Source organism: Larus michahellis, chromosome 9 (genome assembly GCF_964199755.1).
Source record: "Larus michahellis chromosome 9, bLarMic1.1, whole genome shotgun sequence".
In the NCBI taxonomy this organism is placed as follows: domain Eukaryota; kingdom Metazoa; phylum Chordata; class Aves; order Charadriiformes; family Laridae; genus Larus; species Larus michahellis.
Genome location: NC_133904.1, coordinates 1,853,761 through 1,994,553, shown reverse-complemented (window position 1 = coordinate 1,994,553; position 140,793 = coordinate 1,853,761). Strand labels below are relative to the sequence as shown.

Here is a 140,793-nt window from a genome sequence, read left to right as displayed (position 1 = left end):
TCCAAGCTGCTGCGCGCTGGTCGGCGGATGGTTCCCGTTGCCTGCAGAATTGGCCATGTGTCCTGCGGAGCCGTGGAAAGGGGTAAGGCAGGCATGGGCAGTGGTTTGGTGTTGCCTTCTCGATGTGTTTTCTGCTGCTTGGGTCTGCTGGATGTACTGATTGCCGCATATTTTTAAGGCTGAGTATTTAAGAATTGGCGAGGAGGCGGTTCCTGCTTTGTGATGAGCACGTGTACAAGTCTAAGCAAACATGAAGCGCGTGGGGATGGGATCAGCTCTGTCATGGGGATGTCCTGCGATACCTTTGGGCTCTTCTCAGGAGCATCTCTTTCCTTGGGGGCGTGCTTCCCTCCCCAGTGACGCCTGTCAGTGTTGCGGTGAGCTCTCGCACGTTACTGAGACTCAGATGTTGGCTGGAACATCACTGGTAGGGCATGAACAGTCTCCATTATAGTGATTTTACTAAGGAAGGTTTAACATCAGTCTCTTATTTGCTAATTTAGAGCGGACGTAGGTGTCAGTGTTAAAAAAAAGCTGTGCTCTCTGCTGATATTGGTGTGCATTTGGAGCGGGAGACCCGGGTACAGCTCAGCGCCCCGACTGCCCAGCGGCATCTGAGTGCAGGGCTGGGGGCACCTTGCTCCGGGCTGGAAGCCAGCGAGCTTCCCCACGTCAAAAAAAAAAAGGATGGATGGCTGCTGCAAAAAAAAGGTATGCACGCCACACCAAGCAGAGAGGGAGAAACCAGCCGCGGCAACGGAAAATGCATTTCAAGCTTCCACACGTTTAGCTTTCTCCAGTGTTACCTTGCAAAGCAAAATAAATCTATATGGGAATATTTAAGTACAGCAGGTTGCTTGTGTTTGCTTTAGAACATATTGCTCGCTGTTGAAGTCAGGACTGGGATTTTAATTGTGGCTGAGACACTCAGTGACCAGCATTTCTTAATAGGGTCCAAGCTGTTGTGACTCGTTGGCTTTTTTTTATTCTTTCTTGAGGTGACAGTTTATCCCAGCCCTGCAGCTTGGGCATGCCCTAGACCTGGAGGGTGCAGCTGCGTTTTTCCTTTAGCAGTTTTGATTTTTACCTGTTTTTTGTTCTTTTCCCTTCCTCCTTCCTTCCTTCCTTCCTTCCCTGTCCAGCCTCCCTGCCTGTCCTCTCCACTCTCCCTTCCAAAGACATCTCCAGTGTAAGGCACAGGTTTCTGAGGTGTGCGTGGTTTGGACCGCAGGCGTTAATGGTTGCAGTACTCTGGATGCCTGAAAAGGGGGGAATGAGGGACCAGGTGCTGAATAGTGGCAAAATGCAGAGAACCCGTCAGGGTGACCTTGTGAAGCAGTTGCTAAGAGCAGAGGAGACTGCTGCTGGTGCAAACGCAGTGGTTGGAGACTTTAGATGAAATCTTCAGTGTTTTGCATGAGACGTTTCTGGATGCTAAGGCAACTACAAGTCCCTCTTACGTAGTTTGTCCTGCATTTTCACTTCAGATGTTGGTGTAAGCAAGCCAAGGGCAAGTTTGATGGACTTACGCGTTATCCACAATTCTGTATTGCTCTGATGTATTTTTTTATTGCAGTTGCAGGCGTGACTGCAGCAGGCGAGATGCTGCTGAGTGAGGGATGATCTAGTGAGGTCAGGTATTAGAAGCAGCAAAGTGGTTTTGGTGTAGACTTCAGCGCAGGCCATCCATGGACATTGTACATCCTTGGGCCACCTGTGACCTCCTGGCTCTCGGTACCCGACCTGAACATGCCATGGGCTGTCCACCAAGATGTGCAAAGAAAGACAGGTCCCACTGACACTGTAGTCTTAGCTTTGGTGGAGATCTTTGCTCTCCCATTCCCTATTCAAAAACAAACAAACAAAACCCCCAAAATACAAACCAGAACAAAAAAAGCAACCACCAGATTCTGAAAAACACCTTCTAGTAAAAACATCCCTTCAGCCTGAGAAAAATCCTCCCTAGAGCAGTATAGTCTAAAAACATGGGAAATCTAAAGAGTTTCTAAAGAAGAAGAAGAAAAAAATTCTAAGGAGTTTCAAGTTAAACTTATTCCTAGGGAGAAAAGTGAGGGTGTAAAACCCCAGGCTTCAGTGGAATAACCTCACAAAACAAAGCCAATAGGGTGAACAGCATGGCTAGCTGGCGTTTCAGCCTTGCATAGCCTGCAATTTCCCTTTGCATGTTGTGAGTAGCTTAAATGCAAGGATATACTGGGTGTGAGATGTCTTCCTCTGCGGGGAGTCTCTCCATCGTAAAGGAGATTCATGGGAGAAGCGGACTGGCTTTAATAGCCGTTTTTTAATTGCCCCAATGCATCTGCTCTTCCTTGTCTGTGGGCTCTTGATTGTTTTTCCCTGGTTCTCACTATTGTCCTTGACTGTTGTTTTGTTTAAGAGGCGAAACAGCTCCTTCTAGGCTATCTTGCTTATAGTAAGTATTTACGTTATTCTTGCACCTTTTGCACCCAAAACCACTGAAGTGCTGGGCAAAACACGCCTGCACTGATTCTCACAGCACTCCCGTGAGAGAACGGAATCATTTATTCCCTTTTTAACCGTGAGGCTGAGGGAGATTAAGCAGCTTTGTGAAGGTCGTGTTGGAAAGTATGTGGCAGCCTGGGGAGAAACTCCAGGACCCTGCCTCTGGGTTCCCAGTTGTGCCCTCTCCTGAGTTGTTTTCATAGGTAGGAACCAGGTAAAACCAGGAATATTTCAGATTGAATTTGTTTAGTAAAACAGTGAAACCCAAACATACATGGGGTGTTCGGAGTAGGAGATAAAAAAAAAAAAGAGGGTGCTATCTTTCTTTGGTGTCGTTCCTGGTGTTAGACATTCCAGACCAAAGCTAAAGATTTTTAGTAGCCAGGTGTTAGAAGGAAAAATACATTGTCCATAAGCTCAGTGCCACAAGCATCTGTGTACTTAAGTGCATCATTTTAAGAGCATCCATCTCCTCTTGGTAGGATTGAACTGTCTGCCGCTGTCCTCAGAGCTCTGGAATGGACTCTGGTACCTCTGAATATGTTCTTCGTTCTTGGTGGACCATTTTCCAAGCAGCGACTGAGTGTGAGCACACAGCGTCTGCCTGGATGGGAAATTCAGGGTGCTCTGACAAATTTAAAGTTGCTGTCTACAGCTAAGAATGGCTGAAAAGAAGCAATTTACTTCAAAAAATTGAATATTGGGGGAAAACATCTATTCCTGTAGCAGTTACAAAGAGCAAACTCGGAAAGGTCGATTGCAATGGCAGGTAGCAGCTGCCCACAATTTCAAAGGCCTGGAGATAAAATTAAGGGCTTGCAGCCTGAGCCTGGTGGGAAGCGCTGACAAATCTGAGAAGGGAAAGCAAGTTCTTTGAACCGACCTTGCTTTGGAAACCTGTAGTGGCATGAGAGTCGCGCTGCGGCCTCCAGTTTGCAGGAGTGGTGTGATCTCGCATCTGCGGACTTTGGCATCTCAGCGGTCGTGTTCCGTGGGACGGGCTCATCCACACGTGTGGCTTTCACACAAAAGGAGTTGTACGTAGGAAAACTCATGAGCTTTCTTCAGGCTGCAACTGTGCCGTTTCTGTTGTGGCTTCACCCTAGTCACTGCGTTGTCTTTTAGATTCTGTAGACTTTTGGCGTGGTTTCCCCCCGCCCCGTTTCGAATTGGAGTTATAGACTGAGCAGGCTGAAGCTTTCCTTGGGGGAAAAGGCAGGGCAGCCATCGGGTGAGAGCCTGCAGTGCGAAGGTAAGGTGTTCCCAAAGGCTGGGTATTGTGTGCACCCGCTAATTAAAGAAATCCAAGGAGTGACCAACCAGGTCAGGCTGGTAAAGGAGAGGAAACCCAGGAGCGCAGCTTCCCCCTGCCCGGACTGAAATACCGAGGGTTGCTGCGATAGACATTGCAGGGCAGTGAATGAACGCCGGAGAGGAAACACGGGGGTATGACCCGTCCTGGTGCGTCCTGCACACCCAGTCACCACCACCGTGCTCTGCTGCCATGTAGTCCTTGCGCTCGCAGGTCGTAACAGACCTCTCTGCATCATGGGTTTTGCTCCCGCGGTTATGCCAGCGGCTGTTGAAATTATTCATATACTCACTGATGATCAGCAGTGAGGTTTGTTGGGAGGTGACTGGGATATGGTTGTTGGAATTAAATTATCTTCTTTCCACCGAGGCCCGGCCATGCTTGCAGCGTGGTCCACGGCATAAAGCTGTGTGGTCTCTTCCACTCTGATGAATGGATGGGAAAAAGTTTCATTTAAGCAGTTCCAAAGTAAGGTCTGTTTCACCGCTGAGAGATTAAGCCACTAAATGTCCTGACTGGTGTAGCTGTGTCTGCTACCGCCTCACAGCTCTTTGTTAGCCCCACAGGCAGTCTTACCTCTCCTTTTTTCCTGGCTTTCGGGGTCTTTCCCTCACCTTTTTTAACAACATCCTTTGCTCTTTATACACCTTTGCTCTTAATATACCTGTTGTCTCAAGTCTGTGGGCTGTATCGCTTCAACTCTCATGAGTTTAATTGTGGGAATGAGTCCTTTGAGATGAATGGAAATGAGAACTGGCTCCCGACAGCTATTGATGAGTTCGCCTTTACGTGTCCGTTATCTCTGTCTTGCCTCTTACTGTGGTGTTCCTCCATCTTCATGGTGAAGGAGCCACATTTGCAGTTTTTCCCCACCAGGAGAGTATAGCAGAAATTGCAATGGGAGAGGAAATAAAGGCTAAGTAACATGCCAGCTCGGTGGGCTGGCTGCAGGGACCTGTAGCTGCCCGTCTGGGGACCCTACTGGCATGGAGATTGCTCTGTGGTGGTTTCCTCCTGTGAACTTTAAATACAAGGTGGCAGAGCTTATCGGCACCTCCCTTAATCCAGGCAGCAGAGCGGCATCGTCTTTCCTGCCTCTGGATCAGGACCCTTTTCAAGCTGAGATGTTGGATGCCGGAAAGTTGCTGAGATTGAGGAAAGGTTTGGGCCAGGCTCTGCTCCATGTGCACAGGCTCGGGTCGCCATGGCTCTTGCATTGCCCCTTCCTTGCGTTGCCCTTCCCAAAAGCCTGTGGAGGTGCAGGCAGCGTCCCACAGCTGCCTGCACGGAGAGGGAAAGCTGCTGTTCTGCCAGGTCCTGGGGCCGTGGCTGGCTGGGGCCCGCGCCACGGAGGAACTCGGGCCCAGGGCTGTTTGGCAGCTTTCACGGCACCTGAAGCCAATGTGGTGAAATAAAGCACTTGGGATGTTTGTAACGCTTCATGGCAGAGTCTGTGTGTCATGTTCTCCTGGCGGTGGACCTCTTGCTCAACTAAGTCACTCCACCAGAGCGTTTCTTCTGTCTTTCCTCTACAAGGTTAACTGGGAAAGCAGCTGAGCTGGTCCCAGTAAGATCTGAAGAAGAGCTCTCCACATCTCAGACTTCTCCCTAAAAAGTTCTACCTGAGATTCCAGCCATCCCAAAGAGTTGAAGCAACAGCACCTCACGCTTCCTCCATAATTCTTGTAGATAATGGCATATTTTATTCCTGTGGCTCCTGTGTTTGCTGGCCCTGGCCCCGCAGAGTGTTTTATCGCTCCGAGCTGATGCTGCGAGGATTTATTGTGCTCTGTTTAGCCCGGTGCTGCTTCCTTGTTCCGCTCGGTGCCATCCTAACCCAGCCGACAGCCAGGCTTCCCGGGCCCCACGTCCAACCCGTGCTCGCTCTCCGTGGGCCGATTGCCGTGGCTCACCGCTGCGGCTGGCGGCGGGCTGCGCACCGGTAGCTCCCACATGTACGTCACCCTCCCGAAAGGCTCCCCGGCAGATCTGCTTCGACTCCTTTCAGGCGTTGTTTTGCAAGAGCTCTGAAGTTTAGTGTTGCAAACACTGAGCTGCTTTTGAGTGATTTGGAGTAGAGGTTTTCATCATCTGCGATGGTTTCTCCTGGCGATTGCTTTCTTTCAGTCATTTATGTAATTGCGGTACTTGGTTTCCTGTGGATTTTTATACTTCATTTGAGATTCATCTGAAGATGGCATGTTCCCATCTCTAGGAATGTGGCCAGATTGAGACATGAGCTGCCTAAGCTGGCTGCTGAAATTGCAGCCCATATTTTTGTTTCATCCTGAGATGCCGTTCTGATTTGCCGAGGTGTCTAAAGACACGGTCCTCCAGTGCCTGCAGTAGACGTATAATTCATGACCGAGAATATTTTATAGTTATCTCTCTTTCCATCATACTTAATTCCAACAGTAGCTTCTCATGAAGGCCTGTTCCAGTTATACTTAGGTGATATTTTCATTTCTGTATCAGCTGATCCCTCCAAATGACAGGTAACTAGCACGTATGTGCATGAACAAATAAATGCCTCTCCGTGTGGACGCGGTGAGCGCTGCCGAGCCTGGCACCTGGTCCTGCTGCACCTACAGGCAGGGAGCTCGGCGACCAAGCAACACAAGGAATTTAACACTTGCAGGGATATTGGTATTTTCCTAGGTAATTTGAAGAACTCTCCATTTAAGGGATTCCTGTACACAGGGTGAGGCATAAAGTTTCCACCCATCGAAGTCAAGGACACAAAAGTAAGTGAATGTGGAGCTCGTACAGCTGCGGGTTTCCACGTGCCCAGTGGCACCGTTCAGTCTCTGCCCCACAAATGAAGGAGTTCGGGTTGTGCACGCAGCCTGCCCTTCCGCTTTCCTTTCGACATGGGAGAGCGTTAGGTTAATGCCTGCGAAAGCGGCGCGCAAGGGGGCTGTTAAAGAGAGAAACTTCAAAATTAACAGATCACAGAGCTTTGCAAGCAGACTTAGTGGCTTTGGCAGAATATCGTTTTACCAAAACACCATGTAGAAGTCGAGCAGCCTGGCAGGCCATCCTAGAAAGGAGCTGGTTCAAAACACAGTAAGTTAATCGAACATTAAAAAAAATACATCAGTATTTCCAAGGAGTGCTAGGCTAAGGCCCCAGCCCTCCCTTCTCTATATAAACAATGTACGTGGATAATACGGATCCAAGAGAAAGTTCACTGGTTTGAATCACTGGTTTATTGCGTTTTTATGACTCTAACCACAGGATGTTCCAATGTATTTTTAAAAAAAAAAAAAGAAAAAGGAAAAAAAAACCGCACCTTTTTGGGTTTTCACTGCAAGGGTTGTGTTTGTCTTGGCTAACTCTGCCTATCCCGCTCTCCAGGGCCACCCGTTCATCGTGCAGTACAACGATGGGAACGCAGAAGTCGTGTCCATGTGGGTGTGCAGGATGCTTGAGGAGCGGCGATCGACCCAAGGACCGCAGTGAGCTGGACCGGCCCCGCAGCGGCGCGCGAGACGGCAGCTCGTCCTGGACCAGCAGCACCAGCCCCGCGCTTCGGACTCTCGGTCTCTCTGGATCGTATTTTACTAAAAAAGTATTTTCTAGAAGCATCAACGAAATCTTTCAGGGTAGTTGGTGCTGCCTTTCCCTCACCACCACATTAAGGAATTTTCTTCCCACATTTCTTTTGATGCTGAGCAATTTAATGTCCTCAGATTATCTTCAGTTAAACTGTACACAGCCTTAAAGCAAGTATTTTATATCTGTATTTTTTTGTTACTGAATGTATTGTATATTTCCTGGCTCCAGAGTATTTTTTAACTGTTAGTCTTTTGCTCTTGTACGAATGACACGCTGAGTGTTCAGAGGATTTGGTAGGGAGTTGGTGGCTGGCTTTGAGCGCAGACATCCACAAAATGCTTGTTTTACGTGTAAAATGAAAGCGAACAAACAAACAAGAAGCGTCTGGACATGCCCATCCTGCGAGGAGGTGAGGGGTTGCCCTTCCGGAGTAAAAGCGTGGCAGGTAGATGAGCATCGCGCCATGAAATGAGGGGCAGAGCCTCTCTGCTCCCGGCGGCTGGGCTTTGCTGGGAGGACCAAGCAGGAGAGACGGCACAAGGCGCTGGTGTGCGCAGAGCATCCGTGCGCAGGCACTGCGGGCTCCTCCCGAAATGCAGAGCGGTTTTTACCGAGGTGGAAAGAGGTGAGGTGAAAGAGCACGGCGCTCTCCTAAACAGGGAGCAGGGATGCTGCTGGGTGGACACCAGCTGGAGCTGGCAGCCCAGAGCCGTGCACGGCCCAGGCGGGCTGTTGGCCTCTGGATGCGGAGGGAGAGCAACAAGAGTTTGCCAACGGCAGCGGCACAGAGGGTGGGAGGTTCTGCCCGTGCCACGCGAGGAAGCTGAGGGCCATGGCAGAGGTGTTGTCCCTCTAAAGGACGTCACAGGCTCACACAGCATCCCACGAGCTCATGGGGCAAGAGACCCTGCGCGCAGGGGCCCACGCCGTGCTGTGTCACTGGCCCTCGTGGCCAGGGAACGGGCTGCAGGGTTTTACTTGTTATCACAGCAGTTCGTGGCTTGCTTGGAAGCATCTTGCCTTTCTCAGCTCTGCCTTGGTCGCTTATTTTCTCACGTTGGAGTCGCTGCACGATGGGGGCAGCTGGGTCAAGCAAAGGCTCCCAGGTTTGCTGTTACCGTAAAGGGAAGAAGAACGATGGCAACGTCTCCGCTGTGTATCTGTTACTCCTGCAATTTCGCTGTGTGTTTCCACAACAGACCGACACAGATTTAATCAGTCCTTGTGACAGGATGCTTATTAAAAAATAAAAAAACAAACGAACCACAGAAGAGAGGAGGACCGTGACAGGCAGAGTTGGGGTGTGTGACTTGGGTGGGGGAGGAGGTTGGGGCTTTTGTTTTTGCATTAGAAATAAACTTTTGCTAAAAAAAAACAAACCAAAACAAAACTCTGGTAGTTTATTATATACTGGCAGCCTTAAAAAAATACCTCAATTTGTTGAAAAATTCTTCCTGAACCACTGCAAATCCTAAATGTTACTCTGGAAGCAGCCTGGAAAAGACTTTTGTTTCCTTCCTTGGAGGGATCGTTTGTCTTCTTTTGAAGTATAGAGGTTGCAGGCATGAACTTATAGACTAAAGTTTGTCTTAATTGCTCTGATGTCACAACCTCCCTGGCAGATAACAGTACAATGAATGAGTCAACGGCCCCCATACCTTCAGGTCCTTTTTTCTAAAGTGAGACAAATTTCTTCCCTGTGAGCCAACCAGACTCGGGCAGCTCTTCCATTTATTTATCTCTAACGGTTTGCATTCGCTTTCTCTGGATAAAAAGTCTCTCCCTCGGATTTAGTTAAAAAGTCAGTAAAACCAAGGCTTTTCCTCTCGCTTTTCCTGGCGGGGAGGTCGGGAGGGGAAGACGTCACCCTGAAAATCTGTGCGGGATGCCAGCTGATGGGACCGTGAAAAATCTCCTGGCTACCAGGCTGACAGTGTTATAATTCACTGGCACGCGTATTAACCTTGCTGTCTTCATCAGTATACTTAATCAATCCCGCAATCATGGAGGAGGTTTGGGGCCTCTCATCTTTCCTTCCCCAAGTCCTTGAATTTGGTGCAGCGAGGGGGACGGCAGGAGTGGCCGGGGCTGTGCTCGGCGGCACTGCTTCTGCCCCGCTCCGTTCCCAGTTTAACGCTGGTTTGGGGGGGGATTAGGGGCGGGATGGGAGAGCGGAGCGGGCAGGTTGGGGAACGCATCTTCGGCACGGCCAGCCTTGCTGCCAGCCCCAGGGCCGAGCAGCAGCGAGGTCGAGCTCCTGAACTGCCACCTCCTGCCCTGGACGTGGTGTCCGAGGTCCGGACCCACAGCCCAGTCTGCGTTGCTGCAGGGAGGCTACTGGGCTGTCCCCCCCCGGGCCCAGCACCTCGCTCACCCCGTCCAACGCGCATCTTAGCCCGGCTTTGCACGCGCATGTGCAAATCCCCGGAGCCCGCAGAACCCAGTTGAAGCAATTCATCCCGCTTCTTGCCACCATCAGCACCAAGGGGCAAAAGTTAGCGGAAGAGGGGGGAAGGCAATAAAATTGGGCCAGGATCTGGGCAGATTTAGCTCTGCTGGGTGCCCCCACCCAGGGCAAGCAGCTCCCCGGCCAGTTCGCACCCAGCCCCGGCTCCTCTCCCATGCCGACCCCATGTCTGTGCCATGCGGGAGCCGGGGTGCGCCTGGCGTGGGGCACCCCAAAGCGGTGCAAGGTCCCCCCCCAAACCCATCCGAAGGGATCCCCGGGGGTGCAGCCCTGCGAGCGGCATGGCAAAGGGGGGGCTGCAGTGCTGCGTTGGAGCGAAGGGAATCCTGCCTCGGCGCAGGCAGAGGTGACTTTGAGATCACCAAGACACGAGAAACGCGCCGCTGCGAGCCCAGCCCCGGGTCTGCCGCCAGCCTTGCGTGTCACATCATCCTGTCCCCGAAACGCGCTCCGGGGATGGGGAACGAAGAGGCAGGGAGATTTTCCCAGCTGGCAGGGAGGGCTGGAAGCGCTGGGTGCTGTGGAAGGGCTCAGCGGTGCTGCTCTCCGCGCTGCACTGGCGCCGGGGCTGCCTGCGGACGTCCATCCCTCTCTCCTCCTTCCTGCTGCAACTTTTTGGAGTCTGAATCAAGGCATTTCTTGGCTTGCAGAAAATGCAGCATCATTATACCCTGCAGGTGGGTCCTGCTCAGAAGACAGCGTGACGGAGGGGGTCATAACAAACACATTAATTCAGCAGTGGATGTTACAGATGCGCTGAGTGCCCCCCCCATCTCCCCCAGTCCCACTCCTCATCCCACCAGCTCATTTAGGGACTCCACCTGCGGCCCCACACCCATCTCACCGCCCCGTCTCCTCTCCCTGTAACCCCAGTCACGGTGGCACCGACGGACACCATCTCCCTGGTGTGTAGGTGGGAGCGCGCAGGCTCTGGGAAAAACTGGGTATGCCCCATCTGCCAAAACTTCCAATATTTTCAGTTTTTCTCTGCCTGTGATCCTTGCCAGGCAAAGCTCATCCTGCGAGAAGAGCCTGGGATAGTTCGCCTTTAAACGCAGCACGGAATTAGAAATTGTTTTGTTTCTTGTATCCCGTGGCCAAATACGTCCTGCTGTCAGCTTTCCAAAGGCAAAGCGTCAGTCTTTGTTTTCCGAGTAACAGCCTGAAAAGCCGTGTGTGTGCGCGTGTGTCTGTCCGCACGCGTACAATGGGCAAGGAAGCCAGAAACGGGGAATTGCAGCTGGCTGTGGCTTCGAGGGATGCGAGGAGTCCCCGACCCGTCCGCCTGCCTGGCCGTACATCCGTGGAGCAGGGACGGCAGCGGCCAGTGACGGGATAACGTTAATAACGGAGCGATCACTAGGAGCAGGTCTTAGGAGCTGCATTGGATCCCTTTGACATCAGAGAGCATAAGCAAACTGAAGGACTGACTCTGGGAGCGGTGTATGCGTTTTCCTGCCTCGTGGAGCTTCGTGGTCCTGCAGGGAAAGTTTACCTGGAGGCATCAACGGAAAAGGGATGGACTGCAGCGAGCAACCCCCCCCTCTAGGATGCATGTGGGCAATATCTGAAGCAAAACCTAGGAATTTGGGTCTTTGCTGGGAAAAAAAATAAAATCCCTAGTCCTGCAGGGAGCAAAATCCGCTGGGAGCCCACGACAGAGACCACTGTGTGGTGACAGAGGGGTTTTAGCTGCGGGTGGGGAGGGAGGCAATGCCACCGGGGCAGCACGCGCCTCGCTCGGCTTTCGGCCTCCCACTGCGCCACCGCTGCCCAGCGCTGCCTCCAGGCAGGACAGCCCAGGGGGGCCATCGGCATCCAGCCCCGCGGAAGATGCATGTGGGACCCCCCCCCAGGGAGCCTGCAGCCTCAGCCGGTGAGGAAGACGAGGGAGGAGAGGACCGCAAGAGCCCCAAGCCAGGGCTCCGCTCTGCGGGGGGGCTCCCCAGGGCAGAGAGAGGAGCCCTCGGTGGCTGCTCCCCACAGCGCAGGGGGCCAGGGGACACAGAAACACCCTCGGCTGCTTCGGGCAGCGAACAGGAGCAGAAAATCCTTCACCTTTGCAAGGGTTTGAAGCAGGCGGCACCCGCGCTGCTCCCTGCGAAGGGTTCCGAAACTGCTCAGACTCTTGGAGGCAAAGCATCTGCGTGCAGAGCCTCTTCCTCCAGCTCCCATTAAGACGCGCAGCCGGCAGAGATAAACACACAAGAGACCCAACACCACCCCAGCAGACCCGACCTCGCTCAGCTGCCAGGAGTTGGTCCATTCAGGCCTCAGTGCACCCACGGGGCTGAGTTAAACATGTCACAGGTGACCCCGGCTCTGCGAGAGCTGCAGAAGAACCAGCTGTGGCCTCTCAGCTTCTCCGGAGGGTGCTCAGGAGACCCTCCTCAGCTGTGTGGGGTTATTTGTGGGTGAATCCTGCCCCATGCAGCCTGGTCCCTGCCCCACTGCTGTCCTGTGGCTGCCCTCTGCCCTGCGGAGACCCGGGCAGAAGCCAGCCCAAGCCCCAGATGCTACAACTTGGTGGCCATGGCGTCCCTGCAGTGGGAGCCAGGCCCTGGGGAGCAGAGGAGCCCTTCGGTGGGGAGAAGGAGCCGCAGCCCATTGCATGATGGTGAGGCCCCCAGCTATCGCAGTTATTTTAGGATAATCTGTCTTCAGCCTTCCCCGGGGCACCCCTCAGGCTGGGTGGGCTCACAGGCGTCGTGGGGCACAAACACGGAGGGATGGGGGGACCGTCCCCTGAACTTACTGGCCTCATCCTGCCCTCCCGGCTCACCAGTATTGCACCATCAGGCTGCCCAGCCTGCTCTGGCAAAGCCTAATAGGGGAAAAAATTAAAAAAAATCTCTGGCTATATTAAAGTATTTTGGTCACATTGAATAAAAAGAAGGTTGGGCTTTAAGAGAAGAAAAGCTCAGAGGTCTGTGCCTTTCCCTGCGGGAGGCTGCGGCGGGAGCGCTGCGGTGCGGCTGCCGAGGAGCTGCGCTGACCCGGGGCTGCTTTACCTTCGGTGCAGAGAACAGCCATAAACTACAAGTGTGCACTAAGGACAGGATTTATAGATTGAGCCTTACCGGCTCCTGGAGCAGCCGCTGCTTCGCCGGTACCCCACTGCGGCTGCTCTCGCTGCCGAGTCCTGCAGCGAAAGTTCAAGGTTTATAAGTAGCCGGTCAGGCCGGGAGATGTTTAATGGCAAATGGATGTCTGGGGCTTTTACAGGCAGGAGGAGGAAAACTTCTCTGCAGCCAAGACAGAGCTGCCGGCCAGGCCCCGCGCAGGTGAGTGTGGCTCCGTCCTGGGGGGCTGCGGTGCCCGACCGTCCCCAGCACGGCACGGCCTGGCAGGGCAAAGGTAGAGTTAATTGCTGCCCTCGGCTCATCCCGCTCCATCTCCGCAAAGGCGCTGGTTTAACCTAATCAATAAAGTCGTGTCTATCGATCCGGTACGTTGCGTTCCTCCGCAGCCACTCCAGCAGAGGGAAATTAGGCAGATTTAGAGCCAGCAGGGATGGCGCGGGGAGGGCTTGGGTGGCCAGAAAGGTGAGGGGCAGCACTGCCAAAGGGAGGGTAGGGGGTCAGAGGACCGGGGACAACGAGGTGGCAGTAGCTGGGGGGAGGGTTGGACAGTGGCGGAGCTGAGGCACATCCAGGGGTGCACGTTGGGGAGGGACAGGGCGAGTGCGAGGGTGCGCTGGGGGAGCACAGTGGGATCGGTGGAGTGCACAGAAGGGGGGCGGCGTGATGGGAGAGCCGGGGTGCGTAGCTGGGGGGCGCACGGTGGGAGAGCCGGGGTGCGTAGATGGGGGGCGCACGGTGGGAGCGTATTGGGGTGGGGGGCAGACGTGCACAGCCAGGGCATTTGGGAAGGGCCCCGGGGCGCACCGAGAGGCCCCCACCGCCTCCCCGGGGGTCGCACGGCAGGTCCCGATCCTCCCCCACCCCCACCCCCCCCCCCCCCCGCGGCCGCTGCCCGTCCCCGCCCGCCCTCCGCGGGCGCTCAGCACGGCGGGTCAGGCGGAGTGTGCCCGGCCTGCAGAGAGCCGCCGCCCGCTCCCTTTGTCGATGTCCAGTAATTAAAATGTCACCGTTTAATTTTCAGGCCTCTCGGAGCAATCTTTTCCTAATAAAGAGTCTAATCGAAACGCTCCTTCCCCCCCCCCGCCTCCCCGGGAACGGCCGCGGAAGAGGCAGTAAAGGCGCAGAGCCGCTGCGGATCGATAGAGAGAAGCCCGGATTGATCGGCCTCTAAAATTAAATTTATTGGGGTCATGGTTTTATATGGTGCTGATACAACTGTTAAATGGGGAACATTCATTTCCAATAGGAGGCGTTTATTAAACTTCCACTGAATTAGACCGCCGTGATTTATGTGGCAATCTCGGCACAGCCCTCCAGGAGAGAGGGGCCTTTCGCCGCCGTCCCCGCGTGATTATTTATTTATACACCCGTGACACGGCTTCCTAAGTTTTAACCTAAATTATCCGTCGGCCTCGCCTGCCAGCGGCACCGGCCCGGAGGAGGAGGGGGGGGGGGGGGGGTGTCCCGTCGGGGCGCACCGCCCTGCCCGCCGCCTCCCCGGCGGCCGCGGCTCCTCCGCGCCCCTCTGCGCCCCTTCCGCGGCCGCGCACCCCGACCCGCTCGGCGGCCCCCGGAGGGGCTCCCGGGGCGGCGGCGGATCCCGCAAACGTCCCGGCTCTCGCGTGCGGCGATCGTTGAGCGTTAATTAGAAATTCATTACAATTAAAAGCCGCGCGCACACGCCTTAATTACATCTGATTTTTAATTCCGAATCCGTGTTTACACAGTAAGCGAGACGTACCTCCTGATTATCCCCAATACTCTTTATACTGTACTAATTATGTAAATTAAACCTAATTAACTGACAAAAACTGCAGTCAATTCAACTGTTAAAAGATACGGCGGCTGCGAGGAGCGGGGCGCTGGCGGGGAGAGCGGCCGGAGCGGCGGGGCCGGTCCCGGTCCCCGTCCCCGCCCCGGGGCTCCGCGCTGCCGCACCGCCGTCGGGGCGAGCCGCGGGCCGGCTCCGCCGCTCCGGGCTCCGGAGAAGCTCTGCGGGCACCGGGGCAGCCGCACGGCCCGGGGAAGGGCACGGCGGAGGGGGACGGGGAAGAACCGCATCCTCTCGGAATCCCCCCCCGACACACACACCCCCCCCCCGACGTGCCGCCGCGGGAGCAGGGGGTCCCGGCTCGGTCTGCGCCGCTGCCGCTGCCTCGCAGCCCGGCGTGGCCTCGCAGACGGTTCCGCAGCCGCTGCGGGTATTTAAGGCCGTGGAATCACCCCGAAACCCGGCGGCGAGAAGGGCAAGCGGGGCTTGGCCCCACAGCGGGTGCGTCTCACCGCGCTCCTGCGTCCGCTGAGCTGGAGGATGGGGCGGGGGTGGGGGAGAGATAAATAATTAAAAGGCGAGGAATAATTACCGGCTCGGGTTGCGATCATCGCGGGAAGGCCGCGCCGCAAGGCCCGGCCGACAGCACACGGTCGGCGTCCCCCCCCCCCTCCCCGACAACCCACCCACGACGGGACGTCCCGGGGGGAGCCGCGGCCGCTTTCCCGAGAGGACCGGGCCCCGGTTCAACCGCAGCGGCCCGGGGAGCGCGGAGGAGGTGGGTGGCTCCGCACCTGCGTTTCGCTCCGCGCCGGCTCCGCCGCATCCTCCCGGCGCCGCTGGTGATGGCGGGGAAAGAGGGGGGGGGGGGGGGGGTGAAGGTGGTGGTGGGGGGGGATACACAAAAGTGATAGCTGGGGGCGATCCGCGCCGTTATTAACTTCTGTTTGATCAGTGTAATTGCGCCGATCGCGGCCGGACGCGATGATTAATTACAGTTTAATTAACGTGGCCGTGACGAGCGCCGCATGCGGGAACCCAACCAGGGCAGGGACACGGCTACGGGTCCCCGCCGCGCCGGCAGGACCCCCCCCCCCGCTCCGGTGTCCGCCGGTCCTGCCGGCGCGGCGGGGGCCTCCGTGGGGAACGAAAAAACACGGGCGCGCCCCCCCCCGCCCTCGCCTCCCGGGGATTTCGTTGCCGCCCCGATGTCCCCCCCCTGCCCCGCCTCACCCCCGGCACCGCTCCCGCATCCGCGCCCCGCCGGCGGAGCGGGCGCCCCGGTGAGGGGGGTGTGTGTGTGTGTGGCGGGGGGTGCGCGGTAGCAGCGCATCCCCGATTTCGATGGGCCCCCTCCGCCAACCCCCCCGGGCTCCTCTTTTCGTTGCCGCCTTCTCCCCACGCAAACTTTCAACGAGCATCGCTCCCCCCCCAGGGATGCCCGCACAGCGGGAGGTGGGGGGGGAGGCGCGGAGCGGCGCGGAGCCCCGCGCAGGTGCGGCCCGGGGCTTATCCCCGCTCTTACCTCGGGCAGCCCGGGCGGGTCCCCGCTCGGTGGCGGCCCCCCACACCCCCCCCCCCCCCGCTTCCCTCCCTCCCTCCCCGTTCCGCCGTGCCTTAAAGCCGCGCCGTGATTGACTGGAGCGCATCGGTGATTGACGGCCGCGGGGTCCCGGAGGCAGTTAATGTAAATATGCTGGTGCTAAGTGGGTGTGTCTTCCCGTTATTTTAGCTGTCACCGGATCAATGTGCAGCGTCTCCAAGTACGGATCCGGATCCTCCCTCGGTGGCGCGGCTGGTCACTCGCTCTTGTTGCATCTCGCCCGGGCGGACGCGGCGGCGGCGGCGGGGCGGGCGGCGGCCCCGAGGCGTCGGTGAAGGGCGCGCCGCTGCCCGCCCGCCCCGCGCCCCGGCGGCTGCCCGCGGGAAAGGGCTCGGTGGGGACGGGCCCCCCCCCCGCCCTCAACCCCGGCTGATGGCGGCCCCGGCGCCGGGCTGCGGCCCCTAGCCCCGAGGAGAGCCTGCACGTCCAGCCGGGCTCCACGGAGCGGTAAGTGGGAGCGGATGGAGGGGATGGGGATGCGGGGGGGGCCGCGGAAATCGGGGCGCGTTTTCGAGAGACGCTCCCCGTTATTTCGTGTAATTACCACGGAAGCGGCTTACCGCCGTGAGCCCTCCCCGCTAAGCCAATTTGCCCGGCTCGCTGCTGCCCTTCTGCTGCTACGTGCTGCGGGACCTGCCCGCCCCGGCCCCTAATCCGCCCGTTCCTAATCGCCTGCCGGAGACACGACAAAGGGGCTCCCGGCCAGCCGCGCCCGCCGCCCCGCTCCGCCCGCCCGCGGGCACCGAGCGGCAAGTTTCGGCCCGCCCGGCCCGGCCCGGGGCTCGCCCCCCCGCGGCCCTGCCGCCGCGGGACGCGCCGGTCGCATCCTCCGGCGCCTTTCGTTGGAGCCCGCCCGGGGCTCGCCGCAACGGGCGACCCGGCACGGCTCGGCGAGCCGGCACAAAGGGAAGGGACGCGACACCTCCCGGGGACCCGGGGCTGGAGTGTGGGGTGACACCCCCCCTCCGGGACGCCCTTGCCCCGGGCGGCCGCTGTCGCCGAGCTCCCGGGGCCGCCCGGCCGCGTGTCCGCGCCCGGCGGCGGATGCGGCGGGGTTCGGTACCGGCGGCCGCGGCGCGGGGGATGCGCTACGGATCCGCCAGACCCCTCCGGCCGGGCCGCCCGCGGCGGGGAGGGTCCTGCGGCAGCTCCCGGGGGGCTCCGGGCAGGGCCCGGCAGCGCCGAGCGGGACCGGCCGGGGCTCCGGGAGCGGTGGGCCGGGCGCGGCGGCGGCGGCGGGGCCCCGGGAGTGCTTCTAACCCGCGCCTTTCTCCGATTTTGTTTTGCAGGGGCGTTTTGGAGGGGAATGGAGGCGATCGCCAGTCAGATGGGAAATGGGAGAGATGCAAGCTCCTCCCCAAATTCAAAGCAAGAGCTGCAGCCGTACCAGGGCTCCAATACCCTCAAGCCCAACCAAGTGGGTGAGACCTCTCTGTACGGCGTGCCCATCGTGTCCCTGGTCATCGACGGGCAGGAGCGGCTGTGCCTGGCGCAGATCTCCAACACGCTGCTCAAGAACTACAGCTACAATGAGATCCACAACCGGCGGGTGGCCCTGGGCATCACCTGCGTGCAGTGCACGCCGGTGCAGCTGGAGATCCTGCGGCGGGCCGGGGCCATGCCCATCTCCTCCCGCCGCTGCGGCATGATCACCAAGCGGGAGGCGGAGCGGCTCTGCAAGTCCTTCCTGGGCGAGCACAAGCCGCCCAAGCTGCCCGAGAACTTCGCCTTCGACGTGGTGCACGAGTGCGCCTGGGGCTCCCGGGGCAGCTTCATCCCGGCCCGCTACAACAGCTCCCGCGCCAAGTGCATCAAGTGCAGCTACTGCAGCATGTACTTCTCCCCCAACAAGTTCATTTTCCACTCCCACCGCACCCCGGACTCCAAGTACACCCAGCCCGACGCCGCCAACTTCAACTCCTGGCGCCGCCACCTCAAGCTCAGCGACAAGACGGCCACCGAGGAGCTGTCGCACGCCTGGGAGGATGTCAAGGCCATGTTCAACGGCGGCACCCGCAAGCGGACCTTCTCCCTGCAAGGGGCGGCCGCCGGCGGGCCCGGCGCCGGTTCCCCGGCCGCCAAGGCCGCCTTGCACCCGCCGCCGCCCGCCGGCCCCGAGCTGGCCCCGGCGCACAAGAGCCTGCGCTGCAGCGGGCAGGAGCCGGCGGGCGATCGCGGGGCGCTGGGGCTACCGGCGGCGCACGGCGGTGCGGCGGGGGCCCACGGCGGGGCGGGCGGGGTGCGCAGCTACCCGGTGATCCCGGTGCCCAGCAAGGGCTTCGGGATGCTGCAGAAGCTGCCGCCGCCGCTCTTCCCTCACCCCTACGGCTTCCCCGCCGCCGCTTTCGGACTCTGCCCCAAAAAGCAGGAGGACGCGCTGGGCGGCGCGGGGGGCGGCGAGGCGGGCAAGGGCGGCGCGCTGCCCCCCGGCATGTTTTGGGGACCCCCGCACCCCCACCCGCACCAACCGGCCCAGCCGCCCCACCAGCCCGGAGCCGCCAAGGACACCGGCGTCTACCCCTCCTTCCCCGTCTTCTGGCCGGCCGCCGGCAGCCTGCCCGTGCCCCCCTACCCGGCGCAGAGCCAGGCCAAGGCGGCGGCCACCGCCGTGGTGGTGGCGGCGGCGGCGGCGGCAGCGGCGGCGGCGGCCGAACCGCCGGGTTTGTCGGGCCGGCACGGCGAGCTGGAGGGCTCGGAGCCGTCGGGCAGCGGGAGGAGCAGCGCTACCCCCCAGGAGGGCGCCGGGGCGGAGGGCGAGCGCTGCCCCAGCGCGCTGTCGCGGGCGGCGGGCGAGGAGGAGCGCTCCGGGGACGAAGCGCTGCTCCCCCCGCTGCCCCTGCCCAGGAAGGGCAGCTACCTCTCCGCCTTCCGCCCGGTCGTGAAGGACGCCGAGAGCATCGCCAAGCTCTACGGCACCCGGGAGGCGTACGGCGGCGCGGGCCCCCGCGGCCCCGGCTACCTCTCCCCGGACTTCCTCAGCGAGGGCAGCTCCAGCTACCGCTCGCTCTCCCCCGGGGGGGACACGGCCGAGGAGCCCGAGGTGGACGTGGAGTCCAACCGCTTCCCGGAGGACGAGGAGGATGACGCCGCCGCCGCCGCACCCCCCGAGGGACGGGAGCCGCCGCCGCCCCGGCTGCTGGCCGGGACCGAGGAGCCGCCGCCGCCGCCCGCCGGGGCCGACGGGCCCGAGGAGAAGGCGGGCGAGCCGGCGGCGGAGGAGGGCGGCCAGCCGCCCGACGGCAGCCCCGAGCGGAGCAGCAGCAGAGGCGCCTACGAGGTACGGGGCGTGGGGGGAACTCTGCCCCCGGGGGTGACCCCGGGGCCCCCGCCGCCGCCGCCCTGACTCCCTCTTTTGTAGGTGTACGCGCCGGACAGGGGGGAGCACCTGCAGCCCCTGAAGACCGCCGCCTCCCTGGGAGCCCCGGCCGCCTACTTGTGCACCCCCGAGGCGAAGGGTAAAGGGGGCCGGGGGGCGGGAGGCCGGTGCGCATGGATGGCGCGGCCCCGGGCGCCGCTCCCGCCGGCTGCTCAGCCCCGGGGGGACAACGGGGCCGCCGTTTTCGTTTGGGGGATTTCGGGAGAAAAGAGAGCGCAAACGGTTTCCGGATGGGGGCCGGGGCTGGGCCCTCCCCGGGCCCGGGGATGCCGCCGTCGGCCGGGGCCGGGGCCGGTGCGGTGGGGATGGGCTGGCGGGGCCGCACAAGGCACGGCGGGGCAAAGCTCCTGCCAGCAAGCTACTTTCCAATAGCAAAGCGATTAGGATGTCCGCTAAGAAGGTTTTAACGAGGGCTTTGTCCGTAATTATGTAATTAAGGATATATCAGGACCATACTTTCATTGCTTATGGTTGAAAATCGGTTTATTACCTTTAAGAGCAAGATAAAGAAGACAATCACTCCGCGGCAGAGGATTTAGAGACCAGAAAATCCTATCAGGACCAAAGGAATGTCTCGCATCCCAGCCCTGTAAATACCGACAGAGGTAAGCACCGGTCCGCGCTCCGCCGCGGCCCCTCCGCGGGGCGATGCGCGGTCGGCGGAGCCCCCCGCGGCGGGGCTGACGGCCCTCTGCCCCCCCGGCCCCGCAGGAGAGGACGGCCTCGGCATGGATGTCGCCGGGACGCAGCTGGTGGAAAAGGACATCGAAAATTTGGCCCGAGGTGAGGCGGGGGCTCGTCCCGCGGCGGGGTGGGGGGCTGCGGGGGCGGGGAGGGCTGTCGGGACCCCCCGGCCTCTCTCCGCGGCTCGAGGTATTTGTGTTTTCTGCAGGAGTGATTAACTCCTGTGATTAATGTAACGTAATGCGATTAGCGGCGCGCTGAGCCGCCTCCATATGGAAAAGTGCGGGGTCCCCTCAACCCTGCCATGTATTTTTAAACAGACGAGTTGCAAAAACTGGTCCTGGAGCAAATGGAGTTGAGGAAAAAGCTGGAGAGGGACTTCCAGAGCCTGAAAGGTACCGCCGATCCCCGCCCCCCCCCGCCGCCGCGCCCCGGCCGGGGAGCGGTGCTGACCCCCCTGTCCCCGCAGATAACTTCCAGGACCAGATGAAGCGGGAGCTGGCGTATCGGGAGGAGATGGTGCAGCAGCTGCAGATCGTCCGAGGTACGGCCCGGCCGAGGCCATCCCGCAATTATTCCTTTTATTTTTTATCTCCTTTTTGTCTCTCTCCTTTCTTTTTCTTTCCTTTTTCTCTTTTTTCTTTCTCTCTCTCTTTTTTTTTTTTTTAATCGATATCCCTTCGTGCACTCGTCTCGGGATTTCGAGCCGCCCCGCAAAAACGGCTGCGAGGCATCATTACACGGGAGCGAATGAACCTTCCCTCTCGCAGCAATTTCCACCCGGGCTAAATTAAAAAGCGAGGCGTAAAATTACCTGGGAAGCCGTGCCCGGCTTTGCGCGCATCCATCCCCGTATTCCCTCCCCCCGCCACCCGCGCTGCCCTTCGGACCAGCGCATCCTCGACGGGGCGGCCGCGCTCCCGTCCCGTTCCCCACCCCCGCGGCGCGTTGTGATGCTCTCCCCCCATCCCAGATACGCTGTGCAACGAGCTGGACCAGGAGAGGAAAGCGCGCTACGCCATCCAGCAGAAATTGAAAGGTACCGGGGCAGGACGGGGGGGGGCACAGACCGTCTAAGAAGGGCCGACACCCTGCCTCTCCCCGCCTTTCCCCGTGTGTGGGGGGGGGTCCGGGGGTGACGGCTCTGTCGCTTTGCAGAGGCCCACGACGCGCTGCATCACTTCTCCTGCAAAATGTTGACCCCGCGGCACTGCACGGGGAACTGCTCCTTCAAGCCGCCGCTGCTGCCCCAGTGAGCGCCCCCCCAGCCCCCCGGAACCCCCCCCACCCCCCACCCCGGACCCCGAAGCCATGCGGGCAGAGCCCACACAAGCCATTTCCACGAGGAGACACTTGTACATAGAGGACTCGGAGCCCGTCTTTCCTCGGACTGGCAATACGGCGGGGAGCGGCCCCGGGCCGGCCGGAGGGGGAGCCGGGCCCCCCCCCTGCGCCCCGCGCCCCCTAGGGCCCCCCCGCTCCGCCTCTCCCATCCCTCCCTGTGTGTCCGCTTCTTCATCCCTTGTCCAGACTGGAAACAAAAGTGGCTATGTGCAATGGATATAAATGTACTGTGATTCTCTTGGTACAGTATTTGTTGGATTTTTATTTATTTATGATGTATATTTATTCCCCCCCCCTCCGCCCCCTCCCTCGGGCCCCCTCCTCCCTCACCATCCCATTGTAAATTCATGGATGTAACGGCACTTTAACGGGCGGTCCGCGACTCCGGAGGCAGAACAACGCTCGCCCGCTCTGGGGAGAGACCCCTCTGTACGTGATTTTGGTTCTTTAATAAAAACCGACTTTAAGAAGCCGCCTGGTGCGTGGGGCTGGCCCGGGTTGCGGGGGCCCCACCCCGGGCACGCCGCGGGAGGGGCTCGCACGGCCCCCCCGGGCCCGGGGCGGGCCGACACCGGGTGCCGCAGCCGGGGGGGGCCGCCCGCTCCCCTGCGAAGTTTCCCTTTCCCCCTCCTCCTCCGCGCCGCAGCCGGGAGCTCATTAATGCCCATTTATATGCTCGTTTCACACATGAAAGTATTACATTAATGAGCTCTGAGAGCGGGTGTGGAGGTGCTCGCACACCTATTAGCCCTAAATACCTGGTTTCAACCCAGGATTAACCTAGCACGACATCTCGGTGGGGCTGGGACCGGGGCGGGGGACCGGGGAGGGGGGGATGCACCTTGCGACCGGGGTCCTGGGGCGCTGCGGGGGCGGGAGGGACCGGGGGGAGTCACATGTCGCCCCGCGGTCCTGCAGCATCACCGGGGCTGCCGGGGCCGGGGAGGGCGGGATGCTCCTTGCCGCGGGGGCCGGGAGAACCCCGGGGCCGTGATGCGCTCGGGGGACGGGTGGGGTCTACGCGTTGCCCATCCCGGCGATGCCCGCGGGGCTGCTGCGGTGCGAGCCGTTTTACCGGGAGTTCCGCAGCGCGGATCTGTCGTAATTAGTTTCTGGGACTCTCATTAAGCGGAGCAGCGGCGGTTCCGCGGCCTGGGCCGCCACCGCGTGGGCGCAGACGGTGCTGCAGCCCCCTCTTCACCCCCCCCACCGCCCCCCCGGCTCCTCCAGCGGGCGCGATGCGCCGTGCTCCCCCTCCCCGCCGCCCCACAACGGCTGCCGGGCCCGATCCGGCGGCACCCGGCGGGGATGCTCGGCAAAGGGATGGGACCGGCTGCTCCTGCACGGCCGCATCCTGCCGGCGTTTTGGGGCCCGTGTCTGCCCAGCAGCTCCCCTCGCCGACGGGCAGCCCTGGGGGCAGGCCAGGGGCCTCCAGAGGTGCCTCCCAGCCTAAATCCCCCCGGGAGTCTCCGATCAAACCCCGCGGTTTTTATTAGGCATCATCCCCCTCAGCAGTTCAGCGTGGGTCTCTTCTCCCAAGGAAGAGGCAATAGGACGAGAGGAAACAGCCCCAGGTTGCCCCAGGGGAGGTTTAGGATGGATATTAGGAAAAAATTTTACACTGCAAGGGTTATTAAGCATTGGAACCGGCTGCCCAGGGCAGTGGTGGAGGCATTATCCCTGGAGGGATTTAAAAAACAGGCAGAACGTGGTGCTTAGAGATATGGTTTAGTGATGGTTTTTGTCAGAGTTGGGTTAATGGTTGGACTCTGTGATCGGAAAGGTCCCTTCCAACCCCGGCAATTCTATGATTCTAAGGTTCTATGGCTTTTCCCCTCGGCAGGGAGGGGACAGAGAATGCCTGACTCTGGGATCAGCTGTGCTGGAGCAGGAGCAGCATCCTCTGTCACCTGTGGGTGAGCCAGAGTGGACACAGCTGGCTGGGCTGAAGGTTACAAAACCCTTGGGGTGGGAGCACACCTGACTCTCTTGGGCTCTTGTTTCTCAGAGCATCAGGCAAAGTTCTTGTGGCCTGTCTGGGGACGGGCATCCTCGTGAGCTTCAGAAGTTGTCTGCGGTATGCAACCCTGAGCGGGAGCAGAGGTGCTGGGGTTGCTGGTGGCACCTCTCATGCAGGTAAACCTATGGGAAGGGGGATCACCTTGCTGGGACATGGAAGGGATGTGTAGACTAGGGAGACGATAGCAAAGAGGTGAATAAAAAGGTAGAGTTGAGCTCTGCAAGCCGAGAGGCTTGCAGGAATGAAATACTTGGGTCTCTTTGGAGCTTGTGGTGGAGCAGCTGAGTCATCTTCCTTATATGCTTCTCCACACATCTCTAGCTGGGTTGTCACTGGCACCTTGTGGGCTGGGGGTGGCACAGGGAGGACCACGGAGGAGCTTGTTCTGGGTGTCTGACCCTGTCTGCTGGCATGGGGGGGGGCGTGTGTTGTGCTTGCTGGCACTGCCGCACCTCGGGGGGGCTCTCGCTCCTGACCCCAGCCCCTCATCAGGGCCCGCAGCCGGGCTCTGGGGCACGGTGCCTTCCCAGCTCCCGTTTCTCTCGTGCCGGGCTGCCGGAGCCGTGCTCTCCCCAGCAGCTCTCCGTCCGGCCTCTGCCGAGCTCACCTGCCCAGCACACCGTGCGTGGCGGCAGCGCTTACCAACACGGGTGCAAAAATGAACTATTATGTTGTATTAATATTTTCACACTACTTAGCTCTCATTAAAATGTACTTTGCTGAATTTAATATGTGACTTCAAATGACACAACGTATTAAGTGCTTAATATACTAGAAATTATGAAACTATTATAGTCTAAGTAATATGAAATAATTAGAGTGAATTAAACTTCACCAGCAGAATGAGGGAAAGGCTTCAAATTTTTTCTTCTGGATTTTTTTTTTTCAGTCTTAAAATAGTTGAATGCAGTAATAGACCCTGAAAATAAACAACCGGAGTTAGGATTTTTAAATAATTAAAGCAGGAAAAAGCCTGGAGTGTCTGTATTTGAGCCTGCGATGAATTCTGAATTGGGGGAAGCAGAAGGTCTGCTTGCTGTAGCTGATGGAGTTGTTCTTTCAGGCCAGTGGCAGAGCAGCTCCAAGGAGCTGATCACCAAACCTCCAGCCTTGCCAAGGCTTCTCCCCATATGCTATTTTCCTCTTGTACACAAGGCTGTTTATTTGGAGGCAAGCAGACGTGATGGCTCCCAGGAACGGAGCTGTGTCTCTGCTCTGGGTTTTGCTGCCGCACTGCCTCTGAGCTGAAAGTCCCCTTTGCAGAGCAGGTCCCCTCTTAACGGGGGTGCAAACACCAGAGACCCCCACGTTAAAATCGCAGCGCCTGGATGGAGCCTGGCTTTTCGTTTGGAGAAGCGCTTTGAGCCATCGCACTGAAGTTGGGGTTGAGTTGCAGGCGTTTTTCTCGCAGGAAGGGGGTTGCCCTGGAGCGTGGGTGGATGTGGGGCTGGTAGACATTCTCTGGTGGGTCTGTAAGAGCGATGCAAATCGCCCAACTCATCGCTGCCAGGTTTCGGCTGGGTATTTGCACGGAGGTGTGGATGCATGGGACCGTGTGGGACTGCGCTGCCATGGCACGCGTGGTGGGGACCCGCTCGATCGGTGTCTCTCAGGCCCCAAACCTCTGCTCTTGACCCTGTGTGGAGCGGGGTCAGCTCGGATGCGGGCTGTCTTTCCGGCGGCAGCGTGGCTGGATTCCGAGGACGCCAGGAGATGGCGTTCCCAGTGCCTCTCTGCGCAGCGCTCCTCGCTGGAGTTTGTCTGGTTTTGAACTGAGGTGCTGCACAACTTCCATGGAAACTAACAAAATTATCCCTTGGGAAAGCAAGTTTGAGCCTGGGGCAGGGGACGGGACACAGGCAGAGCTGGGCCATCGCCTCTGCGAGAGGCGGACCTGCAGCGGAGAAGCTGTGGAGTCCCTCCTGAAGCAGCAGCTTTGGGGGCAGGAGAGCAAAGGGGGGAAAGAGGCGTTTACTGTCGGGTGGGCTTTGGGGTGATGGGCACTGCTGCTGCGATGTGGGATGGTGGCCGTCGGTGAGTTAAAACGTGCTTGCACAATATTCTGCTGGAGGACTTGAGGGGAAGAAAATGAGCAAGGGGTGGATGTCAGCCCCATCCGCGCAGGGCTGGGTGGCACGGCGCCATGGATGGGCGGCAGTCCCGAGAGGCTGCTGGGTCCCTTGCAGGTTTGCTGATCCCCCCCCGACAGCCCGGGGGAGACGGGAAAATCAGCCTTCCCACGAAATCCTGGTGTCGGGAGAAACCTGGGCTGAACTGGAGGTCACGGACCTGATCCTGGGGACTAGACCAGCGGTACCGTTACACGTAAAGATGCTCTGTCCTGAAGTGAGGACATTCTTCTGCAAGCGCATAAGGCTCTCAGCAGATTTATGGAATAGTATCAGAGGAATAGTGCTGCACTCAGGTGAACACCAGGAAAGCTAATACTTGAGTTAAAAGTGCCTCCTTGAGGATTATTTAGGTTCCACCGACTGTATCATCAAAAGACACGTTTGCTTGGAAAGTCATCATTAAGTACAAAGAACATACCAGCAAGTATCTTAAAAAGTGTTAACTTTTTTTATATGCCTCTGATTTCAAGGGACTGTTTGCCGTTGGTGACAGGGGGGAAAAATAATCGCCTGAACAATCTTTTAGAAAATGAGTTGTCTAGTCTTGGCCTAGCATGGCCCGTTAGGGAAGATGTGTTTGTAAGACTCATCTGACTTTGAGTGTGCCCTTTCAATGCTGTTTTATCGCTATATTTAGTATTATCCCAGACTGCGGGCTGGTGAGGGAAAACACAGGGAAAACACTTTCCCTTTTCCAATGACCGTCCAGGCCCAGAGTGGGTCTGGAAACCAACAGGTCACATCCAGGTTGGAAGGGACCTGTGGAGGGCTCCAGTCCGACCCCTGCTCAAAGCAGGACCACCCGCATCAGGTTGTTCAGGGCTGTGTTCAGCTGAGACTTGGGTATCTGGAGGAGCTCTATGATCTCCCTCCGCTTCCAGTGCTTGACCTCCCTCCTCATAAAATAAAAAGAAGTTTTCCCTATCATTTACTCAGAATTTCTCATTTCCCGTTGCCTCTCGTCGTGCTCCTCTGAGAAGTGCCTGGCTCCATCTTCTCTGCACCGTCCTGTTTGGGACTTGCAGACAGCAGCGAGACCTGCCCTTTGCCTTCTCCTCCCCAGGCTGGACAAACGCAGCTCCCTCCACATCTCCCCACACATCGTGCGCTCCGGCCCCCAAACATCTCGGCCCATCAGGACCCCCAGGTCCCTTCCTGTGATATTGCTCTCTGTCCAGTCACCCCCCACCTTGCGCTGGCAAGCGGGCTTATCCCACCCCAGGGGCAGGATGTGGCATTTGCCTTCACAAGGTCCATGTCCTTTCTCCAGCCTGCCCCAGTCTCCCTGAACAGCACTCCTGTCCTCCCCAGCACCAGCTCCTCCTCCCAGTTTGGTGTCATCTGCCAACGCTCTGTCCCATCATCCAGGTGGCTAATAAGGGCAATATTGATCCTGAGGGGTGGCACTGCTCACCGGCTGCCAGTCGGACTTTGTACCCCGAAAACAGCGTTTGAGCCTGGCAGTCTGGCCAGTTTTCCTGCTGGTCTGCTTATCTAGTTCTCAGCAGTTCGCAATGAGGATGCTGTGGGAAGCCATGCCAAAGGCCTTGCTAAAGTCAAGGTAAATAAACCCCCTTGCTTTCCCCTCATCCACAGAGCCAGCCCTTTCATCACGGAGGGCATCCAGGAACGATTTGTGCCTGGGGAACCTGCGCTGGCTGTTCCCAGTCGCCTTCATCTGAGCCTCTTGGAAATGCTTTCCAGCAGGATTTGCTTCATCACCTTCCTGGGGTGATGTTGGTGAGGCCAACAGTTCTGCACCGCTCTGGAGCCTCCTCCTCCTCACCCAGACCAAAGCTGGGTGTCGTATTTGCTTTTTCCCGGTCATCAGCATTGCTGTGACCTTTGGGGATGATTGAGAGTGACACTGGCTCTCAATCAAGAGTGTCCCTTGGGTGCTGCCCGTCTGGCACTACAGATGTCTGTTTGTCCAGGTGGCTGAAGTGGACCCTGAAACGTGCAGTTGTAGCCAAAATCCACCGTAAGCTGCCTCGGCCTCACCTTGGCAAAGGCAAAAGGCCCTTTCTTAGGGAAAAATCCCGGCTATTTCAGGATCTGGCTGGCCTCAAGGGGCTGGGGACAAGGTGTGTGTCTAGTCCTTGCCTGGTTGGAGGTTCCTCCTGCCTTCATCTTAAGTGTTTTGCGTAAATCAGTTTGGTTTAATTTGTGCAATGAAGTGTGTGGCTGGTGTCCTTCGGGTTTAGTTTGAGTATGTGAGGGACAAGTGTGAACAGGCCAGCGAGGAGCCGTACGTAAACAAACTGGAGTGTCCACATGCAAGGAGGTATGGGTTTAATTAAATTGGTGGAGGTTTGGGTGCAAACAAGACTTTCTGCGCTGCCTGGATGAGAGAAGGGTGTACGGCAGGGTAGCTCTGCCTTGCTTACAAAATCACTTATTTATTTTCATGTAACAAAGTGAACTCTGTGGTTTTCTTGGAAACTTAAAACATATTTTCTCTCTCTCTCTTTTTTTTTTTTTTTTAAAGCTGAAAATTCTTTCCTTTGATCTCCTTTCTGACTCTTAATGAAGTTGTGGGATCTGACTTCCCGCGTCGTGCCTGTTGTTTTCGCTTCGCTGCCTGACCGTGGCGGAGCCAGCGCGGGGCGAGCTCCTGCCTCTCCCGAGGATTTCACACCTCCTAACACCAGCCCAGCTTCAAAGCACGCTACAAACACGAAAGGCCCGCGTCCGCCTGCGCGAAGGCCAGGCTTTCATTGAAGTCCGTAAGAGCTGAACGTGCACATCCAAAGGTATAATTTGACACTAACAAATTAATTCTCACTATTTTTCTGTGGACAAATTAAGCTGCTGTTGCCACAGTGCAGGCGGATTAACCGAGAAGGGGGCAGGCGAGGGACACCAGTGCCTGTGCTGGAGAAGGGATATTTTCCAGTCCGTTGTGTGTTGGAGGGGATGATGGGTCCCCAAGAGACTCACCCTGGCAGTCTGACTGCCCAGAGCCACTTCTCTCGTGTTGCAATTAAATTAGTGCTAATTGGTAGCCTCGGAAGGGAGCAGCGGGCATGATGCATGGTGCAGATCTTGCACGCAGCGCTGCAGGAGCGCTGGTCCCGCTCTGCTCGCTGCCAGTCAAGGTGCCCTACGGGGGTCTTGAGGTCCGTGACCTTGCCCCCGTCCCCAGCATGTCTTGGTGGTGGGTTCCTCATGCCAAACCCGTCCCGAATTGCCACCGGTGTGCTCTGAGCAGGAGGAGGGGGGCAGGCGGTGCCGCAGAAGCTCTCGCACCCAAGGCAAAGCTCTTTTGGGAGAGGACGGGAGCACCTTTTTGGGAGGCCTTTGCTGCTCCTGCTTGTGCTACTCCAGCTCTGGAAGAAAGAGCAGCCTTCATCTGCTGGGGCTGTTAATGTCACCTTTCACAAGTACTACGCTTGCAAAGGAACCTGCCAAGTATAGCACGTTTTAATTTGCTCTTTTCCCATGCATTCCTGGATTTATGGCTTAGTTCAGTCTGGTTACTGCTCGCTGTATAGATGTAAAGCTCCCTCCAGAGGGTCACTCCACGCCATAAGCTTTGTGGGTTCCCTTGGGGAAGCTGATGTGCTATTCCCTGAAAAGCATCCACCTAAAGAGGGGTTTCGTATTCAATTTTGCAGAAATCTGAGCTCTGAAAGCTGGCAAGGAGATTTGCCTATCCGCTGATTACAGCTAACAGTCTTCTGTCTGAACACAGATACGTTACTCTAGTCTCTGTGTGCCTTTAAATGCTTCGTTGTTTTTAGGTAATACGGATTTGTGAACATATTAATTGTGTAAAAATGAAGAAAAAAAAACAAAAGAGAGAGAGGGGAAAAAAAGAACAACTTGGAGAAAATGCATTTTCAGTGATGCCTGCACCAGGTTGAGAAGTACATTTGCAGTTCCTTGCCATCTGTAGCAACTTGTCCAAAGCAAACATTACCAGTCGGTCCAGGTTTGGCTGCATAATTGCCATAAACCATTGCAAGGGCATCCAGAATAGCACAACCCTGGAACTACTTCTAGGATTAGGTCCTACTCCCTTGAAAAATAAACCTTGGCAAGAGCTCAGTTCTCCCTAATAAAAATTCCGTTTTCACAGCTCTAATCAAGTTTTCCAGAGCTGTGGTCCAAATTATAAACTGCATGCAGAATATCTGACCCGGGAGAACAAGATGAAGCTTTTCATTTAAAGCAGTGCCAGGCTGGAAATTTCCAAAGTTCTCAGTGGTTCACCTATGGCAAAACTGTGGACTATGTCCTAATAAACCCGTCCCTTCCATGGCAAAGCTCCATCAGATCCAAACTTCTTGTCCCCGCTCACAGGTGGAAGAGTCTCCTTTGGGGGATTCTTGCAGAAATGGTATCTTTCTTCACAGACTTGTAGATACTTGATTATCTTAAAGGTCTTTTCCAACCTAGACAGTTCTATGAGTCTATGTTTCTGGATGGATCTCACAGCTAACCATTAATTATTACTTTTTTTTTCACTGGGGAAGGTGGTGGGGAAAAGGGGCAATGGAGCTGAAGCCACCTTGCTGAGTGGGCACCCAGAGTGGCAGTGGTCTCTGTGCTGAACCCTGCCTGCCTGGGTGGCACCCTGTGTCTGCAAACCCCTTTGAGATCCTCCAAAACTGGGGGTTGTTCAGCCTGGAGAAGAGAAGGCTCTGGGGAGACCTTATAGCAGCCTTCCAGGACCTAAAGGGGACCTACAGGAGGGACAGGGAGGGACTCTTGATCAGGGAGTGTAATGAGATGATGTGGGGTAATAGTTTGAAATGGAAGGAGGGGAGATTAAATTGGATATTAGGAAGAAATTCTTTACTGTGGGGGTGGTGAGCCCCTGGCCCAGGTTGCCCAGAGAAGCTGTGGCTGCCCCATCCCTGGAGGGGTTCAAGGCCAGGTTGGACGGGGCTTGGAGCAACCTGGGCTGGTGGGAGGTGTCCCTGCCCAGGGCAGGGGGTTGGAACTTGATGATCTTTAAGGTCCCTTCTGACCTGAACCATTCTGTGATTCTATGATTCTATGAAAATCGTTCCACCAGTGGTCTTTGCAGAAGATGCTGTGGTTCCCCTAGGATGCCTCCTCGTTTGTTACTTGCCTGCCCTCCTCGCCGGCAGCGGGAGGCGTTAGGACATCGTTGGGGTGTGATCGGTAATGACTGTGCGTGTGTGGTCCCGCTTTCCACCCCCCCCAGTAGTAGAGCGTATCTCTGCACTCACATGAGGGATGCTTCAGAAATATAGGGCTGTCCCCAAGAGGGTTACGAGGACTGGCTGGGTTCGTGCAAGTCATTTGGAGATCAGCGCTTACTGTTATAAGAGAACTGCTCGTCAAGTGAGCAGCAAAAAAGCAGTTTTATATTTAATCACTTAAATTGTTTTCTCCCATTGTTTTTCCAGTCTTAGATCCAACTGTCCATCAGTCGCTCTCAATGCAAATGTATTTTTCTTTTTGTGTGATAAATGCTCATCTCGCAATATTGGAAAACAATGAACCTATTAGTGTCTTGAAGAGAGATGATCCAGTTACATGTAACTGTGGGATAAATCTCGGCTTGTTCTGTTACACAGTGCGCAGGATTCAAGCAATAGATGTTTATTTTTTAAATGCAAATGCAGCAGTGATCCATGCAGCATGGGTCGCGGAGGAACTTGGCCATCAGGAAACGACAGTGGAGTCTGTAGGAGAAAGGAGGAAACCACAGCCACGGTTCATCTTTGTATCTCAGGCTGGCTGGGCTAAAAGATGTACAGAAACATAAAAACCCCAGGCAAGATCGTTGCCTAAATGCTCACGTGGGCTCCTAATTGTGGAAACATGTCGAATTATGTGATACGATGCGGTTATATAACACCTTTTATGAAACTCTTGGCACAAAAACAATGCATAAAAATAACAGATGTGGCAAATCACAACCACGTTCTGAAATCTTTCTGTAGTTCAGTTTAGTGAAAACAATGGACTTGATTTAAATTGGATTCTCCCCCCACCTCTCAAAAGAAAAAAAAGTCCACGGGCAAAGAAGTATTTGAAAGAACAGTAAAAAGGCTAAAAGCGCAAACAGGGTTTCTCCTAAAGGAATCCGCAAGCGGCCGTTGGCTGCAGGGCAGCGCAGCAAAGGCGTGGGGGGGACGGAGGGTCAAGCGCTGCTCGTGTGACTCCCGCTACCTTCAGTGAGGCTTTTCTTGTAAGCCAGGCAAGTAAGATGTGGCCCTGAGATGTGTCCCGAGGGAAGGAATGGTAAACCAGCATCCCCATTAACAACAGAGTATGCAATTGTCTTTCTAGGACCAGCAAAATGGAAAGGGATGCCCAAGATGAACTGCAAATCCTGCACAAGGGAATAACCTGGTGGGTGCCTGGCCGTATCCTCCCGCCTTTCACCATCCCCCGAGTTTTCCAGGGTATCGGCACGTAGGGGATGGGTTTGGAGTGCTCCACAGGAGAGGTCTCAGGCGTCGGGAATGTGGCTTTTCCCATGCTTTTGTGAGGCTGCGTTGCTGATAACAGGCTTCGCCGGTCGCAGCCTGTAATCAGAGCAGAAGCTGCACGCAAGCGAACGCTCTGTAACTCCACCGGGCTGATAAAGAGGAACAGGCTCCAATTAAACACTGACAATTTACTCCTGTTTGTTGTGGTACGCAGTGTCCTGAACACGGGCAGCCCGCAGCTCGGAGCACCTAAAACCCGACCCAGAGCTTTAAACAGTGAGGCAGTGCCGTGCTGCTGCTGTGCGTGGAAGAAGAAATTGGATATTGCTGGGTGGTGTTTGTTTTCTTTTTCATTTTAATCCCCTTTCTGGCTATTAGCTTTTTATACAGTCGATTTCTACATCAGCTGAAGCCGCTGTTGGCATATGGGACCATCCCCGGTACGACAGCTCCGTTATAACCGTGCTTCCCAGAACTGAGTTTGGCCTCAAGTCTGCTCCATAATGTCCTATTAATTCATTATTCATTGTTCGAGAGAGCCCAGATGTGAGTGCAGGACCGACTGCTTGGTTGTTTCTGAGCGATTTGGCTAAGCGGTGCCAATTATTTCTTGGTATCATTTTAAAGAATTTTGGTTCCCAGATGGAAGAAAACTGCAGGGCATCTTCGAAGAAAAAGTGAAAAATAGTATTAATAGCCTATTTTTATTAGTAGAGAAAAGAAAGACCTTTCAGTTAAAGGCTTCCGATTATTAAAAAAAAAGGAAATTTCAACCGAAGAGAGAACTTACTGTTTTGAAAGAGTTTGCTGGGTGGAGATGTGAAGCTGAAAGGATCTTGTGCAACTCTGCTTTTTAGGTCTAGTACTAAATTCCCCCATTTAGTCCTTTATGTTACCACAGGAAAATCGCTGACAATTGCCGAGGAAACGACTGATTTCTGGACTAGCCGAAAGCACGTGGCATCTTCCAGGATCAGACCCTGACATTTCTGTCTCTAATCTTTGTCCGGAGAGCTGATATTTCTGTAATTCTTCTCATCCTCCAAGTCCTCTGTAAGCGTTAAGTATTTTCGCATACAGCAAATGGAACAATAACGGAGGACTTAATTTCCCCATCTGTCAACTAGTCCTGAACAAATTGTACATCTTTCTCTTCAGAGAGAAATCTTAGGTAAATTAAAAGCTTTAGTGTTCATTTTCATGTAACAGAGGTTCTGAAAGAAATTCTGTCATCACATTTCTAGCTGAATTTTTTTTTTTAAACATGCTACAAATCATGGAAGACATGTTTGTTTGTTTGTTTTTAACTCGGAGATGGTGGCTCTGTCTTGGGTAACCTTGGCTCACACTGCCCCAAAGTAATGCACATCGCGAGGTCAAAGCCTGAATTTTGGGGGAGCCGATGCTGTTGGTTAAGGATGGTTAGCGGTGTTGGTAAGGGAAAACTGCAACCGGGGGGCTTCGGAGAGGTTGCTCCGCCGGTGCAAAGCTCAAGGGCCATAAGCCTGTGGTGATGCTGTGTGCCCCGTTCTGCCCCGCTGAGGACGGCTGAGCACAGGCTGGTCTTTGTTGCTTCCCAGCGAGGCAGACAGCGTATGGCGTGATGCTGTTTGTCTTGGGCTCGACCCTCCCAGGCCGTACTCCAGTGAACAACGCTACTGACGTTATTGGAGGGTGTGCGTATGGGTCCTGATATGTTGCTTAAAAACACGTTGGTGGGCTTTCGCATTTGCAGGACTTGTTGGTGTTGACTCTGTGCAGGTGATGGCAGCCCTAGGCCACGTATTTCTGCTCTCTTGCCCCTTAACCCTGCCTCTGGAGCAGTTTATAACAAAGGAGGTGCTTTTGGGTGCAGGTTTCCTCCTTCTCCTATATGCAAGTAAGGTTTGTGCTTACTTTCTTGCAGATGTTGTCCATCCCCCACCTTGTCGCCGCCCCAGCTGGCAGGCTCAGATAAGGGATGAATGGAGAGATAAGAAGCTCTTTTCCTTCTCCTCCCTCATCTGGAGCACCAGCAAATGGTGAGGCTCTGCTTTCAAAATCCCACAAGCTCTGTTAAATACATGGCAAAGTGGCTCCCAAAATGAAACAGGTCACACACAGCCCTGCTCTCTGGAAGACAGATTCATCAAATACAAATCTCTGTTGAAAGAAGTGAAATGAGGAAAAAAAAATTAAAAAAATTAGAAGCAGGTTCCCCTTCTCTTTAGCACCCCACCGTGTCTCTTGGGAAGCCACCCTTGAAGCTCCCGAATAGGTCTACCTTGAGCAAAATCCCTATTATGTGACGTGGCAAAGACACGCCCTGAAAGAGACAGGTTGGAATTTATCTCTGGAGCTATTTCCACTGCAAAACAAAAGGTTTTCTGTGATAGTCCAGAACAAGTGCCAGTTAAAGGGTATGAACTCTTTTCATACTGTGTTCTACTGCAGAATATTACTAGCAAGGTTCATACAAGCCATTGGGAGCTTTTTGCGCCCTTCTGAATTAGGCAGGCTGAGGCAACGTGGTGGTGTAGTCCAGCAAATTGAGAAAGCAGGGCAGATGATAACTTTTTCTTATCGTCTGTCGGCTTATCCCTCGGCGACGCGTTTTTAGAGTGACATCCATGGATGCAGCAATGCATTCGTAACGGGACTTGAAATAGCAGAGCACAAGGAAACTGTGGCAGGGCTCTGGCAGGAATCCTCTGGGCTTTACGGCTGGTGTGATTTCTGCTGCAACATGTGCTGCCTTACAAAGGAGGTATGATAGCTTCATCACACCAGTGATAATGAAGTAGAAGAGGACATAAAGAGGCAGCTATTGACTGGCGCGGGTCTTCCCTGCGCTGAGCCTCAGCGTCAGAAGCTGCCGCCGCTGCGATTCCAGTGTCGGTATCCATAGCACGAGCTTTAGAGCGGATCAGGTTCAAGTATTTTTGCTGGGTTGTGCCGTCTACTCGCTAGCTTGTGCTGCCAGTAGAGCTGCAGCGGGGATAAATTATGATGTCAAAACAGAGAGATGTTGTCACACAACCATCTCGCCGTCTGGGGTCAAGGTTCTGCTTTATAGCTTGGAAACCCATTAGTCCATTTGAAAGCATATGGCCAAGAACAGTCAAAAAAAAAAGTCTTGTGTGTTTGGGTCAGAGCTACAGACAAAAGGCTCTTTGTGCTAAGAGCTGACAATGACAAATAAAGAGGAACCTGTTGATCTAGGAGAGAAATGGAGGATTATGAAAAGATCACATGGTGAGAAAAAGACCTTGGCTGTTTGTCTGGATGTCAGTCTCGCCTGTCATTAAAATGCTTTCTGCAGCTACGGCATATTTGTTAATAGAAAATCTGTCTCCTGCTCATGTGGTTGTTTTTTTTTTTTTTTTTTTCCTAGCCTACAAAATGCTACCTGTGCCTAAATGTGCCGCCCTCACGAGACCACATCAGAGAGGTGATATGCTCTTCACTGGATCCTCGCCACGTGTTAGGTATTACACAGAATAATTAATGTTTGCAAGTATCTCTGATAGCACTGGGAGCACTAGGAACAGTAAATGCTTAAAATTAGTGTCTCTCCAGCCATGATACATAAATACAGGACACAAAGAAAACCCAGTAACAAACCCACTATAATTCAACAAAGTTATTGGAAGTAAACCAAAAACTATGTCTAATGCTAATAATAAGCATATTTCCCAAAGGTAACATTTGATTTCTATCCAAAGCCAAACATATTTGAAGCTCTGCCTGAATGTCGTTGCGGAGCAGATTAACTGGGACAGTTTAATCTGCGAATAACTTTGTAAAGCCTTCAGCCAACTCTGAAGAAATAGCAACAGTCTTGACAAGACTGGGCTACAAAACACTTCACAGATAATGCGTTTTTTTCACAGTAAGTCTGGAGAAAACAGAGAACGGCTTTGGTTTTGTGGCATGCACATCTGGCAAGTGCGGATTTCTGATCGGTGTGCAGAGAACATGCTGAACAGAAATATTTATATTGAACATTGATGGGCTGCCTAAAATGACCTCCAGAGTCTATGAAGTGCACCATAGATTTTTAAAAAATCTATTATAGCCCATTATGTTCTGGAATGTATCCGAGTCCATCATCGCAGAGAGCGCCAGCAACTCTGCATTTGCTGTAGTGGAGGAGACCTATGGAAACGCGTTTAATTCAAAATAAACGGAGGGTGGGGAGGAAATAACAGCATGTTTTTTCTCTGGTTTTATTTATCTTCACAGCTGAAGAGACTGCAACGGGAAGGTGACTGGAAAATGAAACACAAAGGGAAAGGTCCCTTGCTGTTCTTTAAGCACTGGTTTGAAATCAATGCAGATAATGCACTTGGAAGGACTGTCTCATTTACTGGTTTTCAGTAAATTGCTGGGCTGTGCTTCCCAGTGATAATGTGATAGTCATGCCTGTGCCAGTAAGAATATAATTTAAAAAATAATTAAAAAAAGGTAAAAAAAAAAAAATCCCCCAACCAGCGTGCAATTCCTTGCAAGCAGCATTTGTATAGTTTAGCCTGGGATGCCCTGAATTCTATACACTGACCAAGAAACATCTCGGGCTGCTGGTTATCCCTCCTGGTGGTACAGCGCAATTCTCAGTTCTCTGCAGCTTGTTCCAGAGACGCAACAAACTGTACTTAAATACGGTATCCTCCTGCGGCGCGAAATGCCCACTCCTGCCCACTACAGCCTGGCACAGCCAAGGTGTTTTCTAACCACTGCTCTTCCTTCTACCTTGGCCATCTTGATTTTTCACCGCTGGTAGTCGGTGATACACTCACAGTGACTTCAGTGCTACTGGATTAGGTTTAGGGTCCAATTATCCTCATTAAAAGTATAAACTAATAATTCATAGTTCAAAGTAGGTTTGCTATGGACAGCACCACTAGGGATTTAGCGCATGATACTGGAGTTGGTGCTTAACGTTTTCTTTTAATAATATTTTTTTAACTGGAGGCAGACCTATTTATATATGCTTTGGGAGAATAATTTTATGGGTAAATATGATCTTTATTAATATTTTTTTTGTTAATTCATTGATGTTAGTAAAGAGCTTTGAAGATGAAAGCACTGTATGCAATAAATATTAAGATTATTCCAACTTATTTTAATGTTGCCAGCATTCCAGCTCCATCATCTTTCATCCAAGAATCTCAAAGTACTTTCCAAATGGTAATTAATTTCCTCTCAACAGTCCAGGGAGATACCTATTATTATCATCCCCATTTCACAAAGGAGTCATTCCGAGCGCATTCTACCCCATGACTTGGTCAAAATCGGGGAACATGGCAGGAGTCTATTTGGCAGTGATCCAAAATATTCCTGACTCCCGTTCTCCTGTTCTTGTTGCTAGACAGCATTCCCTTCTTGGGAGTGGGCTGTGACACTCACCCGCATGGTGCTTGCCTGCCTTCCTCAGGTGCTTCTACTGGTAGCTCTTAAAACAAAACAAAATAGACAACGATAACATGCCACACCCAGGACAGGTGAGGAAATAAAAACTCTTCAAAATCAGCATTATCACAGTTATTAGTTTTACTGAGTGGGCTAGGCTGAATTTTCAGCATCTTTTCAGATGCAAGAGTAAACCTTGACTGGATGCTATTTTAGAGTCCTACTGTGGAGTCATAATCTTATAAGCCATACTCAAATGACAATTAACATACAAACATTTTCTCAAATGCAGACAGTGGTTCGAGAGTGCAAGGAAGCGCGAAAGATGTGAGCTAAACAGCACTTGCTGCAGCTGAAACTTCTTCTAAGAACACTCTCCCCAAACCAGAGGCTAAGTTAATGGTGAGACGAGAAGACCGTTTAGAGACAGCATGACTCCAGCAATCCATGAGAACAATGCAAAGTTAAAAAATAGCAGTATTGACTGGTGGAAAAACAACATACATATAATTTTCAGGTAATTACTACAGTATAATTAGCTCTGTTGTTTTTGTATGAGCCATCTGAAATGAACTCTACTTGCTATTGGAACTCAACTTTACTTACAGTGTTCCGATGACTACAGTGATTCTTTAGAAATAGTGAGTAGGTAAAAAATAAAGATGTGAGTACTTTATACCAGATACCATCTTTGTGCCAGCAGGCACAGCCTCACTGCTGGCATTTTATTCAGCATTTCATCCACCCCTACTCTGAACCACTGTAGGCAAGATAGGAGCTAAAGAACTGGAGAAGATGAGCGTAATCTGCTCCTATACTGTCTACATTACTACCATGTGTGGTCCATAATGGAAATTGTAGGACAGGGAGGAGGAAAGAGACTCAAGTTGTAAGAGGTCTCTGTCTTTTTCTAAATCACTGTATGTGACCGATGCCCCATGCAGAATTGTTATAAATTAGGATTGTATGAAAATGTGGGTATTTTACATGTACTGTGCGAGTTGGAGGAAAAGGGAGAGTAACATGTAACATCATAACAAGGACTTACTCTCAGGCAACGTTCTGAAAAATTTAGCACCTTCGTTTTTTTATTATTTTACTCTTTTTTTGCCACGGAACTTGGCTTATTAGGAGTTATTTAGTATCTGTAGAAAGTAACTTCTTAAGCTCTGGGTCCTTTCAGTCTTACATAAAATCCCTTTAATTGGAACGAAAAAGTTTATCGGAGTTAAAACCTGGTTTTGTTGATGCTGGAAGTCTGTACAGCTTAATTAAAAGTCTGCCTCACCTCTTGGAAGATGTTTTGGAAATAGATGTAGCTTTCTGTAGTTTTCCGTCCTTGCATTTGAATAGCTCTTGGCCGGTATCAAGCTTCTGAACCATCTGACACTCCAGGTTATTACTTGGGTTTGGTACGGCATCATGCACTTCACAGCTCACTATGGATCAGCAGCCGCCTGTTGCAGTTGCTTTTTACTCCTTCTTGTTCTGCATTGACACATTATGAAAATGGGTGCTAACGACAAAAAATCCCAATTGTGATTCAGCTAAGTGGAATTTTGTTGACAAAAATCTGGATTCAACTCAGCCGAATGAAATGCTTTTACAAGTGTAGATGAGTGTCTCAGGAATGACCATTTCTCAGAGAAAAAACTATTCTAGCTTTAATTTAAAAAAAAAAAAAAAAAGACGAAAAAGATAGCAATTCAAATAAAAACCCAGAGAAAAGTGAACAAAGGTACTTACAGAACTAGATTCATTCAACAGTGGCAGTTTTCCTGGAATAAAAGTTACAGAAGTTAATGTTAGGTAAGTTAAACCAAACGCTGCAAGGCCAGCAGGATGCTTTTACCTTCTCAGCTTGGCCTGCCTGTCCCGTGTCCGCCTCATTTCGATGCAGAAAGCAGCCCCCTACGACAGCAAACTCCTCTAGTGTAAATGAGTTCTGCTGTTGAGAAAACTGTCGTTCCGTATAAAATTAAACAAGGCGTTTTTCATGCTACCTCTGTGCCTGGTTTGGAGGTAAGCCGGGCACTTTTCTTTCCCTGCGCCCGTGCTCGATGAAGGTGCAAAACCTGAAAGGGTTTGATTGCAAGCGACGGCCGTGATCCGTCGGCTCTGTGCAGTGGGGTCAGGCACCCGTGGCGAGGCTGAGCCCCAGGGGAGACAAGCCGGGAGACCCCATTCTGTTCATCCTCACCTTAAAACCTAGTCTCCATTTGCCATGCCTCATACTTCATTTGACACAGTCCAAATATAGAAGAGCTTAATTATGAAGGACAGGCCCTAAGAACGTTAGCGGAGTGCTCTGAGCAAGCACATATCAGCCATTGATATTGGAGCGGAAAAGGCTAAGCAAATAGTTTTAAAGAATGGGCTAATTGTTGTGCCTATTACTATTGTCTTGCAGCTGCAAAGCTTTGTATAGCAGTAAAGTACATAGGGAGCTGAGCTTGACTTGGAATGTGTAATTCCAGGCAGGGAATACAATATCCAGGGCATTTAAATATCAAGGAAGGCAATTAAAATTTTTAAAGATTTGCAAAAATGGCACTGGGGAAAGAGTTTGTGTCGTGGCCATGGGAGGCTTTGAGTACTTGGTGGTGTAAACTGCACTCATATGTGTACAGCAACAAGGCAAGTTGATATTTAAGAACTGAAAAAACAGGAAATACGCAAATGAAGCTGGGATGTGTCACGCTGTAACGCTGCATATGTAATTAAAGAGTATAGTAACTCATTTACATATGCTTTCCATATTGCAATAACATTGTTATGCCAGGAGATCTAAGGATATAAAAGATGTGACATTAACAAAATAGTCCAGTATCTTTCTCCAATTTAGGACTTTAAGTGATTAACTCCCCCTCTCTAAGTTTTAATAACACAGGCAGCAAAGATGTAATGAACCTTCCTTTTCTAGAGTAAGTAGCAGCTGTTGTTTTGGGCCAAATTTGAGAGGTGATGGGAACATAATATGATATAATTTAATATAATATTGCACTTGGATGTGAATTTAGGGGGAGACGTGTGTACCAGCCAAGTCTCAGTCACTCAACGATGCTGAACTTACTATATAGCATATTGAGCAATGCCACGTATATTGTTTAGAAAGAATTAATGGACTTACTTTATCTGATATACTGGCTACTCCATTTTCTCCACATACATCCAACAATTTTCACTAAAATGTACCTCCATGACTTTTTTCCTTCCCCAGAAAAGGCTATTTCAGTGACACATCTAAATGCTTTTTATGCCTCCAACAATCTCAGGAATAAAAGGTGTTTTTAATGACTTGGTTACACTTTTCTATCAAGAAACAGAGTCATTGAGAATCTATCTTTAAATAACTTTTAAAGTTATATTCAGGATCAAAAGTGCCTCCCCGTTATTTTTGAGCAGAGAGTAAGTTTGGATCATTAGACAAAAAGGGAAAAGTCTTGGAGACTTGGACTAATGAAAACAGTATGTTAGTAGAAAAAATGCATATCTGTTTTAAAAACGTTATTGTGTCTGAACATGGTTTTAAGCAAGTGAGTTATGTGACATGATACATTTTTGGGGAGGTTACAGAACGGGAAAATAGAAGAAATGGCGGTGGAAGGTAGGTTCTGGAAGTCGTTTGTTTTGCTGCAATATGGCAAAAAGGGGGAAATGAACTCTTGAAAATTGGGAACTGAAAATATCAAAGATGTGAATGGTCGAGGAAAACCCTGATCTTTATTTTTCTCTCTTCCCTTCCCCCCATCCAAAAAAAAAAAAAAAAGTTCTAAAGAAAAAATATTGTTGTTTTAGCTCAGAAACAGAGGTGACTGGCAACCGGAGACTATTTTGGAGGTGTTCTTACCTGTTCTGGTTGCACCCCAGCTGCAGTACCTGATGGGCATGCTCTTCGGAAATGAAGACAGAGTCGTGACAGATCTGAGTGTTGCCATCCCTTCCAGGGCTGCGGCAGAGCTGGAGCAAACTGAGAGCACCTTTGAAAATTACTGTGTGTTGACAAAGTCTTTTCTTGGCAAAGAAACCATCATCTAAGTCTCAGGAGTAGAGAGGAACAAAATTTCATTACATGTAAATAATTGTCTAAAAATAGAAGCACAGATTGCTTTTCACATTAAGTTCCTTCTTCATACTAAAGTATATACCGCATTAAAAAAAGAAGTGATTATCAGGAGTCCAAACTGAGAAATAAAGGGCCTGTACGAGCTGCGTCTGTAAAAATACTTATTTAGGGCAAACTACTTCGAATTGAATATTCTGTATCCTCTAAGTTTGCTTCCTTATTTTAATATATCTGAAGACATTCTCAGCCTGTTTTATTTAAGGCAAGTTTTGAAAGAGGACACTGTGGTTTATGGCCATGTGTCAGGTTTGATAGTGTTATGCCATGATTTAGCAAAGCACTTAAGCACATGTCCACATCCCACTGAATTTGGTAGGAAGTGAAGAAGCAGAAAAACTGTTTGCTGTGCAGCAAGCCTCTTTCAGGGGGGAAAAAAAAGCAATTGGAAAAAAAAAATTTGTCTTTATACGATTATAGATCGTTTTGCCACATTCTTTAAACTAGACACAGACTCGTAGATCATATTATATAATGATTATTAAACATATTCAATCATTCAAAACGAAGTATTCTAAACTGGGCTGGTTCAGACCACTGAAATAGATCAGCTAATTATGGTACATGTGGGCGTACTGGGTAGTCATCTGACTTTTATTTTTTTAGATATCTTGCCTAGCGCCCTGCCCCCTCCCCAAACCAGCATTTTAGGCACTATGATAAGTCTTCATTACATGCAGTATTAAGCCGGAGTATTACTTATCAGCCCTTTCTAATTGCTCCTCATTTTCTGAATGCTTCATTTGATATGCTGACGCTGAACTCTGAGAACTGTAAAAGAAATCAATGAGAACTGTGGATACTTATCATATCTGCAATGGGAATGGGCTGTAAGCATGACCCGGAGAAGAGCGGTAACAGCAAGGAGTCAGAAGAGGCACCTGCGTTTTCCGTCAATCTGGTCTTGAGACCAAGCTGGGGAATGTTTCTGGGCGAAATGCTTTGAAATGAAATGTTTGGAAAGAGATGTGGGTTGTTTTCCTTTGTTCAGAGAATCAGGACCTCATATATATTCTTACCAATAAACAGGACGGTATCAAAAAGCTACTTACTAGAAAGATATTTGATAACCACTATCACATTCTTCCCTCAATGGAAACTACCTAATTTTAAATTGTGGCTAACTATTCAGGTCATATGGGAGACATAAATTATAATTCAGTAATAATCATGAGTGGTAATCTCTTTACCACTGATTCCCTGTGTGGCCTCAAGCATGCTTTCTTTAATCTGCAGAGTGGAGACATTAATGTTTTTTTTTTTTGTCTTGCAGTGCAGATAATATAAGTGCTTTCTGAATGTACGATAATGAATTTTATAGCAGCTATGGAAAAATAGCAGGTTTTGTATCTCTCTCTGTCTCACTTAAAAGGGCGTACAATATTAGCCGTGGTCAACAATATTTTTCCATCCCATGCACAAAGGTAAAGGCCAAGTGGAGAAAGTATCATGGCAATCTGTAATTATAGAGTGACACACAGGTAAAAGGAAGTTGAATCAAGCTAAGGTGTGCGACTTAAATGCTGGTATTTAAGCTGACCGACTTCACAACTGATGCAGTCATCTTGCCGGGTAGCATTTTTGCTGTGTATTTCTCCCCTCTGCATTATCTAAGATCTGCTGTTGTAAGAACCCACATTTTACCCCAAAATGATACGACGCAGGCAAGTTTCGATCCTAAAGCTCTGCTCTGATTCTGTGGGCCCTCCTAAAAACACTTTGTATTGCTTTTCCGAAGTAGGAGGCAAACCCGGGCGAGCTCCCGTTGGTTCGCTGAACTTTCCCTGCAGTCCGTGAGGGAAGCACAGCCCCGCTTCGTGCTGCGGTTGGTACGAACCGGCACCCAGCTGATGGCAGGGGACTCCCCCAGCTCGCCCCGCAGCCGCCGTGACCCCGGCCGCGGCCGGGCCGGCGCCGGGCCCTCACCCGCGGCCTCAGCGGCGCCGGAGCCCGGCCGGCCCCCACCGGGGGACCCCAGCCTAGTCCGGCGCTGCTTCACTCCTAAAGCACTTAAAGCTGCGGATTTTCAATTTTCGGAGTTGCAAAATTTAATCAACTAGGAATGCGTATCCACCTCTTCCCTCTGGTGATCCTATTCCAGAGAGCCGCCGGCACCCCGGCGGCTCTGCCCGGCGCGGCCGAGGAGAGCCGGGGCGCGGGCCCCCTCAGCGCTGCCCGATCTCCCCTCAGCGCCCCGCTCCCCTCACGGCCTGAGGAGCGGGACAGGCGGGACGGATGGGGCTGCGCCATCAGGGGGAAACTTTCCAACGACGCGCTGCCCCCAGGGCGGACCGGAGACCCCCCCGCCGAAGGCCCGGGACTCCCCGCAGGCCGGGGGAGGGACCCCGTTGGCCGCTCCCCACCAGAGACCCCCCCCGCCCGGCAGAGCGCAGAAGAGGGACAAAATGGCGCCGCGATTCAAACGCTGCGCGCTGCGTGCCGGCGGGGGGGCGGCGGGGGGGCGGTGTCCCGGCGGGGTTCACTGCGCCTGCGCCCGGGCTTGCAAGATGGCGGACAGTGCGGAACTAAAGGTAAAGCGCAGCTTCAATTCCCTTCGCGATGCCCCTTGCTGCCGTGCTTGGGGCCGCCGGGGCTGCACTTCCCCCCGGCGCCGGGGGCGAACCGAACGGCTGCCGGAGCCCCGCGGCGCTTCCGCGGCGCTGCCTCGCCGGTGCCTCGCTGGGCTGGCTGCGGCGGCGGCGCCCCACCGGCAGCGGGGGCTGAGGGACGGAGCGGGGCGGGGAGCGGAGCTGTCCTCCCCTCGCCCGGCCGCTCTCCGCCGGGCAGCCCCCCGAGAGGCGACGGCGGGGAGGGCTCCCCTCAGCGCCGGCGGAGGGGGCGGTTGGGCTCGGGCCGGGCCGTCGTGGGGGTGAGGGCGGCGGCGGCCGGGGCAGCCCCCGGGAGTTGCCGGCGCTGGGCAGCGCGGTTCGTCCGCCCCCGAGGCGGGGCGGGGGGGGGACGGTTCCCCGGGTTCCCCGCAAAGTTTCCCGAGGACTCCGGCGGCGGCGGGCGGGGAGGGAGCCCTGAGGAACGGCTCTGCCCGCCGTTGACAGGCGGCCGGCTCCTAACGAGCGCCCTCCCCGCCCGGTGGACGGGGGTGGGGGGGGGAACCGGCGGGGGAGCCCCGCTCGCCTCGCCCCGCTCCCCGGTAAATAAAGGACGTCACAAACAGATGCGGAGGAGTTAGACGATGTTAAGCTTGCGGTTGTCCCTGTCATCCTGCGAAAAGCACCGAAACCTGGTGCTCCGGAGCACCCTGGAGCGGAGTTAGGGCTCCCCGAGGGGGTGAAGCCGGGCGGGGGGCGTCCCGCCGGGCTGCGGGGGGGCCTAGCTGGGACCCTGCCCGGGGTGGAGGAGAGGGAGCAGCTCCGTGTACCGGAGTCAGGTATTTTGAGGAATAGTTGTGGTGGATTATCGGGTGGCGGGGAATCCACTCTTGTACGCGCCCCCCCCCCCCAAAAAAAAAAAAATTCAATAAAACAGATCCCAAAATCTTTCCAATCACTCTGACAAGGTGTGTGGGGGTGCGAACTCTGCCTCACACACCCAACAGTGTGTTTAAAAGTTTGAGAATTGCACCGCAGTTGTCATAGGGTCGTTATTCATCATCAGGGCTTCTGTTTCATGCTTTAAAGTTAATACAGTGAAAGACACAAATGAGAAGTATATTAAACGTGTAACATAAACTATGGAATATGTAACGTATGTCTAGGGAGATATTTTGTCTTTCCCTAGAGTTTCAGAAGGTCTCAGTTTTCTGTATATCAAAGGTTTCTTGTGCTTTCATTTTTAGATGCTTAAAGAGCTGTCAGGATATAAAGAAGTATAAAATCTTGTGCTTGTTCCAGCTTTTCTGGGGTCTGTGTCTGCCAGGTCAGGACAAATAGATCCTCCTTTAAATCCTCTGCTGTTCTTTGGGGGTTTTTTTTTGATATCTTGCAAAGTATATTGCTTGGGCCTTTTTTTGTGTGTTTTGTTTTGTTTCAAATTGTGCATCCCACATAATGAGATAAAGAGTCAAGCTGTGACTCCAGTGTTGAACTTTTGTTAATCTTAGTGTGGCAAATGGAGTAGTGTGTTTTGGTAACTGACTCTTGTAAGAGTTTTTGGTGCGTGGTGGCTGGCTTGAGTTTATGTGATGCCTTTATAAACAAGACTGACTCAAATGGAGTGAAAATAGGCAAGAGCTAGGGAATAAAGTTTGTTGTTTTTTTTTTTCCCGGATGTATGTTAAGTTGGTGGGATGGTGGTCAAGGACAGCGCTGAAAGGCATGATTTTACTATGAAAATCGACAATTTATTGATCTTAGGAGCTTTGAAACCTGAAGCCTCTTGTCCAAGGCAGAGCCTGTGGGCCCTGGGTACGTGTACGTGTGTTGGAGTGCTGCTGGTCTGCACCAGCAGAGCGTCGATGCCCGTCCCTTTCCCTTTCTCTGCAGCTTTACAGGTAGAGCTTTTGTAGAAGAGTGTTTGTGTCTACTTGTCATCCTGTGCTTCTTTATTGATCTCTTTCTGAAACCTGCTTCTTGAGAACCAGTAGAGAGAAATTATGATTTTTTAATTTTTTTTCTAAAGTATGTTGTTACCTCAGGGGTCTGAAGGGTAAATGTCAAACTGACTAGTTTATTTTCAATTTCACTTTGCTGCTCAGGATATGTAGTGATACGTGCAAGCTGGGACTGTAGGATGATAGCACTGCATTCTGTGAAAAGTTGTTTTTTTTTTTTTTTTTTTTTGTAGCTATGGGGGCTTGGCAGTTTACATAAGAAAAAGATAGTTACTTTGAAGACTTCAGTACTTTTTGTTTTTCCTCTGGACTGTACAAAGAAAAAGAAGTGTGTGGGTGTGACCCCTCTGTCAGGAAGGAGTGGGAAAGACAAGTGGGCATAAAATTTCTGCGTAGAGTTGTAGCTGTCACATACCATTTTTTCAAAAGTAGTACAGCTCAGTTATTAGGTACTAGATGAGGTGAGTGCTCCTTGGAAAAATGTGGGTAATGGAAAGCCATTATATCGTAGTTGGGTGCAGTGGGTATTTTTAAGCAGGAGTACATCCCCAGAAAATGTGCCTTTTAAATTGTTTCTTTTTTTTGAAAATTGAAAGAAGATGTAACTAAGGGAGGGTTTGTGATTAAGACTGCTATTTGAAGAATGAACAGTGAATTCCTTTCATTATTTTAATTTTCTTAGGTAAATTCACATTTCTCCTCTGATTAATTAGCAAATGGCATTGATTTCAGAATGAGTGACCTTTAAGAGCTAAAATCAGATGTAATGGTTGCGCAGTAACTCGCTTGTCTTGCCAGATAAACTTGTCAATTTGTCAGAAAAACTTGGTCAAATTTCTAAAACTTTCTTGCTGTCCTTTATAAAGAACCATAGGGATGCATGTGGGTAATGTGCATACATGTAAATTGGGGAATGCGATATGATGAGTGGTATTGCCAAACATACAAAGCAAAATTACAGATCTTGCTTCCTCCAGAAAAACAATGGTAATTTTCTTACTTGCAGTAATTTTTCACAGAGTTCTAAACCATGAAATAGCGTTTCCTGTAATGTATTTTCTTACCACGACCAAGAGTATTTCAGTCTCTTGCCCCATTTGAGAATGTTTGTCCTATTGGAAAAAAAATAATCAGATAAGATCAGACATACTTGGCAGATCCCAGGCTTGTAAGGTTACTGAATTCTTTGGTACTCTCGGAGGTTTGGAGAAATTTAACCAGTATGTTTTCATTTCTGTTGATGAAACCAGGTAACTGAAAAGTCTGTTCTTCTGTGGATTACCTCCCTAACTCTATAGGCTGAGGCATATGTGAATTTTCCTGATCTTAATTACTATTCCTGTATAATTGCATACAGACTCTAATTTCTCTCAAGGTAAGCTATTTAAAGCTCTTTCTAATTGGAAGGAGTATACTTGAGTGATTAAATCTTTCCTTCAATATTTCTTACATCTCTTTAAATTGGTTATTAGATTGTTGTGATCTTTGCCTTCTACTCAAGTCTTTTGGAAATCATTACACAGTTTGCAATAATCAATTCAATTATACATGGATCAAAGAATGAAAAAGAAAAGCTTATGTTCTAGTATTGTCATTCTTGATACTGTCCTAAGAAGCTGGTTTGGAAAGCACATGCTGGGAGGTTTTCTCCTTTGTTCTCTCTCCTTTTAAGAAAAAGTGCCTTTGGGGATTGAAGAGATCCCTGGTGTGTTTCTTGTTAGACACAATTTATACTTTAAAAAAAAAAAAAGTGAGCCAAGAGTTTGAATGAAAATTCATAATAGCATTTCCACACAATGGTGATGAAAACAAACCATTTAAAAATAGTCAGTTGGGAAATACCCCTCCTCTAAATACAGTGAAGCAGTTTTGCGAAGGGCTAGTAGCACGGCTTCCAGGTGTTAGTGGTAATAGTGACAAATGGATCTCCGGTATGGAAACGCAGTTGTGTTAAATTGCATCGTCAGTGCTAATAAGCATAAGCTACCTATTTCAGTGTTCAATTAGAATTTTACTCTTCTGTATTATGAGCTATTTTTGCTTAATCCTTTTATAAGTTGCTTGGGTTGCGTGTTTCTGTGATTAAAGTCAATATAATCCACTTTTCATTGTTATCTGAGTCTGCGGATTACGTTATTTTCATGCCTGTAATTTGGTGTATGTCAGTATAATTGTATTTTTAATTGTATTTTGGTCTAGGTATTTTTTTTTTAGCTTTTGGTCTTCGACACTGGAGGTGCAGATATCAGATGAATAAAATTGGCAGCTGTGCATCACTGCTGAACTGTCATAGCCCCAATCCATAACACTTTTTTATTGCCAGTAAAAAACAGATTGCATATTGTGTACATGTAAATATAGTGTCAGCACACTTCTAGTATAAACCCCTCACGAACGTTAGGGGCCATCCTGGAAGTATCTGTAGGCCTGTGCAAGTGAAATTCTTATTCATTGCCACTTGTGAGAAGGAAGGTATAGGAACCAGTAGACTTGTGAGAGGGAAGGTATAGGAACCAGTAGTTTGTAGTAGTTATTTTTAATGGGTGTACAGTTCATTTCTCTTTTGCTTATAAAGGTATTTAGAAATTACAGTTAAAAGGTTTAGAAGGTTTAAATGGGTAGAAGATGCATCTTACTTAGCTTTATACCATGAGAATAAGAGAAGAGTGTTACCCTGGGGAGGGGAAGGGCTCAGGACTGCTTGGCCATTGGTAAGAATGTTTATGGATCAGACACAGATGACAAATATTTAAAAGCATCTCGTGAAGCAGGGTGTAGACAGTTAAGATATCTTCAGATACTGAAGTTATTTATAGGGATGTAGATGAGTGGTATGGTTTATACTCTGACCTGCATTCATATAGAGCAAAGATAAGTGCAGACCTGTCACTAATGTGTTTGGCATGGTGGGTTTAATTCCTGTAATCCATTCTCGCACAAGTCAACATCTGGTCGTTTTTCTCTTTAGTGCCATTATAATGAAAAACAAAACAGAACTTCCAAGCACTTGAGACTTGAGTGCTCCCTGTAATTGTTCTGAGATACCCCCAGCCCTCTCCGATCCTCTGAGTGCCTAGCTGCTGCAGTTCTCTGAAGCGTCTCTTGTAATCCTGGTTGATTGTAGTAATGCTTATGAGTAGGTTCGGAGCTGAACCCCAGGGTTAGTCGGCTGGTGGGCTCTACCAACATGGGGTTCATTGGTCTCTGCTGAAATTCTTGAATTTGAAGTAATAGTACCTTTCTTGCTGTGATGACATTTTGAGTGGGTTACTTTGTGGGGCCTTGGGATCACCCAGCGTCCCAGAGGATTTGTGGCTGGGAAATGGATTGGATCTCGTGTAGCTTTTCTCTTACGCGGTGATATCGGTGTTTGGCCCTTTGGCTCCACAAAGAAAGAATTCTACCTACAAACCTTAAGTTGTCTCAGAAATGTCTGTTTACTTTTGCTGCTCTGCTTCCACTTTAGAAACTTTTGCTTTGATGAAGGATGTTACAGGTGCCCTTGTAATGGAAGAGACTGCTTTATCCCCCTCCATAAAAAGTAGTAAAAGCCTTCTGAAAGCTGCAATTTCAGTGAAGAATGCAAACATGGTTTTTAAATTTTTCGATATATACCTTGTGTGTCTTTTGCAGTCCAGCTTCCTCAGCTTTTGCTGTCCCCTGTAAGTAGGAACTTAATCTCTGTGCCTGCAAGAATCACAGAGAAATGTTTGCCCTGTTCTTAAGGGGGGAGAAATGGGGAAATATATTGTTTGGGTGACTGCTGTGACACATGCTTGGGCAGCTGAATTTCAGAATCCTCTTGATCAAGCACAGGTATTGATTCTCTCATTGCTCTGTCACTATTTCAGCTCTGTGTAGACCAGTAAATGCTAGAAGTGTTGGTTTGGGCTTTTTAAAATGAAGATGATTGGATTTCATGATGCAGAAATTGCATGTAGTACCCTCAATGGTAGTCTGTTCATGAAAATAAATGCTGTTCTTAAAAGTAGATTCTTCTGCTAGTTAGGGGAGAAGGGTGTGAGGAGAAGAAAGGAGCTCCAGTACCTTAGAAAAGAGTGCTTATTTCTGTAATTTTACTCACACTATCAAAGCCATTTTGAACAACTAGTCACTGCCATAAAATGTGGCTATTTCAAACTAAATTAGAAGCTTTGGGGCTACAACAAAAAGTAGATGATGTTTAAGCTTTTGAAAGTGAGAATATATGGAGTTGAGGATGGGGACGGGAGATGTTAGCTTATCTAGCCTTGTTCTGATCTTCCAAATTTTCAATAGCAGCCAGAACCAAATTAAACCAGGTAACATTATATTATTGTTCTCTGTGTGCTGTGGTACAGACCTTTCTGTTGTCATTTATTTTCATGTTTTGCTGAGACTTCTCTGTCTGTTGCAGCTTTGTTGATCCAGGAGTTTGTCAGCGATTTGCTTAATTTTACTCTCCTGTTGGGATTTCGGATGGCTATAGATGTACTGCCATGTCTTCGCTGTTATATTCTGTCCCTTAGCATAAACTGGAGGGATACCATAGTGCTCTGTAAGCAAACATTGTATTCCAAGACTGGGGAAGAGTAAGAATTAGCAGAAGGTGGGTATTATGGGCCTTGTGTAGAATATGTGAAACAAAGAAATGAAAAGCTAGTATACAATTAGACCAAAGGTCAACCTAAGCTTGACCTTTATGTCTATAGGAGATGATATACAAGAGATTTATATAGGGAGTGACATGATAATTAATGGAGAAGGAAAAGGAGCCCTTTAAAGCTGTTGCTTGGTAAGGATAGAATCCTAGGCTCTGCAGCAGAGCAAAGACTCTGTGGGTTTGTTAAAAGTTTATTTAGCATGGAGGACAGAAAGATAAGTGTTATTCACTCCGTGTGCATTGCTGAAGATTGCTCTGTAGTGAACTTCCCTTGTTTTGTTTAGGAAATGATAATCAGCTTTCTGGGTACGTGGTAATAAACATGTATGAGTTCTGCCTCCTCTCTGCTTCTGCCAGGACTGCATGGGCTGTAGGTAATGCATCAGTTGCTAGTTCCCATCCTAGGAGTATGTCTAACAGCAGGAAAAAGTAAGAAAGAGAGAGTTTGAATCTCTGCTCTTCTTTGGGGCTGATACACAGTCAACAGCTTTTCCAGAATAGTAAGTTGTGAAGCATCCCTTCTGTAGATATTTTCTTCCTTATGACTTGTATGTTTATCGTGTATACTGAGAGCGCTTTTTCCCCAGTTTCCAGCCCAGATATGATTTGTTGTGCTAAATTCTTCAAACCATCAGTTCAGTAGGGCTCTCCGGTTAGCTTTTCTTGGTGTTATTTTCAGTTTGACACCTAGTTGCTCCCTTGGTCCTGACCATAGATTATTTGGTAATTTTGGTTGGAAGGGACCTTGGAAAATCCAACCTCCTGCTCAAGGCAGGGTTAGCTATGAGGTCAGAACAGGTTACTCAGGACCTTATTCAGTCTGATCTTTAAAACCTCCAAGGATGGAAACTGCACAACCTCTGTGGGCAACCTCTTCCACTACTTAACTGTTCTCATGGTGAAAATGGGTTTGTTTTTTTTTTTGTATCCACCCTGACCCTCTTATTTCAGCTTGTGCCTGTTGTCTTACATCCTTCTGCTATGTACCTCTGTGAAGATCATGGCTCTGTTTTCTTGATGACCTCCTTTACATGTTGGAAGGTTGCCATTAGGTTCCTCCAAAGCCTTCCCTTCACCAGGCTGAATGAGCCCTGTTCCCCCAGCCTCTTGCCAGATCATCTTGCTGTACCTCACGTCTTTGACAATAAGATACCAGCATCTGGTTTGGCGATGGGATTTGGGCAGAGGATTCTACGCTACAGATGTAGTTCTTGAGGAGTTTTTACTCCTGTGGATTTCCGTTAGTGGAGATGTATTACAAAATCCTTAACATCCTCAGAAATGTGCAAAAGTAGTTCCTGAGACTGTCCACTGGTATCACTGGAAAAGGTGGACGTTGCTTCAAAAAAACTAGATTTCAAAAGCCGTGAACCTTCTGAGGGGAGCTGAAGACAGGCAGTAGGTAGGTATCTCTTCACCAGGAGGCTCCATAGGATTCTTGTCCATTTTGAAAATTGGTATACCAAGCTCTCCCACTCTTTTCTCCCCTCCCATTAAATACGTGGTTGTAAAAGCAGATGGAAAACTGAGCTCGGTTTCCTTACTGCTTGGTTGCAGCATTGCCTTCACTTCCTGAAGATGCATCCTTTGTGGCCGCAGCCATTCCACTGTGCAAACACATGTGATAAATGTTCTCAGAAATTGGTATTGGGCAGGAGTTAAGTCATAATATTTGGGCAGAGCTGAGATTAGAAGCTTGGTTTTCTAAGATAGGTTTATACTAGGAAAAAAGCAGTTCTCTTCCAAAGAGATGACAGAGTATAAAACTGCAGAGCCCTTTAGGTACACTAGAATTTTATGTTGAAGCTGTAGGGGTTTGTATTTGCAGTGGTTCTTCCACTGGGCACGTACTCAAGCTGCCAGCCAGTATTATGGCTTTACCTTTCCATACTTGTACAGCTCATTACAGAGCAGCTGTAGGGTCTGTCATCTGCAACATTTTCAGGGGTGTGGTTTGCAATAGGACGCCTTAGGTCCATCAGATTTCAGCCTTGGCCCTCTTGCCCGTGTATTTGCTTGATGCTGCTACTCTGTTCTTGAGGCTCACAAAGGGGAGCAGATTGGCAGCTGAGCCAAAAGGCAGAGTTTAGCAAAATAATTCATCCCTAGATGCTTCTGGGAATAAAATTGGCTCTGTGTATCTCTGCAGAATGACTGGTAGTCCTGAGAGTCGCTTTGTTGGTCTAGTCTAATCTTGGTCCTTCCTCATATTTGTGGTCTGATCAGTGTGGCAGACCATGTGAGGTTCCTCCACCTTGTTTTGCATGTGACAGTGCTGGAGCTTCCTCCTGAGAAAGTGTTATCTTCCTTTCCTTTAGAAGAGCATCTTGGTTTGTTTGCTGTGTAAGCAGGTGGCTTGCTTTTGCTGTCCAGTCCTGTGAAGGAATTTACTGTCCCTTGAAGTGTGACAGTTGGTTGAGAAACATTCAGAGCTGAAACTTCTTGCTTACCTTCATTTGCAGTCTGCTGCGGGATGTTCCTCCTGCCCTCTTTGTAGAGCAGAGCCTGGACTTAATAAGGCCGCTCTGTTCAGCTTTTCAACTGAAAACATGATTAGTTAGCGTGCCAAATAGAATATAGGATGGAAATAGCAGCGAATGTAGTTTTGCTTGGCAATTTAGCATAGGTGCTGCTCACTATTATTTATTTTTTTTAAAAAGCAGATACAAGCAGAGGCCAAATACAATAGGGATAATGTGTTTTGTTCAGGTAAAATCTGTAATCTGAGCTGCAGAAGTGTGTCGTAAAAAGTTGTGTGGATGAGAGTGTTTTCTGATACATTCATTCCTCGTATTGTTTCTTGAGACTCCCTTGACAAAATGATCTCACTTTTGTGCAGATGTTGTATCTTGTTTCCCTGGTGCAAAATAAGGGTCTTTGAAACAGTCCAAGTATTTGTGTAGATTTTCAGTTTATTGAAAAATCTGTTAGACGCAGCTCTGCTCAGGCTATCTATGGAGGAGTTAGTACACCTATAAATATAGTGCGCCAAAATGAAAAATGTAGGAACTTCATCAGCAGTACAGAAACAAAGCTGTTCTTTTTCATAGGTTCCATGTTGATTTAGCAGTATCTCATCAGTGAATCTGCTGAGGCCACTTGATGGCAGGGCTTCAAATTTTTTTAATCAACTGTCAGAACTGTTGTCGGTTTGAATTACAAGTATTTTAGATAATATTTTTCTAAAGGGTGTACACCCAGATTTTCATTCAGTTAATCTCCACTTTTACCTCTTTGGTGTTAAAATTTGACTCTTTCAGTTGAGAAGTAATATTTTTATTAGAGGCTCTTGACAATGTCGCCTGGGTTTCTGAGGAAATGGCTAAAAATAAACTTACGTTATAAACTGAATCTTAAGAATGTAAAAGTAGCTTTACTGGTTCAGACCAAGGGTCCGTCTGGCCTGGTATTGTCTCCTAGAGCTTCCAGAAGCGAATGTAGAGAAAAGGGGAAACAGGACAAAATATAAGAAATAACTGTCTCCCACCTGCAATATTCTCCTGGTCTCCAGCTATTTGCAGCTCAGTCCTCTGAACCCGCTGGGGGCTACTAGCTAGACAAGCCATAATAAATCTATTTTCCAAGTGCCTGTCATGTTCCTCTTGAACCTATATAAACTTATTTTGCTCACCGTATTTTGCTAGGGATTTTTGTTGTTCTGCTGCTTAGGACCCTTCTCATTTTGTTTTGAGCCTGGTTCCAGCTGTCTTCATCCACTGGTCACGATGTTGTGTAATAAAAGAGACTGGACAGATGATCCCTGTCCACTGTCCTTGTGCTGTTCATGGTTTTGTAGATTGCTGTCCCCACGTTCTCTGTTTTGTAGGTTGAAAAATCTTAGCTTTTGCCATTTCTTAAGTAGAAGAATCTTGCTGGACTTCTGTCATCTTTCAGTGAAACTTTCCACTTTTAAAGACGAGACCAACAAAACTTCGAGATCTGGGTGAACCAGGGATTTATACCATGTATACAATAATTTCTCATTTGCTCTCCATTCCTTTTTTGAAATGATTTCTAACAATAATGATTTGTGTGTTTGACTGCTACTGAGCTGGTGTTTTCATATGTCTGTTTATCTTGGGCCTGGGAGCTTGCTCTAGTGTGGTAAAGGTCATCCCAGAGCCCATCACTTCATAGGTACAGCCAGGTCTGTCTGGGCTGCTTTTCCCCATAGGCATCATTTTACATTTATGTACACGGATTTGCTCTGTCACTGAGGTATTTCACTGATTCTCCAGGTTGCCTTTGTCCTTACAACCACGTCATATCTCTGCAACTTTGTCACCCCACTGATCACTTCATTTTCTAGGTTGTTAACGAATAGGTTAAGCTACATGTGCCAGCATAGGCCCTTGCAGAACTCCACGCATGACCTTCCTCTATTGTTTGGTCTTGGAACAACTCGAACGTATTGGTAATAAAAGAACTTTGAATAGCAAGCTAAGGATCTATTGCCTGTTTTATTTAAAAAAAAAAATATTATTAATGCTGCAAGAATACCCAGCTTGTGTGAGCAACTAGATTTTAGAGTTTCCTTTGACCTGTACTATTCTGTTGTTTTTAAACATATGTAGAACTCTGAGGTGGTGCCAAGCTGTTTTAAGGGGAAGCAGAGATGTGTTGAAACTTGTTTCCTATGTTCAGTTAACTAGAAAAGTTTTTAAAAAATGTGCCTTTGTTTTTTGGACTACATTCACATATCTTAGTAAAGGGCTTGAGCTAAATATTAGTTGATTAACTGCATTGACTCCCTCGTTCCTTGGGCCTGTTCATGACTGATGTCTTGATGCCTCAGTTTTTTTGTTTTTCCCCAATAGTGGACTGTCCTTTGCTTTTGACATAGAGGCTGAGCAAGGTTGTGAAGGGATACGAGGCTTACAACTTCTTTACCTGGAAATAGAAGCTATATGTTATCCAGGGAGTGTAGCAGGAGGCAAAAGGGTGAAGACACTTCATACTGAAATGCTGGGCTGAAACCCAGAAAAAGCTTTGTTTTGTCATGAGATCCTAAATAATCTTTTTTTTTTTTTCTTCCCTCCCCCTGTGCCTTTGGCCCATATATGTAAAAAGGGAGGCAGAGTATAAATTCATGAACATGTGAGAGTCATTCAAATGACATTAATGAGCTGCAAAAGGCTTGTATATATGCAAATTCCTATTCAGAGTGGGATTTGGATGAGTGCGGTTAATGAGGTGGGGCAATAGTTTGGTCAGTAAAGATGAAAAAGAGCAGTGACTGGAGCAGCATCCTCCCTCTGCCCCGCGAGTGGGGTGGGAGTTCGGGGGGAGGCAGCTCACTGCAGGGTTGGGGAAAAGTAAGGGAATGTTTATATCTGCGTTCAGTACTGCAGAAACACTGCACATTTTCTGTTTTCACTTGCTCAGGATTTCCATGGAAGTTTTAACTTTGCTATCAAAGTTTTCTTAGGCACCTTTTTCAGTTCTGGTTGTTCTTGTGGCTGAAGCCAAGTTAAATGCAGTATCATTTTTGGAGTTTACTTGCAATAGTTTTCATGTATTTTAAATCATAGGTGTGGCTGAAACTTGGCTTAAAGAAACCTTCATTCCATCAAGCAGTTTGTTTCCATGCAGGGCAGGGGTCATTGTGTGAATAGATTAATTGAATTCAGTCTTACTTTGATTGTAAGAAATATACAGTGCTTGAAGGATGAGGGTTGCGGGGAGGGGGACAGTGTGCCAGATTAATGGCACTGGGAAATGAAATATCTCTCTTCCCACTGAGCAAGCATCCTTAGTATCTCTCCTTAACATGCGCCAGTGTGACTGTGAAGGAAATGTTTCTATAGGCCTTGTCTGTGCTATATGTGGGCCAGGAAAATATTGCATAAAGAATGTATTCTTAGTTTTCTAATGCACTGTTGGATGTTTTGTCCTGGGATTAATCATTGCAGGCTAATGGGTTCTTAAGCACTGCATGCTTGTCTTTGAGCCTATAGGTAACATGATGCAGCTAATACATGTAAAACTACAATTTTCTGGTGTGGACAGCACTGGAAGGTAGAAGGACAGAGTAGCCCAAATTCTGAGGGGTGAAGTAGGATTGTGAGGTTAGGATCAGCTTTGTCAGGAGTCTAGGCCTTGCCTAGGATGCATCTTCCCAGCCTGTCTCAGGCTGCATGTTGTCATTTGAAACTGTTTTCTTTATCCTCTTTTGAATGCTGAAGAAAAGCAGGAAGGTCTGCTTCCTCTCCTATTATTTCATCATCTTTTTGCATTTTTCCATAGTGGGAAGAAACCAGTCGTTGTGGGTGATATGAAAAACTGAGCTTCCTGCTTTCCCTTTCTTTGTCCCCATGCCTCTTTTAGATGTCTTCCCCAGGATACGCATTCAGGGTTTGGCACCGCTGCTGCCCCGTTGCTCTCTTTCCAAGCTGCGCTGGTACTTGGAATGAAATCAGTGTGATTCTTGACAGTCTTACTGATGCTTTAGTGGCGTGAGTAGCAGCCAAAGAAGTCATCCATGTCTCATTAACTTGACTGACCCAGGATCCTGAATCCGTCTCGGTGGGAACTAGGTTGAGTACTGACATAGTAAGACTTTTTTGAAATGGGAGATGAGCTTCTGACTGCCAGTATTTTCACCTGGGTTTGGACAAGTGACATACAAGAGTGTGGGTTTTTTGGTTGGTTTGTTTTTTTTTTTCCCCCCAGCTACTAATTTCTCCTCTATAATAATAATAATTTTATTTTTGCACTTTAAAATTGATTTGTCTCAATACGTGATGTAAGTATTAATCCTGTATCATATTGTTGTATGCAATGCATAATTACATTTTTTTAATGCATCTGTACAGTTAGGAATAAATTAGCCTTTTGTGTCCATTTAGCTGCTTTATAAATAGTAAGACCTGTAATTTGTGTTTCCTATTGTGCCATGAGAGACAATAGCTCTTCAGAGTTTGAAAAACTGACTTTTCTTGAATTACTGGGTGGCCACATGTGGCTCACGCATAGTTTCTTGCTAGCACTTTGCTGTTACATGGCTACTCTCTGTTCTAGATACCTTGTTGAGAGAAAATGAGCTAGGATAGGTAACAGTGATTTTTACTAGGTGGTGGTCTGATCTGGTTGCAAAGCCCTGTGTGTTCCTAGGGTAGTCATGGGTAGTCATATTCCACCACTGAACCATTCCTAGATTGGTGCCCTCCTGTCCACCTCTGTCCATATGTATTTTAAAACTCGTTGGCTTTTTGGAATGACTGTAGGACCAGATATCTCATGCATCTTGATTCGCTGCTTTGACTTCTTCAGTTCTGAAAAATACTCTTACCCACATAATGTGAGGTTGAAAGGGACCTCCCAAGGTTGTTTGGCCTACTAGTTCCCTGCAAATCTGCTTATTTGGCCGTAGCTGCATGAAGAGCTGTCTGTAGCGATGCCCAAGTTCCTCTCCTGAACCATCAACTGCATAATGAGAAAAACACATGAGAAGTTTAGATGATCCTTCACTTCTGTCTACTTTGTGTTTAGTAACTTTGAATTTCATGTGCAGTTAGCTCTTAATGAAAGTGGCCAGGGACTAGAAGAGTCATGTAAACATGTGAATGTTACTTCTTGGTCTTGCTTTTAGGCTGATGCCTAAAAACCTGAACCTGTTTGTTCGTAGGCAGATGCTTCTATAAAATATAATGGGGTAATAATTCTTCTTAGACCAACTGATATGGTTGAAAAACATTTCAGATGTGCAGGTTGTTTCTCTAAATGTAATAGAAAGTGTTACTTTCCGTCAGCCCTTGCCTTTCTCACATCCTTTTGTTTACGGCCACTGCACTATTGATAGATGAAATATGTGAAGCAGAGATGTGGCTCCCAGATAAATGGAGATGCTTAAACATGAAAATATTCAACAGCTAAGGAACAGAGAAAGGACTGCTAGTTCTGTTTTAGTCTCCAAAAAACATCTAGGACGAGCTTTTTCTAGGTAGGACCGGGGCTAAGCAAGCAAAGTGAAAAGAACTTGGATCATCTGTTTCAGGAATAAGTAGAGGAAAGGCAAGAGAATGGGTGTCCTCTCCTGAAAGAAGAGGAAGACCTGAGCAGAGAAAACGCTTGTCTTACCTGTGCTCTATGAAGACTTAGAAAAACTGCACTAAAGGAATGATTTTGAAGAGTTTCACTAGAACGTGCTTGAAATTGATACCTCATCAAAGTAGAGACCAATTTAGGATAATCTGTGCTATGAGAACATTGCTGTAGGAAACTTGAGTCTTCCCCAGTTTCACGTGGTCTCTGCAGAACTGGTGACAAGATGCTTGATTTGTGTGGTGCATCTTACCTGGTACTCTGAGGAACTGTAATGTAAAAGGAAAATTTCTTAGTATTGTTCAAGCTCTTAATTAATCTTGATGATTTACTGCTATATGACTACTTAAAAAGGAGTGTGTATTTTGGCTTCCTAATGTAATTTCTATACATGAATTTGAAGACCTTACGAAATAAATTATGTACAGAATGACTAGCTTTTTTTTTTTTTATATATGGATGCCAGTATGATTGTTTGATGGAGTATTTGTTTTCAGCTTATTGACACAGTGGGAACTTTTGGCTCCATTGCTTATTTCTGTGATAACAATTACAACTAATTGTTAGTAGTAATAAATTATTATTCTTGGTGGACCAGTATTGGAAGGGAATAAAGTATTTGGCCAGTGTATTTCATAGGTATTTGTTGTCAGCAGATTTATTTCATTTCTGTTCCATTTCTTCCTTTGGAAAGGGAAATCTTTTAATGATGAATTATTGAGTATTTCCCATACCTGATGTTTTATCTGATATCGTAATTTTCCTGTTCTTCTCCCTTCCTTCCGCCTTTCCTTCCTCCCCAGTCTTTATTCTAGATGTTATTAACTATTGTTGCAGTCTTTTATATATTCCTGTAGCTACAGCTAAAAGCACTACCAAACATTATTGTGCATCTTGTGAGATGGTGTATGAACAAGGGGATATTGGTACGTGGTACCCAGTGACAAGGCTGATGGCAGCTGTGGTCCTGGTACAGCTGTTGCTGTGGATGGATCCTGCTGTTGTGGTGGAGCTCAGCGCATCAGAATCACTCTTTTTAGGTGTAATTCACAAAGCCTAGGAATGCATTTCTCAGAACAGAACTTTGTGAGAAGGGTTGTTTCCAAGTCTAAAAGAAAACACTTGATTTTATCATTGGCCATTTTGGCTTTAAAATATTTTTTTAAAGTGGTAGCTGTGAACAGACAACTCCAGTCTCCTAGCTTTCCTTCTCCCAGGGTATTTACATAGCAATTGGTTACTTTTAATGGCAATGAGATTCGATTATACACTGGCTTCAGCCTGCTGTTCAGTCCTTTGCAAGTCAGTATCCAAATTTAATATGATTGTTAATTAAAACTTTTTGAGATTCCAGCATAATAGTTGGTGATGATGTAATCTGTCTCCGGTGCTGCACCCTAGAAAATGGGACAAATGAGGGGGAAAAAGTTGATTGTTTTGTGTATATTTGACTGTATAATTTCATATTCTGAAGTGTTAACCTCATTAGAAGCTAAATAAATAACAAAAGTTTGTTTATTTTTAGTGGACAGCTAACTCTTCAGTGTTTGTTGATAACTTTCAGCATGTGGAAAACAGAACACTTTGCAGTTCTGTAATGTACAGAAATAAAGTTTTTTTTTTAAATCTTGGAGGAAAACATGCGTCTATTATGGCAATAATTTGTTTTAATTGAGTGATGCTTAAGTTGGCTAACACATATGAAGAAATAATGTCTGTTGATGCAGTAGAGATTTAAATTTTGCAAGCAAACGTCAACACTGAATGTGAGAATGTAGGTCTTGAAATTGTTGTGTGTCTTGCTGTTAAGAGGTTCTGTAAGCTGCTCGTGGAAGCCGCCTCTTTATCCATGTTGCTATGTGAGTACATTCATAGAATTCCAGGTGCATTCTTCTCCAGCTTTCCTTCAAAATTGACTTCCAAAAGCTACATGTGCTTCATGCAGGTATTTTAGATATTTAGAAAGTAACTGGAGCTTCATTCTCTAGCGTTCTGCTGAAAAATAATGGCTAAAAGGATTCTCATTTAATAGACTTCCTATCTGTAAATCCCAAATAAGTCAAATTTTTTACATAACCATTGCTTTTGTGTTTTAATTACATGTTTTAAAAGGTATCTGGTTTCTTCTTTAAAATCACTGGAGGAGGGGGACTAAATGTGTGGTTTTGACCTCCTGTATGGCTTCCAGAAGCTGAGAATTCTTGTTCCTAATCTTTTTTTTTCTTTATTATACAAAGCGACAATCTTTCAGACTATTACTGAATGCTATATAAGTTGTTATATTTTGATTATACCGATGTAGACCTTTTGTGTTATTTGTTAGAGAGATTATAATAGGACATACTGTGTTTAGCAAGCTCTTTGGACAGCTGTGTCTGCGGCTGGCTTGGGCTCTGCTGAAGCTTATTGCATAGGAATTAGCTCTTCTGTCAGCCAGTTGAAAGGCTTAGTTAAGGATAAGAACATTCTTAATAAAAAGTAAATTTGTCTGGCAATGACCCTCTCCCAAATAGTGGAAAATAATTGTCTTCATTATTAGCCTTAGGTGTAAGCTGTTTGTCTTTAGAGAGGCACACTGTTTAGTTGTCCAGCAATTGTCTAAACTAGCATTTCTGCAATTACTTGTCATGAAAATCATGCTAGTGCATAACTCTGTAAAAATGATTCCCGTCTGCAAAGATAAATACACTAGGGACAATTAAGTTTGAGTGCGGCTGAAAAAAACCTTGAGCCTTCAAGAACAGAAATGGAGATTACTACCGTGTCAGCAACCTTATTTAATACCCAAAGTAATAATATAGTTCACCTAGTGAATAAAATCTCTTGAGAATGGTAAAACTTCTGTTACGGATTAAGATAAAATGTGACTTTAAATCAAACACAATTTAGACATGACTAAAGTCTTGGCGGACTTTCTCCAGCAAATCTGGCTTTTACAGTGGGAGCAAGTCCCTTCCCCAGCTGCCCACCCGGCTTCTCTGCTAGGGCAGGGTTGATGTGCAGCCAGGGAGGCAGGGCAGGACACAGTGTGGTTTGCAAGCCATCATATTAAAAAAAAAAATTACAAAATCCTGCAGATTTAAGTGTTCGAGAACTGAAGTGGCATTTTGGGGACATGGGCACACAGTCTTGAGTCTTTCTGAGGAAAAAAGCTCTAGGAAAAGGGGTGCAGTGGACATTTAGATGGGTGATCGCCTACAGTAATTTGCCAGGGTATATGTATCGAGGCTTTTAGATGATATTTCATTTCTGTGATAGCATAGCAAAATATCAGAGGCAAAAAACATAAGACAGCTGTTAACATGTGGGGATTATATTAAAAATTCCAAACTCTGCCTGCCTGTTGTTACTAGCAGGCAGTTCAAGGGGGGCTAGAGCTGTCTTACTGTTTTCTTTTGCAATCCTTTCACTCTTCAGTGCATTTTGTTACTTTTATCACTGTGGATTTTCTTGTCTACTGTGAGTGACAGACATCTCTAAGAAGTTGGTAGCGTCACTGCTGCAGGATTAGATGGAGGCCTCTGAATCGTGGGTTGGAAGGAGATCTTAGATTTATTAGTGTTCATGTATACACAGCAATGCTCCGACTTTACTAAAACTTTCTAAATTTGAGGGTAGTCAAGTTTTACCAGCACGACAGATACAAGCAAGCAATGTTTGCCAAGAGCAGGTAAGGAAAATATTCCTTGTACTGTTTGATCTGGGGAATTAAGAGTTAAGGTTATGATATATTTGGTAAGTTGTTATATGAATTGAATGAGTGTAGGTGACGGTAGGAAATCGCAGGACCTTCTGTCCAGAAGCCCTTTATGCAGAACTGATATAGATTTTACATATACATACAGTCCCTTCACTGCCAGAGATCCCTGGTGTTAGTAGGCACTTGAATCTGAACTTCATCATTCGTGTAGATTTGTTCAAGGGTCATAATGTTTATATTAACAGATACGGAACCATATCATTAGCAAGGAAATATTCTGTTTGTGAGCATGCTAGAGTAAATAACACCTGATGACTTAAGCTTTATAGTGTACTTTCTCTGCTAGCATGGTAAAAAATATGTAACCCGGTGAAAATCATGAATACAGTGTTTGACCTTAAGGAAGCCCATGTCTATGGAGATACCAACAGTAGGTCAGTCCAGGCTATTTTTGGCATTTACAGTATATGGACATCATTTTGTTGGTGCATTTTTAATGGATTTAAATCTATTTTTACTGCCCGCTAGACAAATGCATAGATTTGGTCATACGGTTGTGAAATGTTCTTTATGAGCACTGATATACTGTGTAAATATAGGGTTTCTTTGATTAAGAAATATCTCCTTGTGTGTGTAACAAAAGGCAAATAATATTTACACCTGCGGTTGGTTTGTACCTATTCTTTTGTTACGGCCCTGCTTGCCGAAACATTGTATGCATCACACTAGGATACAGCTGAGTTTTTCGTTGTGAAAACCAATAGCCTCCTTAAAGGTTGTAGTGTGTTGCATATTTATGACTGTTCTTCTGTGCTTTTGCCTCCCCTTCATTTTGAATTACGGTGACTTCAACCTTTGAGTGTTTTGGTTGCATTAGACAAATGCAGGAAGTTACAGCCTGTCATCCAGGCGCTTGAGCTTCCATGAATTGGTCGTTTCACTCCCTCTTGCAGATTTTCGGTAGACTGATTTCAATTTTTATGGTTTAGCCTTGATAGCTTCCTTGTGTGTGCCTTGCAGATAGAATTTAGGACTAGGCAATGTGCCTTCATAAAAGATGGGAATATTTTTACCTTCATGATCTCCCATTTTCACAAATCTTAAATGTCTAAGAACCCAAGAGTTTAGTCTGTGTAGCTGTAGAGAGCTCGTGTAGCTCAGGTATAGCTTTCTTCTCCAGAAGATTTATATCAGGGGTTAAAGAGGCTGTTCATAGCATGCAGGAACTCTCCTGTATTTTTACAGCTGGGTGTTGAAGGCATACTGCGATTAATTCAAAACCACTTCCATACTAATCTAATGCTTCCTAGTTGCTTTTATTAGAAAAAAAGAACAATTCTGATTTGATTTTTTTTTTAAACTGTCTTTTGGAAGTGCATTGTGGAATTCCTTGAATAGTAGTTTCCTTGTTTTCATAAGGGGGAAATTTCCATTTGCGTTGTGCTTGAAAACAGCGTTAGAGCTTTGCCAGTGTGAATGTGTCCCCACTTGTAACGCAGACGATGGCCGGAGCTGATCCCTCCGGACTCTGGGGCCGAAGGTGCTGTGCAGGGTGTCAGTGCAGAGGCTCCGTTGCTGAAGCCTTCAGAAGAGCACAGGGTTATAGTCAGGAGGATTTTCTTTACTTTGACTTTGAAGTGACTCCTTGCAGTGCTCGCCATCTTCTCGAATGATTCTTAATTTCAGGATTGTTAGTAAACTATTGCTCATCACTATGTTTCTAATAACAGAAGAAACTTAGTGTCACTGTCTTCAATTGCTGATTATAAATGGGTGACCTCCCGTTCAGTATGCTTTTTTTTTAAGTTTCTTCTTTTTTTTTTTTCTACTTCTGTTCTCCCATCTTCTCCCTAGTGTTTGAGGTGATTTTTTTCTTTTCTTTTTTTTCCCCCCTTTGACATTTGTGTTAATGGTTAGAGAATTGTGGAGGACCTGTTGTATAGCTTTAGGCACAAAATGCGGTGTGGTGCCTCGCCAAATGCTGCTTCTTGTGCTGGCAAAACTTTTGAATGCGTTTTGGAGCTTATTCACAGCTTCTAGTTATCATAAACATCCGGAAATAACTTGTTAAATTCTCCAGATAGGTCCCGGGGCTGATTACTAGAGATGTAGAAATACCCTTTCTAGAAAGCATTCATCAAATTGTTGGGACTGTTAATGCTGCTGCTGATGGATGAGTATGCTGCTTTGAAGACAGTATCTCGTGGTGCTGGTATTTGTGATAAATTTTCAGTATTTTCCACCATGCTTTTCAATGGACACTGCTCAATTTATTTAAAATAAAAATCACTGACTGCTGCCTGGCTTTTACCTCTTAGGCAAGTCCCTCCCTTCAAAGAATGGGAAAAAACATGAAGGCTCACCATCTGTGGTGTTGGATCTCAGCAGATAACCTGTATCTGATCTTTTCTTGAGCAGTGGGACTTAAAGCTCATCTTCCTGCATTTCAAACCAGTGTTTTAGCCCCTATGTATTTTCCAGTCTAGAAATTATGTTCGCTGCCTGAATCTGCTTGTCTTTTTAGTAGCACTTCTCTGAATCACGTGCCAGTGAGACCAGCCACGCAAGGTTATCAAAGGAATTTCTTATACAGAGGCACTAATACTTAGATTTTATTTATTTCTAAACTTAATTCCCAACCTTCATAGATTGGTGAGATGAGATCCAGTTCTTGAAAGCAATTCTTCTTTGGTCTGACCTGTTAACCTGTACTAACGATTGGCCTTCTCTAGCCAGAGAAGCTGCCCAGCCTGGGCATCTTTCCACAACGGGTGGAACGACTGGGCTTTGTGGAAAACCATTCTTTAAAACTAAAGATTTATCTCTGCTGTTTTCTTTGCTGAGAGAAATCAAAGAAAATGACTCTTCATGTTGGCTGCTCTGTTAAAAGTTAAGGTTCCTGGTAAAATATATTTACTCTGAATGGCCAAACAACATTCACAAAGCAAAATGGTCCTGTTGTGTGGCATAGACACGTTTCTCCAACCAGACGTGCTTGTTTATTGAGAGATCTTAGTGAGTCAGGAGCTACAAAACGTGCGTTGATGTTGCAGTGTGTACTAAGCAGCCTGATGCTTTTCATTTCATAATCCTTTTCTGAATGTCTTGGGGAAAACCCTGGTTCCTCTTTACCTTGTACGTGTCTCCATGCAATTTTTGGTTTGGGGGACTTCAACAATTTTCATATGTGTTAGCTTTTAAAAAAGTGTGTACCAGCCTTTTTGAAAGAGCAAGCTGTAGGCAGAGCATCCTTTCCTATTGATAGTCACAGGAGAGGTAGTGGGTGGATGACGTAGGATGCCGCCCATGGGTTGCTTTTGCATCCTTAAGCTATTTTCTTCCAAACCTTATTGGCTATCTGAAGTAGGTGTGGAACAGGAAATATCCTTGTTTCCAGATGAGTTGCTTGAGAACGTTTCCTCAACACACAGAAACCGGGGGATGCACCTGCTCACGCGGCTGCAGCGTGAACTGCAGCAAACGGTTGAGTTCACACAATCTGCCAAGAGAGAAGTGGCACAGATTTGGAAACAAGCAACTGGGAGGTGGGAAAATAAACTGGCCTCTTTGATTCCATGGTCCTCCTGCCCGACATGTACAATTAGGTGACTTGTCTTAAGACAGTGAAATGCCCTGCTGGCTTTGGGAAGGCTGGGCTGTGGTCACAAGGCTTGGGCGAGGGGACGCGGGCTGAAGTGGGGGTGTGTATAATGAGCCAGGCAATCCCCATGACTAATGCAGCTTTTGCGGAGGAACGTGTGTTTGTGTTGTATTGTCAAGCAGGAAATGTCAGATGTAAGTTGATAGATTAGAGTTACCTTCTAAACTCTGTGAAGGTCTTTACAGTGAGTCAAAATAGAAATACTCTCTGTTAAACTGAGATAAGTTGAGTTTCTGTAAAGCTTGTTCTTACTGTTTTACACTTCGAACAGTTTTTCTACCGTCCTCACCCTTTCTTTGAATTTTAGATATTGTTTAGATACAACAGGTAGCAAAATGCACAACATCATCAGAACACCCAGTGTGCTTGGTACTGGGATTTGTTGTAGCTGAAACTGGCTTACAGTCAGCTGCTGCGTTTCTCGTGCTGAAGTTAGGCAAATGGCAAGTAGCTCTACCTTTTCTTAGCTGAAAAGCATCAATTTCTTGTGCCCTAGTGTGAAGTTTGTAGGAACATATATTTACCTGTACTTGAACACAGAACTAAACACCTAGTTATCTGTAATTGCAGTTCGTAAGCTATCCTTCAGTCTGTCCTTGGTAGCTGTGTATATACTTTTTTTTGGTTGGTTGGTTTTGTATTTGTTGTTGGTTTTTTTGTTAGTTTCTTTTGTGTTAGGAAAGAAAAAAAAAAAACCAAACCCACCAAAAAAAAGGATTGTGGATATTTGCCGTTGTTAGGAGACAGAATCTTTGTGGTGGGTTTTGTAGCTTGCTGCAGGTGCAGCTGTACTGCTGGGAGTGGTCTTCTTACTACTCTACTTCAGGCAACAGGAAAAAAAGCAAGATTTCCTGAAGCAAAATGCTTTGTGTCTTTGCCCTTCAGCTTTGCTGGTGTAACTATGCCAGCAAGGGGTTTGAATTGTGATGAGGTGAGATGTGACAGGAAAAAAAAATTAATTATAAATTGCAGCTTTTTTGTGTATTTACTTTGTGCATTTGACAGCACTTGTTTTATTTCCCTGCTATAATTATCCTGCCTGTTCTAAGATTAGGGTACCAGTGTGACATGGGCCAAGGGCTCGTAGTATGGGTAGTGCTTGTACGGGCAGTGGCACTTCTGCTGGTGGAGCTGGGTTGTGTCCTCAAATAAAACACAACTGTGTTGGAGGAGGGGAGAGGAATTTTCATGTTCAGATTGCAGCAACGTGAGAGACTTTTTGCCAGCAAGGCTGCGTCTGTCGGGTTCTGCTTCCCCGTGCCACTGATTGACACGATCCACTGGCAAAACCTATGGATGTGTGTGCGTGTGTTTTAAGGCATTGCCTCTATTTATTTGTGGAAGAAAGGTTTATCAGTGAAGTATGAAACTGTAATAAAACCGCAAACATTTATTGCTGGTTTTTTCCATGACTGTGTTTTTAATTGATGTATCCATTAGTGCCCTTAACGTTGCAAATACAATTATTCTTGTCCTTTGTAAGGAATGCGCCAGGGTGGGGAAGATCTGGGGAATTTTATTGGTTTTGGTTTGTGACTCTGGCTACATGATGGACCCTGCTTTCTGTATGCTTATTTTTAACTTGCCTATACCTTCCAAAAATGGAAAATATGCAACGTGTAGCAGGAGCTTCTGTGTTAGCTCAATTATTTCTTAATCCTCGGTGTTTTTTGCAAGCTAGGTCTATAAGTTCATTACAAAACACGAACAGAGTGAAGCTCTGAGAGGTTCTGGCTGTTCAGGAAGTGACTTTTAACGGTGATGGTAGCAGGCATTAAACCCTTCAGCTGTAACTACTCATTCTGTTGAAGAAATGTTTGTAAAGCATTATAAATAGTGTTTTTCCATGTTGCAAATCTATTTGTTTCACTTTCTTTTCAGCTGTCAACACTTCAGATTGTAACTGAAATGCCTATTCTTTTAAGACATCTCTGTTTCTTACAAAGTACCTCGTCTGTTCTCATTAGTAGCTTCATGACAGTCTCGTAGTCGAAAGTATGAAGCAGGTTCTCAGGGTATTCACGGAAAAATATGCCAGAAAATTCCTGTTATATCCCAAGTGTTTGCGGTAGTCTGCAGCAAGGTTTATCCAAGATCTGCAGCAAGGTTATCCAGTTCTGTTGGTGGGGTTCAATGGAGCAGAAATTTTATGGCAAATTTAGTTAAAGCTATCTGGGTGCATACCTCATTAAATACATGAATCATCTCATTTAGCACTTTTAAATAACACGACCTATTTCAGTATAGGGGAATACCTCTCCTGGACACCTGTACCTTGAAGATCTCTTGCAGGTGCTGGATGTTTGAAGAATTGATGAGGGTTGGGGCTGGTTTTGCTAAAGCTAGGGATAGCATACTTTCTAGTACTAGGACTCTAGGTTTAAGAATTAATGTGAAAATAACTTGAGTAATGTGTCTGAATATTTTGCACGGCTTGAAGAACTAGAGAAGGTGGGAGCATTCGTACTCTATTTTAAAGATTCTTTGCTAGCGCTAGTTTGGTTATTCAGCCCTCAGTCACTGGGAAATTGCAGAACCCTGGTATGCTGAATTAGCTTAGTCCCAAATATGTACTTCAAGTATTATTTTGGTTTTGATCTTTTGGAATTGACTACAAAATATTCAGGGTATTTAGTGGTCTCATACAAAAGATCCAGGTAGCCAGTCGTGGCATTGTACCTCTTTGTCAGTTCCTGGGGAATCCAAAATTCTGCAGGAATATCATTTCATCTGGTGTCACAGGGCTTGTGATGGCGAATGAGCCCGTGTCAAGCACTGAAAGAAGTTTTCAAATAGAAACTGAGCTCCTAAGTTGACTTTCTGGCTCCTGTTTGACCAGCAGAGAAGTAGTTGGTGCACATGGGCGACTGCTGGTTTCGCCACTTTGTGTAGTGTTTTTCTCGGTTCCTGAAGAAGTGAAACAGTTTACAAGTCTTACCAGTTTGATTTCATTAGACCATATTGTGAGACAGTAAAAGACTGTGTAAATGAAGATGCTAATTAATAGAAGGCAAAGCCCAGCTCTCCCATCCAAAACAGAACATGCAACTTTGATGTGAGAAGTAAGGAAATGGAGTTGGAAAAAGTTTCCTTTAATTCAGTAATGATCATATGGGGTTGAACACAAATTGGATTATAATTTCTCGTTCTCTTTTTGACATCAGTCACTTATCTCCTTTCCTTTGAACCTGCGTGGATTAGTTATGCTGCATGGCAAAAAGCGAGAGAAAGTGAAGTAACGTTCCAGACTTAAGGACTGGCACAGCTTTTAAGTGCGAGTACTGGAGACGTGGATATTGTCAATGTATGACTTTTTATTCATCTAGTTAGATGTAAAAAAAAAAAAAAAGTTAACATTATAGATACTAGCAGAACGGTGATTAGAAAATAATTACATTTACAAGCGTTATTTTGTACTGGCAACTTGTCCTTTTCTCAGTTGTTTTTTTTTCCCCAGCATTGCTGTCCTGAATTGTATATGGCAAATGGAAATCCCTTTAAAAATTGCTCGATACTGACTTTCTAAGTAGCGATATCTGTCTGTGAACAAGTACTGTTTTGCATTGTATTTCTTAGAATCAGTGGGAGAAGAGCAGTGGTGGGGTGCCTTTAAAAACTGTATGCTTAATGGGATTAAGCCACATTCTAATGTTAGTGTTTAAGATGATGTAACTTGAATACTAATTTTTTGTTTTGTTTCTTTTAAGCAAATGGTTATGAGCCTTAGAGTTTCTGAACTGCAAGTACTTCTGGGTTACGCGGGGAGGAACAAGCACGGACGAAAACACGAACTTCTCACAAAAGCACTGCATTTGTTAAAGGCTGGCTGCAGTCCTGCTGTACAAATGAAAATCAAAGAACTCTATAGGCGAAGGTTCCCTCAGAAAATCATGACACCTGCAGACTTATCTATCCCCAGCGTACACTCGAGCTCCATGCCAGCGGCTTTGTCTCCGTCTACCATTCCACAGCTCAGTTACGATGGCCACCCTGCCACGTCACCATTGCTTCCCGTTTCGCTTCTGGGACCTAAACATGAACTGGAACTCCCCCATCTCACATCTGCGCTCCACCCTGTCCATCCCGACATAAAACTTCAGAAGTTACCTTTTTATGACTTGTTGGATGAGCTGATAAAACCTACCAGCTTAGGTAAGGTTGCAAATGTTGTAATAATATTTTAAGTCTTTTTTTTTTTTAATAGTAATGTATGAATTCAGCAGCTAATGCAGTAACTGGTTAAATATTGCATCACACCAGTGTTTAGAGAATTGCTATTTTTGGTAACTTTTGGAACAGATTGTTCTACATGGAGAGACATCTTACGTAACACTCATTAGTTACTTTAGCTGAGCCCTAAATATGGTTCAAAGATCCGTTATGTTTAAGGGGCGAGTTTGACAAGAAACAAACTAAACCTTAGAAAAAGGAGAATAAAACTGCTTTCAGTAGTTCTTATAAACCATAGAGTCTGATTATTTAAAAAAAAAACAGAAGAGAAATACCCCTGAATCCGTCAAGCCCATAAAATCTTCTCATCTGTGCTGGGAAAGAATGCCAGGCTAGGTATTTGCTGTGGTGCTTTACAGCCGGAACACCTGAGTTTAGGAAGGCTTTGAGGTTCTTTTGCAGTTGTGGCTACTTGTCTTTAAACTCTCTTTTGTATTAAGGTATAAATCACTTGCGTAGCTGCTGAGAATAATCTGATGCTCACAGAGAATTGTATAACAATGTGTGATTTTTCTGGCTCTGGCTCCAAGTAGCACTTTACAGCATGGTTAACTTTTAATACTCTTGAATACTGCTTAAATACAATAGTCGTGTTGATTTCTGGAGGGGCTGCTTCCATGTTGGAACCTTCTACTGTCTTGAAACCCTGGAGAAGATTCACTGTGAGAATTGCTGGGAGGAGGAGCTTTGAGAGAATGGATACGGGGAGGTGGTGGGTGAGTGGAAAAAACCCGTCCTTTGCGAAAGAGATCCCTTGTAAATAAAAATGAGCAGGTACTTTACGTTAACAGCTACAGGGTTGTAGAAGGCCTGATGATGTGAGTGGTGATGGTGGTCTGCAGACTTTGGAAGTATGTTGCGCAGTTGTTTGCGAATTTTTTTTTTAAACTATTATAACTGACACATTGAGGGAAAAACAGATAGCTTTTGATAATCTCATCTTCTGGTTCAGGTATTCTTTTAAGAGGTATACCGTATCTATTTAGCTTTAATCTAAAACCTAATTGATTAATAAGCATTCCAAGCAACGCTGGTGGTACAGGATAATTAGGTACTCAGTATGTGTCTCATCACTTTTACATTATAAATACTTAAAAATAATGCTATAATTTCAATAAGACATTCCAATGCAGGAATTATGGTATGTGTTTATTCCTAGATGTGGTAAGAGCACTTTGCTGTCAGCTCCATGTCTGACAAACCAGCTCCAAATGAAGAGATCATAATTCATGCTCTGTCATGTCTTATTGCTTGAGGAGTTTATATACAATAGCTTATTTTTTCCCTCGTTTGTGGACTGAGTGTCAGGGTAAGAAAATGGAAGTGGATGAAATTCCAACCAGATACCTTTTTAAGCAATCTCTGTCCTTTCAGTTAACTTAAGGGTATGTTTGGGGGTTTTGTTTTGCATGTGCATCCGGTGGTGTCTTTCTGTTTGTCTGAAGCAATAATATTAAAAAGCCTTTTTTCTTGTGCTTTTGGGGGAACAGAGCGCTTTGGTATCTGTGCAAATGAGAAATGGTTGGTTGTTTCCTCTTGTAGTGGAAAGTAATGTTGCTCCGGATTGTAAAATTGCTAGCTCTAAATGTCATGAAGGTATTTTAGAGTAATAAATATATATATGTTAATGAAAAAGCGTATTGGACTAATAACCAGTGATATGCAGCTTTATATGCTTTCAAAACAACTTGGAGCAATTGTGCGTACAGCTTAGGAGTTTTAAATGCAAGTATACAGCAGACTTTTATTAATTTTCTGCGTTTATGCAGTTACTGATACTGTAACAAAAAACAGACTTAAATGTTTTGTTGAGTATTTGCCCTCAATCGTTTGGGCATCTTTCTCACTTGCTGCAAACAATGTGGGTTTCCTCAAATGTCAAATTTCTAGGTTGCCTGGCTTTGTTTTCAAATGGCAGATGCATATTACAAATGCTCAGAACTTCTTGGCGTTTTGCCAGTGTTTCAGCACCTCCTGCTTGCTTTTTCCCCATCAGATTCCTCAGGGGTAGGGATAAGAAACTTTCAAAGTTACTCTGTTTCCCTCCACTGCAAGGACAAACTGGTGACCGGATGTGGGGTTTTGCATAATTATCTCCCTGCTTAAAATGGAACCTACTGGAACAGGAAAAAAATGCGTGTGTGTGTGTGAGAGAGGGTGAGTGAGTGCAGACTCCACTGATTTGAGGATCTTTAGATTCTTCTGAACTGACAGTCACTATGTAAAAGTTGGGCAAAGCACACCTTTGGATGTGATTCTCCTTGGACTTTCCCAAGTCAAGGTGAAATGTCTTGGAAGGTTTGCTATAGTAGTCTTCTGTCCCATCAAGATGTGATTATTAATTTGAAAAACAATAGTTTGACAAAGCCTCGGGGAAGGGAGTTGCACAGCAAGGCACTTGAACATGCATTCTGTACCCAAATATTTCACGTAGGTGGGTAGTACACAAGCTAATGTGAATAACAGATAAGGAAATTAAATTTGCTAACTATTATTTTTAATGTCAAGAACAAAAGGAGGAAATGGATGTTACCTTCTTACACTTGCTTCCTTAAAATGTAGCTCTGAACTGTGATTAAAAGCCGCATGCTGACTGCTCACTGGGCTGGATTCACGGCGAGGGGGAAATGCAGTGTTTTATCCATCCATGCCCTTCTCGCCGACAGCTATTGAGGATCTTTACTTGAGCGTGGCTGACTGAAGCATGCATGACAAGCTAAGGTTAGAAGGTGGCTATTGGCTAGCTTTTTTTTTTTTTTTAATTTTTAAACTCTGGTTTACAGCAGCCCATACAACTTGCAGCAATGAGTAGGGTGCTTGCAGAAGAGCAGACTTGCCGAGCTAGTTGAACCCGTAAACTCAGCCTGCGCTACCTCAACCTGCTGCTGTTTGAAGAACTGAAAATAGCAGCTAGGCCCTGCTGGTGGTGGGACTCTTCTCCTGCTGTTACTCCGCTCAGATAGCGGAGTCTCACTTCCTCCCGAGTGCTTCAAGTACACGACTCCTGCGTAGCTCTTTCTGAGCTGTGTGGCTAATACTGACAATCATGGCTGTGCTGTCGGGGGGTGACAGTGTTTTCTTTACTCCCAAGAAGACTGTCAGTGGGCTTGTTTATCTGAGACGAAGAGATATCTGTCCATGTTCAGCGGAGCTGTCAAATTTGATCCATATTTCATTAGTCGTCCTCATTGCAAAATTGAGAAAGCGTCTATATTGGATGTTTTTGTGTGCAAGCCAACTAGGAATGCTCTGTATTCTGAACATGTATGTTGGTGGATGAATCTGTACGCTGAGCTCTTGCAGTGCTAGGGAGAAGTCTGAGCACTCTGCTCCATGGTTAACCACGATTTGATGTGATTATAGGACTGGGTTTTCTTGAGGAAAAGCTATCCAGTTTGGCCCTGGTGGGATGTATGAAAGTTGCCTTATTATTGTGACTTCTATGTTGTTTGTTTGAATAGCACCTCCTTTAAATAGAAGAATTTTGGTTGCTAGTTTCTCAAATGAAGTGCAGCTATCACTTAATTTTCCCCTATTTTCAGCCCAGTGTACAGACACTGCTAATTCGTTGCTTTTTTAAGGATGGGGACAATTTTCTAAAAGTAACTTCTAACACACAGATAAGATCTCTTTTATGTGGTGAAATGTGCTTACTATGAGATGAGTAACGAGTACCAAAATTCTGCCAGATTATTATGGAAAAGACATTAGATAGTTAAACAACATCTTAAAAATACTTCTTATTACAGCATATGTCATTCCTAATTGCTTTAGCTGTCTAGTTGTTCCAAAAAATGTTTTAACTAGGTTATGGGTCTTCACTTACCTGTTAAGGGGAAATTAACCTTTCCTTTTCAATGTAAAGGATTAAAGAGGCTGTTGACTATGCTATTCTTTTAAAAGCTGTCCGAATAGCATACGGATGATCACCCTGCAATTTAATTGCACCGCTGCAGGTTTAAGCGATGTGGAACACAACACTGAAACACAGATCTGAGCTGTGGAAATTAGGACTTTTACCTACAGGTCTCACCCTCCTGGAAAGAGGAGACAAACATCAGGATTTCTGGGGAGTCAGAGTATCACTTACGGAAGGCATTGTATGCCACCTGCCAGACTGCAGATACTGGCTCCATCGGGTGAAAGGAGCTTCCAGTGGCTCTACTGAGGCTTGTCTTGGTTTGCTTAGGTCTTAGTTGAATGTCTTAATCTGTGGACTCTAAGAGGGTTTCTCCAATAAGCTGAATTTCACCCTTGGTGCCTGCCCTCAAGAATTATGTGCTGATTAACCAGCTTCTGACTTGCATTTACCTTGAAATTTTCTTTTTGACTGTGATTGATCGTGGTTACTTGGATGTGCTGTGTTCTTGAAGCCAGATCTTGCAACTGATCTGACTAAAATCTTTAGGGTGACTGTAGTTCAAAGTACAGCTATTAAACAATTAAACAATTCAGTGCACTTAGAAATCTAGGTTGGAAAGTATAGAAGTTTTGTTTGGCAAGTATTCCTCCCTTTCATATATCAGCAAGCTGATCTGTTGCTCTGTCCAGTCAGTATTATGGTTTGTATGAAAGTCACGCTTTACTGTCAGTGTTTGTTATTTTTTTAAATGTACTTTGTGGGAGGAAGTTCAACAAAATACTATATTCTCAACTCGGGCTTGAGCTTTCTGACTTCCGGCTCTACAGTTTTCAGTCGTGCAAGAATAAGCTGAAATATTAGCCCTGTCGTCTTCGTGTGCTGTAGCTCAACTAGAATTACAGTGCACTTAAGTTTCTTTTTTTGGCTTCAACTTGTATTTGCATGCAGTATGCCTCAAGTTCATGTATAGAGAATCTTTCCATAGTCTAGAATCTAGTTTTTGAAGTGTGAGAGCTTTAACCCACTGGGTAGCTCTTGTGCTACAAAGGAATATAATTTATTCCTGTTCACTTCAGCTGATTGCTCAATCTCCTCACACACAGAACTGAGATCACCCAAATTCCAGGACCTTACAGGGTATGGATGTTTGCAGACACTGCTGCTCTGATTTGAATGGATCTAGGGAAGCAACTTTGCTTCCCAAGTTCAAATTAGGATATCTTCTTGATAATTTGATAAGGATTTGGGCTCAGTGATCCTCATGGGTCCCTTCCAACTCGGGATATTCTATGATTCAAATTAAAGCTTTTAGTAGAAGAAATTGCGGCAAACCACGTGGTTGTCTCAAAGCATGTGAGTAATCCAGTAGTAATCAGTGAACCAATCTAAGCTTGGGGTGGTATCCCGGTACCCCTTTTAAGTGTTTGGAGAGCTTGAGGCCTAGAAGTGATGCTCACATATCATGAGAGAGGAAGCTATGCTATTGCAATATATATTTTTTAAGATTTCATTTTGCAACCAAGTGTTGAGATCACTTAAAAGTTGTTGGAAGTACTGCTGGGACTTGGAAGTCTTAAATAACTTAGAATTTTTTAGAGGTTCTTTAATCTCTCTTTATGATGGCCTTTAGGAAAAGGTGATACGGGTTATGCTAAGCCTGGTAGAGAGTTTACTAGGGACTCTCTTATCTAATCGTGAACGTTAAACTTAATTTTTTGCCTTTCCTGTTAGGCTTCTAAAACTTGCTACTTTCTCGGTGAGAGTGAAAATGCACTAGGATACCCGGTGTAGGGATGTGTCAGTGCTCGCTTTTTGGTACTGCTCATTTCAAGTGTTTAAACTGTTGGTGCTCTTAAAATAGAAGCTAAAATGCCCAAGCCTGAATGGCAGCAGTTGAGTTCTGGGACATATATTCAGGTGTCTAAAGAAATCAAGTGACTTGAGTATGGATGATCCAGTGACGTTCCTTCCCTCTGGTAAAATGGTGGAACAGATGTGTACTGGAGACCTGTAAGCCAGGGTGGGCAGTGGTGAGAGGAGAGCTGGGGTAGGTTGGGAGGGCAGAGAGTTCTGGCACTGAAGGCTGGCATGAAATTGTCCCTTAATACTTACTGTAGGTCTTCAGAAATCCTCATTGCTCAGAAATGCTCTAGTACATGACTGATTTAAAAAAAAAAATAAATATAAATATCTGTCAAATGGCACAGAGTTTCCAGCAGATCTATTCTGTTTATACAACGTATCGTAGAGAGTTATAAAATGCGTAATACTTATGAATTAATTGTAGCCCTTGGAGTATTTCCAGGCTATTTTCATATATAAATTTAGGCACTATTTCAAATAAGCTCCTTTTGTGTCTTTTTACTCCCTGCCTTTCCCACCCCCAGTGTAGCTCTGCCTATTCCTTCTGAGTATTAACTGTTAAAAGCTTAAGTCGAACAAAATCTAAAAATGATCTTAAATGACAAATGCAGCAGACTGACCAAAACCGGAGTTCAGTTTTTCATCTGGTTTAAGCTGAAGAAGGTGGCACTGTCACTTCCCAGTAGTGCAGTGTATTTGTGAGCGTGGTGCAGCTGTCACCCGTGGAAGTGGGTTAAGAGCTGGTCACTGCTGTCAAGGCAAGAATGATGTGTATGCATTTACTAAAATGCTTCCCTTCAAGTAGATTTGAAGTGTTTTGAAATGTTAAGGTTACACAACATCCATTGTGATAAGCGATTGAAATGAAGTGGCCAAGATGTTACGGCGAGGGAGTGACGGAACAGCAAGGGGAACGTGGGATTTCTCTGGATGCCAGAGGAGAGCTTGGTGCGGCGGAGCTGGTGGAGCCCATGCTGGCCGCGCTGTGCTTCCTCACGGCCCTTGGTCCTGCTCTGGGATGTCTGGCACGCAGGGACATGGCTCTAGCGATTAGCAAGAGCTTTTCCTTCCTTCCAGGGCAGAGGGTGGCTCTCCGAGGAGGGGTCTAGCTGGGAAAGACCCTGATACTGCACACCACAAATGCCTTTAATGGGTAGCAGGAAATTAAGGGTATGGCGGGGAGTCGTTGAAAAGGTACTGCTGCTTCATTCCAGAAGATGGCAGGAGCTTGGTGCTAAGAGGTTGTGGTTAATAGAAAGGAAGTGTTTATGTATAAACACTGTCGTTACCCAGGAACTTCATAAATTGTGGTGGTTTTAAAAGGGCTAATGATACATCCCGAGATGTTGCAGATCCCCCATTAAGGTGTATCCTCTCATCATTTCTCTCCCATGTAGCTGCTTGCTTTCTGCTTATATGCAGATAGTGCAATGGGCTGTACACAGGCATTTGAGATCATGTCCAAAAGCAGTTGTATAAATGAACCCTGTTCAGGATTGATACAAGACGTTTCGGACAAACTACATTATGAGGAGCCATGTGTATGTAGTGTTGCGGTACGGATTTGCTGGCTTCTGCTGCCATTGAGCATAACTCAGAGCCTCTCTGAATTTTACCTTTTTAAAAGGTAAACATTTTCTGTGCTTCAATCTAGATACAGTAATTTTCGTCTAGCTTGGAGGCAGTGTATTAAATTTTCAGCACTGAAATTTGAAAGGATTGGACATAAATTGTTACAATGCCTTCTGTTGTTTAAAAGCAAAATGCCTATGCTGCAACAAAATGAGATATTTTACCTATCTGGGGAAGATAAGCAAGAATTATTTGTATGTTGGGCTGACAAATTCTAAAATGTTTAGGTTTTTCTGGTTAATGTGTTGGCAAATTTAACTGATCAAAATTACGTACCATATTAGGTTAATGAATAATTAGACATCTCTTGTTTATCTTACAGCATGTAGCAAAAATTTGCTATAGTCCTGATACTCCTATTTAACATAACTATTTTTGCCTTCGGAAATAAAGATGCTATTATTGGAAATCATTGGTAATGGGCCAATTCACTGATACCTTTTCTCATGGCCTGAACTTAGGTAATTACTGCAGTGTAAAGTGCAAGTTTAATTTTAGTCCAAGTATCTTTCTGTATTGGAAAACAATATATTCTCTTCCCTATTTAATAAGCAGCACTTGGTGATGATAGATGGAAAAGATAACCTTAGAATATTGGCAGTATGATGGTCAGCTGCAGTTGCGTTAGGAAGCATCACCACCTCAACAATGTGATAACATAAGTTTCATTAAAGATTTTAAGGTATCTGTTCTTGAATGGGAATTTAGAGACTGGCTTTTTCTCAAGGCAGCAAGAGGTATTTTACTGCAGAAAGATTGTGTGGCTATTTTTAGCTGTGGGTACTGGTGAGGTGGAACAGAATATTTTTAGAGCTGTAGAAAATGCAGCCGCTCAAGCTGGGTTCTTTTTTTTTTTCTTTTTCACTTTAGCGCTATAGGGTTTTTCCAAAACAAAGAATAAAATTGGTCGGAAATGTTTTTATGTATTATTATTATTATTATTACTGCTTATATAATTAATATATTCATTGTCCATATACACACACACACATATGTATATATACATTCATATAGAATTTTAAGTGTTTTGTGCCTGTGAATGATACTGTCATGTATTAAAGTAGTTTTTGCTCAAATTCTGAAAACTCATTACCCATGTGAAGTGCTTAACAAAGTACAGAACGATCAAGGCATAATTGGGTCACTCTCACTTAATACATACCAATCCCATATGCTGTTTGGATCATTACTTGAATGAGGTAAGCATGAAATAATTCAGGAAGCTGTGGTGATAGTGAATTGGTAAAAAGAATAGCTTTGAAGAAGAACCTCTGCTCTGTAATGTCTTTGCAATGTTACAGGCATTTTAGAGTGTGTTGTACTAATGTTGGGGACCTGCAGAGGCAACAGAGTTGAGCTTATGCTGGTTCTTACTAAGTGTATGTGCGTATTTACAAGAAAATGTGGATTTTTTTCATTGCCTTTCTTGGATTTAAGCTGAATGAATGAATAAGTAGTAAATACTCCCCTCCACCGCCCCCCCCGGCCTTCAGCACCCCCTCAAAAAAGGTGACATCCTGGTAAGATGAGAAGTGGATTTTTATATGGCTTGCCTGAAACTGTTCCTGTTGACACTCATTTAATTAGTAAGTCTGCTTGAAAAGCTTTTTATTATACTTTCAAAACCTGTCCTTTCAGATTTCTGAATTATTCAGGATACTTTTTAGCAGGAAGGTAAAGCGATGCTTCTGATTAGTGTTGTTATTTTTTTAATTACTGTGCCTTTCTTCTTTATATGTAAATCTAAAAAAATATAAAAGTCCATGAGGCATTCATGCATTGTACCTCCTTTCTGAGATTGCAAAGGAGACGTGGCCTATAAACCACTCTTGACTAATCCTCCAAGCTCTGTACCATTCATAGTGCGCTAAAGAAAAGGTTATAAAACTTAATAATTCTTACTTGTGAAGAAAAAACACCAAAACCCCCCAAAACATTCCTGGCAACTTCTTAAAGAATGTTCATGTTAACTCTGTTGTCCTGGCTAGATTCCAGCATTATTAGCTTATAAATTCTATTTTAATCTACTCGGTTTTCAATTAGAGATCTATTTTTGTCTTTCTTTTGTTAAATAATAATAGTTGTTTGCAGGGCATGGTTGCATGTTTTGAGCCATCAGAATTATTTTCTTGTAGAAAACTATGTATTTTCCTATTTATGGTTTTAATCATACTCCAGAACTTCCAAAGTAAACGATGTGCCTGACTTGCCAGGATCTGTTCGGTGTTCCTAAACACAGCAGACACACCAGACAAATTAACAGAAATCTGTTAGCTTTTCTACACTCTTAAATTCTAGGTTTCCAATGTCTCTTCCTAAGAAATCTGAATTCCTTAGGAATAGGGGAGTTTGTATAGTCATAGATCAGCTTGGAAGCTTAGTATTTAATAGTAAAGCTGCTAAATTAACTCTGTTTAATGTGTTTTATTGAAATTTTCATGCATCGTTTGTAGGATAAGTGGATCTAGAAATAATAGATACGCATATAAAAAGATTGTGCCAAAACATATGGGAGAGGATTAGAGAAAACCACAAAGAAAAAATGTATTTTATGTCCCTTCTAGAGGATCCTTTTGGGTTTGTTTGCTGTATATCCCCCTTCCTCCCAGGCAAGCCCCAGACATGCAGCTGAGGTCCTCCTCCCTGGCCGTCCCCTTCTGTGTCCCCGTCCCCCCAAGACAAACTCCCTCAGGGCTCTGGTTTGCAATAGGACAGGAGGCAACAAAATAAACGGACGGTTGGTTTTGAAGTATGGCAGAGTCGTTATGAAGCTGTTGGCTTTTCCTCGCCGTATTTGACTGACCTCTGCTTGGAATGACTTGCCGTGATTTTGCAACTGGAGGGCATGGTTTGCCCTCCCTCCCGTTTGGTGGCTGGGCTGGGGACGCTGTTGGGGTGTAGGGAACGGGTTCCCCCCAGCGCGGGCGGGTGGGAGGTTGTGCTGGTGTCTTGGTGCCAAAGTGGCAATTGTGGGATCTTGATGGAAAGATAGAGAATGGAAATAATGCTTTTAACCACCACAGCCTGTGTAAAATTTAAGTGTGCTTTCAGTGTCATAGCCTGGTGTTTTCACTGTCGTTCCTCACCTCTTTTGCAAGTTGTTTTGTGTCGGAGTTAAACTGATCATGCTTATTCTTTCCATAGTTTGTTCTTGCCATTTCTTAATATTGTGCTGAATGTAAAGATTAAAATTATGTCTTTATAATTGTCTGAAATGTGCTTGTACCTAAAGGTTAGACTTGCTTATGGTAGTATGTACTGAATTGGGCAATTGGGGTTTAAATTTGCTCTTTTCCTGGTTGGTAGTTGAATGTCCAAGAGGCAGAGCTGTATCCTAATACTAGTTCAAGAGCCTGACCGTAGCGCTCTTAGTTTAGAATAACGTTATCTTCTTCTCTGTCTTTCTCTGTACTGCTCAATCTGTCAAGAGTTTTGAAATCTTTTGATTGGCTTTTGGATCATCTTTGCCTAATTAACAAGTTGTTTCTTCCTTCTTTGCAATTTGGCCGTGCTCCCACAGTAATCACAATGATTGCTTGTACACAAAAGCCATGTATTGAAAACACAGCGTGTGTATATTAATGCTGTTTCACAGCTAAGAAAAGATCAAGCAGCATGTGATGAAGTTCATCTCCCATCACCGGGGACCATTGATCATAGACTTTTGCTTACACTTATTAAGATGAGTGCGTATGAAGTTAATAGCCAGCATAAGAAGAAACGTTGGAGGCCTTTTTATTTTTAGTCTAAACTGATAGTGTTAAAACCAGCCAGCCAGCCTCCCCTCAACCCCAAAGCCTTCCTCCTTGCCTTTCTCATTTTAGGTGGGTTCTAATTAAAAGTAACTACCTTAACTGCACTGTGCACGATGCACTTACTCGTAATGCTCAGATTTCTGCGGTATTTTCACAGTGCTAAGTTTGAAGTGGCTATTTCTGTGGCAAATTTTTTGATTTAAGCAGAAGCTATTTACTGTCTTGTAAAAGTGCTAGAACTATAGCTTGTGAAGAAAACTGGAATGATGAGAGCTCCCATGTCAGCACTGAAGAACGTCCTTTTTCAGTTTCTGCCATTTTTATGTGTAATGCTTTTATTTGGCCAATGCAAGGGCATAATGAAACTGAATATAGAACTTAGAAACCCACTTTTCAAGATCACGTAATACTGTTTAGCAAAAATAAGTCTTACGTTAATACCAACTGGTAACGAACAGAGAAAAAGGGATTGAATTTTGGAACCTTTGCTAACAATTATTGTGCTCCTCCCTTCTTTCAAAGGCTTGCAAAAATCCATATTCCCTGCTTGATTCTTATCTTCCAATTGCGGATGCTGCAAAACCAAAACAGGCAAAAAGTTGAGACGCTGAAAGGGAGAAAGATTGCTTGGGAAATTTGGATTTAGGCTTTTTTTTGATGATTGCTGTTTAACTTCTTTGGATAATTAAGTTTTAAATGAAGGTAGCCATAGTTAAATGTTCAGCAGCCATGTTCTTCCATCAAAGGTGTTGGAGTTCACAACAAATGTTTGCAAAGACCTTCCAGAACTTCTCTGATAAAGCCGGAACTGACAATTTCTAGTGTAAAGCAAATAATACATGGGAGGAAAATAAAACCAGCAGATGAAAACCACCTTTAACCATGTAAAAATATGAAATAATAACTTGGATTTCATTCACTTCTCTGGTCTGCTGCTAATTCATCTTTTGTTGATTGCAGTATATAATTCTGATATTGCTATTTATAACTAAAAGTAAGTTTAAAATTATATTGAAGACTAAATATTATAACAGATTTTTATTGTTAATTGTATGCATTGTGTTTCTATTTCCTGCAAATTTTTACATTATGATAACATGAGTGGCTGCCATCTGAAGCCCTGCGTGTTTCTCATTTGAAGAAATTTAATTGAAAATGAATTAAAATAAAAATAGATGTTGGATACTGTAGGCATGAGTGTCTAACTAAACAATAACTTGAGGCTGCATGCTGCACCCTGGCCCGGGTGGAGCTTTTGGACATTACAGTAGAACTTATTATTGAAAAAAAGAAAAGGAAATACATGCATAGAAAAAGTTCTTTATATAACATGATGCTTTTAAAAAGATTTATTATTGTTAGTATTTTCACAAAAGTTGCTGTTTGGTGTATATTACCTTTTCTTACCCATCTAGCTTTAGAGCAACTGATAATGCACTGTGTGTGGTTCTTGCATATAATGTGATAAAATGTACAGATCTCATAGTGTTGTCATGCAAGAAAGATATAAATGTAATTTTGTGAGATTGCTGCTGTTAATATTTATACTAAGTCAATGTCTATTCTATTGTTGGTTCCAACCTACCACATGCTGTTTTTAACAAAATATCTGAAGTATCACCCTGAAGTATTCACTCATCTGTCACTCAAGGATGAGTCAGGAAGTATATTGTAGTAAAACAAAAAATGATAAATTTATTGAGTGTTTAACACACAAAATAGTTATAACCTTACAAAGTTATTAAGAATAATGACATTGAATGGCAAGCTTCCTACACCTTTAACTTCAATACATGTGTTGATGATGATGTTGAACAGTTCTCCAGGGAGATGCTTCTCTTTTTTTTTTTTTTTTTTTTTTTAATTTTATTGAATTTTTTTAGAAAGCCATTTTCGTTGCCATTGTGTACGGTTCTGTACTGCAGTGGTGCCTGTAGCCCTGGTGCAGGGATGTAATTTAGATATAAGCACTATTTTGGAGGTGTTTAACATTTCTTTGGTTTTACAGCAGGTGCATTAATTCTTTCGTACTGGTGGGTTTTTGTGTTACGGAGCACGGTGGCACAGAGTTGAAGGACTTTAAAACCAGATTTCATATTGCATATCTCATGTATTGTTTGCATATTATGTATTTGGTGCATTTAAGTCCATAAAATACCTTACTGAAATGTGAGAAATGGCATGTGTTGTACTTCTCAGTCACTCTGTGTATTTTCACAGGCTAATCCATGACCTTGTGTGTTAAAGGAAATAAAAAAGTGATTTATGAGAATTCCTAATAATTCTTTAAATTTAATATCGAAAAGCATTTAGTGTTAAGTTACCATGACTGATAGAAAGTCTTAAGTTGATTTGTCTCAGCTTTGCTGTTATCTGTATCAGTTTTTTTAATGTATGCTTTATATGCATATAAAGTTTATTGTATTTTTATTTACAGGAGGGTTTAAATGGCAGCTTTCTTGTTGGCTCTAAAATTGTTTACAGAAACAGATGTGTGTCAGTCTATTGGGCTTGCTATAAAAATGTCTCTGTATATATATGTAGACACTTTAATGAAAGGAGATCGTTCTGTTAATTATTCTCTATTTGCTGGTTTTAAAGTGATGATCTCTTGTTTTCTTCTAGCATCAGATAATAGTCAGCGATTTCGAGAAACCTGCTTTGCATTTGCACTGACGCCACAGCAAGTGCAGCAAATCAGCAGTTCAATGTGAGTGAGTTTGATCAGTAATACAGTATCTTTAAATAACAATAAATTTAAAAGGAAGTAGCTTACCATATCTTTCATTTGAAATGTGATCCAAAGAACACAGATGTGTGCGTAGTGCCTCAGAGAACGCTTTTCGGGGGAATTCTTTTTTCCTTTGTATGTAAGCGGATGAAGAGGAAAAGGGTGAGGAAGAGGGAATTAAATACCACCACTGTCCAGCGAGTATTGGTCAGGTTTCTCTTGCACTAAGTGCTGTACAAATACATAACTCTCCTTCCTGCAGCCCTTTCTCACCATCAGTCACATCCTTTGTTGAGTTCTATGTTTATTCACTATATAAAGTTGGTACGTCATAGCGACCCATTAGAATTTTCTTTATAGTATGCAAAAAAAAAAGGAAATAGTTGAGGTCACATGAGAATGTAATTGACTTATTTACCTTGAAAAGTAAAAAGTGTAACTTTTAGTGTGTCTTGACAAACGCAGTGGTGTTTTGACTGACCCGGAGAAGGGAGGTGTGGCTTACACTATATTTACTGGAGAGTGTGGTTTACATACATTGAAATTACAGCTCTGACAAAATACCGATGAACCTGTTGTATAAACAGTATGTTTTAACCTGTGTTCTGTTGTTTCTAGGGATATTTCTGGGACCAAATGTGACTTCACAGTACAGGTCCAGCTAAGGTATGTATTTGTATTGCCTGTTCTTAATGCTGTTGTTTTTTAAAACATATCCGATACATGCTCCCCAGCAGGTCGGGCTTTCCTTTGTGGAGAAGAATCTCCTCCTGTTGTTTTCTTGAGAAAAGCTTGCTGTTGGCTGCTTTGAAAAGGGCAGACTTAACTGCTTGTCCTTGTTACATGCAGCTTTCCTGAAGTTGCTGGTGGCGTGATATCTGGCATGTCAAAATACTGCATGTACTCTAGCTGTATAGCCAGACAATTTTCTTCAATTTGTTATTTTAGATTGTCCATATGCTCCTTTTTTTAATTCCGTGTTTGTCAGATTCCAGGTGCTGGGCCTTCAAAATCTAAGTGCAGGGAGGGTTATTTTTCCTAGCAGAGATGTCACAGTGTTTCCTGGGCATGGTGACCCAAGGTCTACTTTTCTTTAGGCAATGGGAGGCAAAACTTTGGGAATCACCAGACTGGGTCTTTAACCTGTTGCTTATTTTAGAGGTTTTGACAAATGTATTGTAAGTTGGTTAAATCCTATGTATCCCTGTAACTTTGCAGAGCTGTGAGCTGATTTCAGAGCTTGCTCCTGGCAAAAATGGCTGTTTTGCCTTTCGCCCCCCCGGTCATGTCTGCACGGTGAGCTGTTAACTCACCAGACGGCAAGCGATTGCTTTTGGGTCTTGCTTGTTAGGATGCCTTCTGCTGATCAGCAGTTGGGTTGGCTCGGTGTGGGGTCAGCTGGACAAAGGGATGAGGGAAAACAGGGACAGAAGGTAGCTCCCCCTTTTTGAGAGCAGCAGCCTTTTAGGCTCAGCTGGGTTGAATAGCTATGCCCTGATGTGATGGTACACTTGTGTGGACGAGGCAGGTCCCCTGGAAGAAATCCAGTTGAGTTGAGAGGCTCTTTTTGGTCATTTGAATGCCTATTGTCCGCGAGCTTGGCCTACACACATTTCGTAGGACAAGGAAGGGTGTGTCTTACTTTAGTTCCAGCAGCAAATAAGCCTGTCTGAACTTAAGTAAATAAATAAAACTGTCTGAACTTAAGTAATAGGCTTGACATAGGCATGAGGATAGCGTTTGATGCTGTGGCTGAACAGCTGGCTGGTTGGTTGAAGTCAGAGGAGGGACAATTGAAGAACGCTGTATGTTTTGTCCTTGTGAAACCCAGGTCTTGTATCAAGAGGTCAGCCTGGAGAAATGGTAGGAAAGAAATTCGGGTGATCTATCTTTTGTAACAGGAACCTGCATATCTGAATGTGCCAGAGCCAGTCTGAGGAATTCAAGAAATCTGAGGAGGAGCCTACAGCTAGCTTGATCCAAACCTGTAATTTTGGGGGGCTTTCCTGCTTAATGATCTAATGATCTGTGCAGCTAAGTTGAGGACTGTGTCTAGCAAGATTTGTTATGCTTTGATAACTCAGTGGAAAAAAAAAATTCCTTCTGGAAAGAGGTGATCTTTAAATCATGTTAGAAGTGAAAGATGATGGAAGCTCTTTGCTTTTAGGTTTTGTTTATCAGAAACCAGTTGTCCACAAGAAGATCACTTCCCACCCAATCTGTGTGTGAAAGTGAATGGGAAACCATGCAGCCTTCCAGTAAGTAAGATGTTATTTTGATATACATAATTGGATAGCATTATTAGGAACTGTCTGTCAGAAATTAGCCTGAGAATTTATCCTAACCTTTATTTTCACATTTTGGAGTATTTGAATGAAGATGGATAGATGAATGGAAAAGATAGTTAAGTAAATTGTTTCTCAGGAGACGAGCCAGCAAATCCAAAACATTTATTCTCAATGTGACAGTAAATTTTTATGTTTGACAAACATCCAGTGAGTCTGTCTGAAATTTGACTCTGTTTTGGAGGTTGTCTGTGCAGGGAGTAAACCGTCACTGACCAAGAGGACTAAAGAGAAGAAAGCCACTTTACAGCACTGGGGCAGCACGCTGGATTAGACTGGGCAATGTCAGCCAGGCAGGCTGCGTAGCAGTACGGAGAGAGGAGAGGTGGCAAGGGTGTCTCTTAATGTGCCGGTGGGCAGGGTTAGGATTTGGAAAGTGTGAGACTCTGTATAAGGAGAAAGGGCCTGTAAAATACCTGATACTGTATTGTCTGAGATAGATCTATAGATATATGTGTGTATATATATATATATATCTTTCAATTGAAGAGGGAGCCTGGTTCAGGTGAGAGACAGCTTTTATTGGGGCAGGGTTGTGGTGGGAGGGGAAAAAGGCAAAAGCAGCATTCATTTTTTGTTTTGCTGAGGGGAAAAAATACTTTGATTTCTAGGGCTATCTTCCACCAACCAAAAATGGTGTTGAACCAAAGCGACCCAGCCGACCAATCAACATTACCTCACTCGTCAGATTATCTACGACGGTACCAAACACAATCGTTGTTTCATGGACTGCAGAAATTGGAAGAGTAAGTAACTTTTGTACATAATGCTGTCTAAAGCTTATTAGTTTCTGCTCTGGCATCTGTTTGAAAGATTTGAAAGATAAGCAAGTTTAATTGTGCAGAAAATACTTCATGATTTAGCAGTAGGCTGTTCCTTCTTTTGATGGTATTACTCTATGCTGGGCAGATAGGACATGCTCCCTTAGATCAGCAGCCCTCAGGTTTTTTGGTGTGATCTCTCCCTCTTCACCCCCCACCCACCTCCCTTTGTGACTCACTGAGGGCTCAGACAATAAGATCAAGACATCCCATAAAACGTTTGTTTGTTTGTTTGTCTTAACTTCAGGCCTTAAGCTTTTCCTGATTTTAGGGACCTGGCAAAAAAAAAAAAAAGCCCTGTCTTGGCTTCAACTTGTAACTAGCACGTGACGTTCAGTACAGAGCGGTCTTTTATAGCCGTGTAAGTGCAGACACAAAGCACAGCAACTCAGCGGGGCCCAGGAGATTTAATTTGCCTCTTTCACATTTCTGTTCGCACAACTGCTATCCTTATACTTAATATTTAAAAAGTCATGTTTTTATAACTTTTTTGTGTCTGTGGGGAGAGTGTTACAATTGGTATTATAAAATTGCTGATGTTCCACTGTACTAATTAAATCTGGAACATGCTGCAAAAAGTTGCTTCAATAAATTAGTCTGTGAATTAGTGCACTCCTTTCACCGATGGCAAAAACCCCTTGCTATATATGCATTATAGAGTCAGCATGTACTTGAAAAATGGTGGCTTTGCAATTGCAACCATCCTGGTTTTAGAAGGCCCGAGAATTGTCCTGAGGTGAAATCTTGTCCAAGAATTTGTCAGTGCGCAAAGGCCAGGATTCCTGAACCAGCGTGGAAAAACGCTTACAGCCCAATCATGCACAATAGCCAGTTATAAAACATCATGGTGGTATTTCATGGTGGATTTCTTGTGGAGCGTAAAACAGTCTCCATTCAGATTATAGAATAAATGATGGTTGGATGATTTTTTTAAAAAACCTTCTTCTATCTAATGAGAACTGCAGGTATCAGACATAAGCATTTAAAAATGAACCTGTTTTGGTTTACATTGCAGGAGTCCCTACACGCAAGTTGATTAATCCTGGTTATTGCCCTGAATACAGCTCTACACTTTTGCTTAAGAATACCAGTGAGGATTTAGGGAAAAGAAATGTCACAAGTCAGCATGGACTGTAAGCTAGTCTCTTGTGAAGTAGCTAGTTTCTCAGGCTTCACAGATATTTCAGTTATAAACGCCCTTTTGGCTGACTTCTAGCTTACAATAGAAAACTGAAGATAGTGGTAAATTTGTGGTGGATTTCATGAGAATTAGGTGCTGGTCAGAACTTCCCTACTTTATGAGGTGTAATGCTTCTGAACGTGATTATTTGAGACCTTGGCAGTTAAATTTGAGGAATTATTTTATACTTGGATATGCCTGTGTAACATGAAATTTGAATTCTTCTCCTCCCCTTCCCTTAAGAGTCAGTTGCATGTCTCAACTGGTGTACTCTACCTTTCCTGAAGTCATAATTGTGATTTTTACACAATCTATTTCAAGAGCCTTCTGTACAAGATGCCTTGGGCAAGTTCCTAGCTTTGTAGATTCAAGCTGTCGGTAAATAATTTCACAATGTTAATTACCATTTTTCTAACTTCTATACTAATTGAGGCATTAAACAAACAAGTTAAAGCAATAGTGGTTTTTAACGATGTGAAAAGCATTCGTTGTAAGAATGAAATATTTAAAATGTGGTGTTTCTGATGGTATTTCAATTTGTGTAATTTTATGGTAACATGTATTACTGAGATCCCATCTTTGGATTCTGGTGGCATCCTAAATAATGGTAGGTGTCACAACTGTGTGGATTTTTTGTTTGTTGTGTTAGTGGAAACATACATGGCATTTGCTGGGGGAAGAGTTTAATTTTTCAATTTAAAGTGTGTGAGTGTGGCTGCAGGTTTAACGAATAGTGTTTATATCAAAAAGTAATTGATGTAGCCTAATGTGAGAACACAGATTCTGTCCTTTTCATTTTGGGGGTGAGGGGGAGAGAGGGGTGTTGCTGATGAATGCATAGTACAATATCACATTTTTAGAAAGACAGTTATTACCTGCTGTTGTTAGTAGCTTACAAGAAAAACAAGAGCTTCAGAAATCTCAGGCTGTGGTTTGAAATGAGTTAGCAACGCCAGGAAGAGCACTCTGCCACTCCTGCTCGGCCCTGGAGGGGAGCCTTACCCCGCTCACAGGGGAGCTGGCAGAGTCCATGTTCGGTCTGCATCTGACCTGCTTCTCTGCCAAATTATTTTCTGCGGTGGCAGAAGTGAGCATCCGTGGCTTTTTGCTGACACCGATAAGGAACATTTGCATGATCTGGTCTGTTGAGACTGATGGGGGGAAGTGACCTGACCTCTTCCAGAGGGGAAGGACGGACAGTTGGGAGTGGTGATTTCTCGCCCGGTCTGGCTAAATTCACTAGTGTACATCTTGGTCCCACTGAACTCTTGAACTCTCTAGCTGCTTTACTTCTGTTAAGCCTCCCCAGTGGAGTAACATTAGCATTTTATAGACAGTAAGTGCAAGAAGATAAGAAAGTTGAGCAGCGTTTCCAGACTGAGTAGGAAATACAGCAGATGATGCATCTTTTTATGCATTGCTTTTGAAGAGGCATCACTGCTGATTTTCATACTTTGAAAATGAAATAAGCTTTTATTAAAAACAAAAAAAAAATTCTGGTCATATTTGACCTGACAGCTTCCCTTAAATGTATTGACACAACTGCAGTGCCTAACATTATTGATAGAAAATTACCCTTAATGGTGGTAGACTGCGTGCCCCAAGTTAGATGTAAAGCTTCCAGAGGTGTCCTAAATGCTGTTTTAATGGCTTGATTTGCAGCTAAACGTAATCTCAGTGAAGCGTAAAGTCCCTCTTGTTGCATCTCTAAAACTGTAGCCCTGTGAACTTTCTGAAGCATGGTGGGTTTTCTCCAGTCTGAAAGTTTTGCCATCTAAAGTCTGGTAGCTGCTTTAGAAACACAGTGCCCTGTAATCACATAACACATTGCGCAAGCATTGTATAAAATGCAAGCCGTCTTTCAGTTAAAACAGTTTTTACTTTGATCTTTTGTTCTGTTTTCTAGAACTATTCCATGGCAGTCTATCTTGTGAAGCAGCTCTCCTCCACGGTGTTACTGCAGAGGTTGCGAGCAAAAGGAATACGGAACCCTGACCATTCTAGAGCACTAAGTACGTCTGATGTACTACTTATTTAAAAAGGAAAAATAGCTTTTCCTATGTAAAAGGAGATTTGAAATAGGACTGCACTAACTGAGGTTTGGACTTCCTACAATTCTCTGAGTTTTGAGAATCTGATAGTGGTGTTCTTTGTATTCAGTTCCAATTCAAAGACTCAGAGGCCTTTGTTTGTACTAGGAGCCAGTCCAGGAACCCTGTTGACACTGTGAAGGGAAAAATGCAAGAGAATCTCTTTCAGTTCAGCCATACTGGCTTTGTTTCTTCAGAATAGAACAACTGTATTTATATAGTTAACTGGTAATTCAGTACCTCGGGCAAGCCGGACTAAATGCCTAATACTGAACCTTGATGCTGACATGCTGGAGGAAGGTCTCCATCAGCACCGTTTTTGTTCCTTTGGCACAGTATTGTGGGGTGAGCTCCTGGAGAGAGAGTGTCTAGCACTATACTCCTCCCAACCCCCTTCCAAATTTATTGTTTTCTCTGACAAGTACACGTTGGTATAAGTTCGTGTAATAAAAATGCAAGCAAAAACTGCTGCATGCTTTTTTTTTTTTTTTCAGGGGGAGGGTGAAAATAGCAGCACCTGACAGCCGTTGGTGGTGCTCTTTTAATGCTCAGATAATGTGTGTGGTACACAGCACAGGACCTTCCCCAAAAGGGAAGAAATTAGCCCACCAGTAAATGCTGCAAAGCCAGCCGAGTATTGTGCTGGGCATTAGCTTGTGCTAACGCAGTCCAATTTAAACACACGAGCATCTCGAGAGTTGCCAGGTGGCTGCTGCTGGTTGTATCCAGGTGAGAATGAGGGTGGAGGCCGAGTTCATAGAGCAGGAAGAACATGGAACCGACTTGTTTGTTTAACCAATGACTGCTTATAAAACACTCCTTATAAGTAAAAGTAGAGGATGGGTAGAGATGAAAGACCTCTGTAGTGCTAATATTTCACTGCAGTTATTTAAAACACAAATTTTGTCAGGGCACTTCTGATTTCCTATTTTTCCATTTGCTTTTCAATTTTAAATCACAGGATTGCTTGATGAGTATTTCAGGTGTTTACAGTGGTGCTTGGCTGGGTGGGGGTTACTACCACGTTTTTTTAGCGTGCTTGAAGTTAACAGTCAAGTTATGTGGCTCATCTTGGTAGATTTTAAGTAACTTGCGAGTACAGAGTTGCGTGTATATGAAAATAGACGTCTCTGTATAAATATATTTTAGGGAACTTCGTTTAAGATGAGCTTTTGCTGCTTTTCGCTTTCTTAAATGGCTGTCATTTATGATGTTTCTAGAAAGTAAAGATGTGTTACATGTTTATTGTGTGAGTCTGAAAAAATAGTCACTGCTGCTTGCTTTGAGTAGATCTGTCAAACTAAAAGTTCAGCACAGTTTCAGGCTTGTTTTATTTCTGTCATGTGTTTTAAATCAGCTGTAAAATAAACCTTTTCTTCTTTCAAATAACAGTTAAAGAGAAACTGACTGCCGATCCAGACAGTGAAATAGCAACAACGAGCTTAAGAGTTTCTCTTCTTTGTCCAGTAAGTTTTTTTTAATTCCTTCAAAACTGATTCTGATCAAAACGTGGCTGTTCTGGGACATGTATTTGGTAGAGGTTAGCCTGTGTTTCCCTGTGTGTTCATTTGTGGGGATAGGATCCAGCGCTGGAGTTAGCCATCACTGTGCTTAAGCATGTGATACACCCCTGAGAAAATGAGTATTCCATTAACTTGAAAATGCTATTCAAAATTATATGGAAGCATACATTTAAACGTGTCACTAGGTCCTTTGAGTGTGCAGTTTGGGTCCTTGATTGTGATAAAACCACTCTCAGCAGTAAGGTAGGTGGGTCTGACTATTAAAAGTAGCTCTTTAGCCAATGTCTGCAGCCGAAGAATTGAGCATCTTTTAACTGGAATTGGTGATGTGCATGTGTGCACTTTGGGTATTTAATAATCTTAGATTAAAAGTGAAGCAGTGTTCTAAGGGCTGTTCAACAAAATTTGCTCCAAATTTGAATTGGGACAGTACAGTTCCAGTGAATGTGGAAGTGGCAGAGACTTACTGTGTCATGACATACTGGTTTTTAATAAATAAAAAGCTGTGGTTTATACTGGGGTTTTTGTCGTTATTGGCTGAACTACACAATATTAAAATTACGTGCACTGTTTTATCTTTGAGGCTCAGTGCTCTTGTTTCAAGTACCCTGCACCTTCAGAATACTTGGCTGTATTGATTGACACAGTATCTTTATTGCAGGATAACTTTTTAACCTCTTTTCAGGATTAAGGATACATCTGCTTCCTGGTTAGGCTCAATCTGTTCAAGTTTGACATGAAATTTTCAGTTTTGAAACCTAAAGAAGAAAACTAACTGACTTTATTCTTGTAAAATTCAAGCTTATTTCTCAAGTTATTAAATATCTTCTTAAACTCTACCAATGTATGGATAAACTTGAACATAAATAAGCTTTGCTTTGTAAAAAGCGCAATTAACATTGTGGTTATGTTTTGTATATGTATTAGATTATTGTTAGTGTTTTAAGTGTGGTATTTTCATGATCTTCAATCTTAAGACTTTCTCCATATCACCATTGGTGCTAACTAAACAATAACACATTTATAAGGAAGATAAAACTCATCTGTAAGAAAGATACAGGGATTGCATTTACAGAATAAAATCCTGTTCTCTAAATTTAGAACCTCATAACCTGTCATCTTACAAATTAATGAACTTTTGTGTCGCCTTGAAACTGACGCAGATTTGGGGCAGAGTTGTCCCAGTTGAATGTGTGTTGTGCTGTTAGTACTTTGTTACTCCAGAAAGTGCAATAGTCCTGGTGGGTTTTTGTCATTCTTTAGGCACAATGTTCTTACCACTTAAAATTAATTTCCAATACAGACAAAAGTAGTAATCTGTTAGTAGAAATTAAATGGCTGTAAGAGTTTAGAAGTGCCTATGTATTAATTCATTATCTTAAATTAACCTTCATGCATCTTCTGGGATTACAGATTTTTACTTCAGTCGTACTTGATTTGTCAAAACTGCCCCTTCAGGCAGTTACGTTGCTTTATAGACCATTCCGTGGCCGTTTTCTGACACGCTTCTGTTTGTCCTGACTGCCTCCATTACTGATAAAAGTTCTCCTGCAATGCTTTTAGATGCATTTTTTTTTCTTGATGACTACAGTTCAGATGAGATAGTATTAGAGTAGGAATATCCTCTATAATATTGCTTGTTGGACTGCAAGTTTGCTAATACCTAAAGATGTCAAATACTATTTTGCTTTCTCAGAGTTCTGCCAGGGGTAAAAACAAACCAGCAATTAGACACTAGGGTGTAGCTCTCCAGAAGTCCTATCTTTGTCACTATTTCCTCTTTAAAATTTACTACTCTTCTGATAGACGTACAAAACAAAGTCCATAGCAGATTATTTTGAGCATATTTGTTTCATTTTAATAATGTCTACAAAACATACGCCCTTGACTTTTTTTCCAGTATGTTCCTCATTTATTGCTGGCTGATTTCACTGTAGCTCTTGGAATAATCCGTCATTGCAAAAGCTCGTTGGGACAGAGACTGCACCTTTCAACCTGTCCTATGAATAGAAAGATTATTACCATGAGTCAGACTGTCCTCAGGTCTGAATGTAATTTTATTATAGCCTCCATATTTTTACTTGCTAATTTGTAAGCATTTGGCTCAGGGAGATTTTTTTTGTAAGTATTTTGTGCTTACTTTCTAATGCTTGAGTGGACAGTGTATGCTTTGAAAGTAAACATTGAAAATGCTGATTCGGTGTCCAACAGCAGAACCAAAAACTAAAGAATGATGCGTCTTCAGCTCTGTTAATGTGAGGGTGCTGTTCTCCCACCTCATTTGTTATGAGTGTGATTCCCTTGTGTGCATACTTTGATAAAAAATAAACGGAATTGTGTATCTGGATGGGGGGCAGGTTTAGACTTTATAACCTTTATTTTGCCCTCAAAAAAGTGCAGAGCGAGGCAGCTTCCTCTGAATTTGTTTTGGATTGCTGCTGAGCTTTTTTTAGCACAGAGGCCTGCTCTCCCTCCGCGACCGTGGAGTACGGAGAGAAAGCCGTTCTTAACTATTGGCTGAATCTCTCCAAGATGCAGCAGGCAAATGGGCTGGACCGAGTCTGTATTTCAGGAAGATGCTTGTATTCGTGTTCTTTTTTTCCCTTGAAATAAAAATAAATAAATCTCTGGCTCTGCAGCCGGACCAAATATTTAACTGAACAAAAAATTCCAAATCCAGCATTTTATTGCAGGGTTTTGCAGCTTTGTTTACAAATCCTTACCTCCTGTTTGGGATGCATTTTCTAGCATGAAAAGATAGCAATGTTTTGTATGCTTGTAAAATAAATTAATGCAGTGTTTCTTTTGCTGCCGACAGGCACGAATCAAAACAGTAACGGTGTTGGGAAACAGAGTTTTTCAGAAGTTGGGGTGCATCACTCCTTTTATGACCCCTTCTTGTGACAGTTCTGACACAGCTTGCCCAGTATGGCAGAGCTGATCTGGGAGGTTCAATGCCAAAAATGGGAAAGGAGACATCAACTTGTTAACGCTGAATACGCTGAGTCTGTCTGTGTCTGTACGGCTCTGGTTAAATCTGACTGCTCCTTAAAAATGAGAGCCACAGTCTTTATACCAACAGCTTGTGAAAATGTTTCTGGTTTAAATCTGCCTTTTTTTTTTTTTTTTTTTTACCTGGGAGGTGGGTATTTATGTTCTTCCTGCAGCATGTGTCTTTGACCTTCCTTATTTTTATTTTACACCATATTGAAGTATCCAGGTTTTATCTCCCGTACTCTTACTCTTGATCCTCGCTGAGCTAGGAGACTCTTACTGTGCCCAAAAGACAAATGAGCCATTGACCTGCCATCTGGGAGATAAGAATTCATAACAGACATGGATCAGGGGGCCTTGCTTTGTTGGGGGTTGATTGTGTGATAGAAATAATGTGCTTGGTCATGGATTTTGGGGGAGGGGGTGCCAAACACATGGCACATACAGCACCTCCTGCTGTCTGAGCTCTCCACCACCATTACTGCAGGCTCCCCAGGGAGTTCTCTGCTCCCCTCCCATCTGCTGGGGAGTTTTGTGACAGTGACTGAGAGCCAGAGGGAAGAAAAATAAGCAAGATCCTGACGTCTAGCTGAATTTGCTGGGCATGGGGTGGAGGGATTTCTGCTTACGGGGGATGCAAAAACAAACAAAAAAAAGGCATCATGGAGGAAGTAGTGGACTGTGAGTAGAGCCTTTGTTCTTGATATTGTTTTTGGTTTTCTGATATTCTGAGATTGAGTGCCATCCTGTGGCACCCATCTTGAATTGCTCAGAATCAGTATGCGTGACCACGGTGCTTGCTTAGGCCGTACTAAAAACAGTTCCTCCTACTATCCACTGCTGGAATTGGCTGAAGGTTTTCAAATGAAGTCATCGTGTATATTTTAGTCAAATATGTATAACTTCACAATACTCAGTATAAATAGTTCTTAATAAATAATTATTTTGTTGTTTTTTTAATGTGGGAAAAGCTTTGTTTAGACATTCCTACTTTTTCCCTTTAGTGTGGTCAGTTAATGCGACTCCTGATGTGCAGCGTAAGCACTTTGCCAGAAAACAATTGCTTGTTTTTTTTGTGAGGAGAGGAGACTTCTTCATTTCAGATTAATGTGAAATGCCTTTCACTGCCTAACCATTTTTTGCATTCAATGTAATCATATGTTAATGTGTTATGGGCTGGGTTAGCGGTGATCTATCTATCCAAGTCAAGCTATTCCTGTTCTGCTGTTTAGCCTAACCACTCGCTGCGTGTTGCACTCCTATGTTACCTGCTCAGCTTAGCACTCAGCTGTGCTTTTTGTATTAAACTTGGGGAAGCTTTGTGCTGGCCTGCCAAACCTCACTGTCCTGACCTTTCTACAAACTCGAAGGAGAGGATGGGCCCCATCTGAAAGTGTACTTTAGAACTCATTTTCTCCTGTCTCATCTTCTGTTAACATTTGCAGGCCCTTCGTAGTGTTGAAAGGGTATGATGGCATTACAGGGAGAGTCAGCTATTTGTATTTTGCACGAGAGAAAGGCAGCAAAATTTCAGGTTAACTCACAACTGTATACATAGCAGTGGTGTCTGTCACAGCAGGAGGAGTATAAAGTAGTTTCTTAAGAGTTAACAGGTGTGACTTCTGCGAGTAGTCACCTTCTGAGAGTTCTTTGCAGAAAGCAGTGCAAATGATGGAGTTAGAGAAACAAGTCAGGAAATGATCCATAATCCTGCAAATGCATTTTCTATAGGCTTGCTGCTGTGGCTGTAAAGTTAATCAAGTAGTTCTGGTGGCGCCCTGATGACTGATACACGGACAGCAGCTCGAATACACGCTGAACTGTGAGTGGATAGGAGAGGACTGACCCATGTTCATCAGCTTTTAAAACACTAATGAAGAAGAATTCTTGTTTGTGGTTCGTCCAGGACACTGATGTGTTACAGGTGCTCAGTGAGCTCTGACTTTTGTTAAGGGAATACGGAAGGATGTAGTCTTCAGTTTCCTTGATCAAAAGTAGTTAAAAATCTGATTTTCAGTAACCCTTTCTTTTATGTGACAATCAAACCTACAGGAAGGAGGGAACAGTGTATGTGGCATGTATTTTAATGAAAATTTGGATTTGTGAGAGCTCTTGAGTAAAACTCAACCTGTCTCTGTCTCTTTTCAGACAGAAAAGCCCCGTTTGTTAATTTAATACCAAGATGATGTAATCTTTTTATTTTTTTTCCCCTCTTAAAGCTTGGTAAAATGCGGCTAACTATACCATGTAGGGCCCTGACATGTTCACACCTGCAATGTTTTGATGCCACTCTGTATATTCAAATGAATGAGAAGAAGCCAACCTGGGTTTGCCCTGTCTGTGACAAGAAGGCTCCCTATGAACATCTCATTATCGATGGGTAAGTAAAGCTTGACTCAAAATGAAGGATGTACCTTACACTCTGTGTACTGTTCTCGTGCTGCGCAGAATACAGTGCTCTGAAATCTTGATTATCTGGGTGTGACATGTTTTAAGTTACCGTGTCCTTTAATTTCCCTGCTGTTGGTGAAGAGTTACTAAGCAGGTGCCTCTTCATTCAGTGTTCTGGAAGAATTGTGGTCAACAAGCTGTTAGAGTTAAAAATAATGAAAGGTATTCCTTCCAATCCTAGGTAAATTTTTGAGCTAAATGGTAACCCTGCCTAAACTCTGCCTAAAATGGTTGGGTTTTGGGGTTTGGTGGTTGTTTTTTGTTTTGGTTTGTTTTTTTTTTCCAATAGTCTGTAGTGCTGGATCCCCAGGAGAAAGAAATATATAGAGAATATATAGTTTTCTTTCTATAAAGAAAACAGCACATGTTGTCTTTACTTTTAATGAAGCAACTGCACAAATCTGGCGTAGTTGATATCAGGCATTCGTGTTAGATCAAATAAATACTGCCACCCCCCAAATGCATGTGTGGTTCCATGTACAATTATTTCACATTGGGGAGTTGCTATATATAGAAAGTGACGTAGAGATGGATTCCCTGGTACTGCCTACTGTAGAACATCAGTAAAATAAATACATTTAGTATTGGTCTCCATGAAGAAATGCCAAGTATGTATTTCCTGGGTTTGCATTTTAATTCCTAACCTTCTTTCCAAAATGTGATAAAGGAAGAGAACAGGTAGAGCCTTCTGAGCATACTCCCAGAATGTTTTACTCAGAAAAACCTTACCTACCAACCAACCCTGCCAAAACAAATAAACCCCCAAAAAGCAAAACAAAAAACCCCAAACAAACAGAACCCCAGAAAACCAACTCAGAAATGATTGGGTCTTTTTTTAATGAGTACACATGTTTCGCTTTGGTGACCTGCCAGCGACCCTGAGATTGCTTGGGATTCCCTTTACAGCCCTCCAAAAAGCTCTTGAAGAGACACTCGGGGCTCGCATAGGCTTTGGATTCATGGACCCTGAGATTTACAGGTCCTCTGCTTTGGATCAAAGAACCGTTCATTGTTCTAGGTTTCAGCCTAAAATAGTAAAGATGAAGAGCAGTAATAATTAAAACAACGCATTTTCCTTATTTCTTCTTGTGTTGCTAGATGTGGATGTTGGAGATGAGGTGGTGTAATTATAGCATCCTGAAGAGAAGGTTATTTCTAGAAAATGTTTCAATCTGGGAAAGAGTGAACTTTCTCGCTAATTAAAGCAAAGCTCTTTCCTGTGCAGAGCCACATGAATAGTCTTGGTCAAAAGCTGGAATTCCCGCTGGGAGTGATGTGGTGCCAGGATCCTAAAAGTTTTAGGAGACACAGCTAGCAGAAGGGGCTGCCAGTTTAGATTCCCATGCTCAGCTTTTGTTAGGAAGTTTTCACTTAAAAAGAAGAAAGGACATTTCAGGACTAGTTTTTAAGTACTCAGCTGTGTGGACTCCTTTAAGATACAGGTTTCCTTAGTTAAATATTGTCACAGATAAATGCGGGTAAGTAGGAGATTACGTTTTTCGATATTAATTCACATTCTTCCCTCATTTTGGGAAATGGAGAGTTCTGCGTCGTGACCTCTGCAAAATTCCGGTCTTGGGATTCTTTTTAGTGAATGTGCAGATTTTTGTTTTCGATAGTATTTTAAATCGTGACTCCTTTTTTATCAAGGAAGCAGATGAGAGAAGGGTAGAACAACAGAAGTTTTCAACTCTTTTTAAACACTACTTCAAACTTATACTGACTAATAAAGATATTGAGAAAGAAATGAGTTAAGCTGTTTTTGAGGACTGATATTCAATGTTTTTGATTGAAAGGTTGTTCATGGAAATCCTGAAGTATTGTACAGACTGTGATGAAATTCAGTTTAAGGAGGATGGATCATGGGCTCCTATGAGATCGAAGAAGGAAGTGCAGGAAGTAACTGCATCTTACAACGGAGTTGATGGTAAGTCGTGTTTTGAGATGTACGGACCAAATGTCGTACTGTCAAGTATTGATGTTCTTTAACTTCTCAAGGTGCACGTTTTTGCATGTATGTTTGTAGCTTTTAAAGATCATTTGCGAGAAAGATCGCTTGCGTAATACCCATTCTTTTATGCTAAGTTGTAAGGTTTATTTATGAAGGCATGTAATAAGCAGTGATGTTATCGTGATTGTGGTGGTGGTGTAAGCTACACCTTACAATGTTGGCTTACTTTCTGTAGGATGCATAAGCTCTTCCTTGGAACATCAGGTGTCTTCTCACCAACAGTCAAATAAAAATAAGAAAGTAGAAGTGATTGATTTAACCATTGATAGCTCATCAGATGAAGAGGAGGAGGAACCATCTGCAAAGAGAAGCTGTCCTTCCATATCTCCAGCATCGCCGTTAAATAATAAGGGGTGAGAATAAAATATACAGGCCAATGCAGGGAACATATAGTCTCAATGGAGAGTATTGACAAATCTCAAAAGAAATTCTATCTAGGAAGTTGCGTATTCGGATTATATCCTGATTTAATAGCTTATAGCAAATGGATTTCATCTCAGATCACAAAGCCTGAAAAGATTGGAATAACAAAATTGCGTAACATGACACAGTTTTTGAATTGCATTTGTGAAAATGAGCGTCCAATGGTGCCAAAAGGTTGTGGCTTAGAAGCATGTTTTTTGCAGATTTAGAAATGTTTTTCTTTCGTAGAGAAATAAAAAAGCAGCAGCATACAGAGAGAGAGCGTGAGAGGAGAAACGTGGGTGTGGTATGGGAGTGTGTGGGTTTTACCAGTGGTTCCTGCCAGTAGCATAGTAATAAAGAATGCCAGAATAACCTGATTACACCTAAGTAGCCAAGCTGTTTATAGCACCCTGTTTACATAAACATGTAGGGATGAAAACTGAGGCTAAACCGAAGGGATCCTGTTGTTGAACTGATTACTACTCCAGTGATGTAAATGACTCAGTGATCACTTAAAACTCCTCAAGACCTTTTTGGCTGTCTTCCATCGCTAATTACCTTGTAGAGCCTATCTGTCCTGTTGTTATGCAGATTTGTACCTTTCTGGGGGGTCTTGTCCTGGTTTAGGAGTATTTGTAGCATATTTGTTGCAGAGATCCCAATAACATTTATAATGAGTCATCAGTTTCTACTGTTTGAGACTGAGCTTTACTTTGCTTTTAAATTTGCTAGACTTCCAACTGTTTGGGCTACAGTCTGGCTTGGATTGTATTAACTTTTCTGATAAAATGTCATTGTGAGAAGAAAGTTTGGGGAACATGTGGTGTTCATGTTCCGCTCCCCTCCCCTCCTTTTCACAGCCCTTACAAGACTCATTGAGGTGCAGCAGTATTGTGATGCTTTCTAGTGAAGCTTTGAAATTAATTAGGGGAGTTGTTATACGCACCTGTCACAAAGCTCATAATGCATATTGAGAGGTTGACTTTGTGTTGAATTTGAAAATGGGCATACCCTGCACGGGACAGCAATAGAAATCCTTCAAATACTATTCTTCTAGGATTAAAGCCAAGACTATATTTTACGCTTGTAACAAGCCTTTGTTTCTTCCAGCATTTTAAATTTACCGCATCAAGCATCTCCTGTGTCAAGAACACCAAGCCTTCCTGCTGTTGACACCAGCTACATCAATACATCACTTATCCAAGACTACAGGCATCCATTCCATATGACACCCATGCCTTATGACTTGCAAGGTGAGCTTCTGACTGTAGCTGTTAAGTACAGCTCTCCAAGCAATAACAACTATTGTAAAAGGATTTAAACTTGCAGTCAGTGGAAAATATTATTTTGCACCCATCCACAGAGGATGAGATGGTATTTAAAAAAAAAAATAATAAAAAATTAGGTTAATATCGTAAGGTTTTAAAAGGTTCATGCTTTGCAAGCTCCAGTAGTGAAGAGAATCTGAAGTGTCGTCAGTATTACGTTGGTTGTATTTCAAAATAAATGGTGAAAAAATGGGGAGGTGCTTGTTTATTTTGAGAAGCTTAATCTTTTTCTTTGGCTCTTTACAGGTTTAGATTTCTTCCCTTTCCTGTCAGGAGACAATCAGGTAAGTCAAGGGAAATCAAGTCATATGGCAATACTCTTTTCTCAGGAGGACTTGCTGCATGGATGTATAGGCGAGGAAGGGGCAGATGTATGATGTAGGTGTAAGTGCAGGCAGGCTGCAGCTTTATTTTATACACATAGAAACTGTGACCAAACATAAGCATTGTCTAAACACTGGTGTAGGATGAGGCATAACAAAAGATAAACATTTCGGTTTCCGAGGGTTAAGCTCAGTCAGCCGCTGTTGAATGTAGAATGACTCTTGGCCGTGGCTGAAGGTCCACCAGCCACCTCCTTAGTTTTTCAGACCTGAGGTCTGGCCTTTGGCTATCTGGCAGTCTGGCCCCACCGCTGGGACTCTTGACAGGCCTGTACACAATTGGAAGAGTCAGGGGCAGCTCTGTTTTTTCTGAGGCTGTGTGCCCATTCATACCATGTTTGCCACCTTTCTGTAAGTGCTTACTGAAATGGACTAGGTTGGTGCTGGCTCCTCCAGTTTTGGGAACTAGGTAGGTCGTTCTCAAAAGGAATCTGGGTTGGCAAATCCTCCCGCTTGATCACTTTTCCTCCTGTGCATCCAAGAAAAGAAGGGAGCTGGGGTGACTCACCTGCCCTCTGTCCCTTCGTGTCCTGCAACCTCAAGTAGGAGAATTGCACTAAATGTAGAGGGATGCTTTCACATCATAATTAAGACCGGAGCCTGCACTGTAGAATTTGGATTCAGAAAAGCTGTCTTGATATTCAGTAAAACATAGATAGGAGAATTATTTTGAAACAATTAGCGTCCGAGTCTGATGCTGCGCTGATATGCACTGGTATAATTATGCTATAAATTTTGGGGAACGAGTTTGAATAGCTTGCATGGGTGTTTCACCATAGTGGAAAGAAATATCAGGAGCAAAATTACTCTGCAGAGAGACTGTATTTAAAATCTGATTCTTGATAGCTCAAGTTCTTGCCTTTCAGGGGCTGCCCATCAAAGAGTATAACTTGGGTCAGCCCTTGCTGCCGTCTGATGGGACTAAGCGTGCTATTTCCACACGTATTTTTCACAGAAGCATGCTTTCCTCCACCAACAGTGGTTAGCACATAGTTATACCAGCCGTGGTTGGTCTGTGACTTTTGAGCGGAGGAGAGGGATGGCAAAATGTTTCTTTGAATTTTAGGGAATTTTTCCATCAAGGAATTTTTTGAAGAGGTAGAAGAGTGCTGCTTCTTACTGTTTCTTATTGCTTTGGGTTTCTTGCAATACTGTTGCCTTTCTAGTGTTTGCTCTTATTAATACTAGTATTTCCAGTTTCTTTTGGCTTCAGAAATCAGGGGCTGCAGAGGTAAAAGTTCACTGCATCGGTCCGCTTACCTTACAGAAATGTTGAGTAGATGAGCTGGTGCGAAATCCAGAAGCTGTCAGAGCTTTAGCTTACAAATATCTTTTTTTATGCTGGTCTGAATCAAAACTATGGTATCTGAAATGTAACTTGAAAATGTTGTTTTTCCCCCCAGCATTACAACACATCCCTTCTTGCCGCTGCAGCTGCGGCAGTTTCCGCATCAGATGATCAAGAACTCTTACACTCTCGTTTTTTCCCATATACTTCATCTCAGATGTTTCTCGATCAGCTAAATGCAGGAGGAAGCAGTTCTCTGCCAGCCACAAATGGTAGCAATAGCGGCAGTAACAGCAGTCTTGTTTCCTCCAACAGCCTGCGAGAGAATCATGGTCATCCAGTTGCAAGTAGGAGCAGCACGGACACGGCGTCTATCTTTGGTATCATACCAGACATTATTTCATTGGACTGATTTTTGGAGTAAATGAACTCGTCAGAGGAAATCTTTGTGCTTGGTTTTACTTTATGTTAGAAACATAGACAAGTTTTTTTCCTTTTTTAGGGAAAAAAATTTATGTGTACAGAGAACAAAAGTATATTTTCAGTTTTACTTTTGTATATAAACCTAAGATGGCCTCACTGGTAAAAATAAGAAAAAAAAAAAGACAAAACAAAAAAAAACCATAAACGAGGAGCTTCGGTTCATTTTTATGGATGTTGAAGATTTTACACCTTTGCATTTTTCATGTAAGTTACTTTTCCCCCCCCCCCATAGTTTGGACACAAATGGCATTATTTTCTTCACAGTAACATAAACAGGAAAGGAGCTGAACTTTTAAAGTTCAAACTTTAAGAGAGGATTTTTTTCTCCTCTTGGAGACATTTACCTTTGGTGGAATCTAATTCCCTCATCCCATAGTTAGTGCCGATTTTATTATGCTTAAAGCAGAATAAGCCCTACCCAAACCGTTTCACAGCATCCCCTCTGTTTGCAGGACATAGCCTTTCAGGAGTGGGCTTGGTTTTTTGGGATTTTTTTTTTTTTTGGTCGTTTCTGGTTCTACATGATCCTTTATTAAGACAATTTTTTTTTTTTAATTCCATGCTTTAATCAAGCATGTCGCAAGCTCATTAGTGCACCAATTATTCTTGAGGGCCGGACTCAATAAAATCTGAGGCAGAGGATTTACTTGGCTGTGCTTATGTGGGACGAGACAGAGAATTTGTGTAGCATCTAGCCCCAAATAAAAGCATTGACACATTGGACTGTAGGGTTTTGTTTCTGAGAACTTTGAAATCCTTTTAAAATAATGTAAGATCCTAATCAGCAAAATATTAAGCATGTGTCAGTTTTAAATTTGTGGAACTGCTTGTGCTTTAAAGTTAGCCATGCGTGTGTAAATGGGCCATTGAATTGAGGCCTGTCTTGTTCTGTCTGGAGAAACCTACTTTTAGCTCTAGTAGATCCAATTTCTGCTTAAAAGTGAACTTGTCAACAAAAGGAAGAAAATACAAATACCAATACACTATTGCATGGTTTGTGCAGCTGATAATGGTCTTGGTACACTGTCTTCTGAGTTCACATTCATCAAAATTAATATTAAATGTTCAATGTGAGTCTCTTCAACCAAAACCCAACCCAATAAAAAAGCCTCACCCTGTAGCCCATGTACTCAAATGTATTGCTACCTATTGAAGTCTCCTAGGGTAGTAGGTTTCAAAATTCAGTTTTCTCTTTTTGGCCGTGTAATTAGTTTGAGTTCCCTGATTTTTCAGTATGCTTATGTTGAACTTTGAGCCATACTTACTTCCTGATTTCTTTTTTTTTTTTAAGTTGTGCATGACATAGGAAAATCTTTTTTTTAGAACTGGTGGGTCATTTGGGCTGATCCGTTCTTATTAAAGAGTGAAATGTGTAAATAGCTGGAATGCAGTTTTTCAGGAGATTCTTTAAAGTAAGAGAAGGGGGAGGGAAGGAGGTGATTCTCTTGTGTCCCAAAGTCCATGTCAGAGAGAGTAAATATTTCCTCTGGTGTGAAAAATATTTTTATAACTGGTTGAAAGTGCAGGTAACAAGTTTATCAGGAAGAGAGAGTAAGGAATACTAAAATTAGCAGATTCTTGTCTGAATTTTTAATGTCCAAAACTGTTGATTGCAGCTAGTTGCTTTGAGCGTTGACAAGGGCCACCTTTTGCCTATGAAGTTGTCTCAAAATCTTGCATTGATTAAAAAAGAAAAAAAAAGGAAAAAAAAAAAGGAAAAAAAGAAAAAAAATCTTTAATCCAAGTAGCATTAGGTATTGCTGTATGATCAGTCGTATGGTTATTTGAAAGGTTCACATTATGTGGCATCAAAATTGTTTTTAGTGTTTTTACAGCATCCCTCTGCCACTAAATAGTTGACTTGAATTTTGAAAACAAATGTTTGTGTTTATATGTATATGTGTGTGTATATATGTATTTATAGATCTGTGTGTGTGAGTTAAAAGTGAGTTAAATAGTTTTTCCCATGCATGTGTATTTCATACATATCTGGCTGATATATATATTTCACCATACACCAATTTTATAATTTATTAAATGTCAGTTAAAAAAAATAAATAAAAGGATAGAAAATGGGAAATACTTATTTTTTAAACTCAGTCTGATTTTGAAGTGATTAAACCTACATTAGGACTATATCTCATACATTTTAGTCATGAATACTAACCTGGTAACTTCAGAGCATATGCTTTGCTATAATACCGTTTGTAACTCCGGAGTACGACTGCCATCAGTGTCACTGGGAGCCTGCGTGTCCCCAGCTTCTGAAACACCTAAGAGAAATTCAGGAGAGCTTGTGGCTATTTTACTGACGATTGTGGCGATGTTTCCATTGACTGTATTGTTAAAGATGACCTGGAGAGCAGCTTATGTCGCTTTTGACAATGGTATTAAAAAATCTTGTTAATTCACATATGAAATTAAATGTGGCGAGCGTGTGGTAACAGAATCTGGCATCTTTACACCTGTCTTAGCTTTTGGAAAGTGAGGCCAGCTGATGGTGTCTTCCACTTCCTCACGAGTCACCCTGAAGGGAAGGAAGGCCGTTCAGTTCACTGTTGTCATTTTTTAACCTCATTGCTCTACAAAGACGGGACAGAAATGTTCTTACGTCCTCCTTTGTGGTATTAACCCCATATGCTTTGTGAGTATTCCTGTTTCATGCTAGGGTGTTCTTTAGAGTTGATAATTCTCTGTGCCTCTGACCACGGTTAACGTTGCTTGGTAGAAGTCTCAGTCTGAGTTCTGGACAAGTTCCCTGCAAATGTCACTCCAAAACTCACTCTCCGTTAGTTCGCACATTACCGAAGACGCAGTAAAGCAACCCAGGGTGGCCTGGCTTGCCGTGATGCTCCCTTCGCTGCAGATTGCAGAGTTTCTGTCATCCTTGGACCAGTGGTCTCTTGTCCTCAAATTCTTCCACTGGAGGAGTGGGGTGCGCGCACATGTGCACGTGTGTGTTACGTGTTGTGCTCCGCGTGCGTGTACAGATGCACGCGGCTCTTTGGAGAGCAGGGTGGAAGTGGCTTTGAATGGCTCTCGAGGGCATTACTGACGCATCCTTTAGAAGATGAACAACTGCGCTAAACTATAACCTATGCCGTGCGTTAAAAACTGTGTAGCGCTTCCATAAGGATAGAGGTGACAGCAGTGTCGGGCTTGCCCCTTCCTCTCCGTGGCAAGGATTCAATAAGCCGTTCAAGGACGGGATGACCGATAGATTATTTTCTTTTTTTTTTCATTGGACTCTCTTGGACCTGCCTCCCAACGCAGAGCTGAGGACTGTGAGGAGAACGTTTTGAAAATTAATTCTTTGTTGCAGTTTAACATTTCAGGGTTTTAAGCACATTTTAAATAGAAAGGATTTTGTTTTGTCAGTGTAACTGGTTTTTTTAGTTTCTTTCTCTTTCTTTTTTTTTTTTTTAACAGAGCTTAGATTTCTAACAAGGGAAAATTGCTGGTGGTCCCCGAAAGTGCTGCTGTTAATTGTTTTAATTAACAAAGGGAAAAATGTATATAAGCAGAATATTAAAATTACCATTAATTCCATGAATTTAAATCTGTCATTCATTGCCTTAAAACTTTCTCTTAGTTTCCATACGGCATGCCAAACCAGTAAATGGCTTTTAAAAATGTATAGTAGACCAATGTCAGTTTGTATAAAAGTACCAAGTGAAAATATTTATTATATGCATTGGAAAAAAAAATGGTTTACCTATTGAATGTTACCTGTTTATGTAGAAATCTTTAGATGTAATAAAAAGCATTCAGTTACGTTGTGTTTCCTGGGGGGGCAAAAAAAGGGGGGGAGGGGAAAGCAGGGTGTTTTCTGTGAACTGAGGGTTGCAAAGGTCCCTTTTGAGCCCGAATGCTTCGCTTCTCGATGTTTGGTGGCACGGAGTGTCTCGCACTTGTCTCCCCAGGCTCTAACAATGCTGCTTTGTTTGGTGAGTGTGTGTGAGGAGCGGTTTCTTTTTTGCTAGCTTTTATTTGGGTAACGTTTACCCACCCGGAGAGGGTAGGAACCGCCTGTTAGGATACAGATGCATTCTGGAGTAGTCCAAAGTGATTTTGAGTTGATCAGTCCCCATGACATACAAGCTTTTATATTGTCTGCAGCTGAAAGGATTTGTTAATCAACTGTTCTGGTCAGTAGGGAAGAATTAAGCTGCGTATTGGATCGTTTGTAGTTTGCCTATTGATGCATATTGGAAACAAATGCTTCTAAATGAACTCCTTGTTTCATAAGCTAATTATGCTCATGCTCAAAAGTGACGAGGTTTTTGCTGCCCTTGGTCACTGGTGCTTCCGGAGCAGAGGTCTGGAGCAGCTCCGGGGGGCAGAAGCCGAACTCGGCGCTGTGGCCGCCCTCCAGCAGGCACTAGTGCGCAGAGGCTTGGTGTGGAGGTAGGTGAGTTGTTTGTCCAAACATCGAGATTAACTCTGAACGGTGGGGAGAAGATTGTAAAGGAAATCATATCCTTTGATTTGTTCTTAGTTTTTCCTAGGGAATCCTAGTGCTGTTTCACTGTATAATGTTTTTCTGGAGTGTTATCTGAGTGGTGAGCTGCTTCTAACTCTGATTTTCAGAGAAACAAGGGGGTTTTTTTGTTTGTTTTCTATCTGTGGAATAGGAAGAGCTAATATAAGAATTGAGAGATGTGGTAGACAGGTATGAGAAAGTATGTCAGTTTCCCATCAAACGAAGTTTATTTTCCTGTGAAGCGTGATCCTTTGCTGTTCAGAGAGCCTTTGGAGTTAGTACCTTGGCGTGTCAGGATCTGAGTTGGAGCTTACTGGGTTAGTCTGGGACTGCATCTTGTGAGGACTGTGGGCTCTGCAGCTTGGCTCTGAATCAAGGGAGGCTGGGCACAAAGCTGCCATTTCTCTGAAGGATACGGCCTGGGTCCGCTTCCGTTTCATGCCCAGCGTTCAGCACATCATTTAATCTTTTGTGCTTTTTTTACCCCCGTGTAATAATATTCCATGAGAACAATCCCTGCCTTACCCTTCTAGAGACACCGTTACTGATTTGGAAGGGTTAAGATTGGCTTTTGCTTTGTTTTTTTTTTCCGTTTCTAACCAAGTTTGTGCTGGGTACAGTCCTGGTTGATTCCAGGTGTTGCAGCAGCGTGGGATGGTTTTGGTGGTGACTGCAGCCTGCGGTGTTCAGGCTTGTACCTGCAGTGGCTGCAATGATTCCACAAATTGAGCAAAGAGCGAGTTAGTTGCTTCAGTGATAAAGACTCAGAATTAAAAAAAAAAAAAAAAAAAGGGCAGAGAGGCATGGGTGGAAGGAGGGGAAGGGGGTTCCCGGGGGTGGAAGCCGGCAGCATACATGGCAGGAGCGTGTGCTCTGCCAGCGTCCTGCGCAGGTTGCTGCTTGGGCTGTGACGGTGCAGCGATGGTCTCTGCAATTTTCCAGTTGACTCCAGAGAGAATCTGCGGGATGTTGTCCTAGATTTCATACTGGTCTGAGGACCTTAGCTGAGGCTGCCAAGATACAGATGGAATAAGATCAGTAACGACTGCTGTGGGTCGCGTTGATTTTTAATCAGTTGAAAGTCAAGAGAGATGGGGTGGTTTTTTTCCTGTTGTAGAGAAACTGAATTTTCCTGGCCCCTGTTTTTCCCTGCCAGGCTGTCTCTGGGAGTATGTTCTGGGCAGCTAGCCCAGGGCTTGGTGACAGATACATTTACCAAGTGCAGCATTTTCAGCATGTTGCCTCAAAATGCAGGGGCAGCTTCACTGCACAGAGACTTAACGTGGCGAGATACTGTACCTTAATAAATACTGTGACACAAGTACAACAGTACAGAGATCTTGTGTGCTGGAGGAGCGAAAAACGAGGAGGAAAGAGACACAGCGATCATAGACTGTTCCTGTGCTTGGAGACTGGGAGTTGTCCTCCGCAGCCGGCGTCACCGACCGAGGGAGCGGGAGAATTGCCGGCTGCCTGTCTCCTGTCGCTCCGGATGGTCCCCGGGGATGTGGCCACCACGCCAGCGGGGCTGTAAGCCTGACAGCTTCCTGACAGGGGAACATCTGGTTGGGAGTTACCTTGTCGGATGATACCATGGATCCACGGAATACCGGGGAGCTGTGCATAGTTGTACTAAATTTACCACCGTCGTGACATAATCGATCTTCCCGGGGAATCTGTTCTACACAAAGAACTGCGTGTGGAAGCAGCAAATGGTTATGGGTGATGCCGACTTCTTGGAACGCAGTCACCGTGAGACCTTAACAAGTCCTTATTTATGCCACAGTCTGTAGACTTAAATACATTTTAAAAATAAGAGTTGGGGTTTTTTTAAGCATGACACATTTTACACAAAGGAACTCAGTTTATTTAAATTCAGTTTATTTAAATAACTGAGCTCACATCTTGTGACAGCATTTCTCCAGAAATGGGGTGGGAACCCGTGTAGGTGTAAGCACTATCATCAAGGCAAAACAAGGATTTTTAAAGGCAAATGATGATTCCCGAGTCCAGGTAGTAACTGGGAAAAACCGAAGTCAAAGTTTCAGGTCCTGCTCCTAGCAAATATCTTGTTTTGAATTTCAGTAGTCGACCGTAGGAAGACAAATGATGCGGACAAATTCTTCATATTTTATTGTTTCACTTGTTCCAATTTTGGCTTCTTTTAGCAGGTCGTCAACTGAAGGAAAGAGTAAAAGACAATAGTAAGTTTGAGTGGCATTTATCCAGGGATGTTGTGATCTTCAAAAGAAGAGCAATGCAAGTTTGGGGTTTTCAAATCATTTTTGTTAGAAGTAATAAATTCTGGGATCAGTTGGAGGTGTCATCCAGATAGTAGGTTTAAACTAGCACCAGTTAGCACCTTGATTTCCATGTCTCAACTGTCTGGAGCGGAGATGCCCATCTCTTTGAGTTCCACGTGGAACAGATTTACAAATTGAGGCCAAATCAGCTTTTAATTGCTCTTGGTAGGAGTGGCTTATGGGGTTTGAATAGCAAAGCTGTCCCTCTTCAATTTGGCCAAAACTAAGTGCTCATGCAGGTTGTGTGCCCAACTTTCAGTAGTTTTGCGTGATGGTGGTTAATATCGGTGGGCCTTTAGTGTTTGAAAGCAGAGAGTAGTGACAGAAAAGAAGTGGAGCTTTGGGAATGCCTTGGCAGTGATGGCAGTTACCCAACTTAAAATGTTCTCTTCTGTACAGGCTAAACCATTAAAAGGTATTTTTCCTGTCAAATAATGTCAATAAAAATAGAAGAACGTAAGAAATAACACATAGAAAAGTGATGTAAGTGTTGCTGAATGGAGCTGCTACTGGGAATTGGATGCCATATTCCTTTGGATGCTGGGAAAGAAGGCGAATTCCCTTGTTGGCTTTACCCATAACATACAGTGGGCGGGCGCTAAAGCGACCAAGAGAGACCCAGCAGCTTTTATTTGATAATGTTTTGGGCAGTGGTTTCCTTCGATAAGGTATCTAAGGCAGTCCAGAAGAGGTTTTCCCTTGCTGCTGTTGAGTGTGTCCAGTTTCGCGAGTGTTTGCCGTTGGATGGGTGGTGGCCGGACGCTACACGGAGGGATGGGGCAGGAAGCTGTTGGCTTGTGGGCCTGCGTCAATCGTTTGCTATTTCATTAGTGGGACACCTTCTAGGCGTTCAGAGCCTGATGATGGACTGTTGAAACAGAGGGATCGTACGTGGCGACGTGCTAATTACGAGTCCTCTGTAGTCTCGTGCCCGTGCGGGGCTGGTGTCACCTGGCCGGGGCGGCACCGGAGTGCCGTCCCCTTCGGAAACGGGCGAGGGCAGGTCGGCAGAGCCCGCTCTGCGTTTCCACTCCTCACCTACTTGGCTGAGGTTGCGGGAACGGCCGTTGGGGCTGAACGAGCTGTGGTTTGTTTAAATAAGACTCGGAGCGCTCGTGCTGGAGCAGAGAATAACAGCTTTGCAGTTGTGAAATCCAGGGGGAAGGTCGTGGGAGGAGGGGAGGCTGAGGGGGAGAAAAGCTGCTCTTACTGTAAATACTTGTGGAAGGGCCTCTACGAGCAGCGTAACCTGTTTCCTCCCTCCACTCGTGTATGGGGTGAGACGCTGCTTTCCCCTGTGTTTGCAGGCAGGTATCGGTGTGTGTAAAGGGGGGGTGAGCTGCTGCCGGCAGGGTCTGGTTGCAGCCCGGGGGGCGGGGGGGGCAGAAATAAGGGGCTATCGCGAGAATTTACTGTAAGGTAAGGGACAGTTCTTTCTTTCCAGGAGATCTAATCCTCCTTTCAAAAAATACCCTGATGGTAATCAAATGCTTGTGAGGACATAAATTTAAAAAAAAAAAAAAAAAAAAATTAATTCTTCCCAGGATAAATATACCACAGAAGAAAAATGTGTCATTTCTCATCTGGTAAAAGGACGTTAAATTAAAACAAAGCAAAGGCTTTTCTGGAGCCACTGTAAATGAAGGTACGTGCCAGTGGTTACTGAACAATCGCAGATGCTAATGAAACTGAGCCTGTTTCGGCATCAAATATTCATAGCAGCTCAGCAAGCTGGAGTTCAGCGTGTCGAGCCAAAGGGGGAATTTCTTGTTGAGAAGAAGCATCGCTTGCTAGGTTAGGATCTATAGTGCCTTGTTAGGAGGTGGCGTGTGGGCCACGCATCTACGCTCAAAGCAATGGGAAATCCCCCTGCGCTCCCCGGATCTTTGTGTAAGGGAGGTTCTTGCTAGGATGCCTTTAATTAGGGTTAATGTCTCCATGTCTTCACTGTTCAGCTCTCGTAATCGCTCTGGAAGTGTTCTCAGATGTACGTAGCTCCATAAACTATTATTCCCGTGAAACAACTGAAGAAAACACTCAGAAGACGTGCCTTGTTGGCGCGTCACTCGTGAAGCTGGTGATGGTGACTGGACCGACCAGCCTTGCTCTGATTAAATTCTATTTTAACAGGAGAAAGGACAGTTCTCGTACCCCCGGGGAGCCTAATGGGGTCTGTACAAACCCCGTAACCCTGGTCAAACTCACTCCTTGTCCCTAGCAAACTGGCGACAGGTTTTTCTACTTGCGCTCAGCCAAAGATGGGGCATTGATGTGCGAGCTCCGGAGCCCGCAGCGGGGTCGGAGGGGCGAGAGCTGGAGAAGGAGCCGCGGGGGGGGCGGTGGTTTGGAGCGAGGAGGGGACAGGAACCCCCCCATCCCCAGGGCTGGCGGGCAGAGGGGTGTGTGGAGGTGCTGCCCTGCCTCCCCGCAGGCCTGGGCCCCCTCCCGCAGCCCGTGGAAGCTGGAAGAAGTGGGGCGTGCATTTAAAAAGTTCATATACGTGCATAAAATGCCTAGAGCGAAATCAGCTGTCTCAAAGGTTTTGATCATTTTCAGCTTCCTGACAATTCCCTCCTGCTGTGCCCCGTGGAGGCAAACTTTGGACAAACAGGACAGGGTTTTTTTCTCCTTTAGAAGAATCTTAATTAAGAAGTCCATCTCTCTTGCAAATTGCACTGGCCACAGAGGTCACCGCAGCAGCTCTGGTGGGAAACGGCCAGCGCTCCGTACAGCATCCCTGCAGCTGGGGGGGCGGCGGACGCTCCCAGCGCCCTTGGTGGGACAGACGCTGCCTTTATAAATAACAGTGGAGCATCTCGCGGGGGGAAAAAATCATCATTCAGGAACCAACTGGAGAAAGGGAGAAGGTCTCTCGGTTAACGGGCAGCTGGCTTGTCTCTTCTGCGGGGCACAAAACCTGCTTGGCGATGGTGGCAATGGGCAGAGGCCGACAGCGGCGAGGGGACCCCACCGTCACGTGAGTCTAATTAGCTGCAGTGAGGTGACGTCACTCACGCGCTCTGCTCGGCGCTGGGAGCGCTCCCCGCTCTCTGCCTGGGCTGGGCTCAGCCGGGGGCTCTGGTTTTTGTGGGCAGAGTGTTTTAAACGAAGGCACGAGCTCATCGAATGGCTGTGGCAGGAAAGAGACTGGTGCCGGTGGGGTGGACCCGGGGGCACGACGGCACGGCGCGATACCCGGGGGCACTGCACATCTCGGGCACGATGGGGGGGACATCCCTTGGGGGCACATCCCTTCTCCCCCCACCAAGGGTACCCCAGCACTATCTGCTGCTGGCCCAGGTCCTTCCTGGCTTCCCAGCTGGAAGCGCCTGATCCCAGATTTGACTACAGAGGAAAATCAGGAAGGAAATAAGAAGATGGGGAGCATTTGATAAAGTCCTGGAATTGCAAAATACCTTCTTCCTCGGAAAGCTTTTCTCCCAGTCTTGTAAGTTTGGCTCTCAGCTCCGAAACGCTGATAACGCCTCTCTTCTGCCTGTCTATCATGGACAAGGCCGTGAGGATTTCCTTCTCGGGTTCCTCCTGCTTCATCTGCCTGTATATTATATTCAGGAAAGTGGAGAAATCCAACTCTGCGTTTCTGTCTGGAAAGATAAGAGCAGATTCTTTAGATGTGGCTCGGTTTTGTAGTCTGGATCCAGACCTAAGCACCCCGCTCCTCTCCCCCCGCAAGTCTCCCCTCCTGGGCCACCTTTTCCCTTTTGCCTGACTCTGGTCTGGACTGGGATGGACCTGCTCCTGGGGGCTTTCTCCTGGCCCCAAACCCCTTTTATAGCTTTGCTACACTTGTGCTCTGAAACGTCTGTATCCAGACTTTTTAATCCAGCCCGCTTTATCTCATGATTCTTCTTGTGCTGTGCTTTGAATTTATTTATGTGTATCTGCAGAGGAATGTCTTCCTGTGCTCTTCTGCCTCTGCTGGTTGGAGTGGATGGTTTCCCATCCTCGGGATCCATAATCAATACGTATGCCTCCGGCATACACGCTCTTGAAGCTTTTCTTTTTTAATGGCACTATTTAAATCTGGGCGCTGGATTGGCTTTGTTCACCACCTAGAACATCGGACTAGGTTTTGGTGGCTGCTCTTGGTTTGCTGTGTTGCCTGGGCTGTTTCGCCTGAGACTGAATATTGTCTGCTGGGCTCCGGGCAGCCTCCTTGCCTTTGCACGTAGTCTCCTGGCCACAGAAAAGCTGGATTTCTGCAACCGTAATGCAGTGTGTTTTATTCCCGTGCGAGCGCTGCGCGTTCCTTACCGATCTTGTGCAAGTGCAGGTGTCTCTGCACCTCTCCTGGCGTCGGGCTGGCTCCCAGGCACCGCATCACTGCCATCAGGTCGGAGGCTTTTATCTTGCCTTTTTGTTTCTTGTCGTACAGAGAAAAACATTCCTTGAACTCTAATTAAAAACCAAAACTCTCTGTTATGCCATGTAAGATTACATTGATCTACTGGTGACGTTTCTTCTCCCGTTGCCCGGCCGGGCGGCGTTGGTAGGGTTCCAGCGGGGATATTGTGTCTGGTTCAGGGTGTCTCGTTTCAAGGAAGATGATGGGCAGTGGGGGAGGACCCCGGGTAAAGTGCCAAGGGCAATTAAAATCCAGGCTCGTGAATAGCTGAGCTAATTGGGGTCCTTCAGCCTAATGAAGCAAGCCTGAAAGTGGAGTCAGGCTTCCAAATATGTAGAATGCTGTTAAAAAGTAATTTTTCTCTGCCTTCACGGTGGGAAGGAGAGGGTGCTAAAGGGATGAGCCTTAAGGAGTGGTGGAGGATGCTGGTTTGGTCCCTGCCATGGTCTCTGCAGGGTCTGGCCCTTGGCCTGCCACCGGCTGGACTTTAATAAAAGACAAAAGAACGGAAAATGTGGCATTTGCCAGTCTGCAGTGCTGTCGGCTGCCTGCGTTTAGCGGAGGAGAAACCGCCAGCCCTGCTGCCATCCCGCCGCGGTGTCTCCGCTCCCTCGCCTCTCCCCTGCCCGCCAGCCCTCTCCCCTTCCCCCCCAGCACGGGCTTCCTCAAATAAACGAGTGCGGGTTGTGGCTGACCTAGATAAGGCTGACATCTCGCATCCTCCCTTCCCACTGTGCTGCCGGCGCGGTGGCCGGCTCCTCGGCATGCTCCACGCCAACGGGGACAGTGCTGCGTGGGGCCAGTCCTGCTGCTTTTGGTGCCATCACCTTCCACCCCCCTCCTCATCCTCATCCTCTCTGTCCCTAGACCTTACTGCAGGCGCATCCCCGTGGGTGCCGTGACCCCGTGGGTGCTGCGTCCTCCCCCTGCCCTGCAGCAACCCTGCCGAGCCGCTGAGCCCGAGGGTGCTGCAGATTAACAGATTTGCAATAATACTCTTATTTCGGCTTTCTTCTGCCGTTCTCGTAGCAAACCCTTCCTCATTCCTGTCCAAGGCAGGGGTCCCCTTTCCTGGGGAGAGCCCTGGTGCTTCGCAATGAGAATCTGTACCTCCTGCACCATCTCCTCCCCTCCTCTTCCTCCTTCACCTTCGCTCCCATCATAGGTGAAGCCTTGCCAGGCTCCAGCACGGCAAGCGGTCGCCTGAAATTTCCCCTGCCTGGTCTGTGCTGGGTTGGCCAGGGCAGACGCGTTTATGGGTTGGGAGGATGCTGGTTAACCTCCCCCTGCGATCCAGCGCGGGGGGCTGCGCCCGCCTTCACCTCCCTGCCTGTGCCCGGCACCGTCTTAAGGAAACTGGGGAGATTTCTCTGGTTTCAGAGCAAGCGGATCCCCTCGGGAGCTGGGGGAGGGCAAGAGGGGGGAGCACAAGCCCAGGCAGAGACCCTTTTTTAGGGAGAATGCATTTATATACGTGTGTGTTTGAACATACATATATATATATATATGATCCTCAAGATCCCTTCCAACCTAAACCATTCTCTGATACATATATATAAAGCTTGTTAAGCTGTTCTTGCTATTAAAAAAAAAAAAAAGCAGAACAAACTGTACATACCATTAATTTGATCCTGGGACAGAAATTTTGCCTGTAGTGTGATGGGGGGGCGGGGGGGAGAGGAGAAAGACAGGAAAAGAAAAAGAAAAAAGAGCTTTAAAATCTGGGCGAGGGGAGCAGGGGTTGAGCAGTTTGTATCAGCTGAAGCGCTTCACTCACCATTATTTTGGGGGCCCTCCTTGTGTTTTGTGCTGCTCGTTGGGATCGGAGGCGTCTGCTGCTACTTTTCTATTCGATTAAGGGCTAAAGTCCGCCAGCCCAGGGTGGAGTGTGGCCGGGCTGTAATAAATACCCCGCTGCTATGGCTACGAGACCTGATCCCTGCCAGGGCTGGATCCCGCTGCCAGCACGGCTCCTGCTGGTGTGCCGTGGGGAGAAGGGCCCTCCCCAGCCTGCCCCAGGACTCGGGACGGGCCCCTGGGGGGTGATGCTGTCGGGAGGAGCTGGGAAGGAGCTTCCCTCGGTCGGGGTTTTGGGGTGTTCGGGATCAGGCGGGATGGAGATGAGCTGGTTTGAGCACCGAAGGTTTGATAATCTCAAGGAGCTGCGCACCTTGCGCTAAGCTGAGCTGCTGGGAGACAAATCCAGCCTCGCCGAGGCGGCTGGGGAAGGGCGCGGAGGGGGGGATTTACGGCTTTGCAGCTCACTGCTGCAGGGGTTTTGCTGGTGGGCAGGAGGAGTCGTCGATTCGGGGTTTGCACGTCCTGGCTGAGCTCTGCGCTGGGCATGGCTGGCCACGTCGCTGTGCCCTGGCACCCCTGCCTTTGCAGGGGAAGGGGGGGTTTAGGTGTGCCCCCTGCAAACCCGGTGGAGCTGGGACATTGCAGATAGATAGGCTGAGAAGAGAAGGGATTTTTTGCATGGCTTAAAAAGACCCCTGTTGTCTGAGTTTTTATTTATTGGCATTTATTTAGTTGATCTGCTTTGGAGCAAACAGCCTCCAGCACTGCTGTGTCTTGTTGCAGCCCTTGGCTGGGACTGGGAAGGGGGACGCCGAGGGAATGACGCTGAGGGGGGGGCTGCGGTGAGACCGGAGAGCTTCTGGGGTTTGACCCTGGGTGTGGGGGGCAGGCAGAGCAGCCAGCTGCTGCGGACTAGCCCAAACAGCTGTGTTTGCTCAAGTCTTCTGGTCCCTGCCAGCGCTCTGCTTCTGCCACTCCGTTGACGTTCAAGCTGGTGAAAAGCAGGTATTTTACATGAACGTACGATTTCGTCCCATCCTGTCCCCTACAAAAGCAGCCCAACCACCAGCTCGGCGGGGTCCTCCTGGCTGCGGGAGGGGTGATGCTCTGCCTCTCTGGATCTGCTGGTGCTTGAAGTATCCCAAAAAGAAGCCCAGTGGCTGCGCAGGCAGGGCTAGCATGGGGGGGTGGGGAATGAAGGACCTGATGCCGGGCTCTGGTGGAGACCCAGACCCACGAGCAAAGTATTTAGTGGCCGTAGTGACCACCATAGCATGGACCGGACCCTTCCCAGGGCAGACACTGCTCTGTTACAATGACACATTCCCGATCCTTAAATATCATGGGATAAAGGTTCTCCCTTCGAAGAGCAGAGCTCTTCAGGAAGCAACGTGAGTCACTCGGCTTTTACCAAATGTTTTTATTCAGTATGTTTTGCTAATAGCTTTTTTTACCTTCTACCGTTTGGATTCCGTCACGCAGGGCTCTAATACAAGTTTTATCGATGTAAACCACGGCAGGGATGCAGCTGGAGTTGCGGGAGCTCAGCTCCGTCAGCTGGGGCTGGAGAAGTGGTGAGTGGGAGCGGAAGTTGCCGGCGCAGACCCGGCGTGAGCGGGGCTGACTCGAGCTCACTCCCTGCTCGATGCTCTTTTTTGGGCTGTGTTTGTGGGGAATTGGCCCTTCTGCCACCAACCAGCCCCTTCCTGCACTGGGCCTGTGCTCAGCAGCGAGGGCTGAACCCCAGCGCTGCGGGCCAGGACCCCGGGAGGGCTCCCTGGGGAAGCACGGCCAAGCAGAGCTGGCGGCAGCAGCTCCAAGGTGGGGCGGCTCAGCCCCTTCCCGGCATGTTTACTCGGCTGGGAGCAGCGTGGGAGGAGCGGATAAATCCCTGTGCCAAGACACGGGGAGGAGGGAGAGAGCGCTCCCGCTTCCCAGCAAACCGCTCCCATTAAAAGCTCAGCGCGGTGGGATGGGGGATCGCTGGCGGGGTGGACCACCCCAACGCCTGCTCCCATACAGGAGCCGTCGGATGTGGTGCCGTCCCCAAAGCACCCAAAAATGGTCCGGCGTGGAACCACGCTGTGTCACTGTGAGAGCTGGCCGGTGCAAAGGCAGGGGAGACGGCCCTGCCGTGACCCGGCTTTAAAGCGTTAAGTCACAAAGACTATTTTTCCCTTTTGTTCTAGGTCTAGTTCACATACAAGACGTCTCACAGCAAATGTTGGTCAGGAATTTATTTTTAAATACTTCATCTACATTAGAAAAACTAGATTTTTTTTTTTTCTTCAAATCACTCTAAAATATGAAAACTTATAAACTTTCCTTTGCCGCGTGGAGGTTGTTCATGTGCAGGGTGTAAAATGCCCAGGGCTCGGGGATATAGATCACGCCAGGGTACTTCTTCCTGAGAATTTTGTCGTTCCACAGCCAGCCCACCCACAGAGCAATGAGGACCAGTGTTATGATGAAGGAGTAGAAGAGAAAAAGCCCATTGCTGTCCAGGACGAGTCCTTTGCGTTTCTGGTGCATCACTAAAGCCATCATGGCAAAGAAAGTGAAAATGTAGAGGATGAAAATCTGACCTTCTGTCACGAGATACCTACAAAGCAAAAACACTTGTTAGTGCCACCCCCACCCCCGGGAGAAAGCACCGAGCGGCAGCAGCCCCCAGCGCTTCCAGCCTCACCCGGGGTGAAACATCTCCCTCTTCTCCCTGCTCGGCATCAGACAAAGCGAGTTGTGCCACTTCCTACTAGCAGCTTTTAAACTGGGATTTGTTTTCGCATTTCTCAGCACTAAATTTAGCACCTGAGCTAGGGGCTCCATTACAACAGGTAAAGAAATGCGTGTCCAGTATGGGATTCGAAAGGTGCTGGGCTCAGTTTGGGAATGGGATGCCTAAAGGCAGAACCAAAGCCAGGCTCTGGCTCTGCCTCGTGGATGTTGTGCTCATTTAGTCCAAAAATCCACGGCTCCCCCTGTGCTGTATGTGGCAGCGGCCAGTCCTGACCGGGTGTTAGCAGGGGGACGAGTTACACTCCCTGGCTCTTAAATCACGAGCACACGAACTGCAGGGACTCACGCTGATATATTTAAAGGAAGTGCAAAGGGGTAACTGGGAACTGACCAAATCTTCCTGATGATTCTGACTATCAAAAATTAATTTACTGTATAAAAACAGTCTCAGCAGGGGGCAAAGCCACGGGCAAGAGAGAACATCATCTCTGAAGATGAACTGAAAAGTTGTTCGACTGCCATCAGGGAAACCGTTTGGGAAGATAAGGCTAATGAAAATGGGAAATAAATAAGACCTCTCTCAAAAGGCTATTTGGACCCGCAGGGCGAGCCGAGGAGGCAGCGTCTGAGCATCGCGCAGGCAGCCCGGGCTCTGTGCAGATTCCTGGACAACTGGTGAGAGCATCCCTATTGCCACCAACAAGCTGAGGCCCAGTGGAGGCACTGCAGGAACCCAGTGACCACCCCAAAATCGTCAAGGCGCTGCCTAACAGCGCAGCAAATGGCAGCTTTTAAAGGGGGGCCGACAGCAAGTACTGTGGAGGCTGCGAGCCGGAGTGCAGCAGTAGCAATACGACCGACAGTTTGGCTGAAGGAACACCCCAAGCAGGGACAGGAGTGCTGCCGAGCGACCCTGAAGTTGTCCCAACTTGCAAAGGCCAAAGTGGCTACAAACTTCAACCAGATTTGATTTTTTTTTTCCCAGCCCCGCAGAGCAGAAGCTCCATCAAGTTCTGCCCTGGGGAATGGGGAAGCCCTGCCTTGCTCCCTCTTCGTCCCTCGCCCGCCCGGGGCGGACAGAAGCCACTTACCAGTAGTAAAGGCTGCTGGGCCCCATCAGAAGCAAGGCAGCCACTGGCATCCTGCTCTCCTCTTCCACAGGGGTGAAGCAGCCGGTGAAATATATGAACAGTATCAGGAAAAAAGGGATGTACCTGCAAACAGAAACAACCCTCTGATCGGCGGTGTGACCCTGGAAAGGGTTTAACCGCCCCCCTCCGCCCCGACTTCCCAAATCCAAATTCTGCACGCAGGCAATTCCCACGCTGAGCCCGCGAATTAATTTGGTGACAGAGCAGAAGCGGAGGCCACCCAGTGGCCGGCAACTGGGGTGCCGGGTCCCGCTTTGCGGGGTCCCACAGTGCCGGTCGGGGCATCACCTCTCTGCCAGCGTCACGGCTCTTGCTACGAGATTACGCCGCATCAGTGCGACAGCCGAAGGGCTGGCGACGCCTGGTGCGGGGCTATCGTACGTCCTCGCTGGGCCGAGACCTGCAGATAACGAGACTTCTGGGGCTCTTGCAGGAAAAGCTTGAATTTGCTGACTAGGTCAAACGCTGGGCTCGAGTGCTCCATCGAACAATTGTATTTGTTGCACTCCCAGGCTCTAAGCGGCTGTTTAAGAGTGTTGTGTTGCGTTAAAAGCTGAACTGCAGGAAAGCAGGACATGGACCAGGATTTCAACAACCCAACAGAGCCCTTTTTTGATTTTTAGAGAAAGGGATTTTCTTGCTTCACCGGGCTCACGGAACAGCGAATAAACTGGGAAAGTCTGATGGGGGGGAGATCTCCCTCCGCGCTCAGCGAGGTCTCAGGATTATGTGGCAGCGCATAAAGGGCCAGAGAGTCCTTTCTGGGGTCTCCAGTGCCAGCCAGGGGATGTGTCTGAGCGCTGGATGCTGCTCCCGCGGGCAGGAGCGTGCCGACGGGACCTGCCACAGCCTGCGGGCGCTACCAGCACTACCTGCCGCTGCGTCAGCCAGGGCAGCCGCGCTGGATGAAGCACACAGTCCCACTGCAACACGTCTTTCTAGGGTTGGCTTGGGGTGACAGCGCTGAAATCAGCCCTTAACTGAGCTCCCTGGATCACCGTGGCTGAACAGTCTCTGTTACTGGGCAGCACTGGTCTGGCTACCCGAGCAAGCCTTCCCTCTCGCCGGGGGTTACTAACTAGATGGATGCACGGTAAGGGAGGGGAGCAAAGGGCTGGAGAGACCGGGCAGAGTCGGTTTCTTTTGGGGCCAACCTCCAGAGGAGCAAAGATGTGGGTGGTGACAGCCAGGGCGTCTGCGGAGCCCTCAGACCTGTCTCTTCACCTGGGTGTCCTGTGCCCCAGGAGTGAAGACAAGCCATTCCTCTGTCCCCTACGACTGTCGAACAACCGCCACGTCCCAGAAATATCACTGAGACAGAGGCAAAACTAGGGGGAACGGGCAATTTTCCAAGGGAGAGATCCACTGTAATCACACTGGCTATGACAACATTATCCCCAGCCAGCTCTCGTAAGCTGTGTTTTATTCTTTTACATATTAAGCTATGATCAGATCAGATCTGCCCTTCCTTGTATTATGTTCTGAGGCCGCTACATAGACTGTAAATTGCTTACCACATCGAATGACCTAAATATTCATCGTAGTAGTACAGCAGCTCAAAGGAATCAATCTGCAACGCAATGAGAAGAGATTTAAAAGGGCAGAGGGAACAGGACGCTATTAAATAGGAACAAGCAATTAATTTTTTTTGTAAGTGCTTGTATAAAAAACAGTCTCTTTACCAGTGTCTCTGGCTTCAGGTTCTTGATGATGGGATTCTCTCTTACAGACAGATGGTGCTGGTAGCCACTGAAAATCAGGCGATGGTTTACAGAGTCTCCAACCAGGTGGATGCTGGCTCCCATGACAAACATGATGATGCTGACGTACACCATGGATCTCGGTAAGGTCTTGGGGGATCTCTCGATGAGCTAAAAACACCGAGACGTGTTGAACAGCAAGGAGGTACCAGCAGAGACATGCGATGCTCTGGCAAGTTCTGCCCTCTCTGACTTAGCGGCAGAAAATCACTTTAGGTGATTTGGAAAAAATCACCTATACCCCAGCAGAGGCTTGCAGAGAGCTGGGGGTGAGCTGCTGCCCGCGGTGGCCGGCACCCTGCCGGGGACAACACAGCCATCCCCCCGCGGAGAGCGGTGTGACCGCACCAGAACGAACTTACCTGATTGCAACTACTCTCTCTAAACGCATCTCAGACACGTCTGCACCAGCCTACGTGGCTTTCAGGTTTGAGTACACACTTTATCCACGTTTGCAACAATAAACCCACATTTTTCACCCTTGTTAAACCTTTCTACAAAGCAGCACCCTTAACCTGAGCCAAGGCTTAGACCGAATCAGTGATCCGGTACTTCTAATAGACTACTCGAAGCAATTTCTTCACCAGATGTGATCAAAACCGATTAATGAGAAACCAAAAGGCAGCTGCTTTCTCTCGTTCCTCCGCTGCGCGGGTCTGGAAGGCTGGCTGTGCCCTCCAGCGGCAGGGAGAGCCTCCAGCAGCGCTCCAGCTGAGCACGCTTCCCTCCCCACGCTCAGCGACGCTTCTTCCTCCTTTATAACGATGATTTTTTCAAACGCCTTTGCTGAACTGTTTGGTTTTGACTTTCTTCCTAATGGAAGGAACGGGACTCGCCTCTCCGTGAATTTGCTTCTGAAGGGGAAGCTGCATTTAAACCCCTATCTCGCAATATCTAATTACCAGCAAAACCGGTTGAGGCAACCTTTTAAACACCAGCTTTAGTGCTGAGCTGGCCCTGGACCGTCTCACGGTCTCCTGAGGTCTGGGTGGAGGCGGGCACGTGAGGCTGGTGGGGAGCCCGGTGTTACTCAGAGCCTGGGGACGAGGAGCAGGAGCTTCTCTCCGGAAAAGAGCTTCCTGCAAAGCAGGGAAGACCTCCAAAGATGTAAATCCCAGCTCAAGCAGTTCAGGCTTTGGAGGGGACGCCGCGTGGGTCAGGGGGGACGCATCAGCCCAGCCCGAGGATCAGCTGGGGCCACCTTCGCCTCCCATCCCCCTGCTGCCAAATCAGCTTTGCGGCCCTTCATAAACACTGAAAAGCTCCTTATTTGTATTTAATTTTGAGGATTAACTTTCCCTTTCTCTGTAACTGCTGTACGAACGTCAGAGGAGACAGAGAGGACGAGGAGAGCAAAAGGTCCAGGAAAGCTCTCCTCCGGTGGGAAAGGAGGGTGGGACATGTCCTTCGAGGGGACGCTGGACCAAAGAAACGCTCCCTGAATAACAAAGGGATTTTTTTCTGGGGACCAACCCTTCATGCTGTGCTGCCAGGGAAGTCCAAGGCAGCAAATTTTAACCTGAGGAGTTACAATCCAGCCTGCAGAAACCAGCTGTCTCACGCTGAGCTCGAGTTTCCACGTCCCCCAAAGGACCGGATCCTGACTATTCCTTTTTGGCCATGCTGGCATTTAAAATCTCCCAGACAGACTCGGGAGAAAGAGAATCATTTACATCTTAGGACATAATTCAATTTCTAGCTAATGAAGGTTAAAATATATTTATAATTGCTTTCTCATATCTTCTGGCTGCTAAGTATTTAATATAAGAAGATGTCTAATGATATGACAGTCTTTAACCTCATAAATGGTTTGCACGATCCAGTGGTTGGCAGCGGAAGCAAGATAAATTCAAGCTAAAGATACAATTCTAATGTTGAAGAGCAAGTGTAATTAAGCTCTGAACAAGTTAGACAATCTACTATAGTTCCAGCTGTCTCACAAGGTCTTTTAAGACATGGATGGATGTTGTCTTAAAAACACGCTTTGGCTCGGCCACGGTGAAGGGCTCCGACTCCTCCTGAATCCGGAGTTCCCGGGGGAAGCGATTTGCTTTGTCTGTGCAGGGAACCGAGTCACGTTACGCCGGTCACCGCCTCGCTCTTCAAAAGGTGGCGTCACAAATTCTTTCTGGAGCGGCAAACCTCTAATGTACAGTAGGGCCGGCTGACTGGCAGGAGTTTGGGAATCACCCAACATTTGTTCAACAAGTCCCTAGCCAACTCTTAGCCTCGTCTGCCCCACTTTTACAACTGATAATATTAAAAAAAAAAAACTGTAACGCCTGCACCTCGAGGTTTACCTTTAGCAGAAGAAATGGTGTGATAACGTTGTAAGCCATGTGGAAATAATCTCCGGCACTCGGTTTGTTTAGAGGAAACCACTCCAAAGGTAGGATTATCTGAGGAGGGGGAAAAAAACAAACGACATCAGTATATCCTCACCACCTCGCGCACGATTACAGCCCCGTCGCTATCCGAAAGACAGGGAGAGAGAACATCCTTGCCTGGGACCACCGCTGCTTGCTAACTGTCAGCTTGACTTCACGTAGCTGTCAGTAAGGAAGTTGGGCGGCTCTTCTTGCATCCCTAAATTGTGCTAAATTCACAGCGTATTTACATCTCGGCCTGCAGCGCTGCCCAAAGCCGATGCCGTGAAGTCGTGAGGCCAAGCGAACGAGCCAGGCATTCGGAAATCCTGCCGCAGGGAATCTCCCTCAACCCTCTGCTGCGTGCAGATGCCAGCAATAAAAAATTACATTGGAGGGTAACGGCCCCTTCTGCCCTGCACTGTCTGCAGAGCGGGAGTCCCACGTTCCGGAGATACAGGCAAGGTATGGGGAAGAGCAGTAGGAACCTCTCCAGGTAATTTTTGTTACAAAAACATAAAGTGGTGGGATAGATGAAACAGAATAAGTTTCCCAGATAGCTTCCCCGTGACCGGAGCAACATGTTTGGCACACCAGTATATCACAGCATCTCAATGACATCTCACTAATGTCTCACGACATCTCATTGAGCTCATCTCAATGAAGGCTCCTCAAGGATGTCCCTTTGGTGTAGAGAACAGCCCACAGGTCTACAGGGGACCACCAGGGCTCTGCCCCCCTGTCCTCCACCCTAAAGACGCTGACCGCAAGCAAAGCAGCGGGCCCGCCTCTGCCACACTCACCATCGCGATGGGACGCCCAAAGTCCAGGACCCAGTTCTGCAGAGTGAAGTAGAACCACAGATCCAAATGAAACGGGGAGGTCTTGAAGGTGTCCTCGTTCTTGACTGCGCCATGCCTAGGGATGGCAGAAGTGACAGCGTCAGCCTTAAGTCACATAAGCGGTTTGCAAAGAGGCAGGGAGCAGACTCCAGGTATGCATCCCCCCCCCCAAAACCTGTGCTTCCCTGGCTGCAGGTGTGCCTCCGGGCTTTGGGATCCATGGAATAACAACAAAGTTGAGAGGCCAAAGAGAGGAAGAGGCAGAAAGGCAAAGCGTTGTTACTAAAACCCGCCACATCGTAAGGCGGCTCTTCCCGGCTGAGAAGTGAGCACAAAAGCAGGATGAAAAGCCTAAGTGCTGAATTAAGTGCAACTATTTTTAAATTTTGCATGACAAAGCAAAACTCAACCCCCATGGCACTTCTGCGGAATGCTAAAAATGCATCGGTGCCTGGTGGTACTCAGGCACAGGGATGCTCTGGGCACACTATCACCTTCATCTTCCACTCTGAAGATCCTCCTCCTCCTCTGCCTCTGCAGAGCAAGGCCTGACCCAACCCTGCTGAAGTCTTTCCATCAAATAACCCTCCCAAGCACCACCGGATCTTCACCTCCCTCCGGGAAAAGCGGATGAATGGCTCTCCCGCCGTGCTGAGACCAGCACAGTGTCAGCCGGATCAGCCTCGAGCTCGCGCTACCTGAGCCCACGGTCCAAACCCAATGGATGGAGGAAGAGGATGGTGGTACCCTGGACAAGTTGGGGTGCCCTGGGTGAGCCGGGAAAGCTGTGACTCCCTGGAAAAGGCTGTCAAACCCTGGACCAGCGGGGGTAATGCAGGTGAGCCAGGGTGCCCGGGATGAGGCTGGCTGCCGTGGGGGGGACCCCGACCCCCCGGGACACCCTCGACAATGGCAGCATCCCGGAGATGGGCTGGCGATATCTGAAATGGGGTGGCGGTACCCGGGATGGGGTGGGGGGGCCCGGGCTGAGCCGGGGGGGTGGGAGTTGGGGTATCCTGGGGATGCTGGGGAATGGGCTGGATGGGGCTGGGGACCCCCGAGGAAGGGAGGGGTGGCCATGCCCGCACCCCCCCCCGCCCCCCCGCCGCCCCCGGCCCCGGCGCTCACCTGCCCGGGTAGAGCGTCCCGGCGGGCTGGGGGGAGCCCGGGGCCGCCGCCGGGAACGGCCGCCGCCGCGCAGCGCCCTGCATGAGCCCGCCCGGCCCGGCCCGGCCCGGCTGGTCCCGGCCCCGCTCGCCCCGCTCGCCCCGGCGCGGCTCCGCCCGGGCCCCGCCCCGGCGCCGGGGGACGAGCGGCGGCTGCGCGGCCGGTGGCCCCGGGACCGCCCCGGCCCGGTGGGGGAGGACACAGCGGGGCGGGGACAGCCCAGTATAGCCCAGTTCAACCCAGCACAGCGCGGTTCGGCCCGGTACAGCCCAGTATAACCCCCTATAGCCTGGCACAGCCCACCAGTACAGCCCAGTATAGCCCGGCACAGCCCACCAGTACTGATAGCTCGGCACAGCCCAGTATAACCCCGTACAGCCCGGCACAGCCCAGTATAGCCCAGGACAGCCCAGTATAGCCCAGCACAGCCCACCAGTACTAACCCCGTACAGCCCAGCACAGACCAGTATAGCCCAGTACAGCCCACCAGTACTAACCCCGTACAGCCCGGCACAGACCAGTATAGCCCAGCACAGCCCACCAGTACTAACCCCGTACAGCCTGGCACAGCCCAGTATAGCCCAGCACAGCCCACCAGTACTAACCCTGTATAGCCCGGCACAGCCCAGTATAGCCCAGGACAGCCCACCAGTACTAGCCCAGTATAGCCCAGCACAGCCCACCAGTACTAACCCCCGTATAGCCCGGCACAGCCCAGTATAACCCCGTACAGCCTGGCACAGCCCCATATAGCCCAGGACAGCCCAGTATAGCCCAGCACAGCCCACCAGTACTAACCCCATATAGCCCAGGACAGCCCAGTATAGCCCAGCACAGCCCACCAGTACTAACCCCGTATAGCCCAGCACAGCCCAGTATAGCCCAGCACAGCCCACCAGTACTAATCCCCGTATAGCCCGGCACAGCCCAGTATAACCCCGTACAGCCCGGCACAGCCCAGGACAGCCCACCAGTACTAACCCCATATAGCCCGGCACAGCCCAGTATAGCCCGGCACAGCCCACCAGTACAGCCCAGCATAGCCCCGTATAACCCTGTACAGCCCAGTACAGCCCAGTATAGCCTGGCACATCCCAGCACAGCTCAGTATAGCCCAGCACAGCCCGGCTCAGCCTAGTACAGCCCATCACAGCCTAGTTCAACCCAGCACAGGCCCGCTCAGCCCAGTATAGCCTAGAATGGTCCAGTACAGCCCAGTATAGCCCAGCCCAGCTCAGTATAGCTGACTCAGCCCAGTACAGCCCATCACAGCCCAGTTCAACCCAGCGCAGCCCGACCTCCACCTCCCTGTGCTCTTCCCCTGCAAAATCCAGGCAGCTTATCTTATTTGTCTTCCATCTCTAAAGCAGGAGTGCATAACCTTTGCTATTTCTAAAGCAGAGGAAAGGGTGAAGGACGGTATTTAACTCCCTAATTGCTCTTTAGATGAAAAGCTCTTGGCCCTGATGTACCGCCACAGATCTTGATGGGAGTCCTCACCTGGGCAAGAAAATGAGATTCAGAGCTGGGAACAGTCTGGCAGAGAATGAAACGGAAAACACAGCCTGTCCCATGCAATCACTGTATCGTTTTAAGCAGGAGGTTTCATGGAAATAAGGCGGTGGAGCACGGCGTGGCTCTGCCACAGACTTGGCTCATTGCCACGAGCAAATCACTACGTGTGGCAGGTCTCGTCTCCATTACCCTGGAATGAAATAACTCACGTTCTGCACCCATACGGCACAAAGCAAACGGACATTATTACTCTGAGGAGTCGGGAGTCTTGCTCTGTTCCCTCTCGCCCTGTGTTTGCCCGGATAAATGCCATCAGGCCGGGAGGACTCATGGCCAGCAAATGTGGGAGGCAGGGAAGGATTTGCATCCCCTCGGACTTAATTTGCGCTCCCTGGGACTTGTAGTTTAGGGTCTAAATCGGGAGATGCATCTGCATTTGAAACAAGCAGAGTTCTTCAAGTGGAGCTACAGCTCAAGATGTGCTGCTGGTCGGGGGAAATGGGCATTTAATGGACCGAGTGGTTTGATGCGCTGCAACACCTCGGCTTCTGACCCTGCTCCTGGGCAGGACCAGACCGCAGGGAGCTGGACACACTGAGGTCGATGAGGCTCCAAAAAGCTGCAGAGAATGACCTCAGTCTCTCTGCTCAGTGGTGCTGCCAGGAGAGACGGTGGCAGCATCGGTGCTTCCTCACGGACCCTCTCTGTGCTGTTCATGGTAACATGCGGAACACGAGGGCAGTGTTTGTTGGAAAAAACCCACCCTTGAGAAGTGGTGGAGATTGTTGGGGTAATGGAGACAGGTTCCACTTCAAATTACCACAAACCCTGCTCGTCGCACGGTACCTGACATGCCTACGTGGCTGTTAAAAGCTGATCCTCCTTGACTGAACACCGCGCGGCTGACCGTGGCCTGACTCACCTCCCGCTCCCCTCTCCAGGGCTCCTCTGGCAACGCTGGCCATCAGCCGGGCAGCAGCTCCCATACATAATGCACAGCTCGGCCTGCACCAAACTTTCCACAAAGAGCTGCAGCTCCAGTTGCATGATTTTAAATTAACTATTAATATGGCTGATACCGTACCCCCATGAAAACAATGGCAGGCAACAGACAGCAGTGCAGGCTGTGTATCGTATTTCTTAACACAACCTTTATCGGTCTCACATAACTGGTCGCAGCGTGGGGCACCTCCTGAAGGTCTGTTGGAGATGATCTGTGCAGAGGAAAGGAGAGGTGGCCAAGCAGGTGGGTTGCGTTTAGCTCTGGGTTAAGCTGATATGCGTGCAGCGAGGCTGGTGATGGTGTCCCTTGAAACCAAGGACAAAGCTCCTGCGTCTGCTGAGACTGGGCACAACAGGCTTGTTGGGGTGGAGCCATGGCCGAAGCGATGAAAGCTGCTCATCCCTTCTTAAAAAAACCAAAAAACTGAAGGCCAGCGGTCTCCTGGGGTGCATTAAAAAGAGTGTGGCCAGGAGGTTGAGGGAAGTCATCCTCCCCCTCTGCTCTGCCCCAATGAAGCCACATCTGGAGTACTGTGTGCAGTTCTGGGCTCCCCGGTTCAAGAAAGACAAGGAACTGCTGGAAGGAGTCCAGCGGAGGCTACGAAGATGATCAGGGGGCTGGAGCATCTCTGTGCTGAGGAAAGGCTGAGAGACCCGGGGCTGTTCAGCCTGGAGAAGAGAAGTCTGAGAGGGGATCTCATCAATGCTTATCAGTCCCTGGTGGGTGTCACAAGGATGCAGCCAGACTCTTTTCAGTGGTGCCCAGTGACAGGACAAGGGGCGACGGGCACAAACTGGAACACAGGAAATTCCGTCTGAACGTAAGGAAAAACTTCTTTGCTTTGAGAGTGGCAGAGCACTGGAACAGGCTGCCCTGAGAGGTGGTGGAGTCTCCTTCTCTGGAGATATTCCAAACCTGCCTGGATGTGTTCCTGTCCAGCTTGCTTTGGGAGGGGGTTGGACTGGATGATCTCCAGAGGTCCCTTCCAGCCCCTAACGTTCTGGGATTCTGTGAACCAAACAAAACCAAATACAACACAAATCAACCCAACCCTACACAACCCAATCCAACCAACCCAATCCAACTGAACCAGACCCAACTGAACCCAGCCCAACCAACCCAATCCAGCTGAACTAGACCCAACCTAACCCAACCCAATCCATCCAACCCAGCCCAACTTAACCCAGCCCAGCCCAACCCAATCCAACCAACCCGATCCAACTGAACTAGACCCAACCCAACCTAATCCGATCCATCCAGCCCAGCCCAGCTTAACCCAACCCAACCCAACCCAACCCAACCCAACCCAACCCAACTCAACCAACCCAATCCAACTGAACCAGACCAAACCCAACCCGACCCGACCCGACCCAACCCAACCCAACCCAACCCAACCCAACCCAACCAGTCCCAGCCCAACCCAACAGAACCAGAACCAGGAGGGCCCGGCACAGCGCCAGGCCACCCGAAGAGGGCGAGCCATGGGAGGCCGTGCAGCCCGCGGCCGGGCAGCGGGCCATGAGCCCCGGGGGCGGGCGGGCGGCCCCGGGGTGCCCGGGGTCAGGCAGCCGCCTCGTCTGTCCCCGGGGGCCGTGCGCCGCCCGCGCTCCGGAACCTCCGTGCGCTGCCCCGGTTGCCGACGGGGGGAGCGGGAAAGGGCGAGGCGCTTCCGGTTTCGCTTCCGGAGTCGGCGGCGGGGGCGGAGCGGCGGCGGCCGGCCCGGCGGGGCCCTTCCGGCGACCCGTACCCCTGCCCCTCTCTACGGCCGGCGGAGCGGCGCCGGGTCCGGTCCGTGCGGGGCCCCTGGGCGCGGCCGGGTCGCGGGTTCGTGTCCCCCGCTGCGGCGGCGCGGCCGGGGCGGGGATGGGCGGTGGGGGGTGGCGGGGCGGGTGAGGCGGCGGAGGGCGCTGGGGCTGCCCCGCCTCGCCGCCGGGCCCGGGGGGCGGCTGGCCCCGGGGGGGCCGCATGTGCCCCCCGCCGGGCACCGAGGCAGGACGGAGGAGGAGGCGGAGGGAGAGGCCGCCCCGGCGGCGGGGCAGGCCGGCAGGCCCGAGCGGGGCCGGCCCGGTCGTCGGGGCCGCAGCCGGGAGGAGGAGGAGGCGGCGATGGAGGGGCTGGCCGGGTACGTGTACAAGGCGGCGAGCGAGGGGCGAGTGCTGACCCTGGCTGCCCTGCTCCTCAACCGCTCCGAGAGCGACATCAAGTACCTGCTGGGGTACGTCAGCCAGCACGGCGGGCAGCGCTCCACGCCGCTCATCATCGCCGCCCGAAACGGCCACACCAAGGTGGTCCGCCTGCTCCTCGAGCACTACCGCGTCCAGACCCAGCAGACCGGCACTGTCCGCTTCGACGGGTATGTAGGGCTCGCTGCCCGCCGGCCAGGCCTCGGTGTCGGTGCCAGGCCTCGGTGTCGGTACCGGCACGACGCAGGCGCTCCAGGCTCTGCTTCTCACTGAGAAAGTTGCTTTATTAGCTGTTAAAAATGCCTTTTCCATTTGAGGTCCTGCACATGGTGCTTTAGGAGCTGTAAACACCCTTCTGAGACCTCTCACCTGAAACTGTAGACAGAACAATACTTGGCGTAGCTTAGAGACCTCAGTGAGTTTCCCCTTAGTGAGCAGGTCACCTCGCGTTCTCTCCCACTGTGCCAAAATGGGCTTTTCCGTGACATTGCTCGCTGCCACGGGTGACAGCAGGCATTGGGTCAGGGTGGGTTGGTACCTGCATACCGGGAGCCAGCCCTTTGTGTACTCAAATTGAGGGTTTTTCAGTGTCCAGCCCAGGCATCCCAAGGGACATCCCTTCCTTGCCTCAGGGAGACAACGTATGGGACGGCTGGGACCAAAATGTGGCGTTTTAGGATGGGAAGAGAAGAAAGGGAGGGCAGGGAGTGCCTGGTGTTCACCTGGGACCTGTCCGGGGCGGTTTGCAGAGCAGCCTGGCAGCAGTTTCCCAGAGCATTGTCCCTGGGCCCGTGGTGTGCTGCTGTTCCAGAAGGCAGGAGGAATGTTTTTAAAATCTCCCACAGTGCTTCGTGAAGTTCTTGCCTGTATGTCAGTCTTAAACCTAAGGCTGACTAATCGTGGTCTTTAGAACAGCTTCAGGTTTCGCAGGTAGCTTGCACGGAGAGGAGAGCTCACATCAGATACTGAGCGAGAGGGATGGTAATGGGTCCCTGCGAATATCTTTCATCTGACTCCTACTTGATGAGCTGGAGTCGTGCCTGTGCAGCTCCACCTGGCCCAGGGAAAGACTGGCTTGGTCCTTACATGCTGAATGAAGGGGGAGGAACCGACTTCCCTGCGTGTTTTTTTTTTTTTCTTTCTTCCTCTTCTCTTCCAGCCCTTTTTTTCACAAGCAAAAACTGGTCGAGAATACCTAGGGTGAGGTCTGCCCCGGGTTTAGTTAAAGGAATGGAGTCTGTTGACAGAAAGCGATAGGAAGGGCTGTCAGCCCCCCCTCTACTGCTGAATTTTCTCGTTTCTCGAGCTGTGCCTTGATGGAATGGCGATCTGCTTGCCGGAGCCTCTGCCTGCTGCGGATTAAAGGAGGTGTTGTCTGAGGCACAATGGGCACAGTGGGAGTCGCAGCCTGCTGAGAAGAGAGGAGGCATGTGATCCCCCCGTTGTCTGCCGCCTTCTTCAGATGAGGTGGCACAGCAGCTCCGCTTGTTTGGGCTCCGGGCTTTTGACTTGTAAAAATGTGCCCGTAGAGTACCAATAAATCACCCCGTGTTCGTTAGCAAATCCTAGGCCCTGACTTTTCCTCCTGTTTTAAAAAAAAAAAGTATTTTGATGTGATTATTTACAAAATAAGGAACTTCTTACTGTGAATAAAGGTTTAGGCACCTCCGCATGCCAGAGCTCTTAAATGACCTCTGAAGTGTTGTCTAGAGGTGTTGGATTTACAAACAGCCACACAACTATTCCCGTTGAGCTACGCGAGAGCTTCATAAAATGGCAAAAATTGCCGCTAAAGTTAAAATTAAGTCAGTGTCTTATGATATTTTAACTTTGGAAAACGTGACTGTTTGGACATATGGAAATAGAATATTTGTGATTTGTGATCCTCTGTGATTTGCGACGTGCCTTGAGCGTGTATCAGCTGCGGTGTGGATGCCGCCTGTTTCTACATTTAAGTGCTACTTCAAAAATCAGGCGAACGGGAAGGACATCGGCCTTTATCTTTGTAGCTACACGACGTGCTGGGTTTGGGAATGAGAACAGCTTAGGAAACTGTGATGCTTTGCTAAAGTTAACTGTCCCCTCATTTACGAGCGCCAGCAAGCTGTCTACAAGGCCGTGATGTAAAACAGGTCTCTGAAACAGCCCAGCTCAGAAAAACTTCAACTTTTTAATTTTCTTTTTATTTCTGGAGTTCCATTTGTGTAACCAAACTGCTGGTCTGTTTTACGGCGCCGTCTCTTGAACAAGAAGTATCGTCGCAAAGGAAACGGTGGCAATTTTGCAGTGCAGGGAAAGAAAAGAAGTGATACAAAATTCTTAAGCCAGCTTTGCTGCCAGGCCCAGTGCATCATATAGCTACGCAGTTTGTTTTTTTGTGTCAATATGTGAATTTTAAGTTTTCTGTCTTTCTTCCATTTGTCAGTTTCTGGCACAGGGGATCAAAGCAGCGATAATTCTTGTAACTATTCTTCCCGAGACCTCAGTAGGCTGAGGGCTGGAGCTTGCAGGTAGGATCTTCAAAGCAGCCCGGGAAGTACTAGTGCAAAATGTGGCCAAATCCCCTGGCTGCTTTGAAGTTTCAACTTCCAACGCTTCTTCCTTCGGGAGGTCTGTGTGCTCGATGAGCCTCTCATTCTTTTACCTTGGCTATCCCAGTAAGCTCCTTGAAGCACAGAAATAGGATGGCTGCGAAATATCCTTTAAATGGCTGGGTCTGCCCGTGCCCGTTGCGTACTGCTCGGCTGCCCGTGGAAGATGCTTTTGAAGGAGTATCAGTTTAACTGCTTGTTTCTGTCTTTACGTTTTTAGCTTTGTCATTGATGGAGCCACAGCTCTCTGGTGTGCGGCAGGAGCCGGCCACTTTGAAGTAGTCAAGCTGCTGGTGAGTCACGGCGCCAACGTGAATCACACTACGGTGACCAACTCGACTCCCCTGCGGGCTGCGTGTTTCGATGGCAGACTGGACATTGTGAAATACCTGGTAGAAAACAATGCCAACATCAGCATTGCCAACAAGTACGACAACACTTGCCTTATGATCGCGGCTTACAAAGGCCACACGGACGTGGTGAGGTACCTCCTGGAGCAGCACGCCGATCCCAACGCCAAAGCCCACTGCGGTGCCACGGCCTTGCACTTCGCGGCCGAAGCCGGCCACTTGGAAATCGTGAGGGAACTGGTCAAGTGGAAGGCGGCGATGATGGTGAACGGCCATGGGATGACTCCACTGAAAGTGGCTGCCGAGAGCTGCAAGGCCGATGTTGTAGAGCTGCTGCTTGCTCACGCTGACTGCGATAGGAGAAGCCGGATTGAAGCTCTGGAACTTCTGGGTGCCTCATTTGCAAATGACAGAGAAAACTATGATATAATGAAGACTTACCACTATTTATATTTAGCGATGCTGGAGAGGTACCGAGACAGCGAGAATATAATTGAAAAAGAAGTTCTTCCACAAATTGAAGCTTATGGAAACAGGACCGAATGCAGGACTCCTCAGGAATTAGAGTCTATTAGGCAGGACAGAGATGCCCTTCACATGGAAGGCCTCATTGTGCGAGAAAGAATTCTTGGCTCGGACAATATCGATGTTTCTCACCCCATTATTTACCGGGGGGCTGTTTATGCAGATAACATGGAGTTTGAACAGTGTATCAAGCTATGGCTGCATGCGTTGCATCTAAGGCAAAAAGGCAACAGGAACACTCATAAGGACCTTCTGAGGTTTGCTCAAGTCTTTTCTCAGATGATACACTTAAACGAGCCCGTTAAGGCCAAGGACATCGAGAGCGTTCTGAGGTGCAGCGTCTTGGAAATAGAACAAGGCATGTCCCGGATCAAAACCACCCAAGACTCTGACATCCACACAGCCATGGACAACTACGAATGCAACATTTTTACCTTTCTCTACTTAGTCTGCATCTCTACCAAGACTCAGTGCAGTGAAGAGGATCAGTCGCGCATCAACAAACAGATTTATAACCTGATCCACCTCGATCCCAGAACTCGGGATGGCTCCAGTTTGCTGCATCACGCTGTCAATTCCAGTACGCCGGTTGACGACTTCCACACGAATGATGTCTGCAGCTTTCCCAATGCGCTTGTCACAAAACTCTTGCTAGATTGTGGTGCTGACGTGAACGCTGTGGACAACGAAGGAAATAGTCCGCTCCACATCATTGTCCAATACCACAGGCCCATCAGTGACTTCTTGACGTTGCATTCCATCATCATTAGCCTGGTGGAGGCTGGTGCTCATACAGACATGACGAATAAGCAGAAGAAAACCCCTCTTGATAAAAGTACGACGGGGGTGTCTGAAATACTCCTTAAAACTCAAATGAAGCTGAGTCTCAAGTGCCTGGCTGCCCGAGCAGTACGGATCTATAACATCAGCTACCAAAACCAGATCCCCAGAACTCTGGAAGAATTTGTGAAGTTTCACTAGGCTACATAAAATCTTTTCGTGGTGGTGCTATCTCGGGACGACATAATTGCAGACAGCAGAATACATATGTATACATGGAGTTGTTTTTCCTCTATTCTTTTGGTTTTGGGTTCCTCTGGTCTGCAGCCTCAGGTCTCATGCAGATCTTGCAGGGGGGGAAAAAAGCCACATCCTTTTCCTGTAGTCAAAATCCGATGTTTGGAATTTTGGTCATTTCTTTTGATTAAAAAAAATGGCTTCATTATGTCTTGTTTTTATAAACAAAATGAAAAGAATCCCAATGTAACTCGTGCAGAGTGTTTTGTTTCCAATACACATCTCTACTTACGATTTGCAGCTGAATGCTTCAGGTAGTTTTTTTTACAAAGGCACCTCTGAGAGCCCGTGTCACCGCGCTGCCCAGGCAGGAGCATTGCAAATTTTAAAACTTCTTGGAATGAGGTGGGAAAGAACAATCGGAAATTATGTGGCAGTTGGTTAAAAGTGAAGTCTCAACGTACAGAGCTGTCCGTTGCTCTCATACCTCACCATCTTTTTATGCCTTTCAGTTAATGCTGAAGGTGTTGGTAACTTTTTAAAGTTGTGTTGTTTGGGTTTTTTTTTTTTTGTTTTTTTTAAATTAAATTTTGAACAGCAGTTATCAACAGCTACAGACGTATGGAATGCTCTGTTAGGAAATACAGGTTTAAATTCAGCTATGGTACGTTCATCTAATAATAGTTGAAATATCAAGCTCTTTGTGTACACTACTACAGTAAGTATTGAATAACTTTTGAAAAAGGAACTTGCACATTGACCGAAATGAACCAGAATCATGGTTTCTTTTGATGTAGCTAAGTTGCTCATATATAAAGATCATGCATGGATACCTAGAAAATTGATAGGGTATTTGTGTTTGTGTGTGTCCCAACATTTCAAAATGCTTTTAACTTGGGTTTTTTTTTTTTTGTTTTGTTGCTGTTTCAATGATCAACATGCACCTTTTTGACTCAAAGTATGTAAAACTGCACTCTTGGATTCCAAATGCTGTATCTTCCTAATGGAGTAGTCTGTCGCCAAAGAGAGTCTTCCTTTGGAGCGGGATACTGCTTGAAACTGGCTTTCCCAATAAGCGTGGAGTCTGTGCCTCCCTGAATTGGACTTGAGGATTTTTCATGATTTTTACTCCTTTCATGATGAAAATCTCTATTGAAACTGATTTTTAAAAAATTGTCCTATCATAAGACCTTTTATGATAAGCAACTGATTGTATAATACCGCTGTTGCTTGAGAAAGTACTTCTCCTTGGTAGAAGTTGCAGATACTCCGACAGTAAAATGTCACTTGTTTTGACAGGCTACTGAGAACTCTGTTTATTTTAAATGCAGCTTTTTAACTGTCAGATGATGAAAGAATGTTCTGTAGGTTTTTTTTAAACAATCTGGGTAGAACTTTAAGGCGAGATTTGGGCACACGTTTCTATTTGTATTGCAAATAAATAAACATTGAATGTGGAATTAGCTTGTAACTCTGTAATTTTTGTCTAGTGCCAAGCGGAACAGCGCTGCTTAGATTGTCTGGTACCGTTGTCTCTCCTTCGAGGGAAAAGCTTTAGAAATACCCTGTCTTTGAAGCTGGCGATTTTTAGTCTGCTAGAAACTAGCTCCTGAAATGCGAAGTGCGTCTGTCGCTCGGATCTCGGGTAGGTTGGGCTGCTGCACTTAAAAACCATGACTCTCGCAGAACGGCAAAGCCAAATTCAGCCACCTGGGGCCTTATTCGCCAAGTGGATGTTGTCAAACAGTTGGGAAGGTGTCCGTGTTCCTGTCGGTCGTTAGCCGAAATGTCTTCCTCCCGCCTGCTGAGGTGTATCCTGAAGTCATTAGAAAAGCTGCGGTTTTGTATTTTGCTGAGAGTTTACAGTGGCGATTTTTGGCCTGGTTGTTGGAAATGCCAAAAAAACCCTAAAAACCTGTTTAAGTGGCTGGGGCTGATGGGGAGAAGAGGGGAATGCCTTTCATGCGTTCGGTCTCACGTTTTGGGATTGTGCCTGAACCTGAAACTCGAACGACTTGAGAACACGCACCAGGCGATTATTATTTAGCTCGTGAAGTTGCTGGTAGCTGACTCGGTTAAAATTAACCAATACACGAACCAGTATGTGTATGTTACAGGAAAAAAGTCTTCTGTTGTACCGTGCCACGTGCGTCAAACAGAGCTCTGATGCCTCGCTGTTCCTTTTTGCCCTCGCACATGTGCAATTCGGGATGTGCACGTACTCAAAACTGGGAGTCAGTGGGTCTGGAGCCTGTTTGACTCGGGGGAGTCGGGGCAAAGAGGGGAGAGGGCCGAAGACTTGCAGCGACTCACACTGCTTGCCGTACGAGAAAGCGTTCTGCACTGGGGATCGTTTGGAGCTGCTGGATCATTGATTAGGACGGTATTTCCTTGCACTGTGGTTTTTGTTTTTTTTTTTTTTGTTTCCTCAGGACCTGTTTCTGACATGGAGTAACCTAAGTGTTGCATTCATGTGAAATACCCGTATAAAACTGTTCTTGGAACAAATGTGCGTGCTTGAAGTATCTGTAGGTAATAATAAGGTGAAGGAAGCTGCTCCTCCCATGATTTTGCTTTTTTAATAAGAAAAAAATGCTGCACCAAACGATCTTGTGGAAAAGCTGCTCCTTCCTCCCTTCCTGTAGCTTCGTTCTGATCCTCTCCCGCTTTTGGCTCCATTGCAGGATATTTGCTGAGGTTCTGCTTGGTTTGTGCCGTTCCTGGGATGGTTTCAATATGCGAAGACCTGAAGAGAGAGGATGCCGTTACCCAGAAGCAGCAGTAAAACTTCTTGTCAGCAGATCGCAAAGTACTTTATGGAGAGGGGGAAGTTCTGTGCCGTGGACGGAGCAGCTGATGCCGCTCCTGGCTCAGGTGTGGTCCCGGGTCTTCGCCCTGTTCCTGTTGAAGACGGGTTCCTGCTTGTCTGTGGCCAGGGAAGGTGGCATCATCCATGTGCTGTTCTCCTGCCTTCGCTGTGGCAGTAAAACGTCTTGGCCAAAGGATAGGAAAAAACGGTGGGTGCCTGTTTCTGCACGCCCGTGGGTGCAGCAGAGTCCGTCAACGGCTCTTGGCGTCCTGGGAGCTTCCCTCTTCTCCGTCTGGAAATTTCTTTTTTCAAGCATTAAAAGCTGAAAGAGCATGCTTGCTCTCTGTGGGAGTCGTTTAAAGCTCTTGATAAAAATCTGTACAGTCCCCACAGGTGCTCCTTTCACGGGGAAGAAGGAGCTGCGTGACGTCCCCTCTGCCAGGGACGAGGAGTGTGCGTGCCCGTAGGCGGTGGTCTGTTATTTATAGAGCTGGCTCTGCGCAGAGAGCTGCTGTCGGAGACCAGACTGCCTTTTAAAAAAATACACCTTCCCGAGGCCAGCCCGTGCTCGCTGGGATGCAAACCCTTGGCAAACCTGGAGTTTCGGCCCTTCTGTCCGGAGGGATGCGCTCAGGGAGGCGAGCCCAAGCAGAAGGGCAGCGCTAGCGCGCGCCTGGGGAGCTGCTGCTGGCATTTCACGTGCTCGGCTTTGGGTCAGCTACGCTTAAACCGTGCTCTGTAGGTGGTGATGAGAGCCCTGGCTGCTTCTGGCAGCGTGCAGCTGCGGGAGAATCTCAGTCTTTCACTTATTTGTTCCCTAGGCTTCTGCATCCCTGCGGAGGCAAACGCCGCTCAGCCCTACCCCAGAGCAGCAGCAGCAGCGGAAAGCACTTGGCTTCGTAAAGAAAACTGTTCTCTGAAAACGCGATGCAGGGCTTTTTTTGTTTTGGTTTTTTTTGCGAGCTATGGGACTCGGGTTTTGTGTTTGGCAGGGATTGCGCAGCAGCCCCATCGCTGCCGCTGGTGCCCTGTGCCAGCCCGGTGGTGGCTCTGTGGGCACCCCCCCACCTCAAGCCCTGTCCCCCGCCCCGTGTCAGCGGTGCCCATTTGCTCCGGTCCCCCCCTCTGCGTTCACACCAGGGTTTGCCGGATCAGGCCCTGGCTGGAGCTTTGCCATCCTCTTCGGGATATGTCAAGGTGCAGAATTAATTAATAAGTTTACCTGAAGATGGCAAGAGCCGCTTCTTCTTGTTGGGGTCAGACGAGGCGGGTTTTACCCTCGTTTTACTGAGGTTTCCCCTGATGCGAGCATGAATTTGTGACCCCCCCCAAGTAACTGCGCTGAGCAGCTTAACTACTTTGAATCATAGAATCATTGGGATGGAAAAGACCTTTAAGACCATCGAGTCCAACCGTGCCTGCACTGTTTTGAGTTAAATTGCTACAGGCTGTTGGTGTAAGTAGCTTTAAGCACGTTCTCAGTAGCTGCAAACCCTCTTGGTGTTTTAACCCACAGACAGAGAAGTGCTGATGCTTCGATGCCAGGTGTGGGTAAGGAAAAGCCCACGGCAGGGCTCGTGTCCCATGGCACCCGCTGTTGGGAGCAACGGGAGTTGTGTTCCTGGAGTGTTGTGACTGAATGGGAAGGAAAGCGCAGCTTCCCTTCCCGCGGGGGCGCAGAGCGGCTGTCCCACACCATCCCTCTGTCTGGGGCGAGGGATGACCCCCTGCCCGGGCTGGGGACAGGCAGCGGGTACCAGGCGGCAACAGCCGCTGCTCGGGGCCCTGGGATGCTGCTGGGCGGGAGGTGTGTGTAGAGGGACGGTATAGCAGTATATTTATTCATATGTGTGTGTGTACGCATACAAATGCATATATACATGCACACACGTATATATGCCTACATATATATGCAGACACTTTTTTATATACACACACATACGGAAGCGTACGCACCTAGGTGTATACACGCACAAGCACAGGCGCAGACAGATCCTAGCTGGCGCAGCGTCCCCTGCGAGCGCAGCTTCCCAAAGCTGGAGGCTGGAGATGCTCTCTCAAAGAAACACACACACATATATATGTAAAAATACCCATTCACATGTAAACACATACGTGTAAACCCCCTCCGCA

General features: G+C 47.2%; 6 protein-coding genes and 1 long non-coding RNA gene across 10 annotated transcripts in view; 5 read left to right on the top strand and 2 right to left on the bottom strand.

Annotated features, from left to right (window-relative positions):
- The window catches only part of MAP2K5 (mitogen-activated protein kinase kinase 5), a 142,646-nt gene extending 133,925 nt beyond the window's left edge, over positions 1–8,721 (top strand). For all 3 annotated transcript variants that reach the window (XM_074599578.1, XM_074599577.1, XM_074599579.1), the window contains one exon: positions 7,154–8,721. In XM_074599578.1, the coding sequence (XP_074455679.1) occupies positions 7,154–7,258 (105 nt within the window). In that variant the 3' untranslated portion in view covers positions 7,259–8,721. The remainder of the gene's footprint in view (positions 1–7,153) is intronic.
- Positions 8,722–16,601: 7,880 nt separating this feature from the next.
- Positions 16,602–21,605, top strand: SKOR1 (SKI family transcriptional corepressor 1). The gene is given in 8 exon segments (XM_074600859.1): positions 16,602–16,725; positions 17,568–19,733; positions 20,152–20,259; positions 20,366–20,437; positions 20,659–20,733; positions 20,808–20,882; positions 21,312–21,377; positions 21,497–21,605. Coding segments are annotated over 7 exon segments (2,643 nt in total). The 5' UTR covers positions 16,602–16,725; positions 17,568–17,584; the 3' UTR covers positions 21,595–21,605.
- A 6,347-nt stretch (positions 21,606–27,952) lies between these two features.
- Positions 27,953–39,816, top strand: LOC141748415 (uncharacterized). The gene is made up of 3 exons (XR_012588983.1): positions 27,953–28,588; positions 35,622–35,715; positions 37,932–39,816. It is a non-coding gene; the product is annotated as an uncharacterized LOC141748415 (long non-coding RNA).
- A 4,008-nt stretch (positions 39,817–43,824) lies between these two features.
- Positions 43,825–105,375, top strand: PIAS1 (protein inhibitor of activated STAT 1). Its single transcript, XM_074599956.1, is given in 15 exon segments — positions 43,825–44,133; positions 44,135–44,293; positions 70,023–70,467; positions 84,283–84,367; positions 85,007–85,054; positions 86,556–86,646; positions 87,345–87,479; positions 90,641–90,746; positions 92,217–92,290; positions 97,561–97,721; positions 99,589–99,719; positions 99,979–100,156; positions 101,319–101,461; positions 101,783–101,820; positions 103,323–105,375. Coding segments are annotated over 15 exon segments (2,400 nt in total). The 3' UTR covers positions 103,620–105,375.
- Positions 105,376–110,034: 4,659 nt separating this feature from the next.
- Positions 110,035–116,763, bottom strand: CALML4 (calmodulin like 4). The gene is made up of 5 exons (XM_074599955.1): positions 116,620–116,763; positions 116,461–116,491; positions 114,752–114,892; positions 113,893–114,081; positions 110,035–110,352 (listed from the first exon to the last, which is right to left on the bottom strand). The coding sequence occupies exons 1-5, from the start codon at positions 116,620–116,622 to the stop codon at positions 110,255–110,257; spliced, it is 462 nt and encodes a 153-aa protein (XP_074456056.1). The 5' UTR covers positions 116,623–116,763; the 3' UTR covers positions 110,035–110,254.
- A 2,101-nt stretch (positions 116,764–118,864) lies between these two features.
- Positions 118,865–126,813, bottom strand: CLN6 (CLN6 transmembrane ER protein). Of its 2 annotated transcripts, none has more exons than XM_074600504.1 (7): positions 126,629–126,813; positions 125,462–125,576; positions 124,593–124,691; positions 122,215–122,403; positions 122,047–122,102; positions 120,473–120,595; positions 118,865–119,244 (listed from the first exon to the last, which is right to left on the bottom strand). In XM_074600504.1, the coding sequence occupies exons 1-7, from the start codon at positions 126,709–126,711 to the stop codon at positions 118,956–118,958; spliced, it is 954 nt and encodes a 317-aa protein (XP_074456605.1). In that variant the 5' UTR covers positions 126,712–126,813; the 3' UTR covers positions 118,865–118,955. The 2 variants fall into 2 exon arrangements, with proteins under 2 accessions (XP_074456605.1, XP_074456606.1); XM_074600505.1 differs by having other exon boundaries at positions 118,865–119,176.
- A 3,997-nt stretch (positions 126,814–130,810) lies between these two features.
- On the top strand, positions 130,811–137,314 carry FEM1B (fem-1 homolog B). The gene is made up of 2 exons (XM_074600503.1): positions 130,811–131,538; positions 134,180–137,314. The coding sequence occupies exons 1-2, from the start codon at positions 131,291–131,293 to the stop codon at positions 135,813–135,815; spliced, it is 1,884 nt and encodes a 627-aa protein (XP_074456604.1). The 5' UTR covers positions 130,811–131,290; the 3' UTR covers positions 135,816–137,314.
- Positions 137,315–140,793: the final 3,479 nt, after the last annotated feature.

What these genes read in the sequence shown, in the direction of transcription:
- CALML4 (XM_074599955.1), bottom strand. An exon ending in GTCCCAGGATCAAATTAATG is followed by an intron (nt 114,893 to 116,460) that starts GTATGTACAGTT and finishes GTTTTTAATTAG; the next exon opens with AGTTCAAGGAATGTTTTTCT. An exon ending in CCTGCACTTGCACAAGATCG is followed by an intron (nt 114,082 to 114,751) that starts GTAAGGAACGCG and finishes TTATCTTTCCAG; the next exon opens with ACAGAAACGCAGAGTTGGAT.
- CLN6 (XM_074600504.1), bottom strand. Translation starts at nt 126,711, where the DNA reads ATGCAGGGCGCTGCGCGGCGGCGGCCGTTCCCGGCGGCGGCCCCGGGC. An exon ending in TTGGGCGTCCCATCGCGATG is followed by an intron (nt 124,692 to 125,461) that starts GTGAGTGTGGCA and finishes CCCCCTCCTCAG; the next exon opens with ATAATCCTACCTTTGGAGTG. An exon ending in CCCAGCAGCCTTTACTACTG is followed by an intron (nt 119,245 to 120,472) that starts GTAAGTGGCTTC and finishes TTTGCTTTGTAG; the next exon opens with GTATCTCGTGACAGAAGGTC.
- FEM1B (XM_074600503.1), top strand. Translation starts at nt 131,291, where the DNA reads ATGGAGGGGCTGGCCGGGTACGTGTACAAGGCGGCGAGCGAGGGGCGA. An exon ending in GGCACTGTCCGCTTCGACGG is followed by an intron (nt 131,539 to 134,179) that starts GTATGTAGGGCT and finishes TTACGTTTTTAG; the next exon opens with CTTTGTCATTGATGGAGCCA.